The sequence below is a fragment of the Ochlerotatus camptorhynchus genome, unplaced genomic scaffold (assembly GCF_037179485.1).
Source record: "Ochlerotatus camptorhynchus isolate MF236.1 unplaced genomic scaffold, CSIRO-AGI_Acam_v1.1 ptg000087l, whole genome shotgun sequence".
Lineage (NCBI taxonomy): Eukaryota > Metazoa > Arthropoda > Insecta > Diptera > Culicidae > Ochlerotatus > Ochlerotatus camptorhynchus.
Window position 1 is genome coordinate 2,771,568 of NW_027040577.1, and position 122,694 is coordinate 2,894,261.

Consider the following 122,694-nt stretch of genomic DNA (forward strand, 5'->3'; position numbering starts at 1 on the left):
TTAGCAAAGTTATTCAGGTGGACAAGACCTACTGGATGGTGCACAGTTTTGTTCAGAATTTGGTGGACAGGGATGTAAGTGTGCCTGTGACATTTTGATAGGTTCTTTATAGGGACCCGATTTTGTCAACCCCTCCGCGTATCCGTCTTTTATCTTTCAATAATTTTACGTAACCGTAATTACAAATCTTTCTCATTCATCTTCAAGAAGGATGTTTAGGGTATACTTTGGCGCAATAAGTACATTGCGGTATCTAACAATAACCTGTAATTTTATACAGCCAATCATAGGACCTGAGCATATATGACCCATCTGTTCCGAAAGGGTTAATTGCTAAATATTGATATAATATCGAAGACAACGCATCAAGAAGACTGGCAACTCTACCATTTTCTCATACGACCGCTATGAGACCGGCACAATCGCGTCATCTGCCGCGAAAAGGTAAATGTTTCGAGCGAATTGGATAGCAAAGATTACAACCTCAGGATAATGGTTTGTATATTTGTTCATTTCTCTATGCGTTGCTTCCACCTTCACTCAAGCGCAGCGCTATTGTATCTGTTGCTTGGATTCTGGCAGAGTTGCCAGTCTTCTTGATTTGATGTATTCGATAATATGCTATTTTTAAGTTTGAAGTTTTTTGTTTTAGGCTGTAAGAGTGATTCGTACGTGAGTTTTTTTTTTCTCTCAGGATGGCTCAATGAATGAGATTTAAGAATGATTTCCAGAAAAATGCGGGAGAAAAAAGAAAAGAAAGGGCCGTCATATTATCTTGCTTCTAAAACATGCAGTACTTGTATTTTTCATCAACTCCAGCGCTTTTTTATTGTTTCGCTCTAGCAAGTCTTCCACTTGCTTTAGTTTGCTCTCGATTACTGTAATGCTTGCAATCACATTCTTAAATTATGACTCACTTCCTGCTCTTTACAAGTGGGAGGTGTTACTTATCTTATTTGCGTTACGTTTACTTTTATCTTGTTTGGGGATAACCGATTGATGTTACACACTTCTTCTTCTTTTTTTTTATAGTTTTGTCAGTTTATCGCAATATAGCCATGTTTTCTTTGTTGAATTAAGCAATGCTTATTATATTCACAAAAGTATTATAATACCTTGCACTCGGAAATATAGTTAAATTATTTTTCGATTTTTGTTTTCTTCGTAAAAAAGATATCACTCCAATGTTTATTTTTCTAGCATTTTTATATGCTTTCACATTATAAATTTTATTTTATTTTTATAAAAAAGTATGATTTTCTTCTTTTTTTTCGTCAAAAATGTGCTTATTTAACACGTGTCATATAGCACGTTACGTTTTTTTTGTATTCAAACCATAACATGATAACTATGCTAGATGTATGAAGAAAGCCTTGAACTATGGAACATAACCAAAAAAAGAAAGAATTGAAGCTAGTTTGTTTTCATATAACAAGAAGTTCCCCGTTTTCAGGACTTAAATAGTATGCGTTTCTCATTTATACTGGATTTTGTTGAACCTTGTTTGCGAGCTGCGAACCATAGTTTGAGTCTTTTTGATCAATCGATTTGTAATGCAAAATAACACTTTAATAAGGAATGTATCATAATCAGTTTATTTTATTTTTTTTTTGTATTTCTTTCAAGAACCAGGGAACTATTCACCAGCATTACAGCTAAACGTTGATTATCCGATAGGCACACTTCTAGAAACGTTTATTTTAAAATAATCGATCGAATAATCAAAACTTTATTATTTTGCTGAATATTGCAGTTGGTCTTAATTCTGGAAACAAGAAATTACAGGTCAATAAACCTAACTCAGAGAGAAATTCACTTTTACTTAGTTGTATGATAAATGTCTAAAAACGCTGAGTAAGTTGCATTTTTAGACATTTCTCATACAACTGAATAAAAGCGACTCTCTCTATCTGAGTTAGTCTCATCGATCGTGAATGAGCAGAGAAATTGTCTTCGGATAATCAACGTTCTACTGTTGCACTAATTTTGATGTGTCTACGATTTCATGCTTATATCGTTTCGTAGCAAATATACTTTGGAAATATTTTTGTGAACACAATTATCAATCATCTTTCAGATTGTTAATGTTTTGCATTTGCAAGAATGTAAATACCTGTCTGTACAATTCATCACTTTTAATATGGTGAAACAGGCATTCCGTTGAACAAAATTGGCTATTTTTAAGAATAGGATAGTTTAGTCATTAAAAGGAAACGTGTCAACAACAGCTTTTTTGACTTTGCTCAATACATTGAAATAAAGTAATATTTTCTAAAGCAGACAGGTTTATTTTGGTAAAAACAGAAATTTTTGCCTCACAATATACTACATACCACACACAAAAATCAACAGTTGGTAGCTAAAGGAATTACAGGTTATATCGTTTTAAACTCCCACCTCCCGAACATAGCATTCTCGGCAAACCCGTACTGCCTTGGTCAGTCCGTATTTGGGCAGTGGTGCCGAAGCGCTCGAACACACACCGCAGAAAACTCCGCCGCAATTTCGGCAGTGATGACGCCTTCGAAAAGGCGTAAACGAAGATGCGCAAGCCATACACCGTGGAGCATCCCCGTCGGGAATCCACCTCGGAGGTGCTTCTGGCATGTGTCGTTCTTCAGATAATGGTCCATTGATGGGACTGCTTGGACTCGATCGACTCCGGCCGTATTCTCCTTTCGTCCCGATTGCACTATGTCTCCGGTGATTATCTCGTAGGTTTGACCCTGTGCTTCCGCCATTGCCTTCCACCACGATCGATGTTTCGCTTAGACTTACACTTCTCTCTTGAGAGCTCCTACTGGACCCAGAACTACCTCCGGTTACAACCGAAACAGAAACATTAACTGTAACGCTTCCGCTCTCCGCAGTAGTCATCATCGTCCGTGGAGCAGACGAAGCCCTGACAGGAGAAGAGCCGGGTGACCCAAAAACTGAATCGTGTGGATCCTCGGGATTGACTTCTTCGGCCGAATAAATGCTCTGACTCGAACCGCCGCTGTTTTGTCCGGGAGTGATGACGTCCTGTTCGCTGGCACGGAACTCAAACAGATCCGTTGGGTCCGGCTCTTTCGGTTTATCACTCGATGTTGTGGCTGGCTCGGGAGGTTCCTCTGGCTCCGGTGGTGATGAATTGATAATAAAGACACTCTTCAACATCTGCCGGAGATCGGCAGCGAAGTTGGTCTGTAGTTGATCAGCGACCCCGGCTATACATACGAACAACCTGTGCAGTAGGTTTTCGGTGGTCCTAAAATAAATAATGTAATACATTAGAATCTAGCAATAATGATTGTATAAATAAGTAGGGAGAGCAGAAAAGGTGACGTAGATAATAACGTGTGGTGCCCGTTCACAGCTCACTTTAGAGCAAAATTAGGTTTACAACGTTAGTATAAACAAATTGTATAGGTGTATAAAGAATATGTTTCCACTATCTTGAAGGTCATTATCTTACACTGAACCGAGAAATCTCATAAAATCTCATAGGAACATCACATAGCTTCACACTGATGACATTCTAATTCATATTATGTGCATCCATTACGACACACCAATAATATTCATTTGTCAATACGATACTTTCTATGTGAACGAAGGTTTGTTTATTTGGTTCTACATCAACAGACTGGGTTTAGTCGGAATGATGGATTAAGCAATACTAGGAAATACAATATAGTCAAGAAGTAACAAGCTACAAAGGCCGTGAAGTCCAACTTAATTCCTAATATCACGGAATCTCTGACGCAGCGTCTCGCGTGCCAAGTGAAAATCAAATAAGGCAGCAACACGATTGAAAACTCTTTGTAGCCCATTGATAGCACCATACGAACTATAGTTTGTACGACGAAAAGGTATCCTTAGCATTGCGCTGTTACGGAGTGCTCGTGATTGAACCTTAACGTCGATTTGTTGTAGAATAGAAGGACAATCGATTCTGCCCAGTAGAATGTCTGCCCCAAACAGGGCCATTGTCGTATCTCTTCGACTCCACAAAGGATCCAGGTGAATGAGGATCCCTCCAAGGCAATCGTCGAAGGGCAAACCAGATGAATCGTCGTTGAATAGACTCTACTCTTTGCACACTGTTTTGGTAATTGGGATTTCATACAGGGCAGCAGTATTCTAACGCCGACCGGACGAGGGAGCAGTAAAGCTAAAATTGTAGCTATCCTGAAAATGAAGATCCTTGGCACCAATTAGCAAAAGCGTTGAGTTGGAGTTGGAGTTGGAGAAGGTGGCAGTCAGCGATGGCTCGGATTCGAAGATAGATTTTCATGTCGTCTGCGAACGACAGCCGTGGACAGTCGAGGACGAAATTAACGTCGTTGAAATACACAAGAAATATCAACGGGGCGAGGTGGCTACCTTGCGGAATACCCGAAGTGGCAGGGAACGAAGGAGATCGGCAGTCGTCAATTGCAACTTCCAACTGACGATCAGATAGATAGGATGCGAACCATCGTAGGAGACTGCCGTTTATACCGAGCCTATCCAGTGTGGCGATCACTATAGGATGGTTCAACTTGTCGAAGGCGACTGATAGGTCAGTGCCGATGACATCTGTTTGCATATGGTCTGTCATACTCTCCGTAATGTACGAGGTGAGACACAGAAGGTTGGAAGTAGTCGACCGCCCTGCCATGAAACCATGCTGGTCTTCGCTCAAGTGCTGCTTGAAGTGAGAGACTAATGGTTCCATAACGACCAAGGGGCCCCCTTAGCTCAGTCGGTTTGCTGGGTTCGATTCCCGGTTCGGTCTAGGAATTTTTCGGGTTGGAAAATTTCTCGACTTCCCTGGGCATAGAAGTATGATTGGACTTGCCACACAATTATACCAATGCAAAAAAGGAACAGGCATCGAAAGCTCTCAATTAATAACTGTGGAAGTGCATCTAGAACACTAAGTTGAGAGCACGCAATAAGCTAATATGCGATATGCAATAAGCTTGAAATGCAAATAAGAAGAAGAAGAAGAAGAAGAAGAAGAAGAAGAAGAAGAAGAAGAAGAAGAAGAAGAAGAAGAAGAAGAAGAAGAAGAAGAAGAAGAAGAAGAAGAAGAAGAAGAAGAAGAAGAAGAAGAAGAAGAAGAAGAAGAAGAAGAAGAAGAAGAAGAAGAAGAAGAAGAAGAAGAAGAAGAAGAAGAAGAAGAAGAAGAAGAAGAAGAAGAAGAAGAAGAAGAAGAAGAAGAACGACCAACTCGAACAGTTTAGATATGGCACACAACGATGTGATGCCGCGATAGTTGTCGATGTTTCATTTGCATCCCTTCTTATGCACGGGAAACATCTCAGCTGATTTCCAACAGGAAGGAAACACGCCACTCGAGAGGGACTTTTCGAACAGACAGTTAGCGCTCAACTTCCAAGCGGAGCAGACGTTTTATTTCCCTGGAAGCCACACACAAGCTATATTTTTTCAATTTTCGGTTCGCCTCGTTTTAGTGGTTGTTTTTGCGTGTTCTTTTCGTCGCGATTATCGCCGCGATGAGTGTTCGACGTGAAAACACGTTTCGCATCGATTATTCGAACGTGCCGAAGAAGCCATCCTTTGATGAGCTTCATGACTTTGTTGCTACCGAATTGGGTCTACAATACGAAAAAGTTCTTCGTCTCCAGCCAAGTAAGGTATTTGGATGCGCCTTTGTGAAGGTCGTCAACCTAGAGCTAGCACAGAGAATTGTAGCAGAACACGACAACAAGCACGAGACCGAAGTAGACGGCAAAACCTATAAGCTTCGGATCACAATGGAGGACGGGGCGGTTGAGGTGAAGCTGACGGACCTGTCCGAAAGTATCACAAACGAACAAATTACTGAATTTCTCTGCGCCTACGGTGAAGTGCTCTCGGTCAACGATCATGTATGGGATAGCAAATATCGCTTTGCTGGGCGTCCGACTGGCGCTCGCATCGCGCGCATGATGGTTAAGCGCAACATCGAAAGCTACATCACTATCGACGGTCAGTCAACGAGTGTGACATATATTGGACAGCTGCAAACGTGCCGCCATTGCAGCGAATTTGTACACAATGGCATCTCTTGTGTACAAAACAAAAAATTGCTTGTGCAAAAAACGTACACGTATGCCAATGTGGCAAAACAACCGGGACCGAAACCAACCGCCCCGAAAGCCTCTGCAACGACGCAGAAAACACCATTCGTCAAACCGTTTGGACCGAAGCCCGGTTAGGGGGGAAAGCAACGAATCAATCCACTGACCCAAAGACCAAGCGCAACTCAACCTGCGCTAACTGCTCCGAAGCTGTCCACACACAACCCTGTCGAGCCGAAACAGGCGAAAACAAACCTTGCCGAACAAAGTGCTACTCTCATGGCACCGCCGGCTTTGATAGGTTCAATCAGCAGAATGCTCACACGTCAAACCAGCGATGGAAACGAAACAGATGGGTCATCGACTTCGGGAAGCTACAAGCGCCGAGGTGGTCGTCCTCTAGGCAAAAAGCAACGACATGACGATGCGAACGAGGAGGTAGACAACGAACTATAATGGATCTCAGCAGCTATAATATCACCTCGATTAATATCAACACCATCACCAACTCAACAAAACTCAACGCACTACGAACGATGGATATAGACATCGCACTATTGCAGGAAGTAGAGAACGAGGAACTCAGCTTGCCTGGCTACAACGTCGTGTGCAATGTAGATCACTCACGAAGGGGGACGGCAATAGCGCTGAAAGAGCACCTGAAATTCTCAAACGTCGAGAAGAGCTTAGACGGACGGCTGATTGCACTACGGGTGCAGAACACTACAATATGTAACGTTTACGCTCCATCTGGTACGACCCTTAGAGCGGAGAGGGAGCGTTTCTTCATCAATACTCTCGCTTACTATCTCCGACATCGCACAGAGCACACATTGATAGCTGGCGATTTCAACTGTGTTCTACGGCAACGTGATGCAACGGGATACAATCACAGCCCCGCTCTCCTCGCAACCGTACAGCAGCTGCAGCTCCTCGATGTTTGGGAATAACTCTGTCCAAATATACCGGGCTACACGTACATTACACACAACTCATCTTCTCGCCTAGATCGTATGTACGTTAGCCAGGGTCTACGAAGTCAGTTGAGAACAGCTGATGCGCATGTTTGCTGTTTTTCTGACCATAAAGCCGTAACAACGCGAATTTGTCTTCTTCAATCAAGCCGCGAACCTGGTCGTGGTTTTTGGTCGCTACGTCCACACCTGTTGACAACAGACAACATTCACGAGTTCCAGGTACGCTGGCAATACTGGACCCGCCAGCGTCGAAATTACCCCTCATGGATGCAGTGGTGGCTGTCGTGCGCTAAGCCTAAAATAAAATCATTTTTCCGTTGGAAATCGAAGGCGATTTTCATCAGGAACACCAACGCCTATATGGAGAATTACGACGAGCGTACGATGGCTACTACCAAAACCCTGCGATGCTGTCAACAATAAATCGCGTAAAAGCAAAAATGTTGACTCTTCAGCGCAGCTTCACGCAAGCATTCATGCGCGTAAACGAGTCCTTCATCTCTGGAGAACCGATCTCAATGTTCCAGCTGGGCGATAGGCATAGGAAAAAAAACAACCATCACACAACTGCGAGACAACGATAACCAACTCATCGATGATCCTGGTGCGATCGAACGACACATGCTTGGCTTCTACCAATCGCTATACGCTGCGGGTGAGACGGAAAGAGCAGCAGCAGACACATTCGAATGCGAGAGAATGATCCCTGAAAACGACCCGGTAAGTGAGTCCTGTATGAATGAGATAACTCCGGCTGAAATATACACAGCCATCAAGACTAGCAGCTCGAACAAGTCTCCCGGAGGAGACTCTTTGCCACGAGAGTTCTATCTCAAAACTTTCGATGTCATCTGGAGAGAAATCACACTCGTCATAAACGAACTCAGGTAACTTCCCAGCTGATTTTGTTGACGGTGTGATCGTACTTGTGAAGAAGAAGGGAAACGATCGTTCAGCGCACTCTTATAGACCAATCTCATTACTCAACTTTGATTATAAAATCCTCTCTCGTATTCTTAAACAGCGTCTGGAGAGCGTGATGAGTACCCACCGAGTAGTCAGCGAGAGTCAAAAATGCTCTAACTTCGGCCGGAATATATTTCAAGCTACCCTTGCTTTGAAAGATCGAACTGCACGACTGACCAAATGTAAACAACGTGGTTTACTGGCATCATTCGATCTCCGTCACGCTTTCGATGGACCGGTCGTTTCTTTTTCGTAACATGTGCTCGCTCGGGTTCAATCCAAATCTCGTTCGTCTACTAAGCAAAATCGGAGATTTGTCGTCCTCTCGCCTGTTGATAAACGGGCATCTCTCGGAAGCATTCCCCATCGAGCGATCGGTTCGCCAGCGGGACCCTCTCTCCATGCATCTATTCGTCCTCTATCTACACCCATTGATGAAGCAGCTCGAGGAGATATGTGGACCTGATCTCGTTGTTGCATATGCCGATGATGTGTCGGTGATCAGCACATGCCTGGCAAGAATGGAACTGATACGTGAGACATTTCAACATTTCGAACGTGCCTCTGGTGCAAGGCTGAGCCTAGAGAAATCTGCGTCGATATCAGTGGGCTACACTGATGTCTTGCCACTCAGAGTGCCGTGGCTTCGGAACGAAAACACCGTTCGTATTTTGGGGGTGACTTTCGCTAACTCGATACGGCTGATGAACAAGTTAAACTGGGATGAGCTTGTCGGTAAATTCTCTCGGCAGATTTATCTCCACTCTCTCCGTACTCTCACCTTGCACCAAAAAGTGATCCTGCTCAACACATTCATCACGTCAAAGGTATGGTATCTCGCATCCATTCTCACACTAACTGCCGCTCATACGGCAAAACTGACTTCTACGATGGGAACCTTTCTGTGGCGAGGCATCGCAGCAAGAGTTCCAATGCAACAGCTCGCGCGTAGCAGAAAAGCAGGTGGCTTGAAACTGCACTTGCCAGCTTTAAAGTGCAAGGCGCTGCTACTTAATCGACATGTGAATGATATCGCTTCCCTTCCCTTCTATAGGCCCTTTCTCACTCACCAAAATCCCACCCCTCCCGCAGATTGTCCTTGCCTCAAACTTATCCTTTTAAATCTCCCAACACTCCCTCCGCAAGTCCAACAAAACCTTACCGCCGATAGTATTCATAACCATTTCATCGAAAAAACGGAAACACCCAAAGTTACTCGTGAGTATCCAGCAGCAAATTGGCGGCAAATCTGGACAAATATAACCATGCGACAGCTGAATTCAAGTGAACGAAGTGCCTTATTCTTGTTAGTCAACGGAAAAATTGAGCACCGAAAACTGATGTACCGAATGAACAGAACCGATGGTGAAAACTGCCTACACTGTAACGCTGCCTGTGAAACACTGCAGCACAAGTTCAGTGAATGCGTACGCATGGAGCCAGCTTGGAGACTGCTGCAGCGGAAGATAACGATTATACTCATTGGATGGCGTACACTCTCGATAGAAGAACTATTAAGGCCTCAACTGGGGAACATGGAAAGAACCAAAAGACATAGAATACTCAAATTGTTCATAAAATATGTCACCTTTGTTATGTTGTGTAATAATGTTATTGACATAGCCTCATTAGAATTCGATAATTATTTTGTAATTACTTTTTAAACTTTCTGAAGAATAAACAAATTTTACAAGTAAAAAAAAAACAGAAAGCAGAGATGAGCCACCAGGTTATCGATGTGTTGCTTGAGAAAGACGGAAGGAACTCTGCCAGGTCCAGGCTTAAATGAAGACTTCAGTTGCGAAGCCGCCCTCGTTATCATACCGAGGTCGATGATGCTAGAGAAACATGCTCGTCAGGTAGGTTCTCATCCGAGAATACACTCGCAAACTTGGTTGAGAACAGACGGCAAATGTCCTGAGGGAATGAAGCTTCTTGTTTAGGAACTTTTTTCGGAACGTGTCGCTCAATGACGTAAGCCAAAATATGCGAGAGAGTTTGGGCAGCTGCATTGACCTCGGTAGGGACGAGTATCCTGGGCCAGTCCAACAACGAAAGAAGTTCCCCGATACTTTTTCGGTGGTCAGCATTTCGGAAATCGTAGGAGACCCCTTGAGGGGGGGAATGACCTAAGAAATTTGGTTGCCATCAAGTGCAATAACTAAAGGAGGATGGTGTGGAACAGTCTTTATCAACGGAGAAACAGCCATAGACAAATGCGGAGCAGTATTCTGAGCGGTGATGAAGCAAAGGTCTAAGCTAAGATTATTCTCATTAACCACGTGGTTGATTTGCTTCAGATACTGTAATGATCCAAAAGGCTTACAGCTCCAGAGTGAATTGTAGAACGGTCGTGGTCCGGATACAGGAATCCACCGTAAGATGATCGCCAAGAAATTGCCGGTAGATTGAAGTCGCCAATGATTATCATCTCGTCAGCAGCTGTAGCGATCTCCATTATAGCTCGAATAGACTGACTATGGGATTCAATAAGCGTAGGGTCGCGAGTTCGATCCGGAGGAAAATGTGTATTGTCAGATGAATGTTATGTGATTTGAACTTGTGAAAAAATCAGTGGTGTTCCTGGTAGTGTTTTGAAGATGACAAATCTGTGTGATCAACTGCTAGCAGATTTAGGATTCTCAGAGGAATCACTGGAAGATTTGCAGCGTTTGTTTGTTGAAAGCATATGTATATACAGCGAATATTATTTTTCCAAAAGTATTCGACTGTAAAGCTAATTAAGTTTCATGGTGTGGCAATGGAAGTGACCATGGTTACCGGATACCGGAGATATTCCGGGTTTCCGGAGGGCATGTCTAAATTGCAAAATTTGTGATGAGTTTTTCTCAGGGTGTCCGTTACTAATCTATGTTTTTGTTGATACGCCAAAAAAGAACCAAGAGCTAAAATTGACCCAGAATGAACCGAGATATGGCTATTTTCCTAGAATCGGTCCTGACGGAGGGTTCTAAGTGCGGTCAGTTCATTTATTCACTCAAAACATGCCGTGCTACACCTCTTTCTTCATGGTTTTTTACCAATAGGCTCTTTTAGACTTTAAATGGATCATTGACAACACCGATGCAGCCGAATTGCAGGACAAAGAGAACTTTTACAGTCAACTGAATGCTGTCGTGGATAAGACTCCGAGAGGTGATATCAATATCTACACAGGCAACTTCAATGCGAAGATCGGCTCCGACAACTCGGACTATGAGCGCATTATAGGACGCCATGGTCTCGGAGATATGAGCGAGAACGGCGAGCTGCTTGCAGAGTTTTGTGGCAAGAACGACATGGTGATTGTGCATAAAGTCACATGGGTCTCCCGTGATGGATATACAGATAACCAAATCGACCACATCTGCATCAGCCGAAAATGGAGACGGATCCTTCTTGATACTCGGAATAAACGCAGCGCTGACATCGCGTCCGACCATCATCTCCTGGTCGGTGAGATCCGCCTACGCATTGCGCGGGTTCAACAGCGGGATAATAGACTCCCCGAGCAAAGTCGGTTAACAAAATGAAAGCAAATCGATATTAAAGTTTGCAGTTCCTATCATAATGAAAACTCATTTTGATTTCAATTGTCGCGACAGAAGTCTGATATCATATTCTGCTTTCATTATGCAGTCAAGACTTTTTAAATCAAAGCAACTTAACTTGAAGTTCTGCTGTTAATTTCTTGTTTAAAATTTGATTTAAGTTCATCTGTCGTTGAACTAACGAATATTGTTTATTTGTTTTGTTTAACACATTTTAGGTCATTCGTGACTAGCCCGAGGTGACATTTGAGCTCAAATCTTTCAGCGTGAGAAGCAGGCACGACAGGCCCGTATTAAGTCAAACATTATGAATTCAAAATCAGTAATCAAATTGATTTAATTGAAAGCAGGATTAGTTTTCCGTTTGATTCAACAGTGTAAAATTTTGCTCTCATTTTTGCTGTGTTAACCGTTAAGTCAACCAAAATGAGATCAAATGGAGTATTCAAAATAAGTTACATCATAACAGCAAATTCTGATTTCAATTTGATTTCTATCTTTGCTCGGGTCGGGCGGCGATTCAACACACGCCGACTGGAAGACCCAGCAGTGAAGAGATCGTTCGTCGAAGAACTCGAGGCTCGCCTAGCTAATATTCCGGAAGGTGGCAGCGTAGAAAAACAATGGACGAGCATCAATAATGCCTTTATTGAAACAAGCGAGAACAACCTGGGTTAGCTGCGCACTCAGAGGAAGGAGTCGATCACCGATGAAACCTGGAGGAAGATCGAGGAGCGGAGAGAAGCAAAAGCCGCGATATAGCGAGCAAGGATCCGAGGAGCCAAGAACGAGGCCCGTCAGCTGTATTCGGCTCTAGAGAGGGAAGTTATGCGTTCCTGTATACGGGAAAGCGCGCTTGGGTGGACTCCCTGGCTGATGAAGGGGAGAAAGCCGCAGCAACTGGCGATATCTGCCTCCTCTATGATATTTCACGACGCCTGAGCGGGGCAAGGATGAACCCAAGGATGCCTGTGAAAGACGCGACTGGACAGTTGCTCACCTGGGAGCACATTGAACAACTTCTCGACGTTTCAACGGTCAACCAACCATCAACATCTCGGCATGATCCGCCAAGGGTGAAGCGCGTTACTCGCGTCAACACTGAAGCTCCATCATTGCAGGAGATAGAAGCAGCCATCCGAAGAATGAAGTCCAAAAAAGCTCCGGGGGTTGACCGCATATCAGCAGAGATGCTCAAAACTGACCCCATGCTATCCTCACAAATGTTGCATCAACTATTTGTCAATATGTGGGACACCGCGACTTTTCCGGCCGACTGGATGCGGGGGGTCTTGGTAAAAGTCGAAAAGAAGGGGGAACCAATTGTATGCGACAACTGGCAAGGCATCATGTTACTGTGTATTGTTCTCAAAGTTCTGTGTAAAGTTATCCTCAATCGGAGAAGATCGACGCGACTCTCCGACGACAGCAGGCAGGATTCCGTGCTGGAAGATCCTGTGTGAACCATATTGTCACGCTCCGCATCATCTTGGAGCAGGTCAATGAGTTCCAAGAGTCCCTGTACTTGGTATTCATTGACTACGAAAAAACTTTCGACCGACTAAACCACGAAAACTTGTGGGGCGCTCTGAGACGCAAGGGAGTCCCGGATAAAATCGTCAACCTCATCGAAGCGCAGTACGAGGCTTTCTCATGCAGTTGCACAACGGAGCTTTGTCTGACCCGATTCGGGTAATCGCGGGTGTGAGGCAAGGATGTATGTTATCACCGCTACTGTTCCTCATCGTAATCGACGAGTTCATGGTTGGAGCCGTTGACCGTGTACCGAACCGTGGGTTGCTGTGATGCTTGGCATGCACAGTTGTACACACCAACTGCTCATTTGGTAATAACTTCTCACTCAGATGCTGAAACTTATTTTTCCCTAAAGCAATTTATAGATTAGGCTTTAGTTTACTATAGATATGCGAAGATTTGGTAAAGCTTTACATTTAAATCAACACTAACCAATTTAACACTTCAATTCCGAGATGTGTAGTGAGCATTTCTCACCTCATTTTTACAACGCAAAAACAAATACAGTTTACTACTAGAATTAAAATCTACATTTTTTTACATATCTATAACAAGCTTACACACTATTCTATCTACTGCTTCAAAAAGAACTAAGTTCCGTTAACTGTGTGCAAAGTTACTAGCAAATGAGCAGTTCGTGACCAAAACTGTGTATGCCAAGCATGGTTGCTGTTACAGCCTATTACTATGGAGCATCTCAACGACTTCGATTTGGCTGATAATGTTGCGTTATTAGCACAACTGTGCTCTGACATGCAGAGTAAGCTCGACGACCTTGTGGAACACTCCTCTGAAGCAGGTCTAACCATCAACGTCAACAAGACCAAATCGTTGGATGTCAACACGGAAAACCGTTCCAATTTCACGGTAGCTGGGCAGGCAGTGGAGAAAGTCGAAAGCTTCCAATATTTTAGCAGCCAGATAGCGTCGGGCGGCGGCACCAAGAGCGACATAGGTGCACGGATTAAGAAGGCGAGGGCTGCTTTTGCCAGTTTGCGAAATGTATGGAGAGCGAATCAGATCAGTCGACGCACCAAAATCCGAATTTTTTACTCGAACGTGAAGTATGTGCTGTCATACGCCAGTGAAACATGGTGCAGGTGTTTATCAACCGATGCCTGTGGTACATAATTGTGCCAGGTGGCCCCACAATTGGATCTCAACTTCCGAGCTTCATTGTTTGTGCCATCAGAAGCCGATAGAGACAGAAATTCGTGAGCGGAAGTGGAGGTGGGTCGGCCACACACTACGACGGAGCGGAAACGAAATCTGCAAGCAAGCACTGGACTGGAATCCAGCAAGACATCGCAGCAGAGGCAGACCCAGAGGCTCGTGGCGGCGAAGCCTAAACAGTGACATTAAGAACGTTGACCGAAATTTGACTTGGGCACAGGTCAAGGTTAAAGCTAGTAATCGCCCAGGATGGACATCTTTCACAAAGGCCATCTGCACCCCTGGAGGTGCACAGGATCGTTAATTACTAACTAAATTGACAACATTGACCACTTCCGGAAGCACCGAAGCGTCCGCGGGGGAATCTGTAGTAGGGGATAAATTCATTTTTACAAAAAACATGCCGTGTGACACCTCTTTCTTCATGGTTTTTCATCAGTAGCATTTTTAAAGACTTTAAATGGATCACTGAAGTAACTCCGGGGACAGTAGTAGGGGACAACTGCATTTTTACGCCAAACTATGGTTTATTTAAATCGAGCAGGTTGGCCTCCATAAACGCAGAGAAATGATTTTTAAATTCAAATGGATATATTTTTGGCTCTGTGCCTAATATATTTTTGGTATTGATTCTAATATATTATTCGGTTTATTCAAAGAAAAATATTTTTGAATCAACAAACCGATTGTAGAGTCAATAATCTGTTTGTTGATTCTAAAAACTATTTTTTTATTCAAAAATATGTTTTGCTGAAATAGTGATACAATATGTTTGAATCAGCCCTGAATCCATTTTTCTTCGTTTATAAAACAAGACCGTGACTATTCCCATCCAATCCAGCAGTTTCCACGTGGAACTAGAATCTAGAAGCAAAAACCACATGCAAAGCCTAATAAACAAATACCATAAACGAACCGTATCCCAGATGGATAAACTATGCCACAAATGGTGTGGATGATACCCCGAACACGTCGTTAAGCTCTGTTTTATGGTTATTTTTCTTAGGGAAGGAACTAAAACGACAGAAAACGATGAAAACTACCTGTTCCTTCTCGTCAGGCTTCGATCGGGTGCCCTGCGATAGTTCCTTCCGGATCAAGCTCTTTATCTATTGTTTTATTTTAAATTTCTATGAACTTATTTCCCAGCATGCAGCATTTAAAAAAACTGACTTTAATCTAGAGCAACCTATGAAAAGGGCCTATGTGACAAATGAAAAAAAAATCCCTCGGCAAACTTTTTTCCCATCAAACGGCGTTGCTGATTTGAATAGCATCGTAAAACACTCACTTGAATTTTATCCTTCCTGCCGCCCGAATGGCCAGCGCTACCTCCTGCGAGGCTTCACCACTCGCGCTGCTAGTGCTACTGCATTCGCTTTGATGACCAGATGACGGTGATGTATCACAGCTTGAGAATGTCTTGGACGAAGTGTCTTGACTGTTAGTAACGGCGACCGAACTAGTTGTCGTCGATCCACTCGACCTATGATGTTTGGAGTTGTATTTTCGACCCGTGGTTGCCAAGCCGTTGCTTTCGGCAGACCTACGATGTCTGTGGTGATGATGTTGTCTATGATTTCGATGCTGCTTTCCAGAAGACCTTGATGCGCCAGCGCTAGTACCAGGGTCCATAGATAGTTGATTCGTTCGATGGTTATCACAAGCAATACCTTCACTATCTTCATCATCCTCTTCTTCTTCATCATCGTCCTCATATTCGTCTACTTCTCCTTCTTCCTCTTCTGAAGAATCACATACATTGCGACTGGTAACCGGACGTTCCGTTTCTAATTCCGGAGAGTGATCCACGCTTGGATTAGCCGTACCAAGTCCCGAATCCGTAAGCTTTTGATTTGTCTCCGACAGGATTTGTTCTATCCGAGCATTCGAGGAAGCACCCAGCTTCAGCTCTTCGTCCGTGGCAATAAAACTGTCGGTCAGAGGCGCTTCATTTGTCTGCAATAGGTTACCGAAGTTTGTATTTGGAATCAAATATCCCGATGCGCAATCCGACGTCACTAGACCATCTTTTAGGATACTACTAGGATCGTCTTCGTCTTCATTTTCAGATACTTCATCCTCACCATCGTGCATTCGATTGTTATCTACAGTACGGTTATTATAAAAGCTACTGTTTAGAATGTCACCCTCATCAGACTCGTGTTGCCGGTCATCGCTCGGAGCTTCCAACATTCGACTATCACTGCTATTACAATTATTACTACTATTAACATTAGTTGTCACGATAACAACTTCGTCCTCCCGCGGCGAAACACCACTGTTATCATTCTCGTTTGCATCACAGATTAATTCTTCCTTCAGGCTGATCTCTTCATTAGTGCACAGCAGCTTCTCCAACTGATATAGCTCGTGCTTGGTCAGCGTTCTGAGGAGATCTCGCATTTTAATCAGCAGTTTCCGGAATGGTCTGAACATTTCAGATATGTTATCCGCTGGTTGATCCATATTTAGCGGTCCGTCCTTGAATATAACTAACCCGGCGACGATGGCTAACCGTGGAATAGAAAACATCAACGCCGGGTCGTACGAATCTACCTGTTCCTGCTCTAGTAGACCAATCTTGAGCGCTCGTTGAAGTGTCTCCGAAAACAGCACACAAATCAACTCCTGCATTTCGTATTCCTGCTTTGATTTTACCTGCACCATAGCGCTCACATACAGTAACTCAAATTCCGCGAACAAACGATCGAAAATCTTCAAACTTTCGTACAACTGTTCCGTCGCGGCGTCATTTACATCCAGCCGCAGTGTTAAACTGTTTGGTGTGTTATTCCGAAGGCACTGCTCCCGCAGCAGGTTCCGAACGTTGTCCAAACTTTTCGTAACAGCTTTCGCCAGCGGGCGCATCGTGGCACTTTCCACTTCACGGTTCATGATAGAAGATCCAGCCGCGAGACATTCGGCACCGAACCACAACTGACCGGCGAGACTTTCCTGTAGAACCTCCTCCGGGAACTTGGCACGGAAAGCACGCGGCGCCCGATCGTCGCCCAGTAACTCATCCATGATTTGATTGGTGATGGCCAGCACGCGGTCCTTAAATGAAAGAAATTAGGTTAGTAAGCATGTAAAACTTGAACCCGCTAGATGTTCATTTAAAATGTAATAAGTTTATAAATAATATAATCTATTGCAGGGGGTGTCATATTGCTACATGAAGCTTCAATAAAGTTGTCAAAGAGTGGAATTGAAATCACTTGGAATCGGGAACTTCAGCATGATCTAGGATTCACAGATATCGGATCCTTTTCAAGTAGGTACTGATCATGGTAGCTCCCAGAATATTTCTAATTTCTAATTTTCCATTCTAATTTTACAAAATATTCCATGGAAAATATTTGAACTTTTCAGAACACCCTTAATTGAGTTCGATACACTACAATAAAAAAAAAACAAAAAGTTAAGTTCAACTTATTTAATAGCGTGTGGACGATTGTCTACGGTCTACGGTGGAGCGACGGCCTTAAATCTCTCAAAAATATTCTAAGTACCTTCTAAGTTATGAACAGCTCCTAATAATTTTTTTACGTAGGACTACGTATGTGGTTCCTATATGGTGGTACACTTTGTGAAAACCGAAAATGGAACATGTAAAGAAATTATAAAAGATTTTGAACGTTAACAACTAAGCTGCCCCTGGACCAATTTCAATAATTTTTACACCAATCGATCAGAAATATTTCTACGCATCTGCTAAAATTAAGACTTTATCATTTTCAAAAATGCCACTTTGATATGATAATTTAAATTATCACCGATTGCCTGCGAAAAGTGATTTCGCTAACACAGATTTCAAAGTTGAATTCCATCCGGTCTCACCAAACGGGGTTTATTCAATCACCGCGTGGTGAGTGGTAGTGTTCTCCAGTACACAACGAAGGCTCTCCGCAAGCAGCTAGCTATCAAGGCTGCCCTCAACCGCTGATCGAATTCAGTTCCAATCACCGAGTGTTGTGGTGTCCGGTCGTTGGCATCAGCAGCAGTGCTTTCAGCGCGTGGCGTTGAACATTGTTCTCCAAGCAGCGAGCGGCTGCCCACATGAGCATCCATAGAAGGAGGAAGAAGCCGCACCGCTATTGATCGGAATCAGTAGCTCTTCGTGAGTCGCTGTGGGCCATCTATGCAAGCGCGTCACCCTCATTCCAAACAACATACAGCTCACCAGCATCATCTGTGTTGAACACCCTAATAACTCAGCATTACTCAATTATCACGACAAAACGGGCCTTTTCAGGACAACCATACATTTGTTAAACAGTATGTTTTGGCCCATAGGACTGTCCCTTGTAGTTTTTCACTGCCGTGATGATTCGTAATTAGGTCTGTTCCCGTACTTGCTTTTCTGTAAGATTCTGTACAGCAAAAAACAAAAGGATGTTTCCGTACTTTCTGCTCCATATTATTTTCAAAAAGCAACTTGCAGCAAATCAAAAAAGTAAGTACGGGAACATACCTATTGAGCTTTGAATAAAGGTATACGTCTAAATGGATTACTAGCATGGTTGACTTTCCAGGAAAGATTACCAAACAAATTAAGGGGAGAAATCTAAGGAATTTGAGAGGAGGAATAAAAATGAATAGCGAAGATTCTCAGAATTTTCATTGAATTCATTTAAAATTTCCATTTTCATTTCACTCCATCCCTTGGAATTCTACTCACATCGAAAGTCTCCTATGAATTAAGGAGACTTTCGATGTGAGTAGAATTCCAAGGGATGGAGTGAGATGAAAAAGGAAATTTGAAATGAATTCAATGAAAATTCTGAGAATCTTTCCATAGGATTTCTCACTGAGGAGAATTTCAAGGCAATTCCTAGGAAAATTAAAAGAAAATTGATTTCAGAGGATAATTCTAACGACATTTTGAGATATATTTCAATGGAATTGCGAGAAGTACTCTAACTGATATTTTTTAGAGAATTCAGAGAAGCGTTCCAAGTGAATTTCTGAAATAACTCCATGAGAGTCTCGACCTCGGGAGAATACGAGCAAATGATGAGGAGAACTCCAAGCGAATTTTCATGAGAAATCTCCGTTGAATATGGAATGGACTATTCTGAGGTCGTCAGAACTACTTGAAAGTTCCCAAAAGTTAATGAAACTGCCAAGAAGTTCTTTTGTAATTTGAGAAACTAGCGTGATACTCGCAATACTTTTCATATTTTTTTTTACTTCTCTAAACTTTTCGGACTTCCTAAAGTTTCCACAATTTTCCTAACGATCATGAATCTTCTCTAAAGTTTTAACAATTCACTTAATTTCTCGAAACTTTTTTAAAATTTATGTACTTTCCCTGCTCTGGATTACCTTTGCTCTGAGGATATCTGTTTTTTAAGGGGAAGCATACCGCTCCGAAAAAAAAAAATCTAAAATTATTGGGAAAAGATATCAAATTTCTAAAAAAAATCACATTTTTATGAATTTTTTAAAGACAATTCACGTGCAAAAATATTTTTTGTAATTTATCATGGCATAAACTTGGACTCAAAAAACGACAAAGCATCAACTTTTCGGTTTTTCTGAGAGTCCAATATTTTTTCATGATGAGATAGAAAAACTATTCTTACATGTAAATTTTGTCAAGAATCTGAGGAAGAAACTGATTTTGTTGGATTTTTGATAATTTTTTCCAATGTTTTTTAGAGAAATAAAAACGTGTCGAAAATATTTTTTTTATTTTCGGGGCGGTAATCTTCCCCTTAAGAGCTTTATTAGTAAGATCAATATATTTCTGGAAGTTCTCGAAACTCTCTAACTAAAGTTCTCATGAAGCTTGTTGTACTGCCCTGAATTTAATTAAACTGTTTCAATAATGTTTAGGCTTCCGTGAACTTCTGGACTTATGTGAAAACCTCAATTTTCTTTAAATATCTTTAAAAGTTCTCTGAAAATCTGGTAACTTCTTGAAATTTTTCAATAATCTAGGGACTGACCTCCTCCGAAATTTCCCTTGTTTTGGAGCTTAGCTAAACTTATTTAAAATGCTCCCGAAATGTCCATAAAAAATTCTGAAGGGATCTTCCCTTAAGTTCCATAGACTTTTATGAAGTTCTCGAAATGTTGCTGAAGATCTCTGTACTTCTGTGAAGTTTTCGAAGTTATTCTGAGATTCCAAGAACTTTTTTAAGCTCCCGCAACGAAATAATTAATATGGTCCTATGATTTTCACTGAAGTTCTCAAGATTTGTCTGAAGTTTAAATTATCGAAACTAATGCAATAGTCTAGAGTTTGATGATGTGTTTAAAACTGCCCAACGTATTTTTCAATTTGCTTGAAATTCTCTAGGCTGCCTTGAATATCTAAGTATTTTTTTAAAAGAACTCACAATTTTATTGGAATTATTTGAATTGCCTTTAAATTCTACAATTTTCCTTAAGTTTTATAAAGTTTATAAACGCTCGCGGAACTTTGCCTTAAATCACTTATTTTTCCTGGAAAGCTTGGACATCCCTGAAGTCTTCTATGCTTCTGTAAATTGATCAAACGTTCCGGTATATTTTATGATATATTTCCCTGAATCTTCTTAAATTTCGGATCAATCCCATAATTCCAAGGAACTCCTTGTAAGTCACTGCAAATGTTCAAGTTAATGGGATTTTTCTGATGTTATCTGATCGTCCTCAAAGTATAGACTGTTCCAGAAAGTATAAGCACACTTTCAAAATAACAAAAAAATCATGTTTTTTTAAGTTTTAATAATTTTATTTGGCAAATCATATTTGTATTTGTATTTCAAATGATATTTTACTCTCGTTTAATCAACATATTTAATCATAGCCAAGACTCCTAACTTTTCCTCGAACATGACCCATTAGCTTCTGCACAGTGGTACTTCCCACCATTTCGACCACTTTTGGCCAATCTTTTATGAATTTTAGGATGTCGTCCGCTGGTTTTATTAATTTTCGAAGCTTTGCTTTGGTTAAAGCCCAAAAAGTCTCGATTGGCCGTGCCTCCGGGCAGTTCGGCGGATTCATGTCTTTCGGCGCGAAACATAAATTTTGACTTTTGTACCATTCTAAAGTGTCCTTTGCGTAATGACATGACGCCAAATCAGGCCAAAATACTACTTGACCTTCGTGCTGCCTGATCATCGGCAACAATCGCTTCTGGAGACATTCCTTAACGTATTTCTGAGTGTTCATCGTCTCCGTTGTGATGTATGGACTAGATGTTTTACCACACTCGCATATTGCCTGCCAAACCATAACCTTCTTACCGAATTTTTCGGTAAAAATTGCCTTCTCCGTTTCGGGGATGTCCTTGCCTTCGCTTACAGTATAGAATTGTGGTCCGGGAAGCGTTTTGTAATCTAGTTTCACGTACGTTTCGTCGTCCATTATTATACACCCAGAATTTCGACACAATAACGAATCGTAGAGTTTGCGGGCCCGTGGTTTCACGGAAGCGGCCTGTTTTGGGTTCCTTTTGGGTTTTTTCTACTTCCGGTATGTTTTTAGGCCAAGTTTTTCTTTGGCACGCATGACGGTACTCGACGAGGTCCCTAGTTTTTTTTTCGCAACATCCCGAACGGAAGTCGCTGGTTTTCGTTTGTAGGCATCCCTGATCTTTTTATCGATATCCGGACTTACAGGATCGGATTTCCGGCCACTCTTCGGCGCATCTTCAAACGTACACTGTTCTCTATATTTTTAATCGCAGTTCGTACCGCTCCGACGCTTACACCCTCTTCCTTGGCCAATTTTCTCAAGGAGAGTCCGCTCACAGTGCACCATTTGTGCACGATACTTTTTCGTTGTTCCGGAGTAAGACCACGCATTTTGACAGGAAACACAAAACTGAGCACTTTTTTGATGCTATGTCATTCAGAAATGAGCAAACAAAAGGACGCAGCCAAAACATGTTGAAATATTTCATTAAATTCAAAGTGACCCTTAAAATAAGGTGTGCTTATACATTCTGGAACAGTCTATAATCGGAACTTCACTATATAATGAAACAATCTAAAAATATATAAATTTCTTAGAAGTTCTCTGGAATTTGTTGAAAATATCGGTGCTTGCTAAAAGTTTTCGAATTCTTTTTAATTAATGGAATTTTGTTGATGTTCTCTAATCAACTAAGCTAAATTTTCGAAATTGTTTAGATCTTAAAATTTCCATGATATAACACCTTTGTTCGTATAATTTTTATTTCGTTCCAGAAATTTTTTCAGAGCAAGCCGAAGTTTCCGGAAATTTTTTTGGTTTCAGCAATTTCCTTATCCAGATCTTCCGGAGGACGGTCCGATGGCCATCTAGGTCCATGTTTATGTCATGAACCCAAATTCTTTCTTATATCACAGTTCCTAATGTTTTAGAAAAAGAAACCGCGGAGTTCTAGGATCAGGGGTTTATGGATAGACCACTTTTACGGATGTTCCGGATCTTTCGAGGACCGTTCCGTTATCTCCAGGTTCCATATATAGGAACCATGACTGTATTCTGGCTAATTATGAACATTTGTGCCCATTAATCTAATTTTGAATCTTAAACCACTTGCAAAACCCATAAACACACCTTTAAAAAAAACGTGTAACGACTCTTTTCGCTTTAGAAAAAAGTAGACGACCCTATTTTCAATCTTTCTACAATCAAAATAATCTACAGAACCTAGGAATTCTAGAGGTACCACAATTTTTGAAAATCATCAAGAAATGGCTAAGTTATATCATTGCAAACTTGCTGTTACATGTTTTTCGGAGGCTTTGTAATAATATTTTATCCACTGTATTCGATGTGTTAACCACCTGTTCTATTATCGGCAACTAGAAATCATTTGCAGTTTTTAGTGTACATATTTCATATAAAGAAAAAAAAATGGCATAACGGGATTGATCAGTCATAAAACTGAAATCACTTAACTAAAGCTGAAAGACTAAGGAATCCGTCATTCAACGAAGTGTTTTGATGGGAAAACACAGCTTAAATTTAGGTTGCCGAAAACTTCCAATGTGTGCCGAAGCCGACAGTTACCCTATGTCTAATGCTACAAATGATTTTGCACGCGTTCGAGAATGTAAAACTACGCTCACCTGTCCTTGTCGTAACCGTCCAACCAGTCGAGTGCATCGCACTGGTTCTGCACGGCCATCGAAGCTATCCAGTTCGCTGGCCACCGCCGTCAGAGCCCTGTCTGCATGGTAGAATCTCGCTAGCAACGATTTATCATCAGCCTAAAAATAGAACGGAAGAGCAAAAGTGCCAATTAGTTATCACTACAATAAGTATTAAATTAGAGATTACTGCCTGTGTGAACTATACGAATAGATGGTGATAACATCGTTATCAGTCAAACATCCAGCGGTATTGGTGTGCAAACATGTGCTGCTAGCGGCAATGTGAGTTGGCCTGGAGTCACAGTATCACCCGTAAGAGCGAATGATTACATTTGGATTCCATGAATTAGCTATTAGCCATCTTATCAGGACAGAATGACGATCTATTGCTCGTCAAAAAACAAAACAAAAGCTGCTGCGCCAAGCTTAGATTACAAATCAAAATCTGTTGGATTTCTACATGGAGAGTCATCACACAAATTGAGAGTTCCAATTATCATCAATTTCCGCTCATAATTTGCTCCCAATTGTGTTCCGAGCAGGTGCTATTTTTAACGCTTTCCAACGCATGCCGCCCAAGAGATTCCATGCACAAAAGCCGCACATTAACAAAGTCGCTAATGTGCGATTTGGATCATCTGCAGCATTACACCCTGCCTCTTCCTCATTAGGCTTTTATCATTTTGTGCGCAAATGAAGCGGTAATACCTTTTTATCCAACGCTATTGCTTTGTTGTTTCACCACAACAGCGGCGTACACCGGTTGCTAGGTTTCTATGTACATGTAGTTTGGGATAACTTCATCCCATCAATTCATTTCGCCTCCACACGCCTCTGAATCACTTAATGTCTCCGTCAGTGGCCCGCGTTGTCTACCCGAATCAATGCTCATACGATTACGGATCCTACCAACCGCTTACTCGAGGGGGTGGTTGTGCGGTGTCGACCAGCACGAAAGATAGCGACATTTATGGATTTTCCACGCTCGATAAGGCTCACTACCCATCACCCTCGTCGTCGTCGTCGCCATCATCAGCGTCAGCTGGTGTTGATTATGGTGCGGTTACGGAGTGAAAGCTTGAAAAATTAGGACTTGCTCAAATTGGCGTGGAGTATTTTTAGTGTCTTCTGTTTGCTCAGTTTCATTGCAACAATGTTAGATCAATTTCGAAACTCTGTACCTTAACGAGTTTAACACTTCCATCGAAGTAACTCCAATCGAAACTTCGACTTATCAAAGGCATATCATCTGCTTATTACCTAATGTGTGAAATCTAGACTCAGAGAATTGCAATCTTCGACCAATGAACGGTACAGTGTGCATTCGTGCATGTCAGGTCAAGCGGTCACTGACAACGAAACGCAGAAGAAGTCAATAACAATATAAAACATGAAATTGCATGAAACTGTTACAATTGTTATTTTACTAAATTGCGCTGCGTCCGTAATGAACTGAGCTTCTTAAAACCCCCCGGGCTTAGTAAATCACTTACTGCAAAAGCGGTATTGCTTTGCTCATTAAATAAGTATACTCACGGCATATATAGCTTCAATCACGCATCGCGAATTGCATGTAGCCAGATACTTCTACGATTGTTAGTATGGTTATATTTTTCATTCAATTGCATTGCTGCACTTAACGTAACGCACATTGTTTACGTGTACAGTGCAGTGTTGCTGCTTCGTAAGATTCCTCCGGTTGGATACTTGCAGGGACAGGGCTGAATTCTGGCGATAAGTCAAGCGAAGTAAATTTAATGATGCCATGCAGCGGTTTCAGTTATCATCTCGAACAAACTGGTTAGCTGCAGTTTACTCATCTATACCCTAGCATAGGGGAAATGGATGTAATGTCGGCCTAGATTCCCCTAATTTGGGCCCATGCATACATTCAGCAATCGACTAAATTTTCAATAGCAACCAAAAATATCAATTAGTATCGTCCCAATGACGCGTTCATCTAGATAAAATTGATAAATCTTAGATCCATAGGCCAACATTAGAGCCTTTTCCCCTATTCAACATTGCTTTCAAAGAAACGATTAGGAGAGGTGGTGTGCAAAGAAACAGTACCACCATCAAACGACCGCACATTTTCAAAGCTCTAACGGGCCCCATACGCCCCTACACACTGCAATCTAGTTGACAACCAGGTTGTGTTGATGCTCGTTTGTATCGTGTGGTTGGCAAGACAAAATTTACAGTTGGTCTAAGGTTGAAGTAAAATCAAAGCGTTTTGATTTTAGGTGGGCGGATTCTAAGTCTGCCAACCTAGTTGCAGTTGCAGTCGCTCAAACATCGCGTGTATTTTAAATGGGTTGGCCAACAGGTTGATGTACAAATCGAAAAGCAGATTGGATTGTGTAAGGCGCAGTTGCCAATGTTTTGTTCGGTTGGCGAATTGGTTGAACGGAAATCCGACAACCAGTCGAAGAACCACGTTTACAAGCAGGTTGCGGTGTATATAGGCTGCATAATGTGCCCCACATACACTGCAACCTGGTTGGTGACCAGGTTGATATGATGCTCGATTGTATCGTGTGTGGAGTGCTTGCAAGACAAAACTGACGGTTGATCAAACAGTTGGAGAAAAAATGTAAGGTGGGCGGAGTCTAAGTCTGCCAATCTGATTGCAGTGTGTATAGGAAAGTCGCACAAACCCGATACACACTGCAACCTGGTTGTCAACCTATTCGTCAACCGAGCAAACATTTTGCAACTGCGCCACACACAATCGAATCTGCTATTCGACTTGTACGTCAAGATGTAATCCATTTAAAATACACGCGGTGTTGTTGCGACTTCCCAATACACACTGCAACCAAGTTGGCAGACTTAGACTCTGCCCACCATAGATCAAAACGATTGAATTTTAGTTCAACCGATTGACGAACTGTCAATTTTATCTTGCAATCACTTAACATACAATACATACATACAATGGAGCATCAACCCAACCTAGTTTTCAACCAGATTCCAACATAGTCATTTTCAATCGAAAATCGTCAAGCGACGACGAAGCTGTCAACCATCACTTTCAATTGAAAGTCATTTTGTCTTCTCTTCGAGCAGATACCCCTCAACATCGACAGAACAACTTTCGATCAGTATTCATGCTGTTTGTTTTGGCTTGACTCGTGTTCAATTTGTCTTTCATTGTCAAATGAACTTACTTTCGGATTTGAAGCGAAACTGTTCGACCCAATTTCGCACAGGTTTTCTGACTTTTGTTGATTGTTCACTCGATTCAATTAAGCGCATGCGCATAGGTCTGTCAAATTTATCATTGTCGGTTGGTTTATTTACCCATCAATATGGGTATTTTTAGAATCGGGAGGACGCTAGAGGCCATTTTGTAATCCAAGATGGCAGCATCCGATTTCAGAATAAGTGGGAAATACTGACGCTGACCCATCAATATGGGTATTTTGGGAATCGGGGTGACATTTAAAGATCGAAAAACGATATGCGACACCATTAAAATCCAAAATGGCGGCTTCCAGTTAAAAAAAGGGGAAATATTGTCAAATACCAATTAATTTAGGTATTTTTTTAATCCGGATGACGTCTAGAGGCTGAAAATTAATGACCGAAGCCTTTTTGAAATCCAAGATGGCAGCTTACGATTTTAGAAAAAGTGGGAAGTACTGTCAAATACCCATCAATATGGGTATTTTTTAATCGGGGTTATGACTAGAGGCCGAAAATCGGTAGCCGCCGACATTTTGAAATCCAAGATGGTGGCTTCCGACTTCAGAAAAAGTGGGAAATACTGATGCCGACCCATCAATATGGGTATTTTTGGAATCGGAGTGAAGTCTAGAGATCGAAAATGGATATGCGATGCCATTTTAAAATCCATGATGGCGGCTTCCATTTTAAGAAAAAAATGGGAAACATTGTTAAATAACCATCAATATAGGTATTTTTAGAATTGGGATGATGCTAGAGAATGAAAATCGATAACCAACTCCATTTTTAAATCCAAGATGGTAGCTTACGATTTCAAAAAAAGTGGGAATTTCTGTCAAATACACATCAATATTGGCATTTTTGGAATCGGGATGACGTCTTCTTCTTCTTCTTCGAATTTCAAGCTTATTGCATATCGAATATAGCGTGCTCTCAACTTAGTGTTCTAGATGCACTTCCACAGTTATTAATTGAGAGCTTTCGATGCCTATAACATTTTTGCATTGGTATAATTGTGTGGCAAGTCCAATCATACTTCTATGCCCAGAGAAGTCGAGAAATTTTCCAACCCGAAAAATTCCTAGACCAGACCGGGAATTGAACCCAGCCACCTCCAGCATGGTCTTGCTTTGTAGCTGCGCCTTTAACGACTGAGCAAAGAGAGGGATGGTGTCTAGAACCCGGAAATTGATCAACGACTCTATTTCGAAATCAAAAATGACGGCTTCTGATTTCAGAGAAAGGGCGAAATACTGTAAAATACCCATCAATATGGGTATTTTTGGAATCGGGGTGACTAGAGATTGTAAATATATATATGCGACGCCATTGTTAAATCCAAGATAGTGGCTTCCAGTTTAAGAAAAAGTAAAATCTTGTCAAATACCCATCAATATGGCTGTTTTTGGATTCGGTATGACGTCTAGGGAATGAAAATATATATCCGACGCCATTTTTAAATCCATGATGGTGGTTTCCGGAAAAAAGTGGTAAATTCTATCAACTGTGATTTTTATATGGGGGTGCACTTTGTAAAAACTGAAAATGGAGCATGTAACGAAATAATGAAAGATTTTGCACGTTAATAACTCAGCTGCCCCTGGACTAATTTCAATAATTGTATCACCAATCGATCAGAAATATGTCTACGCATCATTGCTTTCGACTGTTGATTTTTAACAAGAAACTATTGAAAAAGTGGTAAATGTCAAGCATTATCCAAAATCGTCGAAATAACTAACAAATCCACCAATTACGTACATGCATATGCTGCTTCCTCAACACAGTCATCAGAGAGTCGTTAGTAGACGAAACAAGTCGAAGTGGCATTTGCCTCCGATCTTCGGGCATGTGCTAATAGGGAGGATGCAATTGCGTAACATTTTGCACACTCATTGCCATATCCAGAACCACACGCCCTCAACGACCGCACAAAATGTTCTCCAGAGTTGTAATCTTGCAACCAAACTTGGAAGCAAGTGCACTCTACGAAGCACCCGTGTCCAGCAGCAGCCGAGCCGAAACTCTTTCAAGTGCCCATTTGTCGTAGCACTTTCACTCATCTAGTCACATAACAAAGCAACTACCCTTGTGTGGAAATAGAACCATCTTCCAAGTGCCGATTCGTCGTTGAGGTATCCTTCACTGCGTCCTTCCAACCCGTCGCAGCCACCTCCAGCCGAGACTCATCTTACTTACCAATCAGGCTAAGGCCTTGTTGTCCTCTGCTGTCCGAAGAAGTCGTCTCCACTCTACTCGCGATCCGCATTTCTTTCTTCAGTATTTGCAACTTTGTTTTTTTTTTCAGGGCGGCTTGTTGGGCCTGCCCCAACCCCCTGTCTCGCCGGGGGACCATCGTGCACAGCTCTGTTTAGAGTCCCACGCTGGCACTAGGACGGTGATCAGCCGCTCCTAACATGGATAACAGACGCCGTTTTGAGCCGCACCTCTATGGTGAACAGACGCTTAGGTGTGAAGCATTTCCTCTATCACTGTACTATGGTTACCGCGCCAGTGTTCGCGTCGCACCTTTTCACTTTACTATTGCCGGACTGGCAACATTGCCCAGGCTACACCACCCAGCTGTGTCCATGTTTCAGCTGGTAGTCTTTTGTTATCATATGACTCGAGGAGGCGTGAAGTAGGAACTTGTGAGGACCTGGGCAAGGTATTCCGCTCCTTCCAGGTTGTCAACTCACCATTTTGTAGCCCTAGACTCATGCGAGTGCCCAATCATTGAACCGAAGAATATGGGATTGTCCGGTCCGATTTTCTGATCCAGCTGCCTACACGTCATCGTCATCTTCCAAAGGTTTTAAGCCTGCACTACCATCGGTCCTTTTCAGGGCGCCACCAAGATTTTCCAAAAGAATTAAATTTCTGAACATGTCCCAACTAAAATTCATATCAAAAGGTTCTTTTCAGGGCAATCATAGCCATACTAAAGAGAGGTGCTGTTAATTTTCATATCATTGGATTGAAGATGAACCAATACAACCATTCAATCAATTCTGTGAAAACGAATTCTCACATGACCATAATTTGAAGAGCCCCTTTCTCATTCGAAGCTCATTGTCACTGTCAATTGAGTCACTCAATATGATTTGATATACGACAATGGAGTATGGAAGACACCCTGCAAAATGATCCCGAACAGACAAGTCGACTCGATGTCGGATCAATGCTAGGCGAATTTAAAGTCGATTTCAACCCAATGTCGTGTTGTTGTCAGGTCAATGTCGGGTCAACATCTTTGGTAGAAGTCAGATTGGTTTCGGGTTGGCTTAGCTTTTTTGCCGGAATGTCGACCAGAACTCCGTTTATATGTAGGTTACACTCAATTGAATGATATCGAAGACAACAAATCAAGAAAACTGGCAACTCTGCCATTTTCTCATACGAACGCTATAGATAAGTACAATCGCGTCATCTGCCGCTCAAAGGTAAATGCTTCGAAGGAATTTTATGGCAAAGATTACATCCTCAGACGTGTATTTGCTTATTTTTCTATGCGTTGCTTCCATCTTCACTCAAGCGCAGCGCTACTGTATCTGTCGCTTGGATTCTGGCAAAGTTGCCAGTCTTTTTGATTTGTTGTCTTCGATGAGAATGATCCATGCCTTCGTCAAATGACCAAGCAACTGATATCACCCATTCGAAGGAGGTCCCCTTTGATAGCGAATAGCTGCTTTTCTCATTTTCATCAAAAATATTCAATTTCTGAGAATTTACAGCACTGCTAAAGAGTATAAACAGAGAGAACACCGCTCAAATTCCTATTCCTATACAAACACAAGCTCCTGCTGCAGTTAACAAATAACATTTATTATATAAGACAACGTAGTCCTACGTCACCATTGCGTACAACCCCATACGGCTGTCCCTTGCATTTTTTTAGGGTAACGTATAGAAGCCGGAAATCGATATCCGACGCCATTTTAAAATCTAAGATGGTGGCCTCCGATTTGAGGAAGAGTATCAAATACCCTAAAATATGGGTATTTTCAGAACGGGGATGACATGTAGATGCCGAAAATCGATGTCAGACGCCATCTTGACATCCACTTCTGGGCCCTTATTACGAGTGTCGGTGAAAACGAAGTGAAGTGCCCAGTTGTCACTCACGGTGAAGTGATGGCCGTGTAAATCAACCGTGAAGTGTCATCGGTAATAAGGGCCCTGGTTTGAGAAAAAGTGGAAAATACTGCCAAATACCCATCAATGTGCGTATTTTAGAAATCCCAGTAACAGACCAGAGGTCAGAAACCGATGATGTAACACTATTTCGATATATAAGATGGCGGCTTTGGATCAGAAAGTGTGAAATACTGTCAAATTTCGATAAATTTTGGGATTTTTGGAATCGGGGTGACATCTAGAGGCCGGAAATCGATGTCCGACGCCATCTTGAAATTCAATATGGTGGCTTCCGATTTCAGAAAAAGTGTCAAATACCGTGCAAATTACGTACGCGTCGTTCCTGTTCCGAAAACACCCAGATCTTAGGGTATTTTACACTTTCTGTGAAATCCGATGGATACCATAATGGATTCCAAAATGGCGATGGATATCGATTTTCGGCATCTACGCGTCGTCCCCGTTCCGAAAATACTTTTGAGAGACTTTTTCAGAGCACGATGGTCGCCTTCTTGGCCACAGAATGGGGATAGGAGACTTTAGGCCAACCACCTACTACTGTCTCCGAAAATTATAAACGTTACAGAGAACCAAACAATGGAAAAGTTGGTCCTGGTGAGGTGAGCAGGTTTTTTCTTCTGTTCGGGAGCTAACACCACTGCGACCAGTTTGATTTATTGCAGGTCAGCAGGTTACATGAGTGAGTGAGAGATTCGTTCCCTATGAATTGAAAAATCAAGCAATATTTCAAACATGAGTTTCAAGGATAGATCAATGTGAGATCCAGATCCCGTAATAATTATGTTATGAACAAGCACATTCCGTATCGTGTTAACCCACAAAATCAACAAAAATGCAATTGCAATCAATTTATTTTTATTTTTCAAAAGATGCATCAACTCAGGGAAACTGGCCATTTTTAATCACGTGGACAATTTTTGAGAGGTTTAAGATTTCCCTCCCCTCCGCTCCACTGCGTATGGCCCATAGACAATCACCAAAACTTCTCCCCTCCTAAACTGGGCATTGTTATATGGACAGCCCCTTACTACCACATTAACACCTAACTTTACATGTGCAGCTCATGTGTAGCTTTCAGTGCGTTGTTACGGACGACGCGACGGTCGAAGAGGCATAGCTATAAATAAGTAAATTTTGTGGTATTAATTGCATAGCTACCGACTCGTTAACAATTATAGCGCGAATGACGACGCTCCGCCGCTGCATCAAGGCGAGCAAATACCTGCCAAAAGTGACCCACTAACATTGATAGTGCGCGATTCCGTTGCGTTTGATTGGCAGTTGAAAATCTCAGTAAATTTTCGGTGTTCTGTTATCGAGTGCTATTCCTTCAAGAGTGTGTGAGACTTAAATACTGTTGATTACAATCGCTGACAAACAGATGTCATAACACACGATGTACGTAAGGTACATGATGAGTAATAACGCAATAATGACAGTGAATCCTATTACGTAGACAATATGGAATGGATCCCGTAAACACCACAAGTGCATAAAACAACCTACCCGAGCAAAGTTCAGCACCAAAATGACAGCAAATCGAATTAAAATTTTGATTTCAGTTTACGCAATTGACAAATTTTATAACAAAATTTGTTTTCATTTTGCTGTACATTTGCTCTTCCACAATATATTGTTTCAGTTTGGTTTTCAATGCCTTAGCAGAGCATCAAACTGAATAATAGTTTTATTATCAACAGGAAAAATGTGCATCAAATTGAGTTTTCAGTTTGCTGTCACTGATAGCAGAATTAGTGTTCATTGTGAACATTTTTGTGCTCTCAATTTTGATATGTCAACCGCTAAAGAGTAATCATTATCTGCGACATCACAACATCATATTTAGTTCTCAATTTGATCTCAGACTTTGCTCGGGTAAGCACCTAGGTGACCACCTTGAGAAAACTACCTGTATCGATAGGTGATTTTAGTTTGACGTGCGTGTAAATAATGGTAATCATAAAAGCGAAGTGCGGTAATGTTTAAAGACTTATTTATATAATTGATAGGAAAATTGTCGCGAACAAAATTGAACAATAGATTATTAAAAATGAATGCATACATTCAAGTTACCACGATGTAATGGAACTGCTACTTTTGACTTTGATCGTCGATTTCTCACAAATAACAAAAATCAACATTACCAATAGATGGACGATTGTCTCACCTGTTACTTTGCGTGATTGAATGTTATTTTGCGAGAAATCTTCGATGAAAGTGAAAAGGAACAGTTCCGTTATATCGACATTTATCGAAACCATAAAAAATGTAGCAATTTAAAACCGAAATACTCTTTCCAATGCATGTGCTTGCTTTTTTAACCTCAGCTGCTGAAAACCAACATGTAATTAAAAACAACTGCACAGAACCACTCCCTTTAAAGCTCACAACGAACTCCAATTAAACGAACATACCAATAACTGCTTGTGAACGGAAAACTCTGTTAGCAGTGGTAGACGGCAACAAATGACCATAGTTAAAAATCACCACTACCTACTCTAATTACCACCTAAGTAGGCGAACCTGCACATTGGTTTCATTCCAAATTTCCTCACCGTGTTTGAACTGTTTACGTCACAACGAAACAGTAACGCTTTAGTCGAAACAACAATTACGCTTAGGCATAATAAAAAAAAACATAGGCTGTTGTTGTTATGTGTCATTTCCTTAAGAGCAGTATCGCCAGTGGCTCATCTTCTGTATCATTTTTAAAAAAATGACTTCCATATTTTAATAACCCCGTTAACTGACAGCATTTACTGTCTATTAAAGCTAGCTTTTCGACCAAAGCCGATTCCAAACCAATCGATTGCATTTCCGATCAGGCTGAGGCTATTACCTAATCCGCCGTCGAAACAGAAGGAAACAGCAGCGATCTCAATTACCAATCAACCCACAGCATCTCAATCTCGGCGTTCATAGCTGGACCGCATGGTGTTGAGCGAGCGTACAACAGCACTCTCGGCTCGGAAGCATTATTTTTCACTTTCCGTTGCGGCTTCGGAAACATTGATGGATTCCGCAGCAGGTAACGGCAGCAGCCGAGAAAATGATTATGATGGAAAGTGATTTCCTGCTACCAGCTACCTTTGCTTGTCTTGTTGAAAAATGTTTCTCTCTATAGGTATTGCGCTGCAAGACTGCGTGCACACATCAGAGAGGTTTTACTTTCAATCGGCGCAATCCCGTATGACTTAGGCTTACGGGCGACGACGGCTGACTAACACGGCATAAGGTGTTAAACATGTTTAATCTCCGCTTCAGAGGGTGCTGTAGCGAGGTATAGAGTTAGACCATTTTTTGGAGACATTTCTGATTTGCAAATTTTTCAATTTGAGAAACTTTAACTGAAGGCGGTAACTACTGTGAGTAGCAACATCAACATCATCAGTTTTGTGTAAAGAAGGCAATTGGGATGATTTTCAATTTCAGCTAGAGATAAGTGATCAGCGCTCAGGTAGTGTTCGGAAGCGAAACGAAAAACATACATTCAATTTGAACTATTCCCTCAACCATCTTAACATCAGCACTAACATCACTATCTATAGAACTGCTAATCTTTGTGTCACCAAACATGATACACACAGAAAAAAATATGATTATCAATCGTCACACCATGATGACCATGGGGCCGTCCTCTGGTAGGTCCGGAACATTCCAAAATGAGGTAAACCAATAAAACTGATCCTAGAGCTCCGCAGTTTTTTTTTTTCAAAAACATAAGGAATTGTGATATAAGAATTTGGGGTCATGGCATAAACATGTACCTCGTAATTTTTTTCGAAAACTTCACAGTTCAAAGTGTTCTCGAGAAAACTGCAAAGTTCTAGAATCAGTATCATCGATGCACCACTTTTACGCATCTTTCGGAAGACGGTTTCATGGTCATTGTCATGTTTATGTTACGACCCCAAATTCTTTCTTATATTACAGTTCCAAGTGTTTTCGAAAAAACCGCGGAGCTCTGGGATCAGCTTCGTGGATTGACCTATTTTACGGATGTTTCGAATCTTCCGGAGGACCGTGATGTTGTCTCCAGGATCCATATATAGGAACCATGACTGTATTGTGGCTAATTATGAACATTTGTGCCCATTAATCTAATTTATGGATCTTATGCCACTTGCAAAACCTATAAACACTCTTTTAAAAAACGTGTAACGACTCTTTCCGCTTTTCAATAAAGTAGACAACTCTATTTTTAATCTTGTTACAATCAAAATAATCTACAGACACTAGGAATTCTAGAAGCACCGCAATTTTTGAAATTCACTTAAAAATGGCTAAGTTATGCTATTGCAAACTTGCCGTTACACGTTTTTCGGAGGCATCGTATCCGAAGTGTTAATCTTCAGTAACAAATACATTTAAAAAATCAAATGCTTAAAAGTTATTTTTTTTTTGGTTCTGAAATAAGCATTTTTCACACAAATTTTAAATTTGAATAAGTTTTTGAAATTCTGAACTCAAAAGTTACTTCAAGATATTTTCAGTTCTAAAGGATGGAATTTGATTGAATTGTGGGTAAAAAAATCTTTGAGAAAAACATCAAGTCAAATCTGCTATCAATTTAGTTCTGAGGAATTTTAGGTTTCATGTGATGCCTGAGATAGTTTTAAGTAGAATTTCACGAAAACCCTGAATTGAATTCGAAGTAAATTTTAATTAAAACTCATAGGAATTTCTAGCAGTAGAAATCCTGTGAATCCTGTGATAATCCGGAACATAAGACCTTGAAATTTGTTGGAGAATACTTAGGGGGTGCTAAATGGAGGATAACAATTAAATCTGAAAATAACATCAGGATATCTTCAAAGAAATTCGAAAAAGAAGTCCAGGAGAGTTTGCAAACAAATTATGAGGATAAATTTAAGGAATTTGTGAAGAGAAATGCAGGTGAACTCTTAGGGAGACTTTCAATGCGAGTAGATTAAAAAGACAATCTGAAATGAATTCAATAAAAATTATCAGAATCTTTTCCAATGGTTTCTTACTAAAGATAATTCAAAGAAAATTTAATTCGGATGATAGTTCCAACGAAATTTTGAGGTATACTTCAATAACATTGCCAGAAGTATTCTAAGTATAATTTGGAGATATTTTTTATAGAATGCTGAGAAGCGTTCCAAGTGAATTTCTAGAATAATTCCATGAGAGTTTCGAAAGACTACAAAGCGAATGCTGAAGATATCACCAAGTCAATTTTCATATGAAAGTCCCGTTTAATATGGAATGGACTATTCTGAGGTCTTCAGAACTAGGGTAGAGAACTACTTCGGCCTAATCGCCCATTTTGGGCCTATCGAGCAGAAAACTTCAAATAAATCCATGATTTCAGAGTTAACAAGTCAATTATGCGTTTGGTACGATACTTTAGTTAATAAGCTACCAAACGAAGTCAATGCGAACGCATGAAGGTTTGCACCCATTATTCCCAAAAACAAAAGAAGCGCTCCCACTGAATCAATTTTTATCTTCATCCGATGGGCCGAAGTAAATTGAATGGCGTTTCAACTGCGTTTCAATGCGTTAGGCCAAGTTTAAAATCCGTAGGCCGAGTTTGGCGTCAAGAAGCACTGTTGGACTTTTGACAATATCTCAACGATTGGTTTCTCGTTTTCAAATCTTACGGTACGTACGGAAAGGTAAATAAATTTGAAGCCATCAGTAATAATAACAATCCGTTTGGTGCTAAACTGAACTATATTAAGAAATACTAAGTGCGGGTTATGCTTAATAGGCCGGAAATGGGGTAGTTAACCCTACTTGAAGGTTTCCAACATTTTCCTGAAGTTAATGAAACTGCCATGAAGTTATTTAGTAGTTTGAGAAGCTAGCGTGATTCTCACATACTTTTAATAAAATTCTTAAACTTCACTGATCTTTTTCGGACTTTCTAAAGTTTCTTCAACTTAACTCATCAACTATCATTTTATTTTAAATTTGAACAATTCGCTGAAGTACTCAAAACTTTTTAAAATTCATGAAACTTTCCTAATGCTAACTGAACTGTTCTGAGATTCTCTGTTCTTTCCTGAACTGCCGCTCATGGCAAGTCCATCCCATAGCACAAATGAGCAAGCCGAGAAAAACGCGTTTTAAGTATGCTTCGTACCATTACTTCTTATGTAATGTGACAACCCGTTTGGCTGTTTTTTCATTTTTTTTTTCAGAACAAAGCAGTATAATGAATCTATGAGTGATTAGCGAACATTTCCATTGAAAAACTCAGTTTTGACAAAAACGCACATGCGATGAGCGGCAGTGAAGTTCTTGAACCTTCTTTAATATGTATGTAATTTAGCGGTGCGGTGGTGTAGTGGTAAGCGTGATTGCCTCTCATCCTAGCAGGCCTGGGTTCAATCCCCGTCGGCGCCGCCGGGATTTTCTGAGGCATAACATCTCTGATCACGCCTTCCTTCGGAAGCCGTTGGTGTCCGGTTAATGAGTTGATGGCTCGATAGGAAGGGTCCAGGTGTGGGAGCTTGCCTACCTGGCGTCGGTAGCATTGGTGCTGAGCACTAATGCTACCGACGCCAGGGAGGCAACTCCCACACCTGGACTCTACCTATCGACCCATCACTCATGACCCGGAGACCAACGGCTTTACTTCCCTTCCGAAGGAAGGCGTGATCAGAGATGTTATGCCTCAGAACATCCCGGCGGCACCGACTGGGATTGAACCCAGGCCTGCTGGAGTGAGAGGAAATCACGCTTACCACTACACTAGCAGCGCCGCTATTGTATGCTTACCTGAAGATCTCTAATTTTGTTTGAAGTTCCGGTGAATTTTCAGATATATACATATCCATAAATCCCTGATGCTTCTGAAGTTTTCGGATCATCATAGAGTGCTCGGAACATCCTATATTTCCACAGAACTCCTTGTAAGTCACTGCAAATTTCCTTAATTTAATAAGATTGTTCCGAAGTTATCTGATCGAATATCATGAAACTATCTAAAAATATCTATTTTTTTAGAAGTTCTGTGGAATTGCTTCGGAAATCAGTGTTTGCTAAAAGTTCTCGCATTTTTATAAATAATGGAACTTCGTTGACGTTGACGCTAGATTTTCGCATTTTTTTCTAGAAATTTGCATGATACTCTCTACTCTCTGCTCTTAAAATACTCTCACATAGGTATAAAATATGTATCCGGTTCTGGTCAGAAATAAATGTAATTTTCGAAAACACCTTTAAACTACCCTTAAATTCTCTAAACTTCTGTAAAGTTCCTGAAATATTTCTGAAGTTTTCGTTATTTCATTGAAGGTCTCTGTACTTCACTGAAAATCTCGGAACATCTTGGGTTCTCGATTTTTTAAGCAAATCATGGAAGCATCCCGTTACAAAAACTGTCCTTAAGACCTCTGAAATTCCACAAAGATAGATCTAGCTTGTCTGAGGTACTTAGAACTTCTTGAAAGTTTCCACAATTTTCCTTAAGTTCTCGATATTTCAAAAGTTTTCTTGACACCGGTGAAGTTCTCTGAAATTCTAAGAACTTTTTAAAAGTTCCTGCAGTTTTTCGGAAAAAAAGAACCGTTTTTAGGTTCTTAAAGTTTTCAGTAAGTTCCACATATTTTCAGGATCTTAAATTCCCTTATATTTTCGCTGTTCACTGAAATTCTCAGTATTTCCTTTCATTCCTCAGAACTTCTGAAAAGTTTTTACAATTGTTGTAAAGGTAATTGGACTTCACTGAAGATCTCTTATCTTTCATAAAATTAATAACAAACTTAATATACATTATTTAATTATTTTTCCTTAATTTTGGCACTTTGAATATGTTCTATATTTTTGTACCTATAAGGCCGCAACAAATATCAAGTTTTTCTTTTGTCACCCCCCTTTCAAAATTTTGGAATATCATCAAGGGAGAATAAAATAAATCTTTCAGTGTTTATTTATTTTTCGCGAAATTCATTTGGGTATGGATACTCGCTTTGCTAATTGGAGGCGAACCAGCCTAAGGCTGAAAGCCTCCTTAATAAAGCTAAATAATAATAATAATACTCGCTTTGCTAGATTTTATTATGTTGTTGTTGTTGTATCACCTTGTTCTTTTAAAGAATTTTCACATAAATTGGTACTTGACCAGCACGGCACGACAGGTCCTTGAAATCGGATCAGCCGGTTTCAGTTGTTGAAAACGGATTTTATCGAACATCATTCCTAATCTTGTTTGGCAACTCACTAGGTAAGCCACCGTCAATCTGATCGATTCCTCTTGTTCGTTGCGCACATCTTCGTCTTATCCCAGTCAGATCACTACAAAGAACCATTTTCAGTGGGTCGTTATCCGACATTATTACCATGTGCCCAGCCCACCGTAGTCGCCAGATTTTTGCATTCGATCTACATTTCTTAACTTACAAACCTTCTGCAATGATACTTAATGATTCACTTCTTTTCTACAGTGATTCAACAATTTCCGAGCTAAATCCAATCTTTTCAATATTGGTTTAAAATTTTTAGAAGTGAGACCAAATCAGAAACGATTCAGGAAATTCCTAACTGAGGTGACAATTTTCAAAGCAGATTCAAAACTGAGTTTAAACTTTTTTGAAGTGAGTTCAAACTTTCTGTTATGTTATTCAATCCTTTTTAAAGTTGTCAAAACTTTCCTGAAGTGATTCAACATATTCCAAATCCAATCTTTAAAGAATTGGTTTTGCATTTTCTGAAGTGAGGCAACATTAACTGATTAATCCTTTTCCTAAATGAATCCAAGGTTTCCTGCATTGATTCAACTTTTTCCGAACTGAAATCAAACTAATCAGAACGGGTTTGATATTTTCCAAAGTGAGCTCCAGATTTCGGTTCAATCTTTTGAAGTTTGTGCTTGGATTTTATAGAATGGACCTTGTTGAATACCGGAAGGACGAACCTGGTTAATATTCACAAAAGATGGTATTTTCATAAAAAATTAATTTTTCTGTTTTTCCGAACTGAATTTTGGCTTCTATCTTTGAAAAATAGGCTTGTATTTTAATAAAAGTTTCTGAATCCATAACCCAATACGAGAGTTGAATTTCTTCAATTTTTGAGAACACCGAGTTTAAATTCACAAAAGCACGTATTTTCATAAAATCTTTGATTTTCTGTTCTGCCAAGTTGAATTTCGGCTCCGATCTTTGAAAATAGACTTGAATTTTATAGAATGGACTTTGCTGAATCCATACGTGATGGTAAATTTTTTGAAGCATGCACAATTTTTTAGAAAACTGGGTTTGAATTCTCAAAAGTACGTATTTTTATAGAAATTTGGGTTTCTTGTTCAGCCAAGTTGAATTTCGGCTCCTTCCTTTGAAAAATAGGAGTGGATTTTACCGAATTGCTGAATCCATCCGTATTTTCATAGAAATTTGGTTTTTCGGTTCTGCCAAATTGCATTTTGGCTCATATCTTTGAAAATAGGCTTGTATTTTTTAGAATGGACCTTGCTGAATCCATACGTGAAGGTTGAACCGGGTTTTTAATTCGAAAAGGTTTTTTTGGTTTTCCTTTTCTGCTAAATTGGATTTTGATACTGTCCTTTGAAAGTTATGCTTAGATTTTATAGAATTGACTTTGCTGAATTTATATGTGATGATTATTTTTTTAAGCACACCCAAAGCCAGGTTTAAATTGACAAAACTACGTATTTTTGTTAAAATTTGGTTTTAATGTTCACCCAAGATGGATTTTGGCTCCTTTCTCTGAATATTACGCTTGGATTGTGTTGAATCGATCTTCCTGAATCCACACGTCTGTTTAGATTTTTTGAAGCACGAACAATTGTCGAGAAAACTGAGTTATATTTGGATAGGGAGGAAGTATCGAAAACAGAACGTCTTTTTTCATAAGAACTGTTACGTTTGTGGTATCCCGCTTGATGGTTTATCCGGAATTTATCAATACCCAAAAATCAATTGCTTTGATCCTATTCATCTACATTATTTCCAATGTTCTTCCTTGAAAGGATACAAAAACTGATGCGAGAAATGTATTGTTGATAACTCGAGTGTTACACATAATAAAGACAACATTTGTGGAATTTGTGTCAAAAATCACGGTTTCAAAGAAGTATAAGGCTAAAGCGAAGGCTAAGAAAAAATGTTAGCGTTTGAAATATACGGTTTAGGTATAATGTAAAACGAATTTTGAATGTTTTATTTATTTTTTGGTTTATTTTTTATCCCCCCCCCCCTCGACTGGTGTGAGCATCGAGTGACAAAAGAAAAACTTGTGATTTGTTCCGGCCTAATTGTACACATCTTATTCATGGAATACGAAATTTCAAGACATTGAATATTTTGAGATCTAAGACTTACTAAGATTAAGTAAGTGTTAAACTTCTACATTTAATGGGTTTTAATTTTAAAGCTGTTTCTTAAAACCTGATTTTCTAATCTTAAAAACGTAAGCGTTGATTGCAGTTGTCGTTAATTGGAAAACTCAGGGAATTTTATTTAGCCAAATGTTTAGACACCCTGTAGATAGAGAAAGACGATTAAACATAAAAAAAATCTCTCTAGAAGTAAAACACCTACAAATTGTTCGAACATTAGAACAAAATGTTGGCATCGATTAAGCTACATCCGGAGAACTTTGTGATTTGGGCGTAATTGCCCAAGTAACCAAAAGTCCCGCATTCAACGATTAAAATCACTTCCAAGTTCCGTAAAGTTCAAATAAAGTTCCGACAGAACTTTCAAGCCACATGAAGCAATCCGTACAAGTCTTTATTAGTAACAAAATTTAATGTACGTAAATATGAAATGATTAGTGGCCCGAATAAATCATAATTCTTATATTTATGCAGTGCATCAACATTCTATCCAAACATAAAAAAATAATTAAAAAGTAATTTCCTGGATTCGAACCCGTGTATACGGCATGAGATCTACGAACGCTAACCACTGCACCACAAATGTATTGGAATACCATGCGGGCAAACACCAATTTAAAATTCATCAAGGTGTTGTGTTTCGTATTCATGTCAGTCATTTGGAACTGTAAACTCTAACAGTAGGCGGGACAACAGCTCCCTTTATTATATCTCAAATGACGCAGCGGTTCGTGCTGGGGCTCTCACGCAGAAGGACTGGGTTTAATTCTTCAAACAGCTCCAATTCTACTACTAATGCTTGATAAATCAATACACATTAATACCTGCCTTTAGAAATAACTTTCATAAAAGTGCGAACTAAATATAGAATTTGGTGTAGAGGACAAAAACCCTTTTTAATTTATTTTCTAAAAGTTCCGTTCAAGTTCCACCAGAAGCTGCATAGAATGCTCTTCAATTATGATATCGGAACTTTCAAGTTCTTATAACGACTTAAAAAATGAGGCTGCTTAGAATTCTATAGACCACCATCAACCAAGCTGCTTAAGCCACAAATTACTTGGGTGATTTTGTAAACAAACACGTCAATCGCCGATTTCTCGTGAATAAAAGAACAATCTCGCAAACAAACTATGCCAAATGATAGAGGAATCATTCCTTTACCTGTTTGTGTTGTTAGTTTTTGAGATTGAGCCTTAATTCGCGAGAAATTGGCAAATGACGTGTTTGTTTACAAAAGCAATTACGCCCTAGTCTCGAAGTTCTCCGGGCATATCAGATCCTAACCACTTGATCTTGAAATAAACTCACGCTAAAAAGATGAAAATAGTCACTGATTTCAAGAAAGAATTACTTTAGTGACGGCCTTAAAAATGGAGACTTTTTAGTGGCTGGCTTGAAAAAAGTGATTCGCTACTAATTGTTTTTTTTTTTTCTGATATCATTCGCTCTAGGATGAAATACGCCTTTCATGATTTTTTTCAGTATATATGTTGTTAGAAAAAAAATTCTATAAAAGTACCCATCTTGCAATATATATGGACGACTTGTAGAGAATTAAGCGTTCTCTCCAGATTATTTGTATTATCATTATAAAAATACCAGAAGAATAAAGTTTTATTTTTCAATTTGATAACAATTTTTATTTTTCTTTTATTTTTTATCAAATTTTAGACAATTTTCTACAACCCAGTCATTGGTCATTGCCAAAAATTGTGCAAGTCTTTTATAGCTAATAAGATATATTTTTTGAGAAAAAAAAGTTGAACAAAAGTTCAACCCTTTTTCAAAGGGTACTCTAGACTTTTACCCAAGATAGCAAGTATGCAAAGTTCAGGGTGGCCAGTAAATTTTCATTTTGAAATTCCCGATTTTTTCCCGGTTTTTCCGGTTCAAATCTTATATAATTCCAGGTTGTTAATATTCAACAAAAAACAAAATTGAACGCATTTTTAAGAACGTGCTGAAAGGAATTTACTGAAAGGATTAAAAAAATGATTTAAGAAGATTCCCAAGATTCTGGGGCTTTAAAATGTGTGTAGAGTCTGAAGCTAGAACTTTTTTTTTTTTACAAAATTTGTGATTAATTACAATCTTTGTGATGCAAGATTTGGAGAAAAAATAATTAAAATGTGAGATTTTGAAAAAAAAAAATGTATCATACTTATGAGTTGTGGATTCATAATTGTCACGCTCTGAGACTTGGAAGCATTTTAAGAGTTATAACAAACTAAAGAACAATCTTTAGTATCTAGCGAACAAACCGTGGATTTTTTAGTAAAATTTAAAAGAATTCAAAGTGTTGATTACAAACAAATATTGAGAAGGAGAAGTTCTGAGCAGAACTCCAGAATTATTCTGACATGAAATCCTTAGAAATTGTTAGATACATTTGGAGGGATTTCTGTGCAGAAGAATGCATGTTCTATATTAAAGTGTTAGGTAATTTCAGAAGATTTAAAAAGGAGTTGTATGGGGATCGTGAGGAAAATGACAGATGATTTTTAAGAAGAATTTCAAGAGAATTATGATCAGAATTCAAAAAGAAACAGAGTTCTGAGAGTGTTTTGAATTGCCAACCCTAGTGCGAAAGATTCATCACAGAACTCAAACAAAATTGATTACAAAAAATTGCTGATAATTATAAAGAAATTCTTTGAGGAGTTTCTAAATAAACTTTCGAAAGATTTCTGCTATTTTGAATAGAGTTAGAATAAATTTTTGAAAAGATTTTCAAAGGTATCAAAGTCTCCGGATATGCTCAAGGGAATTCTAGGAAGGCTTTCAATTAAATTCTTCTAAAGGGGTTTCAAAAAGGAAAATTCAAAAAGAATTCAACGGTAATTATTACGCGGAGTGTTTTCTGGTTTATTTCAGAACAATTTCAAGATAATTCAGAGCAGAATTCCAAGTTAATTCTGAAATTCATATTATGAGAAAAACGAAAAATTAAAACCCCGGAAAAGAATAATTCAGTTTCGGTTTTTACAAATATTTGTTTCCCAAGTCCAGCATCTTCAATATTTTCTTTTAAGGACCATGCACTTTACATCTGAAATTGAAACGACAAAAATCAATTTGCAATATTGCTGAGTGATTAAATTGTAAAAACAATAAGACGGGAAACTGAAGAAAATTATGCAGCAAATAGAGCAAGACATTCATTTGATAAAGGATCACGCTGTTTTAATGGTTTATTCTGAAATTCTGGTGTAAAACTTTGTTCCTATGGTATGGTTATTTTATTTTTCCCGTTTCTCTCGCCAAATTCCCGGTTTTTTTTCCGGTTTTCCCGGTTACTTTTCAAATTCCCGGATATTTCCCGGTATTCCCGGTTTGCTGGCCACCCAGAAAGTTGCTGAAGTAAGTTAGGTCTTTACACCCAGGAAGTTTCAACGGAATCTGAGATGAAATTCGTCAAATTCCTCTGACTACACTGCTGCATTCCAAAGTTCACAACACTGCAGAGGACTGGATAAAGGCGATGGAAAGAGGATTACCACCGGATTCAATTAGCGTACTAGTACTAAGTCAGCGGGCAAGCGTCCAGTGATAGATTGATTGTTTTGTTATGTTTTTGCCGTGTTCCATTTGTGTTCCTACCGGTTTAATGCTGCTACGTTGTATTTTTCGATTAGTTGTTCCGTTTATTATTACTGTTTTAGTTCAAGGTAGACGCAGTGAGGAATAACAAAATGAAAAAAGGCCACTGCAATCAGCTGTGTGGTACACACCACACCATGTTCGTCAATGGAAAACGGTTCATGGTTAGAGGGCAAAACTTTCTATTTCATTAGTATCTCCAACGGAGAGTTCTTTTTTTTATGAATTAAAACTCTTTTTGTTTAGTTTGCTGCATAACCCCAAGCTTTCGCAGATACGTGATCCACTTCATGCATTGGGGGTGTCTGCGATGCTGTCGGCACGGTGGCTAGACAGAGGAAGAACTAACACTATTATAATAGGATGGGGACGATGATTGCTCATGGCCTACAATTGCGTAAGAGAAAAGTTGTTCAAGCTAGATGGGCGCGCATCGGATTATGAACGAGTTGGAGGTTGATTCAGAAATCATTCGGTTGTGGCAGCAACTGGTAGCTGCTGAAGAGCTGTTATGGCAGCGAAAACAATCCATATAGATTGAGTTGCTGGTTTTGTTTGCTTCAAGCTTTATGAAAGGATTGATTGAGTTTGCACGGCACATTCAATAACAAATGGGCCCAGGCTATCCTGGGTAGATAACGAGGATGACTCAACCGTTGCCGGTCGTCAGCTGAGACAAGAGGAGATCAGTATACAGCCGCGTTCCATAGCAAAACGATATAGTGGTTCTCAAAATTTCGTAAAAAATTGTAGTTTTGTTTCTTATCGGAAAATATTTTTGCGTAGTTTTGTATTTTGTCATCAGGGTGACCATTTCCATGTTACAGTCGCTATTAATCGGTAGCCTTGTCACATAGGCGTATTGAGCAAAAACGAAAAAAAGCATGGGTAAAAAAGCCTGAATTTTCAAGGAAAAATATAAAAACATAGTGCAGCCTCTATCTACAAACCATGAAAACCATATAAAAAAAACAAATACAATCAATGTTTGTCAAACAAAATCTAAATTTTGTAACATCATTATATTTTCCTAAAAAGTATTTTTAATTACCCTAACGACAAAATAAAAAACAATCAGGTCTAATATTTTGCAATAAGCAATAAAACTACCAATTTTTACGAAATTTTGAGAACCACTATATCGTTTTGTTAAGGAATGTCTGTATAATTAACACATTTTTACACAGCTGAACGAACGGTGTTGGAACGTGATGACCTGTTTGACATGTTTTGCTCTGTTTGAGGAAACATATTATTCAATAATTTGTAGTATGAAGGAGTGTGATTCTGGTTTGGTATTGACTGAAAAATTTCAGTTTATACCTTAACATCAAAAGTCAAAGATTCACGAATCGAAACAAAGAAAAATTTAAACATTTTTGGCTTCAAACAGTATGCTTGCAGGTGGTTATCGTGCCGTCAATTCTTGCTCTAAATTATTCCGCCAAATTACCTAGGGTATTGTTACACGTCGTCTACAAGTACAAACTTAACAATTACCTACAACACCGTTCAGTGTTCAAGCTCTGACCAACAGCATAATAACACGTGGAGCTCTTCCCACCAGAACAATAATAAGCTTAAATATTATTTGCAAACAAGTACCATATATACCATACCAGATTCGAGGTCATCCACGCGCCATCCATAAGCAACGTGCAAGGAAGCGTGTATAAGTTTTCATACGATTACATACATGCCCGGTAGTCCGTTGGTGTGTGTGTTCACCCAAGTGAATTATAACCACCATAATATAATAAGCAACATTCGATGCAAGCAACAAAGAACCCATTCGGCCGGAGAACTTCCCTGTTCTGCGTGGTTTAAATGTCTTGTTGGTTTCTCGTAACCTCGGTCATCGGTCGTCGTAATTCACACAGTTGGTTCGTTCGCCTCGCTGCCGCCGCTGACCTCGTCAGTGGCACTTCCTTTTCTTTTCCAAAACTACTGTATACTCTTATGAACCGATCATCGAACGTATTAGTAAGAATGCTAGGGGTAAATGGAAATAGTGTACAACAAACAAATCGTGCTCTCTGCAGTGCCACCGGATGACGACGACAAACCAGCTGACACGGACACACGGTCAACACCGATAACTGCGTTGTAGCGCTCTGTGGTGACCTTGTGTGCTATTTTTCATGCATGTGAACTTTTCCACGGGGCCATGGCTCCACCACTTACGTGGTATACGGTATAAAAGGTCGAACGTCTCCAAACCTAGAGTGGTTCTATAATTTCCAAGGTAGAGCATGGAAATACTGCCTTTGGTTAAATATGTAGGTACTTTCATTAACAAGTAAACCGTAACTGTCAACCCCCGCTATCTTATGTGGTATTAGATACCCCAGTGGAAAGGGGAAGCTGTTTTCTTCCGACTGGTTGCCTTCATTAATAGCCGATTACACTTGTGCTGATTCAATAGTGCTGGTGAGCCTGTCGCTCGCAATAATGCTTATCAGCATGACGTAAACAGTTATTCACTCTCTCACAAACTTTGCTGATTTACATCAATTATGGTTAATCAGCATTATGAACCAGCACCAATGTATACCGGGCATTAACCATCAAACCAACCTGACGACGATACGCAGTTTGCCGTTCGTTTTGTTTTCCTTCCTAGGCGTAAAACGGTGCCATTTGCTTTCACAAAAGCTCAACTCGCGCTCGCGACCCGTTTGAAGGTTTTTCCGGAGGAGTTGTAGTCTCTTTTCCTCGGATATTATCCGCCTCACAGCTGAACGCACAGTTTGCCGTACCTACTGCTTACTATCAAAGAGCAACAGCACCACCACCAACAACAACAACAACGGGGTGAAAATCACTGTTTATTGTTCCAGTCTGAATCGCAACAAGTAGCACAAAGAGTTTCACTCTCTGTCTCTGATGTTATCGGCAGAGCGATCTACGATTGATACCGACCATGAACCGTGAATATGGGTGCTTTCGCCTTGCCAGGAGCCAAAGGCATCATTGCTGATGGAAACGAACGGTACTTGTCGATCGTACCTAGAGTGTGATTCAATGTATTTTAAACATTCAAATATTTGTAATGGTCGGCGAACGCCTTCTTTTGCAAACAAAGAATTCAATCTCCGATTTTTCTTGAATCTAAGCAACCCGTCTGCTCTTTTTGGCAAGGGAATGTATTCACAATAAAATATATGTTTGTTGTAGCGCAGCAAGCAAGGACTTGTAATTTCATATTAGTATGTTTTAAGGGAGCTGAAATTTATGCTTTTGAAGTTTGATGGCTTCCTTAAAGTATCACCTTTCATCACAAGCTAAGAAGATTTATTGGCCTGGGCCTTAATTTTTGCCCGTCGCCTTGATCGAACCTGAAATGGTCCAATGCACTTTTACTAATGTTGCAAATTCATGACGAGAGACTTTTTACAAAATGATAATCTACTTAAATGGAATTGCAAGATACCACGTACATATCACATTTTTTTACGCAAGATAGAAAAAATGTGAAATCCATCAGCGCATACGCAGATTGAATAACGAGGATGTCGGAAGATTTTTCTAATATTGTTATGAAATTAGTATTAGCTTATTTTACGAACCAAAGTGGATTACACCAATGTGCTTAACCTAGAAAATCATCGTGTGACGATTTTGGACGAACATATTGTAAAGTTTCTTTTACGCTACAGTTAAATGAAAGTACTACCATTAAATTTCTCTTCTTCTTCTTCTTCGCATTTCAAGCTTATTGCATATCGCATATTAGCTTATTGCGTGCTCTCAACTTAGTGTTCTAGATGCACTTCCACAGTTATTAATTGAGAGCTCTCGATGCCTGTACCATTTTTGCATTGGTATAATTGTGTGGCAAGTCCAATCATACTTCTATGCCCAGGGAAGTCGAGAAATTTTCCAACCCGAAAAATTCCTAGACCGGACCGGGAATCGAACCCAGCCACCTCCAGCATGGTCTTGCTTTGTAGCTGCGCCTTTACCGACTGAGCTAAGGGAGGCCCCATTAAATTTCTCGTGAGAAAGGAATACAGACGATGTCCATACACACTACGAAAATGTTATGTAAATTTAGGTTCCCTGAGACCGACACATGTAAGCGGCCCTTTTGATATAAGAATCAGTTGAAAGAAACAAGAAAATCAATTCAATGAAACGTTCTCTTCGTCGATTTGCTTATGTTTCGGTTTGAGAACACTTAATTTTTCCATGATTCACGTCCAATATGGATTACGCCTCGTGTAAAATTAGTTATTTCTAAGTGTGTACTTATAGCGAACCATGGTTCCAATCATCCATTATTCCTGTATTTTTCATGCTTTTTAAAAATAAATCAAATGATTTAAGGATCACATAATTGTGTTATCGAAACATAAGTATGAATTGAATAAGCAAGATCACGTTCCAATTCTAACCTTCATTTCCTCACTCTGCAGATCACGAATTTGTTATTAGATCGCGAAATAGAGGCACAGAGAAATATGTTCAAAGTACCGATTTTAGACAGCATTTTTTGAAGATATAGGATATATATAAAGCGATGCATTTAGCAACATGAAGCACTACAGTCTAGAATTAAATGTACATAGATCCATGTTAGCCATGAGTATATTAATAAAAGATGCTTCTCTTCTTTGTAGTCGCTAAAGGGTGATACGGTCAAAATTTGGTCAATATCAACTTGACGTATTTCTTTCAATTTTGCATTTAAAAAACCTGAACACCCCTCATTTTGTGTGTGTAGAATGTTGCTCCTATTTTGATTTTGGAATTCACTCTTCAGTTGTCAAAATGCCGTCCAAGCAAGAAGAGCAGCGTATCAAAATTTTGCTCGCGCATCGCGAAAATCCGAGCTACTCGCACGCAAAGTTGGCAAAATCGCTAAAAGTTGCCAAATCAACCGTTACAAATGTAATTAAAGTGTTTGGGGAACGTTTGTCGACAGCCAGGAAGTCTGGATCGGGGGGAAATCGAAAACCGGAAGCCGCTGAGACGACAAAGAGAGTTGCCGGTAGTTTCAAGCGAAACCCTAACCTCTCTCTCCGAGATGCCGCAAATAAGCTGGGTGTATCGTCTACAACCGTGCATCGAGCCAAAAAACGAGCCGGACTATCGACTTACAAGAAGGTAGTGACTCCAAATCGCGATGATAAACAAAATACGACGGCCAAAGCGCGATCCCGGAGGCTGTACACGACGATGCTGACGAAGTTTGACTGCGTGGTAATGGACGACGAAACCTACGTCAAAGCCGACTACAAGCAGCTTCCGGGACAGGAGTTTTATACGGCAAAAGGAAGGGGAAAGGTAGCAGATGTTTTCAAGCACATGAAACTGTCAAAGTTCGCAAAGAAATATCTGGTTTGGCAAGCCATCTGTACCTGTGGCTTGAAAAGCAGCATTTTCATAGCTTCCGGGACTGTCAACCAAGAAATTTACGTGAAAGAGTGTTTGAATAAACGTCTGCTGCCTTTCCTGAAGAAACACGGTTGTTCCGTACTGTTTTGGCCGGATTTGGCACCTTGCCATTACGGTAAAAAGGCCATGGAGTGGTACGCCGCCAACAACGTGCAGGTGGTTCCCAAGGACAAGAACCCTCCCAACACGCCAGAGCTCCGCCCAATTGAGAAATACTGGGCTATTGTCAAGCGGAACCTAAAGAAGACCAAAAAAACTGCTAAGGGCGAGCAGCAGTTCAAGGCAAACTGGCTTTCTGCGGCGAAGAAGGTGGACAAAGTGGCTGTACAAAATCTGATGGCAGGGGTCAAGCGTAAGGCCTGGCAATTCGGATTTGGAAAAGCGGAAGCCTAACTGAATATTTTTCCTGAATTTTATACTAATTGAACTTGAAAAAGAAATTTAATTTGATTTTTTAAATAAACGATTTCACCGATTTACACGCGTTTTCCCTTGACCAAATTTTGACCGTATCACCCTTTATAACGAACTGGTCGTCTTTTTAATTTGCTCCATTCCATCCAAGAATAGAATCTTCTGTAACACCGCAAACATAGCAAAAGAATCATAACTCTGGGACAACTTTTCTAGATCGCAGTTTAAGAAAAAAATCTTATTATTATGGCGTGAGGAAAATTTACCCAGATGGAATGATCACGGACATAAAACAAAAATTGAATGCTTCTAGGACTTAAAATATCGATCGTGAAAAATTGGAGTTTCTTGGGCTTGGGCTTGGACTTAGAATTTCTGTTTTTTGTATTACCGGAATAATAGTATGGAAACAATACAAAACAATTTAATGGACTTAAAAAGGAACTCAAAGATCTGTGACATGATTTTTTTTTCTCGATGCTTGGACGCATACTAAAGCTACCGGGGGGTCAAAGATTATTAAAAAAAAAAAAATTCCTAGATCATTTTTTGACATTATACATTGAACCAACGAGAAAGGTAATTTTTACCTGAAATATCAAGTAACCTCTTCAAAATAGGACTTCAATGACATGGTAATGAATTTCACTGGATTCACTGGTCCAGTCCACAGGTCATGCTGGTGAAGGTTAAGTGAAATTCACGTAAGTTTTTCGTGATTTCATGGTATGAAAATATTCTCGTCGTTGTTGGACGAGTTGGAATTCCCAGGCTTCTTCATGTTTTCAAGCGTAAGTTTTATAATTTTTATAAAATAAAATTGCCGAATATGAGTGAATTTCAATTTTTTTAGAATGCAATCATTTAATGACTGAAATAAATCGAAATATATATACCAATTCACTTTATCATTACTACTAAAGCCAGTAACAAGTACTTACTAATTTCCGTAACTTTTAAGTGATGCCAATTTGAAGATTATCGGAAAGCCCGATAACATTTTCGTGAAAATCAATTGATTTCTATGTGAATCACTTAAATGTAATCTCTCCCCCAAAACACATAATATTCAGTATGATGGAAAATATGTACGTGCCTATTCAGGTGAATTTTACGTAACTTTTTGTTGCAGTGTAGGCTTGGATAACTTTCAAGATCTCAATGTAAAACAGCCTAGAGCTTTTGTATTGCTAAATGTATTGGGTCTAGAGCTTTTTTAGAAATCTCTGAAAATGTATTATAGGTCTATGGCAATTTCGAGATAAAAATAAATAAAATATTAGATTTCGTGAATAGTAAACGTTTCCATATGTTCGCAACTCTTCTTGTGAGACTTTACTCTGAGTTTTTAAAGTCAAATTATTTACTCTCAACATTGGTCGTAAAAAAGTGACTCTAGTGACTAAATTTCAAGGAATAGTGACTTTAATGACTTTTTGATGAAAAAAGTTACTTTTTGACTGACTTGAAAATAGTGGCCAAGTCACTAAAAAGGGACCTACTACCAGCCTTGTACTTTAGATGCTTTTAGATGGAGAGGGTGTTGATCAGTGCTTGTCATTGAAAGACTTTCGCGCGATATTGACAAAATTGGTCGTCCCATAGTCACTGACAGGCCTTCGTCAAAATCTCATTCAATTTTTCGTCAATGACAAAGATTCACCTGGTAACAAAAAGTGTAATTTCGTGCATTCTGTATCACATTATTGTCCAAGCAGTTCAGGACGCTCAAGTCATTTAATTTCGTTACAAATTTAGTTAATATAGAAATCTACACATTTTCGTCACTGACAGCATTGTCATTGACAATTGACATGGTTTGCCTTGGCTGTGACTGTTAGCTCAAATGAGTGACCAAAGCAGAATTGTCAAAATCACCGTGTATTGTCGAGATTTTGCAGCACTGGTGTTTGCAGCACTGGTGTGTACGGCTCATATTATATTAAATAGAAGGAATGTATGTCGTCACTTGAACCCCTTGCCTTTAAGGTTCTATTTACTTTGATGCATTTTTTTAAAAATAAAAAGCAGTTTTTTTCGACGCATTATTTTAGATTGCAAAAAAGCTCGCGTCATTTTGTGTAAAATATCAAAAGGAATCGAATAGTGCGAGCTTTTTGCAATCTGAAATAATGCGTCGGAAAAAACTGCTTTTGAAATTTTCCAAAAAGCATCAAAGTAAATTGAACCTTAACACCCTTATATAATGATCAGTTGCGAATATAAATAAACAATCCCGGAAAAGCAGTAGGAGCTTCAAAAATTTACAATGTATGAAAACAATCTCCATCAAGCGAGTTGGTATCGCTGAAAGTACCTAAGCCCACCTCACCGAGCGTCTGTCCACCGTGGAGGTAAGGCACAAACAGCGTCTGACTGGAATCCAGCGGTTGAATATGAAATGCTTATCCCCGGATGCTACACCTAAGATGGCAGCCCCATCACGGGACTAGGACCTACCGTCTCGGAAAATATTAATCTTTACAGAAACTAACTATGAAAGATCACGAACTGACTTGATGGCAACGACTTCTAACGCAAAACAACGAGCACGAATTGGAAGTTGGTCAGCTGGTTAAGCTGGTACAACTCACCAGCAAGGCACGACGCTTGATACTCGAAATTTTGGGACTATGTGAAGTTATTTCGGATCCAGTACTGTTATATGCCGGTGGTCGAGATGAAAACGCTCTCACCGTGAAGTTGGTTTTCTGCATCACGTCCATGCCGCGCTCTTCATGTGGGAGCCATTCATGAGAGCATAATCGTTGCCAGATTTAGAACACAGGTCCGAAACCTTACCATAATCCAATTTTATGCGACAACCGATGCTGCTTGAACACAGGACCAGAAGAATTTCTTCAGTCAACTGAATGCCATCGTAGATAATCCTTATGACAAACATACAAAGAAGTACCATAGAGATAACTCAAAGACTATAATGTCCCGAAGAAACGTGCTCAACTTTTTGGCTCAGCTCTGGTACTATCTTCGGTCCCAAGCTAATCGATGCACCCCTCGAAACATAGGATAATCCACGAGCCCCTCATTTTATCTGTCAAACTTGTATAGCGAATCAAAACAAACATAGTGTAGTACTAGAATTTCGACTATAATGGGGCACGTTAATCGATTTGCTTGAGACCAATAGGCTAGTCAAGTAGTGAGCCAATTTAAAATCGTTAGTTTCCACCGGTTGGTAGTACCGTTGTACTCTTTTGAGTACGTCAATTGTGGTACTAGATTAACTCAGTACAATGAAACTACTCGGAATGTCTGAAAAAGATATAAGGTTCTAAAGGGTGGCATCAAAATCTGGTTCGGTGGTTGAATGGTAAGTGTGACTGCTTTCTCCTCCCAGTGGACCTGGGCTAAATTCCAGCTGAAATCGTTGGAATTTTCTGAGGCAAAAAAAGCCACGATAGAACGGGTGAGAACATGAGGACCCATGAACAAAGCCCGTCAACGGTACTCGGCTCTAGAAAAGGAAGTCAAGCGCTCTTTCGGATAGGAAAAGCGAGCGTGGGTGAACTTCCTAGCTGACAAAGAGGAGAAAAACACAAAATTTACTGTGTTACCTGACTTATAACGAATATACGTTGTATACGAGCACCCCGAATACAATGTAAGGTTTGTCTAATTTTACATTGCAAATGCTATGCAAAATTAGACGAGTCAAACGTTGTATTCGGGGTACTCTTATACAATGTATATTCGTTATAAGTCAGGTAACCATACTGTTACCGCTCCGTATAGTCCTGGAGCACGTCAACGAATACCAAGAGTCCCTGTATTTGGTATTCATTGACTACAAAGCCGTTGATCCCCGGTCCATGAATAGACGGGTCGATAGGTAGGGTCCAGGTAGGGGAGCAGCCTCCCTAGCGTCGGTAGCATTGGTACTCAGTATGGAAAACAAGATCGGCGGAAAACAAATCAAGGGAAGAAAAAACGTAAGTGGAGATGGGGCAGCCACACACTACGATGGGGTGGAAACCAAATCTGCAAGCAAGCCCAGCAGGATATCGCAGCAGAGGCAGACCAAGCTCATGGCAACTGAGCCTCAACAAAGAAATCAAGAAAGCCGACAGAAATTTGACCTGGGCCAGGTTAAAGTAAAAATAAGCTGCCGTCCAGTATGAAAATCTTTCACGTTGGCCCTATGCGCCACTGGAGGGGCGCAGGATATTTAAGTGAGTGGGCGATTGTACCTAGGAATGATAAGTTCTTTTATTAAGTTTTTACTTTTTTTAACATGTGGATAGCGATAGAAAATAGCCCAACTGCGTCTAAATCTTTCTAGGAAAGATACATTACCCAATCTTTAATCTTCAAATACCTTGGAGTCTGGTTTGATTCAAAATACCCTTGGGGTACCCACACTAAGTATTTGAAACAAAAGTATCAACAAAGGATCAACTTTCTACGATCAATTTCCGGGACATGGTGGGGTGCTCACCCGGAAGACACAATTAAACTGTATAAAACGACTATTTTTTCAGTTCTTGAATATGGCTCTTTTTGCTTCCTCTCAGTTAGAAAAAGCCACCTAATTAAATTGGAACGCATTCAATATCGTTGTTTACAAATTGCCCTTGGCTGTGTGCATTCAATATGAGCCTGGAGGTTCTAACGGGAGTAAAACCCCTGCAGAACCGTTTCGGGGAGCTCTCATCAAGAATATTGATAAAATGAAGTGTCAGTAACAACCTTGTGATTGAAAACTTCGAAGAAATGCTCGAATTGACCATCCAATCTAGATTCGTGGGAATCTATCTTAATTATATGTCATCGGAGATTAGCCTTCTGTGCTATAACCCCCCTCGTGTATGCTTTGCTAACTACAGTTCTCTCATTGACTATGATCTCTCCATGAAACAGGCTATTCAAGGAGTTCCAGATCAACTTCGACCTATCTCAATTCCCCTTATTTTTACTGAAACGTACCAACAAGTTAATTGCAATAGAAGATTTTTCACTGATGGCTCACGCATTGATGAATCCACTAGAATCGGCGTCTTCAATGAAAACTCAACCGCCTTTCGGAAACTTCAGGAACCTTGTTCCGTTGATGTTGCTGAGCTAGCAGCAATCAGCTTCGCATTGGGGATGATTTCCGACATGCCCATAGACCATTACTGCATCTTCTCGGATAGTCTCAGTTCGATTGAGGCTATTCGGTCGATGAAACAAGGTAATCACTAATCTTATTTCCTTTCAAAGGTAAGGGAGCAGATGAGTTTGCTGATCGAAAGATCACATATGATTACCTTTGTATGGGTCCCCTCACATTGCTCAATCCCAGGCAATGAGAAGGCAGACTCTCCCGCAAATGTTTTTTCGAGAGCGTGGTTCAAAGGTCTGGATGCTTCATTCGTGTGATGTCAAGTCTTATGTCCAACCACTACTAGCTAGACACACATCTCTACAGAATAAACCTTGTTGACAGCAATATAAGTAGGTGCAGAATCGGTTATGATGACATCGATCACGCAGTTTGGTATTGCCCGGGTAATGACGCCTCCAGAGCACGACTGTTGGATACCCTAGTGGCCCGAGGTAGACAACCTTTCCGTGAAGTAAGAGGTGTATTGGGAACCCGTGATCTTCCCTACATGCAGGCGATATACGAATTCCTTTGTTTGTCAGATGTTAGAGTTTGATGTGACCATCCCCTTCTTTCCAAACAATTTCCAGCCATTGTGCCCCTGTCTCATTTTCCTCCTGTTTCAGTGCTACTTGCCTCTGCCCAGCCAGGATTTGGTCAACCATCCGAGAGTAGTATCTGAAGGAGGCTACAGAAACCAGTTTCCTACCTAGCTCTTTCCAATCGAAATTGTTATTCATTAACCTCGAGCCCGCCACGAGTAATTGGTACCCAATATTAACCTAGAACTACTGCTGATTAAAATGTAAATTCAAACGTTACTGATTTTTGGTTCCGCAAAGTGTCACACACGACTGAGCCTAGTAAATAAACGAACTAGTTAAAAAATATGGATATAAAATAGACCGAAGTTACCAGTGGCGTGGCCTTAACCTCAATCTACCTGTGCCCCAACTCTCAAAACATAAACAATTATCAAAATATTGCTTGCAATGGATAGATATCGAGTTAACTAGAAGATTAAGTGTATTTTTCAACCGATTCGAGTATGAATATGGCATTAAATCTGTTTTTGAAAGTTGGTGCACAGGTAAAAAGTGAGGTTACGTGACGCCACTGGAAGTTACCTAGGCAGTTACATAACTAACTAGTGATGTGAGATTTCAATTTCAAGGTTAGATAAGTGACAATTTAAACACTGATTTACAAATATCTATTTATAAGGAATTAAGACTTATTGTTTTGATCCACGAGACATCTGCTTTTAAAATAATTGTTCATAATGGTTGTTTTGCCCAAAAAAGGGCACGACTAGATTTATCATCCACCAGTTTCCATACCTTTTTAAAGTGGAATCTACTCAGCCATTAGTGTAAAACACAATTGCTGTAGAACGAATGTTAGTACCACCGTTCTATGTGCTTTTATCGGATTCGACCATTACAAAGGGAACTTCGATGTTTGTTTTCGTTTCAATCCAGTCAGTGTTGAGTTCAAAATCTCAAGATACCTATGCGAAAAGTACAGGTTGTAAACGTCTTACTCTTTTTAATCTTAGAGCATTTATATTTTCGGGTTGCTCAAGTTGATGCAATTGGAAAATATATAGAAGTGCATACATAAAATTTTGTGATAAGCGTAAGTACTACACACTTAGAAATACCTAATATTACACGTGTCGGAATCCACCTTTGACATAAAAAAGGATGAGACGTAAACAAACATGTAATGTAATAAAGGGCGAACACGAAATTATTGCGACACCGAAAATGTCATGCCAATTTTCTTATAATGTTTAGAATCAAACCAAAATTTTAGGGTAGTTTTATACATATATTTACTTCAAAAATCAAAAGAAAAGTTAATCGATGGAGCCTTGAGTGTAAAATTGAACGCATTTTCGCTTGATGCCCTCCATCAAAGTCTTTACAGTGTCATCCGGTACCAGTTTCTCAGTTTTTTTTCCATTTTCTTAATATGTCCTTCTCGTCTTTGACTGTCTTCTTGCTCTTCCGAAGTTCCCGCTTCATTATTGCCCAGTACTGCTCCACCGGGCGCAGCTCCGGACAGTTTGGCGGATTCATGTCCTTTGGAACAAAATGGACAGAATTGGCCTCATACCACTCCAGGACACTTTTAGAATAGTGGCATGATGCCAAATCTGGCCAAAATAGCGGAGCTTCGTCGTGCTGCTGCAAGAACGGCAAAAGGAGCTTCTCGAGGCACTCAGATTTGTAGATCTCGCCATTTACTGTGCCCTTTGTCACGAAAGGCTCACTCCTCAGTCCGCAAGAGCAGATGGCCTGCCAAATGAGATATTTGGGGGCGAACTTCGACATTTTCTTCTTCTTAAATTTGTCGTCCACATCGAACTTGCTCTTGCCGGTGAAAAACTCCAACCCCGGAATTTGCTTAAAATCGGCTTTTATATACGTTTCGTCGTCCATCACACAGCAGCCATATTTTGTCAGCATCTTCTCGTAGAGCTTCCGTGCCCGAGTTTTAGCCGTCGATTGTTGCCGCTCATCGCGGTTTGGGAAGTTCTGTACCATGTATGTATGTAGTCCAGCTCTCTTCTTTGCATTCTGGACGTAGCTCTGCGACATGCCGATCTTTTTAGCCAAATCACGGCTTGAGACGTTGGGATTTGCTTTAATCATCCGCTTCACCTTTCCCGCCGTCTTTTTGTTCTCCGGTCCCGGTTTTCTTTCAGCTCCTTTGCCGTGGTCCAACGTCAACCGCTCCTGGAACCGCTTCAACACTCTGGAGACGGTTGAATGGTGAATGTTCAACATTTTTCCCAACTGCCGGTGCGACAGGTCAGGAAATTCCAGGTGTTTGGAAAGAATTTGTTCTCTCAACTCGCGTTGGTTCACCTCCATTTTCGTTGAATCGAAAAACACGACTTCGAGTTTGACAGTATGTACACAATACACATCAATGAGAAAGTGTGCAAAATTTGGTTGATTTTTACCCAATGGTAAAAAAGTTATGCCCTGTTGAATGTGTCGCAATAATTTCGTGTTCGCCCTTTATTAAGTGCTCCGAGACTGAAAAGTTCGAAAGTACGTTTGATTGAGCTGAATTTCGCGTCTATTATGACTCAATTTTATGTCAAAATTGACGCTCGTATATGTCAGTCTCAGAGCACCTAAATTTACATAAATTTTTCTAAGTGTGTAGGCTATGTTTTCTTATTTTGGGCATACCTCATAAAATGCATATGCAGTGGCGTCGCGTCCACATGTGCAACTTGTGCACGACACAGGAATAATTAAAAAAAATGCGTTTAGATTTTTTATAGATGTTATGGTCACATTATAGTACTTTACTCCAGATTACAAGTGACCATGAATACACTATTTTATAGTGTGGCTCAATAAAATCTTCGACCTTGGTTTGAAAGCGAGCTTTTTTGGGTGGCGGGTGGCAAGTTTGTGAATGGTCAATGCCTGATGTAAGCCAAGCAGACCTTCTATCACCTCTTGAAACATACCAAAAATGTTCCACAATACATGGCGGTTTGCACCACTAGTTGCAATTCAGAAGGGTCTAACTCAAAACGTAAACAATGACTGGGATCGTCGGTTTCTTCCGAATGAAAACACACACACTCAAACTAACTAAATCATATGATAGAGCAATGTTTGTTCTATGAGCTGGTGTAGTCAGATTTCGTGTGGTGATTCAAGAGAAATCGACGTTCAAAGTCATTGTTTACGTTTCGAGCTATACCCTTCTGACATGTTTCGCCTGAATTGAAACCTTCAGCAGTCACGCGTCAAACGGGAGCAACACGGAAACAGCAGTCTGGTACGCTTTGGACGTTATCATACTTGCAGACCAGTTTGAATGTGTGAGTTTAAATTAGAAGAACATTTGTGATGTATGGGTGCCCAAAGTGTGCATTTCTCGCTGTGCACTTGGTTATCTTATTGCAGGCAAAGAGAGTAATGGAGAAAGAGAGCGCAAAATCTCGCTCTTACTCTCTTGTCAGTTGTAAATCTCTCAATTACCGATGGTTGCGCCAGTGCGCCTGTGAAAACTTATGAGCTTCCCCTGGTTCATTCTGATAGTGTTGTTCTGATGAATAAAAAGTTGATTAATTCAAGTTTGCTACCCAGAGGACGTTATGAATTTTCTCTAGACTTTGACACTGTTTTGTATCAAAAAATGTTTTCGGAAGTGTTTGACGGATATTCTTCATTACACTGCAGTCGAAAGATTATAGACCCTTCAAATGTTACGTTAGGTAGTGATTAATATAGTAATAGAGAATATGTCCCTCGAATTCATGAAGCATTGAAAAATATACAAAAACTAATATGTGGTGGTAAACTATAACGAACAAAGTTTGGTGCACAGGTAAACAAATGAGGCACGCGACGCCTCTGTCATATGTATGTCCTATATTAACAATTTACTACATTTTAAACAACATTCATATAATTTAGATCAGAAAACTTAACCGTTATGAGCGTGACGGTTACCTGAATACCTAGCATCCATTTGAATAACACGGTGTAGAAACAAAACAAAACAAAATCCCCACGGAACTACAAACATAGCGCAACTACCTAAGCCCCGTCTTGAATGAACTTCCTTACCCCCTACCGGGTGGACAGTTTAAAGATACTTTATTAGAATAAAGCAATTATCTAAATGTCGACAAACTTAAGAAAAACTTGTTGTGGGTCAGAAACATAGCCAAAATCGATGCTGATTATCTTGCCCGAATTTGATGAATTCGTCCTTTACAGGTTTTGTTTACTTCCCAGCATGCTCCTCGTCGATTAACGTATGACGGGGACTTGTTTGATAGTTTACTTTCAATTAACATATTTTCCAATATATTGAAGACTTCAAACGGAAGGGCTATTTATTTTCCAACAACTGTGTCTCAGACGTCATTAAAAGTGAGATTTTCGTGCTGTGATTTTCCATTTTAATAAAGATGGCCAGATATAAAATAGTCGAATTTCAGCACAGATAATGTGATTGCTTGCCCATAACAAGCAAATTATGCAATTATCCATGCATGTCGGAGAAGGTCGCGTCTGATCGGTTCGACATTTGGCGTGGAAATGCTAATCCATCCAAATCAATAATAGTAAATACTCACGTACGGTACTGTAAAGTCAAACGAAGCTAAAATGATTACCTGCAAGAGATAAGATATGAGAAATACATTAGTTTAGCGCCAAAATGTAACATTATTTTCTCTAACTTTAATTTTATATTATAATTTAATTTTAATTTTTCAACACTCGCTTCATCCAACGGCATATCTTGATACTCTTTCTCTACACTAACACACGTCGGACAAGAAAGTCTGTGTCCGATAAAAACATACAAGCAGGCTTTGTTTCGCATACACTGCAACTGCCATGTACCCATTAATGGGTAAAAAAGGACCCATTTTTGATGACTATATGAGGCTGTCAAATAATGGGTGAAGTTCAATTTCAAATAATGGGTACTCTTTTACCCATTTCTCAGAGCGCTTCGGGCGAGAATAATGAGTACTTTTTTACTCATTAATGGGTGAAAAGCAACTTAGATAACATCTTCCAGTCCTCGCTTCAGTCGCAAAGTGTCTTAACGATGTCGAATGGAAATTGCTCGTTTGAAAAGTAGGTATTTCTTATTTTATTTCTTTCTGCCCACATCTAAACATCAATCTGAAACTTGCAGGGACAGAACTAGCCGGATCAGCAAGGAGATCCCAGGAGAGCTTTGGGAGCACCATTTCTTGCACGAACGATGGAAAGACCACTGGATGGAAAATGGTGAAATAAAGATATAAATATAAATAACGTTTTGTATTCTTAACTATTCATTGTGGCTCTTTCAATGATCCATAAATCATACAAATTCTAAAAGAAAAATCCTGGTTTAAGGATTTCAAAATTGGGTACTTTGTACCCATTTTATAAAGCCAATTATTATTTAAAAATGGGTAAAAAAGTACCCCATGATTTGACGTACAAGGTCTTTACCCATTAATGGGTAAAGACGTTTTACCCATTAAATGAGTTTACCTACTTTACTTCGAAATGGGCACTTTTTCACGCATTAATGGGTACTTTCCAGTTACAGTGTATCGTTATGCCTCCTTTTCCTGTGACAAACGACTACAACCATGGACGCTGGTAACGGAACAGGTAGCAAATTGTGATAAAGCAATAAGTCATTGCCCGATATTAATCTAGGTACTTGCCACCACCTTGACCGCATCCGTTCGTGTGTTCGTTTGTCAACACTAACCGCGACAATGCCCTCGCCGTGCTGTCGACGACTCGAATTCGAACGACTAACCCACAGGTGCATTTAGTTGGGCATTATTTGAATAATTATTTATGTCAATTAGTAGATTTCTGCAGGAGAAAGGGCAATATGAAGTAAATATGAACAATCAATTCGATATTATTGATTATTGAGAACGAAACAAAGTCTGCATACCTGTGTTTGATTTCAGAATGAGTTGAGGGCATATTTCATTAATACATAATTCTATTAAAATAGACTGTAGGGTATCCAAGAAGGAATAAATACAGGTTGATATTGATATAAATGAAAACACTTAAAATTTAATGCAATGTACATGTTCTCTATACAATAACGCCAAAGTGTGTTTTAATTCCTCAATTAAATTCGGTGCCGTAAATTGCACCCGTAGATATCTTATGATCAGGTTCCAAAAAGTTTCCTTTGACCGGACAATTCGGAGGATTCATCTCTGTTTGCATGTACCAAGCTGCTTTGAATTTTTTCGGTTGAATTTTTGACACAATGGGGACAAAAATGGGTGCAGGCTTAGAAAGTGCTCAATGAACTAATGTCTAGAATAATGATGCCCTATCATGCAAAAAAAAACCTAACGCTCAATGAATTAATTTACACTCCTAGGTATAAATGATCAAGGAATTAATGAAGACATGATTTCCCCTAAGTACTAAAAAAAGTCGTTTCATTGATTAAATGTTGTCAGCTATAGCCATAATAAGTGTATGACAAGCCAGAATATATAATAGTTCTGGTGAGCACATGGATATTGATTAGCAATAACAGGTAGAGTAGAGCCATCGAGCGTGAAGGCTGAATACGAATAAAACCACGTACCCACGTACCTGTGACGATAAGTCCGTATTTATAAGCGATAACTTTTGGGTTGTCCTGGCACTTCTCGTTAACCTAATGCCGTGAAACTGCATGATATAAGCATTAATAAAGTACGTTTATGTACGCTTTTGGAATACCTAACCATGAGTGGTAGGTAAGAAAAATAAAACATGAATGCACTGTCGGAGCCCAGTTACATCACAATAGTAATAAATATTATCGCAACCAAATCCGTACTCTCTACTATGAACACGGTCGATCGGACCGAGAGGTTGTTGATGAGCACACACGGCTAACGAATGCGAACTGGGTTGAGTATCGTCTGTCTGCATGTCTGATGAACTGATTAATGTACGAATGAACCCAGTAAGTAACTGCAGGCACGCGCGGTGTTCCCTCGAATGGGGTTAGTTGCACAAAAGATGCGTTGCAATATTTAATGTTTGGTTGAAGTGATATCAACTTTCTGGTAAAGTGAATTATTGTTTACTTTCTGCGTCTTGTTGGAAGCGTAAGGGCGCTAGCACAGTGAATGCGAGAAGCCAAACCGACCATGAGAAAGAAGAAAAATAAATAATACAAATCCCATTAAATTTTTTATCAATTCGGCTTCCTGCAGTGATGCAGTGCTTGCGGCCCAAAATTTCGCATGATAGACCATCTTAAATATTGATTGAAATATGTACATACATCTGTTGTATATAAACAATACAGGGAGTAACTGTCACTGTCATAACGATTTCAGATTTACTACACATCTAGCGTTCAGAATCATATGGGTCTAACTGCGATGATCGATTCTCTTCATTGATTTTCTCTTTGTATTACTACACTTGAGTGTCTTAGTATCTTAGTTCCATATTGTAGCTTAGGGTATTTCAGTTGATATTGTATATAGTTTTTATATAATAGAGGAAATAGCTCTAATATTGGCATATGGATCTAAGATTGGGCCCATCGGTAAAAATGTGCTATTTATCAATTTTATCTAGATGAACGCGTCATTGGGACGGTACTAATGAATATTTTTGGTCGCTATTGAAAATTTAGTCGATTGCTGAATTTATGTATGGGCCCAAATTAGGGGCATTTAGGCCAACATTACATCCATTTCCCCTATGTGTTACATATTTTCCAAACATATTTAAAAAAACTATTTTATAGTTTTCCGCCTGTTTGAAAAAGCACTGAAACCATCACTTATGAAATGTATTTCCGATATATCCATCACAAGTTCAATGTTGTCTTCTTATTTCATTTCATTTTCATTTTGCAGCGTTTGGTGGGGCAATGGGAGCGCAAGTCAATCCAAAGCCGAGGATAAAGGACGGGTAATGGCTGAATAGTCTATGCGGACCACTTGAACGCCATGGGAAAAGGAAGAGATTGAAGAGGCAGGTTATTGGAGAGTTTTGAGGAAATGACACATAGTGATGCTAAATGAAAAGAAACCGAAAATCCATCTCCCACTGATTCATCCTTTCACATATATACCAAATCGATATTTTAAAGCAATAATCAAAATAAACAGACAATACATGAAAAGACTAATTGCCAGCTGCTTTAAAGGCTAGTTGCCTCCCTAAGCGGACCCTCCGCATCCTAACTCTTCTGTTAATCCACTTAATGCTACTAGGCTGTCTAATTTTTTTTTATTTAAGTTCGTTTGATGATTATGATATCTCTAGTCTAATTTAATAAATAATTGACATCTCTAATCTACCTACAATGCTTTATTAAGTACCTGCAATTGTGAATGTAATCTAAAATTTAACGTGTTTCAAGTTGTTTTTGACTTTGACCTATATTTAATATATATTAGTTCGTCCCAGGTGACACCTTCAAGTGACTAAAATGCTTCACTTTGAAGTTAGATTCCTAGCTGATTTTTTAATTACATAGGGTATATGCTTCAACTACGCTCACACGTTTCCACTATGTCGCACCTAAAAAATACGTATGGTTATGTCACAATAGAAGCACGCCACAGTGGAAATCTCGAGCCATAGTTCAAACACTTATCCCAAATCAAAATGAAGCACATATAAGATTAGTTGCAATACCATGTACAAAAATGGTGTTTAATATTGTTCCCTGAGTAACACCTCAATGAAAACAACAACGAAAGCTTGTCACGCAAGTAGAAGGAGCACTGTTGGGCACTTTCTTAAATATTTCAATAGTATAATTCTCTTGCGAACCCAAATAAATCTATCTGCGTAAAAATAAATAAAATAAGAGTGATTTGCGGCAAAACCCGCCAGTATCACACCCAACGTCAGTGCCTATACGTAAGCGTACTACGACGCGGCTTTCAACTAAAGGAGTAACAAGTGTGATACTATCACTTCAGGCTAGAACTTTGGTTCTCTTATGCAATGGTTCATCAGAGAGGGGAAGCTCAGTAATCCTCATCGCATGCTCATGACGCTATTCTGTCACGGCATGAGCCAACGATGCCGGACCTAAACCAACCGTCTCCAACGCTCCACTGTGAAGCATAAGATTAGGCCCGCCCACCAACGTCCAGGTTAAAAAACTAGCCAAGGGGAGGGAAATTCAATGTTGTCTTCTTATTGCTTATGATGTTTTATGATTATATACTCATTCAAAGATTGATATTTCTTGAACAAACTTGATTGAGGTTCACGCATTTTTTTCTACATTCATCGGGCACTATCAAAGTAACCCCAAAACAAAAACAAAAACGGATGTTCGGTGACAAGACACAAAATATAATGCAAATGCAATAATTTCCGTTAATCATATTACTAACGAATTGACTCTAGTATCCCCGGAACTTATTAAAAAAAATTAAAAACATTCATTGCTGTAGAAAATATTTAACATGTTCCAAAATCTTTCCAATACAGTGATGTAAAAGGTTGTATTGGCTAGCAAAACCAACATCAAACGCACTGAAAAATGTTAATCCAGATGAAGAGAATCGATTATTGCAGTTAGGCCCTTATGATTCTGTATGCTAGATATATCAAGCTGAACATTGCATTACGTCCTAAGTAACATTGACAGATTATCTTCGTCGACTTTCTCTTTGTATCCCCACGGCCATTCTCAGGTGTTTTCAGCACACAGATCGACAAAAGAAGCATTTATCTAGCATCTAATACTACAAGAAACGGTTATGTGCTCAAGTTATTAACGAAAAAGAAAGTCGACGAATCGATCAATGTTGCTTAGGACCTAATGCAATGTTCAGCTTAATTTAACCTTTAACTTAGCACAGAGGCGTCTCGTCCGCATATACAACTTATTCATGGAGCAGGTAATCAATTTTATCTTATCGTATGTATGTACATTTTTTATTGTTTTACTAAACCGTTACATTTTGTGAAAGATAAGAAAACATCATCTTCAGCAAACAGCCACAGTCAGTGGCTCACCTTCGTGAATGAAGTAACAAGGCGAAAAGCTTAGTTACCGTTGCTTAGATTTCAGATGATATGATTTTCCCAAAGGTAGCCTAAAGGTATGAACGAACGGAACGAACAAAACGAAACGCTTAAATTTCTGATAGGGGAAATGGATGTAATGTCGGCCTAAATGCCCCTAATTTGGGCCCATACATAAATTCAGCAATCGACTAAATTTTCAAAAGCGACCAAAAATGTCCAGTAGTACCGTTTCAATGACGCGTTCATATAGATAAAATGGATGAATAGCAGATTTTTAGCGATGGGCCCAATATTAGCCAACATTAGAGCCATTTCCCCTACGTGACGGTCTTCGGCGACAGTTTCATAACAGAGACTGTCATATGACATTTTAGTTTGGTACTGTTCTCAGCGTTGACAGATATACAGATTTTTGAACTTGATACCCATTTACAGATGAGTTTCTTAAGAATACTAAACTGTATACCGGTTTATACCGATTTTTTAATATAAATTATACAAATCGATAATTGCCTGCCTTCGCACAAATGTCATAGTACCAAAATGCGAGGTTAAATTCGATTCAATTATAACAGGCGACGATCTTCAGCTCTTGATCCGTCTTAAAAATGTCCGTAGGAGACAATATCAAAGAACACGCGATCCTGCCATGAAAGTTATCTGGCGGGATTTGCAAAAACAAATTAAAAAGCGATTCTCTGCCCTGAGGAACAAAACTTTTGAAAATAATGTTTCTAAATTAGACCCGAGTTCCAAACCCTTTTGGAAACTCACAAAAAATTTGAAAAAACCTCAAAAGCCAATTCCAGCGCTTAAAGGTGGTAAAATTTTGATCACAAATTTGGAAAAAGCTCAGAAACTTGCTAAGCAATTCGAGAGTTCCCATAATTTCAGTTTGGGTCTTACTAGTCCTATTGAGAATCAGGTTGCTCGGGATTTTCTGAATATTTTCTCTCATTTTCATTTTCATTTTGCAGCGTTTGGTGGGGCAATGGGAGCGCAAGTCAATCCAAAGCCGAGGATAAAGGACGGGTAATGGCTGAATAGTCTATGCGGACCACTTGAACGCCATGGGAAAAGGAAGGGACTGAAGAGACCGGTTATTGGGGGGTTTTGAGGAAATGACACATAGTGATGCTAAATGTAAAGAAACCGAAAATCTATCTCCCACTGATTCATCCTTTTACATATATACCAAATTGATATTTTAAAGCAATAATCAAAATAAACAGGCAATACATGAAAAGGCTAGTTGCCAGTTGCTTTAAAGGCTAGTTGCCTCCCTAAGCGGACCCTCCGCATCCTAACTCTTCTGTTAATCCACTTAATGCTACTAGGCTGTCTAAATTTTCTTATTTAAGTTCGTTCGATGATTATGATATCTCTAGTCTAATTTAATAAATAATTGAAATCTCTAATCTACCTACCATGCTTTATTAAGTACCTGCACTTGTGAATGTAATCTAAAATTTAACGTGTTTCAAGTTGTTTTTGACTTTGACCTATATTTAATATTTATTAGTTAGTCCCAGGTGACAGCTTCAGGTGACTAAAATGCTTCACTTTGAAGTTAGTTTCCTAGCTGATTTGTAAATTTCATAGGGTATATGCTTCAACTACGCTCACACGTTTCCACTATGTCGCACCTCAAAAATACGTATGGTTATGTCACAATAGAAGCACGCCACAGTGGAAATCTCGAGCCATAGTTCAAACACTTATCCCAAATCAAAATGAAGCACATATAAGATTAGTTGCAATACCATGTACAAAAATGGTGTTTAACATTGTTCCCTGAGTAATACCTCAATTAAAACAACAATGAAAGCTTGTCACGCAAGTAGAAGGAGAACTGTTGGGCACATTCTGAAAAATTTGAATAGTATAATTCCCTTGCAAACCCAAATAAATCTAACTGCGTTAAAAAAATTATAAGAGTGATTTGCGGCAAAACCCGCCGTCAGTGCCTATACGTAAACGTACTACGACGCGGCTTTTAAGTAAAGGAGTAACAAGTGTGATACTATCACTTAAGGCTAGAACTTTGGTTTTCTTATGCAATTGTTCATCAGAGAGGGGAAGCTCAGTAATCCTCATCGCATGCTCATGACGCTATTCTGTCACGGCATGAGCCAACGATGCCGGACCTAAACCAACCGTCTCCAACGCTCCACTATGAAGCATAAGATTAGGCCCGCCCACCAACGTCCAGGTTAAAAACTAGCCAAGGGGAGGGTTTTCTGAATATTTTCTCTCGGGAAAATATTTTTGATCCGGGGACTGATTTGGACGAAGTAATTTCTATAACTAAAAAGTTTCAAAATATGAAAGCTCCAGGTGATGATGGAATTTTCTATATCCTCATCAAAAAACTCCCAGAGAGTACCTTGTCTTTCTTGGTAAAATTATTTAACAGATGTTTACATTTGGCATACTTTCCTGATAAATGGAAAAATGCAAAAGTTGTTCCAATTTTGAAGCCGAATAAAAATCCAGCTGAAGCTTCTAGCTACCGCCCAATAAGTTTGCTTCCATCAATAAGTAAACTGTTTGAAAAGATAATTTTGAATAGAATGATGCTTCACATCAATACGAACTCAATTTTTGCAGATGAGCAGTTTGGATTTCGCCATGGGCATTCAACTACTCATCAACTCTTAAGAGTTACCAATTTAATTCGTTCAAACAAATCTGAAGGCCACTCAACTGGAGTTGCTCTTCTAGACATAGAAAAAGCATTCGACAGTGTTTGGCATGAAGGTTTGATTGCTAAATTGAAAAAGTTTAATTTTCCACTTTATATTATGAAATTAATTCAAAATTATTTAACTGACAGAACTCTGCAGGTAAATTATCAAAATTCCAAATCTAATCGACTACCTGTTAGAGCAGGAGTTCCTCAGGGTAGCATTCTTGGGCCTATATTGTATAACATTTTTACTTCGGACCTCCCTGATTTGCCTCAGGGTTGCCACAAATCTTTGTACGCTGATGACACAGGCATTTCCGCTAAAGGAAGAAGTCTTCGTGTTATTTGCAGCAGACTGCAGAAAAGTTTAGATATTTTCTCTTCCTATTTACAAAAATGGAAGATTTCTCCCAACGCTTCCAAAACTCAACTTATAATATTTCCACATAAGCCTAGAGCTTCGTTTTTGAAACCTAGTAGTAGTCACATAGTCACTATGAACGGAGTTCCAATTTGCTGGTCAAACCAAGTGAAATATCTTGGATTAATACTTTGAAAAAAATATCTTGGATTAACTTTTAAAGATCACATTGAGAGCATTTAAGCCAAATGTAACAAATATATAAAATGTTTGTATCCTCTTATAAACAGGAAATTCAAACTTTGCCTGACGAATAAACTTCTAATATTTAAACAAGTTTTTAGACCGACCATGCTTTACGCTGTGCCAATATGGTCTTGTTGTTGCACTACCAGGAAAAAAGCACTTCAAAGGATTCAAAACAAAGTTCTGAAAATGATTTTGAAGTTGCCTCCATGGTACAGTACTACCGAAGTACATAGAATTTCGAATGTTGCGACTTTAGAACAAATGTCCAACAAAATAATTAATAATTTCAGGCAAAAATCGTTGCAATCCTCAATTGCAACGATTAATTCCCTTTATACTTAGACAAGATTTAGTTTTAGTTTTTAGTTTTAAGGTATCAATTGTTATACTGACATGCAGGTTTAAAAACAAGACAGGAACAATGTAAAAACTCTTAGCTATATATCATAACAATTAAGGCTGGTAAGTTACTGTAGTAACTAGAGCACCTAAGTTAAAATGAAATGTAATTTATTTTGAATTTGGAACAAATAAAGAGTTAAAAAATAGCCTATTAAGACTGCAGTTGGCCAACTCTCGAAAAAAAAAATGTTAAAAAAAGGAACCGAAATTTACATGACTTTTTAGTAGTGTGTATTGTTAATGTAATATATTTGATAAATGTAAGCTCGTTTATGCAGATGAGTAAATTTTTCATTCACTCGAAGAGATTTCAGCATCTAGAAGATATTTATACATATTTATAACATCTCCATTTTCACATCCATTGCTGTTGGAAATCGAAAACGAATTAAATTTCTAATCCTGATAGTAGGATACAAGCTCAGTGTTCACTCGGCTTTCGGCAAAAGTAGGCCACTATCGATGTGTGTCACGCGATCGTCTGTTTACTCGGGAGCATCCATTGTGTGGTTCTCCTTATTGTTCTTCATCATTTCTTTCGGTCGATGCGTCGTTGACTTTAGAATGCAACCGTTTCGTGATGAGTGTGTGAGTGCTGACCACGTTTTGCGTCCATTGCTGCAATGGAAGCGCCCTGCCCCCCGTTGGCGAATCTGCCATACAATAAAACCACTGGACGCAGCTCCCGTTCTGATGGATGAGGCTTATTGGATAGCGGAAGATAAAGTGTTTATAGGTTGTACCTTTTGACTATAGTTTTGAGATGTATTGTATACTAAACAAGAATTCTCGGCTCTATAAAGTTAGTTCGATTGAGCCTTATAAAATAAATTAATTATAAACAATCAATACAAGCTGACATTTGTACGCACTTCAAAGCAAAAATACTCCAACATATGTTCATTTCAACCATGACTTTAAAACCAAGAGATTTTTGAGCAATATTCTAAGGAAGGAACAAATTAAAACAAACTCTTGCGAGGATTATTGAGAATATGAAGAAAATTGTAGCGAGAATTTCAAGAGGTTTTTAGTGAAAATTTCTTACGTGGATAACATAAAAACAATACATCTCACTGCGTCCTAGCAAGAAGTACGGTCGACTTGTTTCGCGCTCCGTTGTTTTGGAAGTTTTCTCGGTATTCGCTTGATATAAATTATCAGTTTTTTCTCACTAAGTGACTCCTGGCATAGTTCCCGGTAAATTGATCGAAAAGTGAGTTTTTTTTGTAGTAGAAAGTGTCATTTTCGGAACGATTAATCCGTGCTATTGGTAATTCGCAAAACAATTTGGGCATCATCGTTGCGTGGTCACGCATACGCGCTCACGCATACCCGCTTACGTATCATCATCATCGAGTGTGAGCACCCGTTTCTACATCTACATCGTTCATCAATCATCGTGCGCCTGTGTGCGCTGAGAACCGCGCCTCGATCAAGTGCACCACAGCGAAGGTCATCCACGCAGCGCGTCTCTTCCAGCCATCTGTGTAAACGCCTACACATATAACGCTCGGTGGTAGTAGTATAGAATTATCAGATAAGTTTTTGTTTTTTTGTTTCTTTTCCTCCCCCATTAGTTAAATTTTCATTTTGTATTTCTGTGTTTGTAGTGTTTTCTGTGTATTGTGTCTGTGCGTTCAGTGGGAGAGCGTTTTGCGCTCCCACTAGTTGAACAAAATGGATGTTTTGTCAGAAGACGACATGGATGACCAATCATCTCAGAAAAATGATGATGTCATCCATGGTTCGTCGTCTCAGTCTGACAATGGGCAGGCTGAGAAAAGCTCCAGATTGCGGGCCTACCCGAATGACTCGACTGGCCCATGGGTTGTCTATTTTCAGCCCAAAAACAAACCCTTGAATGTTGTTCAGATATCTGATGATCTGACAAAGCGATTCTCTGCCGTGACCGAAATAACGAAGGTTAGGCACAACAAACTTCGTGTGACCGTCGCTAACCTGAAACAGGCCAATGAAATTGCTGTTTCCCAGTTTTTCACACTGGAATATAGGGTGTACATTCCAGCCTCTGATGTGGAGATCGAAGGCGTGGTCACTGAGGCGAGTCTGAACCCCGAGATACTGGAGAAGCAAGCGGTTGGCCAATTCAAGAACCCCTTGCTTCCTCCGGTAAAGATACTGGCCGTTCATAGAATGAAGTCAGTATCGCTCAGCGAGGGTAAAAAGAGTTTTACCCCCACAGACTCGTTTCGGGTGACCTTTTCTGGATCTGCCCTTCCTCAATACATCGAGCTGGGAAAACTTCGTCTTCCTGTGCGGTTGTTTGTACCTCGGGTCATGAACTGCCAGAATTGTAAGCGGTTGGGACATACGGCCTCCCACTGCGGCAACAAGGCACGCTGCTCCTCATGCGGGGAGAAGCATGAGGATGGCGCCTGCGCAGCTACTGCACCAAAATGCGTGTACTGCAATGGAACTCCTCCTCATGCTCTCTCGTCGTGCCCGGCGTACAAACAGCTCGGGGACAAAATGAAACGCTCCCTTAAGGAACGTTCCAGGCGGTCTTTTGCAGAAATGCTTAAGACAGCCAAGCCATCGACCAACGAAACAAATCCCTTCGCTCTTTTGTCAGATGACGAGTCTGGCTCTGACTTGGCTGAGGAGGGAGTTTCTTTCAGTTTTCCGGAAGGTTCTGCCCGGAAACGAAAACGCATCCGTTCGCGGAAAGTTGCAGATCAAGAACCCCAAATCAGCTTGCCCAAATCAAGGAGTAGTGGAAAAAAGGAGACTTCTACTCCTCCTGGATTCCGCAGAACTGATTATACCCAAGATTTTCCACCTCTTCCGGGGACATCCAAAACCCCTGATGCCCCAATTTTAAGAACAGAAACCCCTTCTTCATCTGGGCTGTTCTCATTTGATGACATTGTGGACGGTATTCTAAAATACCTCAACATTTCTGATCCTCTGAAAAGCATTGTCCTCACATTGCTACCCACTGTGAAATCCTTCTTGAAGCAATTGACTTCAAAATGGCCCCTTCTTGCAGCTATCATCTCCTTCGATGGATAATTTTCCAAACGAGGTCGGGGATTTGATCACTGTTCTACAGTGGAATTGTCGAAGTCTTATTCCGAAATTAGATTCGTTCAAGTATTTAGTCCATAACAATAATTGCGATGCATTTGCCCTCTGTGAAACATGGCTCTCTTCAGAAATTGATCTCCCTTTTTTTGATTTTAACATTATTCGATTGGATCGTGAGGATTCACGTGGAGGAGGGGTACTTTTGGGGATCAAAAAGTGCCATTCCTTCTATAGAGTGAATCTTCCCGAATTCCCCGGTATTGAAGTTGTCGCATGTCAGGCTACCATTAAAGGTAAGAGCCTTTGTATTGCTTCTGTATATATTGCTCCTAGAGTCTCTGTTAATCGCAAACAACTTTTCGACATATGTGCGGTACTTCCCGCTCCATGGTTGATCATGGGAGATTTTAACTCCCACGGTACAGGCTGGGGGGAGCTGTACGATGATAACCGTTCTACTTTGATTTATGATCTCTGCGACAACTTCAACATGACAATACTTAACAATGGAGAAGTAACACGTTTGGCTGGTCCATCCTCGAATGGTAGCAGATTAGACCTCACCTTTTGCTCCAATTCACTATCGTTGGATTGCACTTGGCATGTAATCCAGGATCCGCACGGTAGTGATCATCTGCCGATCAAAATTTCGATTACCAGTGGGTTCAACTCGTCAGAATCCGTTAACGTCGCGTATGATCTAACCCGTAACATTGATTGGACTAAGTTCCAATCCGCGATAGACGATACTGTATCGTCAGTGGAAGAGCTTCCGCCGTTGGAGGAATATAATTTCCTCTCTAATCTCATCGTCGACAGCGCACTTCAAGCTCAAACACGACCGGTGCCGCGATCGTCTATTCGTAAGAAAACACCATCGCTCTGGTGGGATCAACAATGCACGGAGGTTTACCGTAAAAAGTCCGACGCGTTTAAACTTTTTCGGAAACGCGGAACACGCGAGCATTTCGACGCATACACATCTCTTGAACGCGAACTCAAGAGCCTCATCAAGGCCAAAAAACGGGGTTACTGGCGGCAGTTTGTAGACGGATTGTCGCGCGAAACGTCTATGAATACGCTTTGGAGTACGGCGCGAAGAATGCGTAACCGGTCTACTAACAACGAAAGCGAGGAATGCTCGGATCAATGGATTCTTAAATTCGCGCGAAAAGTGTGTCCGGATTCCGTGCCGTCGCAGTTGACTCCTCGCGAAACCGCGAATTCGGTAGACGAAATCAGTCAGCCTTTTTCAATGGTCGAACTTTCACTCGCTCTCCTTTCGTGTGGCAATTCTGCCCCGGGATCTGATAGAATCAAGTTCAACTTGCTGAAAAACCTCCCAGACGTTGCTAAGAGGCGCATGTTGAACTTGTACAATCAGTTCTTGGAGCTCAATATTGTTCCCGACGATTGGAGACGAGTAAGGGTGATAGCCATTAAAAAGCCTGATAAACCCGCGTCGGATCACAATTCGTATCGGCCCATCGCGATGCTGTCGTGTATTCGGAAATTGATGGAGAAAATGATCCTTTTTCGCCTCGACAAATGGGTTGAGACGAACCACCTTCTTTCAGATACTCAATTTGGTTTCCGTAGGGGTAAGGGAACGAACGACTGTCTCGCGTTGCTTTCCTCGGAAATTCAGTTAGCTTTTGCTAAGAAAGAGCAAATGGCTTCTGTGTTCTTGGATATCAAGGGGGCTTTTGATTCAGTATCCGTTGAAGTTCTTTCAGAGAAACTCCACATTTGTGGATTGTCTCCATTAATTAATAATTTTTTGTACAATTTGCTGTCAGAAAAACATATGAGCTTTTCTCATGGAAACTCTACAGCTTTTCGATTTAGCTACATGGGTCTCCCCCAAGGCTCATGTTTAAGCCCCCTTTTGTACAATTTCTACGTTAGAGAAATTGACAATTGTCTTAGTGACAATTGCACGTTGAGACAACTTGCAGATGATGGCGTAGTGTATATCACAGGGCCAAAAGAGGTTGACCTGCAAGGACCCTTACAGGATACCTTGGACAATTTGTCTACTTGGGCTATTCAGCTAGGTATCGAATTCTCCACGGAGAAAACTGAGTTGGTCGTTTTTTCTAGGAAGCATAGCCCAGCACAACCGAAGCTTCAACTTTTGGGTAAGCCGATCACTCATTCCATGTCTTTCAAATATCTTGGGGTCTGGTTCGATTCAAAATGCACCTGGAGATCCCACATTGAGTATCTGAAGCGGAAATGCCAACAAAGGATCAATTTTCTCCGAACAATTACCGGAACGTGGTGGGGAGCCCATCCACAAGATCTTCTGACGTTGTACCGGACAACGATTTTATCGGTTTTAGAGTACGGTAGTTTTTGCTTCCAGTCGGCAGCTAAAACGCACATCATCAAGCTGGAACGGATCCAGTATCGCTGTCTTCGTATCGCGTTAGGATGCATGCACTCGACTCATACTATGAGTCTCGAAGTGCTGGCGGGCATGTTGCCACTATCCGTCCGTTTTTCAGAGTTATCTCTGAGGCTCCTCACCCGTTGCGAAGTAATGAACCCACTGGTGATCGAAAATTTTGAGAAGCTTCTGGAGCTAAATCCTCAAACATGTTTTATGACTTTGTACTACCTATATTTAACACAGGATGTCAGCCCTTCAAGAAATATTCCCAATCGTGTAATATTCTCCGATTTCGGCAATACAGTGAATTTTGATTTATCTATGACGCAGGAAATCCGCGGAATTCCAGAGCATCATCGTCCTATGATTGCTCCGTCATTATACGCTGCAAAGTTTGGCCATGTTGATTCTGCAAGAACGTTTTTCACAGATGGATCTCTAATAGAGGAGTCCGCTGGTTTTGGTGTATTTAATGAATTTCATAGCGCCTCTCGAAAACTTGAAGCTCCTTGTTCTGTGTATGTGGCTGAACTGGCAGCAATTCACTACACTTTGGAAACTATTGCTTCACTTCTTCCAGACCACTACTTTATTTTTACGGATAGTCTCAGTTCTGTCGAGGCTATCCGTTCCATTAGGCCGGTAAAGCACTTCTTGTATTTTCTCTTGAAAATACGAGAACTGCTTAGTGCTTTATCCGTGCGCTCTTTCATCATCACCTTCGCGTGGGTCCCTTCGCATTGCTCAATTTTGGGCAATGAGAAGGCAGATTCACTTGCGAAGGTGGGCGCTATGGAAGGCGACATTTATGATCGACAGATCGCCTATAGTGAATTTTTCTCTATTTATCGTCAGCAGTCGCTCGTTAGCTGGCAACATCAATGGAGTGAAGGGAGCTTGGGACGATGGCTACATTCAATTATCCCTAAGGTGTCGAAGTTTGCATGGTTCAAAGGGTTGGACTTGAGTCGAGACTTCATACGCGTGATGTCTCGTCTCATGTCCAATCACTATTGTCTAAACGCTCACTTGTTCCGTGTGGGGTTGGGAGACAGCAATCTCTGTGAATGTGGACAAGGTTACCAGGACGCTGATCACATCCTTTGGTCTTGTGCGGAGTATCGTGGAGTCAGATCACATTTTTATGATTCCCTTCGGGCTCGAGGTAGACAACCTAATGTTCCAGTTCGGGATATTTTGGCTAGACGCGATCTGGAGTTTATGAAACTCATATATGTTTACTTTAAGGATATTAACCTTAGATTGTAAGTTTGATTAACCTTGTGTTTAGTTTGTATTTTGTACGTGTGGGTTTTTTTTTCAATGTTTGTTTTCAAGATTAATAGAAATAATTTTATGCTTTAGGATTAATTAAATAGTTGTATCGTAAACCACATTTCAAACCTCCTTCTTCCCTTTTCCCATCCAAAAAATTGTAAATCTCCACTAACCTCGAGACAACCGCGAGTACTCGGTCCAGTTCCTTTAACTTTAAATTTAAGACAGTAATAATGTATAACGCAAAGGATAACTCGGCTCTGTAAAGTTTATTCGATTGAGCCTGTACAAATAAAGTAATTATAAAAAAAAAAAAAAAAAAAAACATAAAAACAATAATACAGGATTCCTCGATATAACGCACATGACTTTTATCACTTCCATCGTCGAGTTCTTGTAAACAAGAACTAAAATATTTAAATCAACTTGATCAATAGATGGACGATTGTCTCCCCTGCCTGATGGTGGTGCTAATTTGGGTGGTTGGATGGTCGTTTGTTACGAGATGTCGAGGAATATCTGCAGTTTAAAACATGGAGCATTATGAGTCAACGTAATCATAACTTAAATATTAACTACTACCACTGCTACCCATGACTTGCCCTGTGCAAAACGTAGACAGTAAGTACTGCGTAAATTACTTCCTGAAGAATTAAATGCGATATTCTATTTTATCTTCAGCAGCAACCATTCGATGACAATGGAACTACACCGTTGTTGTCGTCGTGACGCTTCATTGATTTAGCTCCATAATGGCACGAACCCCACGACCATCATCGTGCGGTGCCAACGTATATACGCAAGTGCGGTGGCCCTGTTGTTTTTCCTCTGTTCATATACGCTGGCAATGTATGTACGCCAGTGGTTTTCAAACTTTTCCGAAAACATTTATTATATTCATAACCAGTGATTATGCTTCATAAAGTTCCGTATACGTATATTTGGCTTCGGATATAACGCATCATACAGCCCCACAAAACTATGTCTGCTGAAGGGTGACTTTGCCCACTATGGGAAACACTGATCTACGTAGCACCATTCTAGGTGCAAAACGTGAACGGTGATGCATTGCATTGCAAGTGATGTGCCTAGAAAATGTGTGCGGTGGTGATGATGCACATGCTTCGTCTACGTCGTTTCCATTGCTTCATATAAACGAGCAAGCAAACGAACCATATCGACCACCAATTGATTGCACAACCGAGTTAACCAGAAGAGCAGACATCAGATACACTCCGTAACGAAATGTTGAACTCGCTTTTTGGCGAACTTTAAAAACTGACCTCCTTGAGACTGGAGCTTGCTTGCCGTGTTTTTTTTTATGTTATGACACGGGGTCGTAACAAGAGTGAAGGGAAAAACCATCGACCGTCGAAGCTCTGTGTACATATTCAGTGGCAGCGGAAAACGTTAAAAAGTGAAACCGGACTTGAATCGGTGCGTGTGCGTGGACAGTGTATTGTCCGTTGTTCGAAATACCAAGGACTCACGTATGTGAGCCTTGTCTGACTTGAACCCAACCACCAACCGGCAAAAGTTGATGACGGGTGATTTTCCGCTCGAGCCTCTGGTATTGTTTTGTTTTGTGCAGTAGCACTACCGTAATCCCAACCTCACACGACACTCGTTGTCTTAAATTATGCAAAAAAGATGCTAAATTGCACCGGCATAAAGGCTCTATTAACTATAATAGCGGTATATATGATAAACGGGACAAACTTGATTGACGTTGGTTGCAAAATCGCATTTGATTCCGCCGAGTCAAACCTACGTAACAGCTAGCATCTAATTCAAAGCAGTTTCCTTCTAAATTCATGAATCACATCGTCGTTCGTCGCGCGAACACCCAGACAGTGTCGCACTAACTCTCAGCAAGATCCGCGGTTCTTAAACTTCCTGACTCATAAGTGTGCGTAAAAATATATACACACAGCCTCAAATCGAATCAGAGCTTGCAAAACATTGACTTTTATCATTTCAACCAGCCTAGCTACCTGTGGCGCCAGCTTGTTTCATCTTTTTCGCATTTATGTATTTTGCTTTACGGCATCACTGCGCTCGAACTACTTCCTCAAACGAGGTTTAGCTCTTTGTTGTAGAGAGAAGGCGCGCGTGTGCTACAGCCAGGCACTGCTGTCGAGAAAGTTTCCAGCCCCATAACCAGGTGTGCACTTGTTTGTTTGTCTGACGACGACAACGACGACGATGGTGCATGGAAAGTGACGTTTGCACGAGAGTTGCACCATGTGGTTGCTTTTTTGTCTCGCTCTCTTTTGAAGGAGACCAGGATGATAAAAATGTCATAGTTACACGCGTGCTACACGGTACTTGACGACAGCCGGAGGACTGGTTGGTTTGTTTTGAGTGGCAACAGTTTAAAACTATCACGTCGCAGTTGAAACAGGTTTGTTTTGAATATGTATTCATTTCAGAATGATAATCACGACGATGACGTCTATTGCGCACTGTTGAGATTCTTGACTTTGGCACGGCATACACAAAGCATGGCCGGCTTAATAATGGAACTACATCATTTTGATCTATTTCGGATTTGAAACCGGGTTTCACTTAAGTGCTCGGTACTATTCTTTATATTTTAGGAAAAATTTCCGAACTTTTCCCTTTCCCTTCCCTTTCGTCCACTGTTTTGGCTATTTTATCCCACCAATTTTTCATCTGAGCTGCCGTTTTGATGACTGAACCTTTTACCTTCAGTTTCCTCTTCATAATTGCCCAGAAGTTTTCATTGGGCCTGAGCTGGGGACGGATTGAGGGTTTTTGGAACAAACTGGATTCCGCTGTCATTGTACCATTGGTGTACTTCCCGGCTGTAGTGGCAACTCGCAAGATCCGGCCAAAATGTCACCGGATCATCATGTGACTGGATGAAGGGCAGAATTCGATTCTGGAGAAGTGGAGATATTCCGTTTTGTAAACCACCGAGTTCATCATTTTCTCATTGACCGCAGCTGCAAATTCCCTACCTGACCATATATTTGCGAGCGAATTTATCCGCAAAAACAAACTTGAATCTGCCAGGGACACCTCCTCGAGCCTTCACCTTGTAAAATTTTGGGTGGGAGCTGTCCGAAATCGGACTGTCAGCAGGTGGTCATACAGCTTTCGGACACGGGTTCTAGCTACTGTGTTCTACTTGAGTTTGAGGTTTGGTTGCCTACTGGCGCGGTATGCCTATAAACCTTCGCGATAGCGAATTCGCTGCACTGTACTACGGGCGACATAATACTTTTTATTCAAATCGCGATCGGACATACCTGCTCTAATAAAAATAACCATAAGAAGCTCTTTCGTCTAACGACGTGTTCAGGGTATCATCCAAACCATTTGTACCATCCGGGTTACCGTTCGTTGATGATATTTGTTTATGAGGGTGGTTTGCTTCTGATGGACTTCACGACCTTTCCGTGGAGCTGACGGTTGGTAGTTCCACTCCGGAGTTTTCTTTGAGTCTTCCGATTCGTCGTCAAGGTTTCCCTGTACGTTTTGAGCACGTGTCATACGGTGTTTCTAGGAAAATTCAACACTTTTGGCAGCTTTCACGCGGACCACAATGGATTTTCCAGGTGGCTTTGCACATTTTTTTTTTCTACGCTCCACTTGCATGCTGACTGTATCCAAAACAAGAGTGTTTTATGAACTGAAAAAAATACACTGTTATTGTTATTGTATTGTCAACAAATAGAAGTCAAAAGCTTGCAAAAACGTCCACTAGGAGCGCTGTAATAATCAAAAGAGTTTGTTCCATTACACGGTAAAAAAAACATCATGTCATGTAAAGTGATTTGCAGTTGAATTTGCACTACTTGCCAAACATTGCAATTCGATGTGCAAATCCTTTGGAAGAGATCATATCGAAGCACGATGAAATCAACAGCAAATCACTTCATTTTAGATTGTATTGCACATCGCTGTTGATGTGCTGTGCTTTGAACTCGAAATGTCAACCATACTGATATTAACAATCTATCACTTTAAGTTTAACTAATTTATCATTTGCTCGTGTCCATCATTTCATGTTTGCTGAAAATGGGTTTAAATAAGCAAGACGAGACATTAGCATACGATACAAGAGATTTAATATTACTTGCTCGTTTTTGCGTAAAATAATCAATATTTATTTTGCTTGTTACTTGTTACCTTTGAAAGTTTTTTTTTAATTTTTTTTTTCGTGATTTGAAAATTTTCCCAATTTGGTTAGAAGTTTCGAAGCTAACGCATGTCCACAGGCTTAATAGAAAGATAGACAGAAAAAGTGTATCATGACGAATGGTTGCATACAAGCTATAGATGAGTGATTTTCGGAGTTTTGAATTCGTTAGATGTTGTAATGGAGATTTGTGTTGTTGGATGCGGGAGGAGATTGGGTGGCGGGTGTTTGACGCATAGAGCCTGTCAATTTCGCTTTCAGAGTGTCGCAGTCAGCGGTTTTATGATTCGTGAGCGCTCACGATTCGTAGAATCGTTGATTGTGACTGCAAGTGGATCTGGCGGGTTTTGTGTGTCCTCTTCTTGTGTCTAACAAGTGCAGAGTATCATTATAGCGTCTAATTGTTTTGAGATTCCTAGTTGCGTGAAATATATTTGTGAGAATATCTTTTTTGAGATTTTAGTTGTCACGTTTTGTTTGTAGTTTATGTTTTATTTCTTTCATGTAATTATCGTAAATAATAGTTATTCAATAATAGATAGTTCATCCATATATTCGTACTTTGACGCGAAGCGCTGTGGATTATGAGCTGCTCGATGACCCTGGAGGAATCGATTTTGCTTACTGAGCAGAAAATCATGGATTTAACTCCAAGCTCTTCCACAGCACAATAAATCGCCACCATCATTTGTATATTTGATATTGAACATTAACCTCGGAAACTATTTGCATATCAAGCGAAAACGTTGTTATGGTTCTGAGATGCTCGATGACCCTGGAGGGATCGTTTTTGCTTACTGAGCAGAAAATCATGGGTTTAACCCCAAGCTATCCGTCATGACTCTTAAAATTCATGATCACTAAAAAAATGAATATGTTCTTTCGATAGCCGGCTATCGAGAGATCAAATAAACAACAAATAAACATTACATACTTCTGGTTGCATCGCCAACTTGAGGTGAATCCTAACCGAATACCCTACCCAACCCTCCAACTCCGTAGCACTTATGAGGGTGTCGCTAAGTCGGTGGCCTCTCGTTAAGTAAGTACTACATCAACATTTCCTTCCATATCCCTAGTTATGGTAAAGATGGGCGTGGCCGGGAATAGCGGCAGTCATGCTTCTGAAACATTGGAACCAATGTTTACTCCCCAGCATTATTCCTGAAAGTAGTCTAACTGAAAATTTCAGAAGAGACGTGAGTGTCGCTAGTATCCAATCTACGAAGTATATCATAACAACGCTAACGCAACGCTAACGCTAAAGAAGCAAGACGAGACATTGAGCAATTAATTAGATAAGTTTGACAATGCTTTGTGATAGAAGTTCTATTGTTTCACTATTATTGAATACAGCATCAATTTCATAATACTCACACTCTAGAGTGTAAATTATTTCGGGCTGCAATGAAGAATTATCATTTCTCTCATTTGATTTCATTTGTTGTTGACTTGCCATCTTCGCGAGTAATGTTTGGCATGTGCATTTTTGACATTTGCTTCCAAGAGCAAAATTAATCAAATTCAATTGATAAAAACAGTGGTGCTAATTCAAATGATAATCATTTTGATTTAAAGGTGCTATACAGTACATAAATTTTTCAACGACAAATCACTTTGTGTCTAAACGAAAATCACTTGAAAATAAATGATAAATCACATCGATTTGTAGTGCCGCATGACAAACTAAGTCAAGTGCAAGAGCATTTGGATTAGATGTGACAACTTTATACCGTGTACTAAGTGGGCCATGGTTCAATATATCTTATATAGAGTACACCGTGGGCTTTGTTAAAAGTATAAGGGGCGTCGCGTAACCTCACTTTTTACCTGTTCAACAACTTTGAAAATGTTATTTAGCGTCATGCTTACATTCAGATCAGTTTCAAAAGGCACAGGATCTTCTAGTTTCACTGATTTGTATCCATTGGAATCAATGTTGTTTTATTTGTTTACGTTTTGAGAGTGTTTGAACAGGTAGATTGAGGTTAGGGTGATGCCACTGAAAAGTATGAGGTTTATTTCTCTGTTCAGGACATTAAATCCACTGCGACCAGTGAGTTGATCTATTGAAGTATATTCCGTGGCTTAGTTTAGTGCATTTCGTACTACTCCATAACTATTGAGAAATTATGAAGTATTCGGTTTTGATTCAATTGCCATTCTTGCCTTTATCGCAAGCAACTGATTCTAAAATCGGATTCCTTAGCATCAAAATCAAGCAATGACATCGACATTGACCATGCCTAGCCTTAATCACTTCAAACTAGAGAACAACGAGTAAAATATTAGGAATCACATAGATGCAAAATAGCTAAATCATGTTTTCCTTGTTTCAACAACATCCTCGATGGAAAAACCGGAGTCTTGGCACTATTAACAAGGCATGCAAATCAGCAAGGACTAATGTGTTCCTTTGATTACACAAAAAAAAACTGTTCTGCTATTTTGAAGTAGTTAGGACTAGGATTCGGTGGTAGATCTTATACCAGTAGTGCTCCACGAAAAGATGATCTACCAACGTTACTGGGCTAAGTATGTGATCTCTTTCCCACCCATGGTTACTCCGCTGCCATTTTAGAATCCAAGATGGGTGACCAAAATCCAACATTTCAGCCTCCGGACAGCGTATATGCATCCAAACCCATGCAATAGCTCGATGAGAAGAAACGGAAATCGACGTCCGCCGCCATTAAGAACCTTCAAGACCTTTAAGAAAATGCACGACGTAATAAATTTCATGCAAAAACGTGAGGAATTTTACTTTCATGTTTTATTTAGTGTTGCGAAAGAAAAGAGCATTCATTAAGGATTCAAAATGAAAGCTTAGGATTCCCCTCCCCTTGGCTAGTTTTTGCACCTTGCTGTTGGTGGGCGGGCTTAATTTCATGCTTTATAGTGGAGTGTTGGAGACGGTAGGTTTATGGCCGGCGTTGCTGGCTCATGCCGCAATAGAATGGCGTCATGGGCGGGCAATGGGGATTACTACGCTTCCCCTCTCTGATAAACCACTGCATGAGAGAACCAAAGATCTAGTCTAGCAGTGATAGTATCACACTTGTTACTCCTTTGATTGAGAGTCGCGTCGTAGTACGCTTACGTATAGGCACTGACGTTGGGTGCTCCTTCTATTTGCGTGACAAGCTTTCATTGTTGTTTTCATTGAAGTATTACTCAGGAAACAATGTTAAACATCATTTTTGTACATGGTATTGCCACTAATCTTATATGTGCTTCATTTTGATTTGGGATGAGTGTTTGAACTATGGCTCGAGATTTCCACTGTGGTGTGCTTCTATTGTGACATACCCATAAGTATTTTTGTGGTGCGACATAGTGGAAGCGTGTGAGCATAGTTGGAGCATATACCCTATATAATTTAAAAATCAGCTAGGAAACTAACTTCAAAATGAAACATTTTAGTCACATGAAGGTGTTACCTGGGTCGGACTAAGATATAATACATAGGTATAGGTCAAAATCAAAAGTACTTGAAACACGTTTAATTTTAGATTACAAGCACAAGTGCAGGTACTTAATAAAGCATGAGTTATGATTGATTAGGTGAATTAGAGCTTTTAATAGTTTATTAAATTAGACTAATGAGATATCATAATCATCAAATGAACTTTAATAAGAAACTTCAGAAAGTCTAATGACATTAAGTAGATTAACAAAAGAATAAGGAGGCGGGGGTCCGCTTAGGGAGGCAACTAACCTTTAAAGTTGTAGAATAAATCTTCTTATTTAGTCTTGAACTTTAAAAAGAAAACGTATTTGATACAAAGCTCAGTAGTAAATAAGTAGAATATCTAGGGAGGAAACCAAAATTAATCAACTTGCCAACATAGGCTATCACATTTATTTTGGTGGCACTCTTTAAATGATAATAAGGTTGTCTCGCACGGCTTTCGGAATTCGCGCGGTTTTCGTAACTTACATAATTTAGATATTTCGTTCGAAACGGATTATTCAATCGGTTTACTACGCGGATGTATCTACGCGCACAGGTCACAGCATTTTTTCTATAACTTTCTTGAAACAATACATACGGAATCCAGTGTTCAAGCGGCCAACATAGGCTAGTCTTTCTGCTGTACTGTCAAAGATAGAAGCAAAATTTATTCAAATGGGTCAAGTCTTGAAAACTAAGCTGTCACGCAGCTTCAGCTTGATACCCAATAAAAAAAATGAAAGTTTAGGATTCATTCACAGTAAAATATATGCATTTAAAATTCAAATGTTTCACTCAGCATCAAAGCTACTTCTGGGATCAGGTCAGGTTTCAATTTGAGGACCATTAGGTCCTGTGTACACTTGTCACCTAAACGTTGGCACGTTAGATGCATATTCGTTGTTTTAGAGGCGCCATATTGGATTTTGATCCTCCATCTTGAATTCCAATATGGCGTCAGATGTTTATTTTCTGCTTCAAGCCCATTCCGTAGATACCCATATTGCATGGGTTTAGATCTGGGTACAGTGGAGTCGTTTGATTGTAAATTGCTTGAAGACTTTCGGTTTTTTTTGCTCGTTCTCAGTTGATTCCCACCAAAAGCTCTGAGCCAGGAGAGCTGGAGCCTCCATGACTCTACCAAAGTTTATTTACATACATATGATTCGCCAAAGTATGTTTTACTGCAATTGAAAAATCAGCTGAGTCATAAAAAACTATGCTGGTTTTTGAACTTTCATCTCTGAGCCTGTTGGGTTTTTGGCTTTGAGCTTAAAATTAGGAATGTGTTATGAAAAAGTATGGATAATTTTTATGAGATTACAATGATTGACGATGGATAAGAACAGTAACTGAATTTGATGCTTCTGAATGTTTGGCTCCCGTTTGACAGCTCACACTGGCTCTCAAGTGACAAGCACGTTGAGCGAGTCCGCAGGTTTAGTTGCATATTCGTTGTTTTAGAGGCCGCCATATTGGATTTTGGTCCACCATCTTGAATTCCAAAATGGCGACGGATGTCAATTTTCTACTTCTACTTTAGATGCATATTGCCCCGTAACGTGAGTAGATCACCTTTTCGTGGTACGTTACGGGATGTAAGATCTACCACCGATTCCTAGTCCTGACTGCTTCAAACTAGGGGAACAGGATTTTTCAGTAATCCAAGGAACACATCTTAGTCCTTGTTACTTTTTATGCCTTGTTGATAGTGGCAAGACTCGGCTTTGTCTACCGAGGATGATCTTGAAACAAGGAAAAAAAAATGAGTTAGTTGTCTTCATCTATGTGATTTCTAATCTTCTATTCGTTGTTCCCTAGTTTGAAGTAGTTAAGACTAGGGTTCTGATGCATGGTCATTATCGATGCCATGCCTTAATTTTGTTGCTAAGGAATCCAATTTTGACTGACAAAGGGGCGCGCCTTTGGAGGGTGTTTCAACACTCCGAAGGGTATAAATAGCGGGACCTTTCAATTAGAGTCGGATCCTTGCGATAAATGCAAGAGTGGCAGCTGTAAAAATATCGAATACTTCATCATTTCTCAATAGTGACGGAGTAATACGACATGCACTAAACTAAGGACACGGGATGTACTACAATAGATCAATTTACTGGTCGCAGTAGTGTTAGGTCCCGAATAGAGGAAAAAAATGCATATTCGCTGTCCGGAGGCCGCTATATTGGATTTTGGTCCGCCATCTTGGATTTGTGGAAGCCATCTTGGGTTGAAATCCCCCATTTAAATTTCACCCGGAATGCTGACTTGAATTTCGGAATGACCCGGACTCTATTTTTTTTTAATTTAATTGATAAGGCTCAACCGAATTAACTTAACAGAGGATTCTTGTTAATTATACAATACAGCTTAAAACTATAGTCAAAAGGTACAACACAATGAACATTTTATCTTCACTATCCAATAAGTCTCCTCCACACGAACGGGAGTCGCTTCCAGTGGTTTCATTGTGTGACAGATTCGCCAACGGGGGTCAGAGCGCTTCCATTGCAGCAATGGACGCAAAACGTGGTCAGCACTCACACATTCACCACGAAACGGTTGCTTTCCAAAGTCGGCCAAACAAAATGCAGTGTCCACTTGGAAGATAAATTTGATCACAATCGACAATGTCTAGCTCTATTCAAAAACGTAAACGGATTTTACTGACACTCTGGGTCCCACGTCAACTCAGGAATGTGCCAACTAAGTGAGAGTTGCATTAGTGTTAATTGTCTTGCCCCAGAATCATCGAAATTCCCTTTATTTAAGTTATTTTCTGCATTACATTCATTAATGTGCGCAACCACAAGCTCGTAACTCTTTAAAAGATTTGATTAAATTAAAAACAAACTGAACCACACCGAGCAATTCAATTGTATGAGCCTAGCGAGATCAGTCATACTTTGCAGATAGAATTATGAAATATTTCCCTGATGTTTGAGGAAATTTCCTGAGAATAATTGATGTTCTATTGGTGACGAACTAGCCTAGAAGTGGCTAAAAAACACTCTAATAAAGAATTGGAAACCAAACCTTATTTTCCAGATATAAAATGGAATTCCTGATTTTTCAGGTTTTCTCAGGAAGGCGACATCCAACGGCAATACAGGTATTTTTGGTTATTTATTCAATGATAATTAATGAACAAATAACAACGAAAGCAGGGTTACTTCCACTCACTTCGCTATAAAAACTGTTTTTTTTTCGGAATTATGGAATCATTGGATGCTATTATGAAAGTTTGTACTTGTCAGAAACAAGAAGAGGTTGGAAGGTATGTATTTGTATGTAAATTTAACGTTCAGTGCGTCACAATAAGCGAATTTATGACTCGTGAGCGTTCACTCAGAGTGAGCGCTCACGAATCGTAAAATCGCATATTGTGACGCACTGAAAGCAATAATGACAGGTTTTATGTGTCAAACACCTAGTTTACAACCTTATCTTGTGACATGCAACCAGGGTTGCTTCCACTCACTTGCTATAAAAACATGTTTTTCGAAATTTTTAAATCATTAGATGTTGTAATGATATTTTGTATTTATTAGATACAAGAACAGGTTGAAAGGCAAGTATTTGACACATTAAGCCTGTCAATTTTGCTTTCATAGCGTCACAATCAGCGATTTTATGATTCGTGAGCGTTCACTCAGAGTGAGCGCTCGCGAGTCGTAAAATCGCTGATTGTGACTATCTGACAGCGAATTTGACAGAATTCATGTGTCAAAAACTTGCCTTTCAACCTCTTCTTGTATCTAACCAGTACAAAGTATAATTATAACATCTAATGATTCCGAAACATCCCACTGCGTCCTAGCAAGAAGTACGGTCGACTTGTATCGCGCTCCGTTGTTTTGGAAGTTTTTTCGGTATTCGCTTGATATAATTTATCAGTTTTTTCTCACTAAGTGACTCCTGGCATAGTTCCCGGTAAATTGATCGAAAAGTGAGTTTTTTTTTAGTAGATAGTGTCATTTTCGGAAAGGGTAATCCGTGCTATTGGAAATTCGCAAACAAATTTGGGCATCATCGTTGCGTGGTCACGCATACGCGCTTACGCATACGCGCTTACGCATACCCGCTCACGTATCATCATCATCGAGTGTGAGCACCCGTTTCTACATCTATATCGTTCATCATTCATCGTGCGCCTGTGTGCGCTGAGTGCCGCGCCTCGATCAAGTGCACCACAGCGAAGGTCATCCACGCTGCGCGTCGCTTCCCAGCCATCGGTGTAAACGCCTACACATATAACGCTCGGTGGTAGTAGTATAGGATTATCAGATAAGTTTTTGTTTTTTTCTTGTTTCTTTTACTCCCCCATTAGTTAAATTTTCATTTTGTATTTCTGTGTTTGTAGTGTTTTCTGTGTATTGTGTCAGTGGGAGAGCGTTTTGCGCCCCCACTAGTTGAACAAAATGGATGTTTTGTCAGAAGACGACATGGATGACCATTCATCTCAGAAGAATGATGATGTCATCCCTGGTTCGTCGTCTCAGTCTGTCGATGGGCAGGCTGAGAAAAGCACCAGATTGCGGGCCTACCCGAATGACTCGACTGGCCCATGGGTTGTCTATTTTCAGCCCAAAAACAAACCCTTGAATGTTGTTCAGATATCTGATGATCTGACAAAGCGATTCTCTGCCGTGACCGAAATAACGAAGGTTAGGCACAACAAACTTCGTGTGACCGTCGCTAACCTGAAACAGGCCAATGAAATTGCTGTTTCCCAGTTTTTCACACTGGAATATAGGGTGTACATTCCAGCCTCTGATGTGGAGATCGAAGGCGTGGTCACTGAGGCGAGCCTGAATCCCGAGATACTGGAGAAGCAAGCGGTTGGCCGATTCAAGAACCCCTTGCTTCCTCCGGTAAAGATACTGGCCGTTCATAGAATGAAGTCAGTATCGCTCAGCGAGGGTAAAAAGAGTTTTACCCCCACAGACTCGTTTCGGGTGACCTTTTTCTGGATCTGCCCTTCCTCAATACATCGAGCTGGGAAAACTTCGTCTTCCTGTGCGGTTGTTTGTACCTCGTACTGCCAGCATTGTAAGCGGTTGGGACATACGGCCTCCCACTGCGGCAACAAGGCACGCTGCTCCAAATGCGGGGAGAAGCATGAGGATGGCGCCTGCGCAGCTACTGCACCAAAATGCGTGTACTGCAACGGAACTCCTCCTCATGCTCTCTCGTCGTGCCCGGCGTACAAACAGCTCGGGGACAAAATGAAACGCTCCCTTAAGGAACGTTCCAGGCGGTCTTTTGCAGAAATGCTTAAGACAGCCACGCCATCGACCAATGACAAAAATCCCTTTTCTCTTTTGTCAGATGACGAGACTGACTCTGACTTGGCTGAGGAGGGAACTTCTTTCAGTTTTCCGGAAGGTTCTGCACGGAAACGAAAGCGCATCCGTTCGCGGATTGTTGCAAATAAAGAACCCCAAATCAGCTTGCCTAAATCAAGGAGTGGTGGAAAAAAGGAGACTTCTACTCCTCCTGGATTCCGCAGAACTGACTATACCCAGGATTTTCCACCACTTCCGGGGACATCCAAAACCCCTGATGCCCCAATTTTAAGAACAGAAACCCCTTCTTCATCTGGGTTGTTCTCATTTGATGACATTGTGGACGGTATTCTCAAATACCTCAACATTTCTGATCCTCTGAAAAGCATTGTCCTTACATTGCTTCCCACTGTGAAATCCTTCTTGAAGCAATTGACTTCAAAATGGCCCCTTCTTGCAGCTATCATCTCCTTCGATGGATAATTTTCCAAACGAGGTCGGGGATTTGATCACTGTTCTACAGTGGAATTGTCGAAGTCTTATTCCGAAATTAGATTCGTTCAAGTATTTAGTCCATAACAATAATTGCGATGCATTTGCCCTCTGTGAAACATGGCTCTCTTCAGAAATTGATCTCCCTTTTTACGATTTTAACATTATTCGATTGGATCGTGAGGATTCACGTGGAGGAGGGGTACTTTTGGGGATCAAAAAGTGCCATTCCTTCTATAGAGTGAATCTTCCCGAATTCCCCGGTATTGAAGTTGTCGCATGTCAGGCTACCATTAAAGGTAAGAGCCTTTGTATTGCTTCTGTATATATTGCTCCTAGAGTCTCTGTTAATCGCAAACAACTTTTCGACATATGTGCGGTACTTCCCGCTCCATGGTTGATCATGGGAGATTTTAACTCCCACGGTACAGGCTGGGGGGAACTGTACGATGATAACCGTTCTACTTTGATTTATGATCTCTGTGACAACTTCAACATGACAATCCTTAACAATGGAGAAGTAACACGTTTGGCTGGTCCATCCTCGAATGGTAGCAGATTAGACCTCACCTTTTGCTCCAATTCACTATCGTTGGATTGCACTTGGCATGTAATCCAGGATCCGCACGGTAGTGATCATTTGCCGATCAAAATTTCGATTGCCAGTGGGTTCAACTCGTCAGAATCCGTTAACGTCGCGTATGATCTAACCCGTAACATCGATTGGACTAAGTTCCAATCCGCGATAGACGATACAGTATCGTCAGTGGAAGAGCTTCCGCCGTTGGAGGAATATAATTTCCTCTCTAATCTCATCGTCGACAGCGCACTTCAAGCTCAAACACGACCGGTGCCGCGATCGTCAATCCGTAAGAAAACACCATCGTGGGATCAACAATGCACGGAGGTTTACCGTAAAAAGTCCGACGCGTTTAAACTTTTTCGGAAACGCGGAACACGCGAGCATTTCGACGCATACACATCTCTTGAACGCGAACTCAAGAGCCTCATCAAGGCCAAAAAACGGGGTTACTGGCGGCAGTTTGTAGACGGATTGTCTCGCGAAACGTCTATGAATACGCTTTGGAGTACGGCGCGAAGAATGCGTAACCGGTCTAAAAGTGTGTCCAGATTCCGTGCCGTCGCAGTTGATTCCTCACGAAACCGCGAATTCGGTAGACGAAATCAGTCAGCCTTTTTCAATGGTCGAACTTTCACTCGCTCTCCTTTCGTGTGGCAATTCTGCCCCGGGATCTGATAGAATCAAGTTCAACTTGCTGAAAAACCTCCCAGACGTCGCTAAGAGGCGCATGTTGAACTTGGAGTTCAATATTGTTCCCGACGATTGGAGACGAGTAAGGGTGATAGCCATTAAAAAGCCTGATAAACCCGCGTCGGATCACAATTCGTATCGGCCCATCGCGATGCTGTCGTGTATTCGGAAATTGATGGAGAAAATGATCCTTTTTCGCCTCGACAAATGGGTTGAGACGAACCACCTTCTTTCAGATACTCAATTTGGTTTCCGTAGGGGTAAGGGAACGAACGACTGTCTCGCGTTGCTTTCCTCGGAATTTCAGTTAGCTTTTGCTAAGAAAGAGCAAATGGCTTCTGTGTTCTTGGATATCAAGGGGGCTTTTGATTCAGTATCCGTTGAAGTTCTTTCAGAGAAACTCCACGCTTGTGGATTGTCTCCATTAATGAATAATTTTTTGTACAATTTGCTGTCAGAAAAACATATGAGCTTTTCTCATGGAAACTCTACAGCTTTTCGATTTAGCTACATGGGTCTCCCCCAAGGCTCATGTTTAAGCCCCCTTTTGTACAATTTCTACGTTAGAGAAATTGACAATTGTCTTAGTGACAATTGCACGTTGAGGCAACTTGCAGATGATGGCGTAGTGTCTATCACAGGGCCAAAAGAGGTTGACCTGCAAGGACCCTTACAGGATACCTTGGACAATTTGTCTACTTGGGCTATTCAGCTAGGTATCGAATTCTCCACGGAGAAAACTGAGTTGGTCGTTTTTCTAGGAAGCATAGCCCAGCACAACCGAAGCTTCAACTTTTGGGTAAACCGATCACTCATTCCATGTCTTTTAAATATCTCGGGGTCTGGTTCGATTCCAAATGCACCTGGAGATCCCACATTGAGTATCTGAGACGAAAATGCCAACTAAGGATCAATTTCCTTCGATCAATTACCGGAACGTGGTGGGGAGCCCATCCACAAGATCTTCTGACGTTGTACCGGACAACGCTTTTATCGGTTTTAGAGTACGGTAGTTTTTGCTTCCAGTCGGCAGCTAAAACGCACATCATCAAGCTGGAACGGATCCAGTATCGTTGTCTTCGTATCGCGTTAGGATGCATGCACTCGACTCATACGATGAGTCTCGAAGTGTTGGCGGGCATGTTGCCACTATCGGATCGGTTTTCGGAATTGTCCCTCAGGCTCCTCACCCGTTGTGAAGTTATGAACCCACTGGTAATCGAAAACTTTGAGAAGCTTCTTGAGCTAAACCCTCAAACATGTTTTATGACTTTGTACTACCTATATTTAACACAGGATGTCAGCCCTTCAAGAAATATTCCCAATCGTGTAGTCTTCTCCGATTTCGGCAATTCAGTGAATTTTGATTTATCTATGACGCAGGAAATCCGCGGAATTCCAGAGCATCATCGTCCTATGATTGCTCCGTCATTATACGCTGCAAAGTTTGGCCATGTTGATTCTGCAAGAACGTTTTTCACAGATGGATCTCTAATAGAGGAGTCCGCTGGTTTTGGTGTATTTAATGAATTTCATAGCGCCTCTCGAAAACATGAAGCTCCTTGTTCTGTGTATGTGGCTGAACTGGCAGCAATTCACTACACTTTGGAAACTATTGCTTCACTTCTTCCAGACCACTACTTTATTTTTACGGATAGTCTCAGTTCTGTCGAGGCTATCCGTTCCATTAGGCCGGTAAAGCACTTCTCGTATTTTCTCTTGAAAATACGAGAACTGCTTAGTGCTTTATCCGTGCGCTCTTTCATCATCACCTTCGCGTGGGTCCCTTCGCATTGCTCAATTTTGGGCAATGAGAAGGCGGATTCACTTGCGAAGGTGGGTGCTATGGAAGGCGACATTTATGATCGACAGATCGCCTATAGTGAATTTTTCTCTATTTATCGTCAGCAGTCGCTCGTTAGCTGGCAACATCAATGGAGTGAAGGGAGCTTGGGACGATGGCTACATTCAATTATCCCTAAGGTGTCGAAGTTTGCATGGTTCAAAGGGTTGGACTTGAGTCGAGACTTCATACGCGTGATGTCTCGTCTCATGTCCAATCACTATTGTCTAAACGCTCACTTGTTCCGTGTGGGGTTGGGAGACAGCAATCTCTGTGAATGTGGACAAGGTTACCAGGACGCTGATCACATCCTTTGGTCTTGTGTGGAGTATCGTGGAGTCAGATCACATTTTTATGATTCCCTTCGGGCTCGAGGTAGACAACCTAATGTTCCAGTTCGGGATATTTTGGCTAGACGCGATCTGGAGTTTATGAAACTCATATATGTTTACTTTAAGGATATTAACCTTAGATTGTAAGTTTGATTAACCTTGTGTTTAGTTTGTGTTTTGTACGTCTGGGGGGTTTTTTTTTTCAATGTTTGTTTTCAAGATGAATAGAAATAATTTCATGCTTTAGGATTAATTAAATAGTTATATCGTAAACCACATTTAAAACCTCCTTCTTCCCTTTTCCCATCCAAAAAATTGTAAATCTCCACTAACCTCGAGACGACCGCGAGTACTCGGTCCAGTTCCTTTAACTTTAAATATAAGACAGTAACAATGTATAACGCAAAGGATAACTCGGCTCTGTAAAGTTTATTCGATTGAGCCTGTACAAATAAAGTAATTACAAAAAAAAAATGATTCCGAAATTCCGAAAACCATTTTTTTATAGCAGATGAGTCGAAGCAACCCTGCATGCAACTACTAACTATCTTTATAACATCTAAGGATTTCATAATTCCGAAGAAAAAAATTATAGCAAGTGAGTGGAAGCAAGCCTGAATGAAAGTATGTCGTGCAATTTAAAAGTGCACTTTTTGTCGTTTCCCTAAATTATTTGATATAAAGTATCTAGATTACTAGCGCCAATATAAGAGTGAATTAGTTTACTAATGTGACCAATTTTGTTTTGAATTTAACTCACTAAACATTTCGATTTATACTACCGAGGGGAGAAGGAGCTCATCGATTCTTCCGGTTCGCCTCCTAGCATCGTGCTATAAGGTACCAGGCGATAACCAGGGTAGTTGATCGATAGCTCGATGACGTCATTTCGTTGGCGTCTGCAATGGAAAATTCTCATAGCAGGCGTTGACGATGGGACGTTGTCGAGTTGTTGAATAGCAACTATCGTGGTAACTCACCGATTACCTATCGATCTGCCAAATTTGGAAAGACGTCTGCATTGAATTGTCTCATATAATAATATTCTGCCCACTATATCACAAGAAATTGCGAGTAGCTGAGTGGAATAGAGATAAGTTAAGCATTGGGTACAGGACCAAGTCTCCCCTGGGTGGTGCCAAAAGATGAGCGCAATAGAATCATCAAGTTGCCATAAGGCACGGAATGAGACTATTGCATGGCTGGGTAGTCAAAGTCTTCCATTCGTTAGTCATTTCAGGTGGATTAGAACAGGTTTAGGTTTAGGGTGGGCGTTGGCCAGATTTGGATTTTTCAGATTTAATCCTGGATAGGACCCTGTCATTGAACGTCGCGTGAAAGTGGAACTTAATGAAGGCCTAAGTACTTTTTCGTAGTTTTTAGTTTTCGGATTTGAAAGATCGTCGGTTACAGTGGCCTGCTTACTGAGCAGAAAAACGCGGTCCCAGGTCCTTACATATCAAAGAGATTTATGGTCAAATCGCTTGTGTATCGTGTATTTTGCAAAACTCGTTGTTGTCGTTGGTTCCGGGTTTGAATGGATACACAAATTTGAGCAACGGTATTATGTGATATGAGGGGCTCGGTGGCCTTAGAGCAACCTTTTTTGCTTACTGAGCAGAACCATCATGAGACTAATCTCAGGCCCATGCACATTCAAGATTCGTCAATCGTTTTATTTGTTAACATGACTACATGGTAATAACAGCAACTCGGTGATTAAAAAGGTGCTCGTCTGCCTATTGGCAAACGTTTTTGCTTACTGAGCAGAAGACCGTGGGTTTAGTCCCAAGCTCCTTCGCGTTATATGATCGTTAGTACATCAATTCAGCTTATCGTTTACCAAAACGAACCCTGCTGCAAACCCAACCCTCTTATCCAACATCCCAGTGATTCCTCGTGGAAGTGCAGAGGTGTTCTCGGCTTCCATCAAAGCGAGTGTCATGTCAACACAATCCTTCACATTCCTTTCTTGACCTGTGTTCGGGCGCGGCCGGCGCTGGTATTGCCTAATTTAAGATCACCAGTTTTTACACATTGAGGATGATTGCTAGTTCCAAGCATCGTCTATTGGTTCTCTGTGTAATTACAGCTGATCTGGCAGTAACAGAGTAGCAACCGTGGGCGGTCAATCAAGCTCAAGCTCAAGCTAAACATTTCGATTTATACTACCTCATCTGATCGCATAGTAGTTGACTCATATTGATGAGAGTGATAAGTCATAAATATCAGCGCAGATGATGTCACTTTCAAAAATCCAAGAATCTCAACTTCCAAACAACCATATTTTCACAACGTAATTTAAATTATTTAAATACATAGCCTAAGAAAAATGAATTTACGTTCTCTCGTTCAATAGTGATGTCATTCCGTAAACACCGAGGCTTAACTTTCCGCCTTATCAACCCAAACCATTCTTTATCAGCGCTGTATTATCTTCAACTGACCTAGACTTTATCATGTGTGTATACTTTTGGAACAAAGCCAAATATTCACTTTGTGCAATTGTTTTCCTTTTTCATAGTACCCCTTGTCACTCGCCCTATGTATATGTGGGATACCGATAAGGCCGAATTGAGACAATGTCCATTTCTGTGTTACAAAACCCTAACTACCTCCGCCAAGCAAACGCGCGCCTGTCATCAAGACCGACTGTGCGACAGTGGCAAAAGTTTTGTTGTGTCATTGAAAAATTAGAAAACAAAAATTTCGTAACCGCTGCTGAAAACAAATGAGCTTACAGCTCTACGCTGCTGCTGTTGTTGTTAGTCTATTATGGGCTGCTTGAACCGGCTTTGACTTTGGCAAAGCGCCATTCGGATGAACCTACCAGCCGGCCAACGACGACGAAGATACTGTTTCGCAAAACCGTTCATTTGGATTGTATTGCAAGCGGCTGTTAGTATTCGAAAAGTAAATGCCAAGCAGCCAAGACGGCTGCGGCTGTCGATTTAGCTGTCTTTGTTTCTACCTCTCTGTCAAGACCGGTCTCATCTGGTTGATAATCTCAATGCGAATCGACGGAATTGCAGTAGCAGCCGGTTGTTACTCTGGAAGAGAGCGGTTGAGAAGTTGAACCTACCTACGTCAAACTGCGCAATTGGAATCGGGGCTTCCCTCCGGTGGCAGCGAAACGAGTTACGGAACTAGATTATGGCTTCTCTTTCGTACCGTTGTTGGGATCTTGGGAAATGGAAACCGGGTATTGCTCATCAGCACACACACACACACACCGATGCAATTGAGGTTTTTGTATGCTTAGCTAAGTCAAGTATTGCGACTTATTAAACAATTCTTGGTCAACATTGAAAATCGATGCTTTTATTAAGAACTAACCGTTTATAGTAGAGCATACCATGCATTGACGATCATGGGGAAACCCATGAGAACAGTCTAGGAAAATGTGCATACGTCATCGTCAACTAGGTACATACAGTCGGATATCAATATTTGTACAAAGACGCAGCTCATTGACCACGAAGTTAGCACAATGCATGTTAATTAAAATCGATTATCTAATGTAATATGTCAATTCCAAATGGGTCACTTCTCATAACAATGTGGTAACCATTCTTCTCTTTGGAGGTGTTTAGAAATCAATGAAATCTTACGCAACAAATTGTTACATTACTATATGCCCAATCACTTAGCTGTCACACATGCAAGATCAAATCGTAACACCGTAATTCGTGTACAGGAATCCCCCCAATAGCACAGTGGGTGGTGCCACCTACCCACCGCAATTTCTCATCTCTGTCCTACTTCCAATTGATTTGATTGTTTGTATGTGATTAGGGTCATCCATACAGATAATTGGTCCGAAGACAGCCGAGAAAATGCGGTGGGTGGACGGCACCACCCACCGCGTTTTTCCTGGGGGATTCCAATCAGAATGAACCCATCGAATCAGACTCTTAAGGGTATTCCTTGTAGAGTCCACAAATGGCCGCCACGTAGGCTATACATGCACTTCTACTTCGAATTTTCAATTACACAAATCTCGGAAATCGGTGCCCCATTTTACCTGAAACTGCTACTTCATGTATGCTGTAATGCGGCAAACGTGGAGTAATAATTTAAATGTTGCACGTGTCGTAGAAGCTGTAATTTGTGCACTTAAAGTTTCGAAGTGGTTCCGCGAATAAAGATATCACAGCGATTCACCTTAAAGGAAGTTTAATAAGCTTCCCTAAATTTCTGATTAAATAAAAGAGAACAGCCACTCAACAGAAACATAATATTACAAACAGATAGCGAATTCGTTTATTATTCAGTTCCAACCTGGATCGGGTATCAAGATTGGGCCTGCTTGTTTTCTGACAAACGTCAGTTGGATCGTTTGTTTTTAAAACCCAGCTCAGGTTGAGGTTCGCACTGACAAAAAGTTCGGTTTCGCACTGGGTTGGAACTGGTTCCAACCCCGATAATAAACGAATTCGCTAAGAGTTTGCCTTTGCAAAACCGACGAAATGAACCGACATACGAAAAAAAACGACAATCAAGGCGAGACAGAACAAACACATTCTGACGGTTTCGAAATCCCAGAGAATCAAAACATAGCACATACTCACCGAAAAGTGTTGCATGTCTCACTGTGTGTCTGTAGGAACGTGTGAGAAACGATGATAAAAACAACGATGGCCCTTTTCCACTGAAAAAAACACCACCATACACGCAAGGATAGCATTGGATCTACGTTGAACCCGCAACGTGTGTTGTTTTGACAGATTCTGTGTTGACCAGTGTTGGTTTTGCGTACTACTGTACAATCCACATTATGCACCAACACCGATACGACGGACGGCAATGGAGGGACAAAGTATTTACAACAAGCTTTACATCGTCGGCAGGGTTGCCGGACAAACAGAAACTAGAATTAACGTTTGGGACAACATATTTGATACTGTACACTCATAAAATAGATCACTTCAGGCTGTCAAAAATAGTGATTTTAGTGACCATGTTAAAGAAATAAGTGACTAAATAAGTGACCAAAAAGTGACCCTGAATTGAATTTAAAGTAAATTTTATTGAAACCTCTTAGGAATTTCTGAGGAGCACAACTCATGTGAACTTTAAAGGAAAATTTCAATGGCATTCTGAGGATAATTTCATAAAGTTTATGGTAGAAAACAAATTCGGAGCATAAGTCCTTGGATTTGTTTTAATACTAAAAGACGGATTACAATTAAAACTGAGAATAACTACAGGACATGTTCAAAGGAATTCGAAAAATAAATTCAGGAGAGTTAGCCAAACAAATTATGAGAAGAATCTAAGGAATTTGTGAGTAGAAATGCCAATGATTTCTTAGGAGACTTTCAATGTGAGTAGAATTCCAAAGGAAGGAGTGAGATTCAAAAGGAAATCTGGGATGAATTCAATGAATATTCTGATAATCTTTCCAAAGGGTGTCTTATTGTGGAGAATTTCAAGATAATTACGAGGAAAACTAAAAGAAAATTGAGTTCGGAGAATAGTTTCATCGAAATAACCATTGAATATGGAATGGACTATTCTGAGAACTTCCCAAATTTTTGAATGAAGTTAATGAATCTGCCTTGAAGTTCTTTTTTAGTTTGAGAAACTAGCCTGATGCTCACAATACTACTCATTAAATTCTTAAACTTCTCTGAACTGTATAGGACTTTCTATAGTTTCCTTAATTTGTCTAACGATCATGAATCTCAACTAAAGGTTTAACAATTCGCTGAAGTTCTCCTTACTTCTTTAAACTTTATGTGACTTCGCTAATGTCAACGAAGCTGCTCTGAGGTTCTCTGTTCTTTTCTGAAATTCTCAAAACTGCTCTAACGTTTTTGCAGTTCTCATGGAGCTTGTTGTACTGCGCTGAATTTAATTGAACCGTCCTTAAAATGATTAAGCTTCAGTTAACTTTTGAACTTATGCGAAGACCTCAATTACATTTTTAACGTCTCTGAAGTTATCTGAAAATCTGGGAACTGCTTTAAATTTACCACTAATTTTCTGAAACTAATGGAACTGACCTCTCCCTGAAATTCCTCCAATTTTCGGAGCTTACTAAACTTCTTTCAAATGCTCCCGCATTTTGCTAATGTTCATAAAAATTCCTGAAGTTCGCGGATCTTCCCTTAAGCTCCATAGATTTCTATGAAGTTCTCGAAATGTCACTGTCCTTCTGTGAAGTTTTCGAAGTTTTTGTAACTTTCTGGAACTTTTGTGCTCCCGCAATTTTCATGGAATTAGAGCGAAATAATTAATATAGTTTTATGACTTTCACTGAAGTTCTTATGATTTTTCTGAGGTTCATGAAACTTCCATTAAATTATCGACACTAATTTAAAACTTCTTCAATAGTCTAGACTTTCCTACCTAACCGATTATTGAATTTCTTTAAAGTTCTCTAGACAGCCCTGAATGGATCAATATATTTTAAGAACCCGCAACTTTACTGAAATTAATTGATTTGCCTTGAAGTTTCGACAATTTTCCTTAAATATTCTAACCATTAAAAACGCTCACTTATTTTCCCTGAACTATGCTTACCTAAAGCTCTCTAAATTTGTTTAATAATCCGGCAAATTTTCTGATATATATGTTCAAAATTCCCTAACGTTTTTGGATCGGTCATAGAATACTTCGAATACCCCATAATTCCACAGAATTTCTCTGCAAATTTGCTTAAGTTAATGGGGGGGGAGGTAGCTCATCGATTCTTCCGGTTCGCCTCCTAGCATCGTGCTATAAGGTACCAGGCGATAACCAGGGTAGTTGATCGATAGCTCGATGACGTCATTTCGTTGGCGTCTGCTATGGGAAATTCTCATAGCAGGCGTTGACGATGGGACGTTGTCGAGTTGTTGAATAGCAACTATCGTGGTAACTCACCGATTACCTGTCGATCTGCCAAATTAGGAAAGACGTCTGCATTGAATTAAATAATAATATTCCGCCCACTATATCACAAGAAATTGCGAGTAGCTGAGTGGAATGGAGATAAGTTAAGCATTGGGTACAGGACCAAGTCTCCCCTGGGTGGTGCCAAAAGATGAGCGCAATAGAATCATCAAGTTTCCATAAGGCACGGAATGAGACTATTGCATGGCTGGGTAGTCAAAGTCTTCCATTCGTTAGTAATTTCAGGTGGATTAGAACAGGTTTAGGTGGGCGTTGGCCAGATTTGGATTTTTCAGATGTAATCCTGGATAGGACCCTGTCATTGAACGTCGCGTGAAAGTGGAACTTAATGAAGGCCTAAGTACTTTTTCGTAGTTTTTAGTTTTCGGATTTGAAAGATCGTCGGTTACAGTGGCCTGCTTACTGAGCAGAAAAACGCTGTCCCAGGTCCTTACATATCAAAGAGATTTATTGTAAAATCGCTTGTGTATCGTGTATTTTGCGAAACTCGTTGTTGTCGTTTGTTCCGGGTTTGAATGGATACACAAATTAGAGCAACGGTATTATGTGCGTTTTTGCTTACTGAGCTGAACATCATGAGTCTAATCTTAGGCCCATCCACATTCAAGATTCGTCAATCAACAGCAACTCGGTGATTAAAAAGGTGCTCGTCTGCCTAGTGGCAAACGTTTTTGCTTACTGAGCAGAAGACCGTGGGTTTAGTCCCAAGCTCCTTCGCGTTATATGATCGTTAGGACATCAATTCAGCTTATCGTTTACCAAAACGAACCCTGCTGCAAACCCAACCCTCTTATCCAACATCCCAGTGATTCCTCGTGGAAGTGCAGAGGTGTTCTCGGCTTCCATCAAAGCGAGTGTCATGTCAACACAATCCTTCCCATTCCTTTCTTGACCTGTGTTCGGGCGCGGCCGGCGCTGGTATTGCCTAATTTAAGATCACCAGTTTTTACACATTGAGGATGATTGCTAGTCCCAAGCATCGTCTATTGGTTCTCTGTGTAATTACAGCTGATTTGGCAGTAACAGAGTAGCAACCGTGGGCGGTCAATCAAGCTCAAGCTCAAGCAAATTTGCTTAAGTTAATGGGATTATTCTGCAGCAACTCGGAACTTCGCTGAATATCATGAAACTATCTAAATTCTAAGTTCTCTGGAATTTCTTGAAGATGTTTATCGCTGCTTGCTAAAAACTCTCGCATTTTTTTAATTAATGGAATCTACTCAACTTAGCTAAATATCCGTATTTTTTAAAGTTCTTGAAATCTTCATGATATAACACCCTTAAAATACTCTCACGTTTTCCGGATGTTCATCTAATTTTTATCACGTTCCAGAAATTCTATTAAGGTTTCTACAATTTCTTGAAATTATTTGAACTGCGCTTTGATTCTCTGATCTGTCTTGATGTTCTCGAAGCTTCCCTAAAGCTCTCAATTCGATTGAGGATAACTTTCCCTGAAATTCATTGGACTTCTGTAAAGTTCCTGAAATATTTCTGAAGTTTTCATAAATTCTTTGACGGTCTCTGTACTTCTTTGAAATTCACGGAACATCTTAAGGGTTCTCAATTTTTCTAAATTTACGATCATAGATATTTGAACTGCTCCAAAAAGTCTGAACTAAAGTCATGGGAACTGCTCTTAAAATCTGAAGTTCCCCAAAGATCACTAGATCTAGCTTTTCTGAGGTGCTTAGAACTTTTTTAAAATCTGCACAATACCCCTCAAGGTTTCTATTCTTCTCAAGTTCGCTCCTGTGATGTGCTCTGAAATTCTAGGAACTTCATTAAAGTTCCTGAAAATTTTCGGATGGTAAAAGAACCGATTTGAGGATCTTAAAGCTTCCAGTAAGTTCCTCATAATTTCAGTGTGTTAACTTCTCTTACGTTACCGTAGTTTGTTTATGGAGCTTCACAGAAATTCTCAGCATTTCCTTTCATTCCTCAGAACTTCTTCAAAATTCCTACAATTGTTGTGAAGTTAATGAGACTCTTATGAAGGCTTATGAAGATCTCTTATCTTTCATAAAGTTAATTATGAACTTGAAAGAAATCATTTAATTTTTTTCCTTAATTCAGGCACTTTGAAATTTTTCAATATCTTGAACATGGAATACGAAACTACAAGACATTGAATATTTTTAGATCTTGGACTTACTCAAATTAAGCACGTTTTTTTTTAACTTTATTAAAGTGAGAAATTAAGTAAATGCTAAACTTCAACATTCAATGGATTTGATTATAAAGTTGTTTCTTTAAAACAGATTGCCATGTCTTAAAAACGTTTGGGTTAATTACTGTTGTTTTTGATCTTCCAGAAAAATCATATTTTGAACGCATTTTAAAAATAGCTTTCTTATTATAAGGCTGTAATTTATCCGTTGAAGTTCAGGAAAAACCTGGAAAACTCAGGAAATTTTATATAGAAAAATGAGTAGACACCCTGCAGAATGATAAGAATTACAACAAAAAGTGACTTTAGTGACTTCACCTTAAAAAAAAGAGACTTTTTAGTGACTGGCTTGAAAAAAGTGACCAAGTCACTAAAAAGTGACTCACTACCAGCCCTGGGCGCCGTTTTCGTTGTAAACAAAAGTTGCAGAGCCCACGCAAACCAACAACATCATCGGGTACGGGAAATTCTCCTCTTTCCGATAGTGGAATTGGTTTGCGTGTGCGTATTTCGGTTAACGTGTAAAGGGTCTAACAACTTTTGATTACAAAAGCGTTTGGGCCGTTTTCAAATGTTATATTGCGGGATAAAACAATTCTCAAAAAATACTTTAATTTTTTCAGTAGCTCCAGCATTAGTTTTAAATTAGGTATCTGAAGCAGAGAAGAGAGTGAAGGTTGTATTTCATGATAACACAACAGGCAGTTTTGTTGTTTAATTATTTATTTTATTTATTTATTTATTAAAATTCATCTGAGTAGTTGTCTTAATGAATAAAACTTAGAAAAAAGCAACAGATAAACAGATTACAAAAATAATCACAATCTTCTCAAATGGTTTCGAAATTCGTTCGATGTTTCTCCACAGCGGAGAATGCCCGAATCATCGCAGACATTGGTTCATGGTATCCATTTGCAGTCCGATGGTATCTTGGTTGTAGTACGGATGATTGCCGCAACATCCTTTGAGGAACACGGAAGTTTAATTGTGAAAGCAATTGAGGGCAATCCACATCGCCATTTAAAAGTTTCGCTACAAATAAGGTTTGTTGCATTTTTCTTTTGTGTTCCAATGTGTCCAGGTCCAATAGCATGCATCGGTCTGAATAAGGTGGTAAATTCATTAGATCGCACCACAGCATGCTGCGCAAAGCCACAGATGCATTCTCAAGTAAGGGCCGAACTAAAGAGCAATATAGTGCCTTCAAGCAGTGAGGGTCATCGAAATCTCGTGCAATCTTCGAAATAAATCCCAGTTGACGATTCGCCTTAGAGATGATCGAGGAATAGTGAAGATTGAAGGTCAATATTGGGTCCAAAAGAACACCAAGATCAGTCATACGTTCTACTCTGCGAAACGTTACATTGTCAATGCAGTAGTCGTAAAGGATTGAACTCTTAGAGCGATGAAACGTCATCACTGAACACTTTGGAACGCTGATGATGAGCTTATTGCGACGGCACTAATCCACAAACAAATCTAGCAGAGCTTGAAGGCGATGACAATCCTCAATCGAGTGAACTATGACGTATGACTTAAGATCATCTGCATAAACGAGCTTGCATTTAACTCCCAACAAAGCTAGCTACATCGTTGAAGAATAACGTAAACAACGTGCTGGTAAACGTAGAAGAAACACAAGATCCTTGTCGTACTCGAAGAGTTCGTCCAGTCAAGTAGGAATGTAACCACGATCTAAGTTGCTCAGACGCTCCTAGTCGGGAAAGCTTGCATAACAAAACCTTCTGGTCGATTTTGTCGACTTTCAGATCAGTATATATGACGTCGACTTGTGCCTTATTCTCCATCGCGGTGATGCATGTACTGGTGAAATCCAAAAGGTTAGTAGCTACCGATCTACCGGGAATAAATCCATGCTGGTCAGTTGAAATGTAGTTCTTCAAGCGATTCAGGACAAATTCGCTCAAGATGATCTCAAACAGTTTGGATGCTGCCGAAAGACTGGTGATACCTGGATAGTTCTTAATATCCCGTTAATTGCCAGCTTTGAAAACATGAAAGATAAACGACTGCTTCCACAATGTTGGGAATTTTCCTTGCTCAAAGGATGCATTATATATGGCTGCTAAAGGTTCTGCTAAGGCAGCTGAGCAACTGCAGAACACCACTGCCGGAATTCCATCTGGACCAGGAGAGAGTGAGGTTTTCAGTCTCCTTGCTGCTGAAAGTACCTTCGAATGTGCTCAGTTCCACTAAGTCAGATTCAGTTTCGTATTTTTATCGAAGACAGCAAAGTGTTTAGCAAACATCTCACACGCTTCACTAAGAGAAGTGGACTCTTTTCCATCGAGTAGCATGTTTGACGGTATACTCGCATCTTTCCTTTTGCTGTTGACAAAGCTCCAAAAATTTCGGGGGTTATGCCACAAAGTTCACTGGACTCTGAGGACGTGTGATTTGTATTGGCACGCTTGAAGTCACGCTTCGTGTCAGCTTTTCTGTTACGACGTAGTTTTCTCTGGACTGCAATACGCGAGGGGGAAGACAGTGAGAAACTCAGAGCAATCCAGAGTAACTCTGAGGTACTCTCTTGCTCTCTGATGAACGGTTGTATCAAAGATGAATACTAAGATGAAACTGTCGGAAGAAAAACTGTCAATTTTAGTGTCCACTTTCACGGTCCCTTTCATCCAATGAATACCCCCAGTATGCAAGGTAATTTAGTGGTTTAGCTGCCCCCTAGGCAGAGATGAAATTTTGCGCGCTTTTTTATCAAAACAATCACACCAAAATCAGAGATGTCCCATTTTGTAATTACTCGATTAACAACTAATCGAATATTTTTTGTTCGCTGTCCTGTCATTTTTCCACCAATGAGAGTGCAAAACTTGTTTGAAACGATCGGTGATGATCCTCTGAAGAAGTTAATGCTTATTTCGGCATGATATAACCGATTACAAATATTTTACTGTTCGGTTCGTTAATCGATTAATCGATTATTCGAATGAAAATCGGCCATCACTAGATGAATGTGAAACGTCATTTCAAATATAAGGACCGTACATAAATAATGAAACAATTTGAAAGGGACCGGGGCTAATCACAAGCTACGTCCCCAGAGTAACTGAAATAAACACGAGTGTTCACCGGTTGGTTGTATTATCTCAATTGTTTTGACAGCGCAGCCCAAGCAATCACATTTATAGGAGTTTGGAACTCGCAGGACTTATCCTCAAGTACATATCCTCACCGGAGCTGGTTTCTGGAAGGCAATATCTATCTATTCGCTTACTCTAAGCATCCGCATGCTCAACAGTATTAAGGTGGCAAGATCCTGTACAATTTCATTACCATTGCAAAACGAAAAGTGTCATCCAGCCAGAAAGCCATCGCCAGTGATTTAAGAAAATAGCCAAAACCTCTATGACAAATGCAACGGAACAATTTCTTATTGTAAATCCTAAGTTCTTACCAGCAGCAGTCCAATCACGACCCTACCAATTAATTGCAAGGTGCACCCATTGCTTGGTCCTTCTTCCCAGGTGGCATATGCTCATTCGCCGTCCTCCTGTAGCGGGAGGGTCAATGCCCGTGTCCAGGACTAATCTGCACACCAACAACAGCAAAGGAGTCACAGAGGGATTTGACATTTTCAGCGTTATGTTATGGTTGAGGTCCTCAATATAAGGATATGATTGCTAGCAGAGTTGATAATAGAAGAGTTAAGGCCGGACAGTATGCTTGGCATACACAGTTGTACACACCAACTGCTCATTTGTTAATAACTTTTCACTCAAATGTTGATATTTATTTTTCTTTAAAGTAATTGATAGATTAGGCTCATAGTTTACTATAGATATGCAAAAAGTAGTTAAATCTTAACATTTGAATCAAGACCAATGAATTTTTACTTTTAAAGTCCGAGATGTGCAGCGAGCATTTCTCACTTCATTTTTACAACGCAAAAACAAACACAGGTTATTACTAGAATTGAAATCTACTTTGTTTTATGTACCTATAACAAGCTTAAACTCTATTATATCTACTGCTTCAAAAAGAACGATGTTTCGTCAACTCTGTGTAAAGTTATTAGCAAATGAGCTGTTCGTGACCAAAACTGTGTATGCCAAGCATGCCGGACAGTAGTCATGGATGGCACAAGGGTTGAGTGGGAGGGACAAAGGAACAACTGGTAGAAAACGAGATCATTTCCATTATTTAAGGACACTAATGACAGAATCCATTTTCCACACAATTTGGTTTAACCACTTCGCAATTTCACGGGCACACATCTGGCGATCTACTTAATGGACAAAGTTCAAAATTAATCTACATGTCTGCTGCAGAGAGGCAAGCATTTCATTAAATGTACCCACCTGTATGTGAACACTATAGAGTTGTTGTTATTCACATCGTCATGATTTTGCGCTGCTAAATTTGTTATTTTTATATTTCACGGGCTATCGTTATTCGGTTTTTTTCCGTTCGGTATACTTGTAATATTGTACTGGTTGTTAGTGAAAAGTGTAGTTCGTTACGATAATCGGCTAATTAGAGCATATTTTGTGTTGTGAAAACAGTGAAAAAATTATCCAATCGGACATATTGTACACGACTAGCATTGGGCGATCTCGAGAATCCAATTCCTCTTTGCGTATTAGAGCATCTCCACCGCTGTTTCTAAATCACTTTTGGAAACTGAGTCAGCATGACTTCCGCCTGTGACCAATGCGCTAAGCCAGTTGAAGGCGATGAAGAATCCGTCTCCTGCATGGCTTTTTGCGACAGGATGATTCACCTAAAGTGTGGCGGCACAAAGCTGAATAAGGCTTTTCTGAACATTGTCCACACTAGCCCGAACCTGTTTTGGATGTGTAACGAGTGCGCAAAGCTGATGAAATGTGCTCGATTCAAAACTGCCGTCTCGTCGTTTGGCAGTGTGATTAATTCTATCACCGAGAGACAGGAAATCGCACACGCTGAGCTTAGGAAGGAAATGGCTTAGCAAGAACAGCAGATCGCTCAGCTATCAAAACGAATCGCATTGACAACTCCGACAAACTCTGATTTCATGCGTCAACCGCCATTAAAACGGCGCCGCGATGAAAGCTCGCTCACTAGCAAACCACTTGTTGGTGGTTCTAAAGCAGTAACAGGCGACAATGCCTTTACCGAGGTCCTTACTGTCCCTGAACCCACCGAGCTGTTTTGGCTGTACCTTTCTCGTATTCATCCTAGCGTGAAATCGGAATCCATCGAGAAGCTGGTGAAAGGTTGTGTACAGTGCGAAGATCCGATTAAGGTTGTGCCGGTAGTCAAGAAAGGATCCGACATCAGCCGTATGAGCTTCATCTCGTACAAAGTCGGAATGGATCCCAAACTACGCGAAGCTGCTCTTAGATCGGATACATGGCCGAAAGGAATTTTGTTCCGTGAATTTGAAGACGGTTCAAAAAACATGTGGTTGCCTCGTTTGAACACGCCTACCATCACGATCTCTCCTATTACGGGACCTTCCGAGTCCTCAACTCCCATTTCCGGACTAGACCCAGTCTGCTGATTCAGAATTAGATTTTGCGTTGTGAATCGGAGCGCTGTAGACCAGAACGCAATGCCTGTCGCATTATGGGAGACCTCGAACCACTCGATCCAGTCGCGCTAGCTGTTTCCCGCCATCAAAGTCGTTCTATTTCCTGCCATCAGAGTCGTTCTGGCCCTGCGGTCCAGTTCGGTGGTAGGGTCTCCCAAGCATCGTCTTCAGGCAAGTATGCATACATTAGTTACAGTCATTTGCCTGATCAGTTTCCGTGTTCCAGTGCAACGCCTCAAGCACCTGCCGGCTGTTTCCAGTTGAGAAGCACTTCTGATACTGCTCATTCACAACATCCGCTTTACTGTTCGAACAATCCTAATTCATCTCCGGGACGCACAATAGACCGCTCTTTGGAAGCTCCTGGTTACTCCAGCCCAGTCGTGCCGATTCCCGCCAGCGTTCAGCATAGTCGTCCTGGACCTGTGGCTGGATATGAATCAGGAGTCTTCCACCTTGCCTCTACAAGCAAGTACAATCAATATATTAACTATTCACTGCCTGATGCCGATCAAATTTTCAGCAATTCTATCTATGTTAGTCATTGTGATGATGCCTCTGTAACTCCTAATCCTGGAAACCCGGAACGCGCCGTAGAAAGCCCAATGGAAGCCCCCAATCCCTCCGAGGTCTTTCGTTGCGATCGGAATCCTAACAACAGCCGCAAATATACTGGTGGAGGTGTCCTTGTAGCTGTCCGTAGCGGGTTGGAGGCAAAGGCGAGAACGATTCATGGAACTATGTGGAGCAGGTTTGGACAGCCATCAACCTGGGTGATCGCACACTATTTCTATTCGCTCTGTACATTCCACCTGATCGAGTCCGCGACAATGAACTCATCGATACTCACTGTTGGTCAGTTTTCACAGTTACCGAAAGTGCCACTCCAGTTGATGAGATATTCATTTTTGGTGACTTCAATCTGCCAGGCGTTTCGTGGAGTCCATCTCATAGCGGATTCCTGTACCCAGATCCGGATAGCTCTACATTTCACGCAGGAGCTATTAGCCTTCACAACAACTACAGCGCAGCGACGCTTTCTCAAATTAACCATGTAGTTAACGAAAATGGTCGTAGTTTGGACCTCTGCTTCGTGAGCACACAGGACAGGGCTCCATCAATTTCCTCAGCTCCTTGTGCACTATCTAAGCTAGTTCCACATCACCCTCCTCTAATTGTCACTGTTGAGGACAAACTCGTGCGTGATTTCGACGACTATTCTGCTACGGTTTCTTATGACTTCCGTAAAGCTGACCACCGTAGCATCATAGATGTATTGTCTAGCATGGTATGGGAGAACATCCTTGATCCAGATGACGTTGAGGCTGCAGCGCAAACCTTTTCACATGTCTTGGCATATGTCATTGACAGACACGTCCCGAAAAGAACTCACCACAAAGTGTCTCACCCTCCCTGGCAGACGAGAGAGCTACGTAGGTTAAAGTCAATCAAGAGAGCAGCATTTAGAAGATTTACGAAGTATCGCACGCTTCCTCTGAAACTACATTATGTGAGGCTGAATCACATGTACCAGCGAGTCAGTCGTGAATGCTTTTCAAGTTTCCTTATAGCGCAAACTTAAGCTACACCCGAAATCCTTTTGGAACTACGTGAACGAGCAACGCAGGGAATCCGGCCTCCCATCGTCTATGGAATTCAACGGAGAAGTTGCTGCCACCGTTCAGGATATATGCCACCTTTTTTCCGAAAAGTTTGCCAGTGTATACACTAATGAGATACTAACTGAAGACCATATTAACCTGGCTGCCAGGAACGTTCCAGTAAACGATCAAACGCTGGGTGCAATTGATGTTAATGCAGAAATGATTTCAAAGGCCGCGACTCTGCTCAAGTCATCCTTCAATCCTGGACCTGATGGAGATCCATCTGTATTTTTGAAGAGACATATTGCTAGCTTGTTGATTCCGCTTCTTCGCCTGTTCCGAATGTCTCTCTCCAGTGGCATATTTCCATCTTGCTGGAAATTTGCGCACATGTTTCCCGTCCACAAAAAAGGAAGGAAACGAGCTGTGGATAACTATCGAGGAATTACATCGTTAAGTGCCGTTTCGAAGCTATTCGAGCTAGTGATTATGGAACCGTTGCTGTCCCATTGCAAGCAGTATTGGAGTGCTGATCAACATGGGTTTACTGTCGGCCGCTCTACAACTACCAATCTGCTGTGTCTCACATCGTATATAACCGAAAGCATGTCGGATCGGGTTCAAACGGACGTTATTTATTCAGACCTATCCGCAACATTCGACAAGTTGAACCATGCTATTCCGATTGCTAAACTCGGCAGACTCGGTGTATGCGGTAATCTTCTGAGTTGGTTTCGATCATATCTTACCGGTCGGTATACCTCAGGGAAGCCACATGGGACCGTTAATTTTTTACTGTACATCAACGACGCGCATCTGGTCATCGAAGCTCCTCGGTTATCATATGCAGATAACCTCAAAATCTTCCTACGAATCTGCTCCATTGCTGACTGTCACTTTCTTCAACGTCAACTGAATGTATTCGCTAGTTGGTGCAGGTAAAACAGAATGGTAGTGAACCCAGCCAAATGCTCCGCTATTACGTTCTCACGAAAACAACAACCGATAATATTTAGCTATGACCTGCTTGGCTCGACAATCGAACGCGTGAATCAGGTGAAAGACTTGGGTGTGATCTTGGATTCGCAGCTTTCATTCAAGCAACACATTGCATATGTTGTTGATAAGGCGTCAAGAACTTTAGGGTTCATTTTTAGCATAGCTAAAAACTTCACTGATATCTACTGTCTAAAATCTCTCTATTGCTCGCTTGTTCGATCGACGCTTGAGTATTGTTCAGCGGTTTGGAACCCAAACTACAACAACGGTGCCGAGAGAATTAAATCTGTTCAACGTCGCTTTCTTCGTTTTGCGTTTGCGTGATCCGTTTCGATTACCAAGTTACGAAAGCCGTTGTCAACTTATCGACCTAGAACTTCTCCGGACTAGAAGAGACACAAGCAGAGCCCTAACCGTGGCCGATATCCTACAAGGAAGGACAGATTGTGAGGCTATCCTGAGGCAAATTGACCTGAATGTTCAACCCCGACCGCTTCGTAATAACCTTATGCTAAGACTGCCTCTACGTCGCACAAATTAACAGAGTTGCATCTGTTTTCGACTTTCATCTCTCCCGTGATGCGCTTCGTCGAAAGTTTTCTTCTGTTTTTCGCCGGCAGAGTAACTGACTATAAGATATATGTTTTTAATGTTTTTTATGTTATGACCATGCTTGAATGTATTTTTTTTTTACCATAGTTGATAAGGTAAACATCATTGGGGCTTCATCCAGCCTGTTGATATAAAACAACAATAAACAATAAACAGTATGACTTCTGGATTGCCAGTGCCAGCGAAAACCCGAAGTGGAGGGATTCCATGAACCTCAAATATTGCATCCGAACATTTGCATGGTCAGATTTCAATGTATATATGCCAAACTAATTCTGTTTTTGTCGCAAATTAGATCAGATCCTCGAGCAAACCAGAGTAGCTCTGAACAACTCTGAGTAAAAGAGAATTTGAGAGGTACTCTCCATCTTCTCCCTCGGCGTTACGTTCACGCTTCAGCACTCTAAGCTGGGGAGTACTCCAAGCTGGGGGAATTGATCGTCTTTTGAGAGGAACATTTGATTCCAACCAATGTTGAATAATGCTACAGAAACGCACAGTCATATCATCAACATCAATGCATTCAAACACATCGGCCCAGTCTTGATCAAAAAGATACTGCAATAATGAGACATACACCCCTATTCTGTATTTCGTTTCGAACGAAATTCTCATACAAAAAAATATTTTATGGAATGAGAATTTCGTTCGAAACGAAATACAGAATAGGGGTGATAATCAATTTTCTTGAAGTCTAGAAACCCTGCCATATCATCCACGTTGCAAGCTGGGTGCGATGGCCAGTCAAGTGGAGCAGGTAGCGACATAATTAAGGAAGGATGGTGAGCATCAATAGGTGAAGGCGGCACAGCGGATTCGTCGATATCGAAATCATTTTCACCGTTGCAAAATACCAAATCCAGCGTGCGGCCGGGTTTTCGTTATCAGAAGACGGTACTTTCAATATTGAACAAAATTTTGGTTCATATGTCAGCGTAGTAGGAGAGGAAGGGGTATAACGATCATACGGGGTTTAAGCACCTCTTTGTTCTCCAAATTTGAGGACAATCCTAACATGAAATTATCATGCATCATCATTATGTACTTCACAGCGTGTTCGTTGAATTATGCAAAATATTTGTAAACGATATCGTTTCGGATCGTTTTGCCTTAGCAGAACTCTTATCAAAGTTAAATGTTTACATACCTTCTTGGCAACTGCGAAATCAAAATATATTTACTACAAACCGCCATCTTACAAATTATGCTTAGTTTGGAGCACTAAATCAAATGATTGCTACTTACAGTAAGTATTGCGAAACTGACTTAACAATGACAAAAATCAAATTAAAACAATTTATTCTATTCGTAATTTTAACGCGTGAAAATAGTTTATAATATAAATAATACAGAAACACAGACAAATTATGCAAAACATATAATAGTCTGATTGAAGAAAATAAATAAATAAATAAAATAAATCCATTGATTCTACTAAGTAGACATATCTTACATTATTATCATATTCTGCACTGCGAACAATGGATTCAAAATTACAATTACAAAACTAAAGCTGTTCTGGCAACACCAAAGCAATGCTGTTTTTTCTCATGTTTTCCACGTTCGAACGAATCTTGTTCGCGGAGCCAAAAATGAAAAAAAAAAACTTTCGCAATCAGTCTATCCCACAGACACACATTGAAATAGAGGCAGACTTATTATTTTGTACACATACACTTATACATACTCATTGGCAGCAAAATAAGTGGATTTATAATTTTGACCATGGCTTTTCCATCGAAATCCCAAATGTCTGCACTTCGAGCGAACTCCCATTTTTCGCCTCGCGAATGTAATAATTTACAACCGCCTTTGATGGGATGATAGTAGGTATACCATTATATACAAGAGGAAATAGTTGTGGTAGTAGTAATGGGCACTATTACTAACCTTTGGCTTATTCAACCATTTTCGCAGGGAATCCATCGTGGCTGGAGAGAATATCCGCTGCAGTGATTTTTGCGCAGGCAGACTGCTTCACTGTTTTGTTTTTATCTTGTGTATCCCTCCTGCAAGTGGTTATATTTTCCACTTTTTCTCCTTATCAAAACGATGTTACTAACTTGACTTAAGTCACAATGCACAAAACAAACTAAACACAATTACAGTTGTAGCAAATTTCAAGCTTCGTCAAAGAATAATCATAATAAAAGCACTTTTCAGCAAAAAATTATTTCTCTATTGCTGCACGTTCACTATTTAGGAAACTCTTCCAAAAGCCTTCGGAAACACCATGCACATTTTCTTCTGCTGCGATTGCAAATAAAAAATAAAACAACAGCAGTGAAACCACCGAGATTTCCCAAGAGCTCGCACTACACACACAAGCTTTTCATTTTTTTTTTATACGATCGATCTTCAAGAACTTCTCGCAAAAATACACTCTGCCTTATTTCTACTTGATAAACTTGCGATCAAGCGGATAAGCCGAGTGAGCAAATATTCCCCGCAGTGGGTACTATTCGATGAGTAATATCCGATGTTCGATAATGGGCAGTTTTTTTCCGCTGTTTTTCAAGTCGATTTGATCCTACGTTGGAAACATAAACGGACGGCGATGACTTTTCCTGCACACCTTTTTTGGCCACACAAACCCAGATTACAGGAAGATTAGAGCCTGTTTGTTTTTCGTTTTTCGGACACGGCCCTTGCCAGTGACCAGGTGCCACCTTCAGCAGAACAGATGCTGCGGATTAAATGTGGTTGCTTCACTTTTGCAATGGGAATTTTCACTATTTTCAGTTGCTTTTACGGGGCGAGTAAAATTCACGACTGAAACGAACACGGGAGTACGCAGTTTTGCGTTGATTCTCAATGATGGTGACTGCTAAACTGAGCTTAACTTCGACAACCAGAATCCTCGGTTCTCCTATGTCAAACTAAAAGGTCTGGCAGTGAGATGTTGGTCGTCTCTTTCACTCTATGGTTGTTTAATATTTCAAACAGATTAAACCTACCATCAGTCATTGCATGAGAACGAATGAGATAGAAAATCGATATTGTTAGACCCAAATCGAGCACACCAACCCAAACATAAATTTTGACGCTTTTTTGACAGTATAGCATAAAATGTGCAGGATTGTGCTGTGGAAGCCGTTACCCACGAAGCTACCCAAAATAAAGGCGAAAACGTTACCAAACAAATGGGCCCGTTAAACATTACGTAACGCACAGGATTTTTGGATAGTTAATGTTATATAATATATTATATGTTATTAAATTGTTACGCTGAATTTAAAGGGAGTGAGGTTGAAGCACCGACGAACCGACATGCCACAGGAGCATTTCGTTTGTCCACAATTCGAATTGTCAAACGAGCGATTCGAACTTTTAAACGGGCGATCAGATCTGTCAAATGAGGTGAGACGCAAACCAAGGCAATATAAATTATGAAAGAGCTTTGTTGTCTGAGAAATCTCCTTACTTTTAAAAATTTTAAATTATTTAAAAATCACAACCGGTGGGAGAATTCGGGGCTGAGCTAATACAGTCCACAGTACCGGTTTTTCGAGGGAACTGGAGAACGAACACCAGGAAAGCGAAGCCAAAGGAGCTGAATAAGAGATTAAATTGTGAGACCTGACTACTGGTAGAAATTTCAACGACTTTGGAACGCCACCGCAATAGCAGCAACCACTGGTGGCGGAGAATAATTCGCGGTTCTATTTGAATGGATTGAGTCATTGAAGAAACACGAATGGTGTGTGGATTGGTGCAATCAAGGCGCTTTTACCTCTACTTTTATCTTGAATTTTTATTTGGATTGGGTTAAAAGCGTATTGACAATTCGACAGTGAGCATGCATAAGGGCGTAAATGTGATTGTCCGCTCACGGACACTGAAAATGGTGTGGGAAATCCTCGGCTCGGAGAATCCCAGCTGTACGGCCAATTCCCTCTTCAAGGGGAATACCAAAGGTTTGGATGGGGGTCACGAAATGCTCGACTAGCAGGGATTATCCCATTGTGAGCCTTGGGAAAGGCTGACCCGCATAAACAATAACCATTAGAGGAGCCTAACCACCAATTCGGGATATCATCTCAACTTTATGTGGTATGGTCGTACCATCTATGAAATTGTTAGTGTATGGTACCCGTTTATTAGGGGATTGTTTTCGGCTTGTCACGGCAAAGGAGAAGGCGTATTTGTTTAGTTTAAAACTTTGTATTAAAATGATCCGTTCGATATGGTTGGCACACGTATATGCGCTTTGCGCGAAATCCTTCTAGTGGGAGGAGCCAAAGCTTGCGTCAACATGCTCACTTTCGGTAGTGCGTGTGTTGAAGTGGAAAAGGGTTGAAGCTAGTGGGGTGACCAATTACCCGCGGTCAGCTCGGGGTTAATAGATGGAACTTTGCCAAATAGTATGAGGCGGAAAACGGGGATCAATCTAATCAGCACTAAAAAGAATAGATACAAGAAAATCACACAAAACGTTCGCCTCGTGCGCAAACAGCGATGATTGATTCTCTTCGTAAATGCGATGATTCGAGTTTCTCTTTTGTTAATAACTCGCTAGAATTACCGTTTATCGGTGCGTTTGCTGTTGTTTTTGATAGTCAATACAACCTGTTACAACTCAGCATTGAAAAAAATCTAGATAATTATTTCGTTTAGCTGTAGCAATGCAAAGAGAAAATCGATCATCGCGTACGGCTTTATGCATGCTCACTGTCGAATTCTTAGACGTTTTCTCCGAATTATGTTGACTGAAATAGAGCGTCTCTTCAAAATCTGTTTGCCCATCGAGGTCCAACAAACCGACTGTCGTAGTTCTCTCTCCTTTGGAATAAAAACGAAAAAAAAAAATCATAAAATCATCAAACGTAAACATTATTGGCAGTGGTGCCAAAATGATGAAAAAGTTAACTTTTCCTGAGGCCGAAGGGTGTCTGAAGTGCGTCGAAATGTGCTTTTGCTGTGTTTAACACAAGATGGCAAAGTGATTTACCCAAGGGGTTGGTCACTCTACACAGTGTGCCAAAATCAAACTTGGGCACAATCCGGGCGAAGTCATTGGTACTGTTTGGCACCCATGGTTACAATTTTTATGATCTTTAAAGTTACTGGCAACACTGAACTTTTTCTGTGCTTGCGCAGTGTGCATGTGTCAAAATTTTTTATTGATGTTGCCATAATATAATCAAATTATTTTCAAAACAATCGTGAATCTCCACCAAGTCTCACCATGGATTCTCAAAATCGTTACACCCGTGACGGCAGTCGCATCCACATTTCCTCCCAGACGAAGAACAGCTGACATCGGTATCTTGACCTGACCGAGGTTTCCGGTCATGGCTACACGAACTAGCGATGCAGCTCCCACGGCTGCGGCTGCTTTCAATGCTGCTGCTGGTCCGTCTTTTTTGGCGAATTTTAGAGGACACGGACCACCAGAAGGATCAGCAGCAGCAACAGCATTGGAAGCAGCTGCAGCCATGGGAGCTGCATCGCTAATTCGTGTAGCCGTGGCCGACGCTGGAAATCTCGGTCCGGTCTCGACAAGCGGTGCTTGAGATTTAATCGGAAAGTCAACAACCAAACAAAAACTATACTATCTGACTATTCGAACTGCTCGAATACATCTATGGCGGTGGCTGCTGCTACACCAACCATTCCATCGTTCAACGTATAATGTTGGAGGACCGTCTTGGCAAAATCTCAAATACCTAGTTCAACAAATTATTTTTACTCTCTTGACTTTTTGAACTTCCAACTAACACAATAAGAAATTACCTATAATTACGAATTATAAAATTAACCACACAGAAAAAGGAAAATCCTTTCTGTTCTCAGAAAAACAAACTTCCGTTCTTTCAAAGCTAACGTGTTCTCGTTGCTCCACGCACCGTTCATCTTCTTGGATGAGGAAAAGCACAACTTCATAATGAACGGGAATTTTGTGCATTTGTGATCGACCACGCTGTGGTTGCACTTCATGATGGCGTTTGCTGGGGTGCTTGAAAACTCGACCAATCCGGTCGAGGAACTTTCCAATTTCAGTGGGAACATTCGCACTTGCGACGGGTGGCAGTCCTTGGTGGTGAATGCAGTCAGCAGCCCAGCCTCGGATGGCATACGGGTATTGAAGAAGTGGAGAATGCGATTTTTGCTGGCCTGAGAAGCGATTGTTCTTGGAGGCGCTGTAGACCTTGAAGCTGATCGAAATGTCTGGCAGGGTGTACGGGTTGGTGGACTCTGAAAAGTAGCTCTGCTTGGAAAATGCAATTTGAATTTTGCTACCATCATTTCCATTCATTCGATGTTGTTCAAGTGCTGGATGCTGCGTTCGACTGGTTCAACTACGATGGCGTCTCCCATCTGGACTATAGCGGTACCCTCGTTGGTCTTCAGGAACTTTATCCTGACCGAGATCTTGACAACATTTCCATACAGACAGAACAGATTGAACAGCTTATCGGTGTTGGCTGTGTTGTTATCGAGTCCGTAGACCATCATCACTGCGCCCTGTTGTTGTGCCGGTTGAATGAAGTTGACTGGTCCGTTTTGGGTCAGCGGTGCGTCTTTCATCAGCCCGACGTGTGTTCCGGTCGGTGTTGGTTTCCAGTTTTCCGACGGATGATACTCGTGCGGTGCAAATCCGTTTCCTCCGCCGGCTCCCAGAAGGGCTGGTTGACTAATGATTAACGTGCGGGGTCGGCCTTCCGCCGAAGATGGAAGGATCGTGTAGCAACGGAGCTCGTCCGTTGCAGGCATCCTTGGAGACGGATGCATCCAGTGTAAAGTCCCAACGGGAGTCCGTGTCGTTTTTGAAAACATTGAAAAACAAAACAAAAACAAGAGCTGTTAAAATATCGGGTTGCCAAGCAAGGCATTATTCACAAGCAAATAAATGTCAGTTCAATGACTTCTTGGCACTACCCGTACAGCTGTGGCACACTGAGGTACACTGAGAAAATTGTTGGCGCAAAATAAGTGTGTAGAGTGACCACCCCTTGGATTTACCCCTTGTTCCAAATAGTAAAAACAATATTTTCAATATTATAGTTCCGGATTTATAGATTATTTTTTATATCAGACTGCTAAATTGGCAAGGACGGTGTGTTTACATTTTTCAGTACGTGCCGCTGGAAAACGACGTAATCCAATTTCTGTCAGAGAAGTATCAAGCCCTATTGAAGTACTTTATAGCCTCTGCCTTCAATGTAAAAGTTGGCCTGCATGACCTGAGCGGAAAACCACTGTGAAACAACGAAAGGGGGTGGAGTCAACCATAGAGGTAACTCTAAGACAAGTAGGTCCCAAAGAAACGTGCTCAACTTTTTGGCTCACCTCTGGTACTATCTTCGGTCCCAAGCTTGTCGAACCACCCCTCGAAACATAGGAAAAACCAATAACCCCTCATTTTATCTGTCAAACTTTCATAGCGAATCAAAACAAACATTGCGTAGTACTAGAATTTCGACTAGAATAGGGTACGTTTATCGTTTGCTTGGGACCAATAGGCTACTAAAGTGGTGAGCCAATTTAAAATCGTTAGTTTCGTATTGATTGTTGGTTGTACCTCATTGGTTACGATATCACTACTGCGTTTTAATTATATCACCATCCAAATCCAAAAGTTTGTATTGAAATAACAAGAATCCACTTTTAATTCCAACACTGCCAAGATGTTCATTTGACAGAAGAACAATTAATTTTGAAAGTTTTTGATTTAATGGTTGGCTGACTTTCGGATTGAAAGTTAACCGCTTTCTATCAAAAAGAACCAACGCAAACATTTTAATTTTCGAACGGACTTTTTAATTTTATCAATGCTTATTTTGTGTGTGTAGGACTGCTTTCTCTCTTTGTGCGTTGGTCCCCAAAGGACTATCCAACGTGTGCTCCTCTACTGTTTCCTCTTCCTGCAGTGCAGATTCTAAGTTCTGCATTCGGTTCTTTAGTTGACTGTATTCCGGAATAGTACTGTTGAATCATTTTCAGCACATCAACTGTTGGAAATTGCCAACAGATTGGGGGTCGGGATGATAAAGATACAAATAAATATTCCTGAATCGGAGTGTGAAAATTGCATATAGAAGTAGAAAGGGAGCTAGACAACTTTTAGGAAGGTACAAATCAGTTTTATCATCTCTCTTTACCAAACTCCCCTTTGGAGAGGGATGGTGTCTAGCATGTCCATCGTTGTGCACTGTCCAGTTTGGACCGTAGCTCCTCCATTAATCTACACTGATAAAATTTCAAAGATTGTTTTTATGTGTCCCACACATGAATTTTTGCAATGTGATCAACAAATGATATTTATGTGTCGGACACATACTTAATATGTGTACACAAAAAAGCCATGTGTAACCACACATACTATTCATTTGACTAATAAATTTCATGTGTGCTTCTGGGTGGATTCTGTGATTCTGATTTCACATGGAAATTCGTCAATAAAAATGTGTGGAATTTTAGTAGTGTACACTGAAAATTTAGCAAATGGCGTGCGTCAACAAAGCAGGATGCAGCAAAGTTTGAAGTTTTTTTTTTACCCATTAATGAGTATAAATATACACATTTTTTGACTGGTACTACATTCTTAAAATGTGTATTTTTTTACACATTTTAGGATCTCCAAATTTACACATTTTTTGACAGCTGCATATATATCAGTGTCAACTTTTTAAAGGGGCGTAATTGCATTTGTAAACAATGGCTTTAGCCTTCGATTTCTCGTGAATAAAAGCTCAATCATGAAGATTAATGACACCAGTAGATAGAGGAATGTTACCTTTACCAGCTAGCATTTTTAAATTGGGAGAGGCGAACTTTTATTAGGGAGAAATCCACGGCTAAAGCCATTGTTTACAAAATCAATTACGCCCTTTTGAAATGTTGGCACTGATATTTAAAAAATGTGTATTTTTTTACTCATTTATGTGTTTACGCTGGTTACCGTGTATCAATTCTATACTTTCATCTCCTCATCTATCGTATACAAATTACCACTTTACACGCAGAATAATTTACCGTCGAAACAAAAATATTTGAGGTAAATTTAAACGTAAACTCAGTTTTTTTCTGGCCGTAAACATAAACTAGGTTGATTTCAAACGTATTCTATGTTTGAATCCATTGATAATAATGTTTAAAACAAAAATAATGTTACGTTTATTTTAAAAATATTCGTGTTGAAAATAAACGTGAATATTTTTGATTTATTTGAAAACTATATGCTATCAAAAATTAATGTGTTTATTTTAAACATGCTTTTTATGTAATAAACAAACATATTTTGAAATTATTTTAGCATTTGAATGCTGAAAAAATCAAAATAAAATGGATAGCAAATAAATGGAAATTTCTGCTATTATGGAAAGTCTGTGGATGTTTGGATCCGGGGTGGGTGTCCGATCCGATCCAGTTCAGTAAAACCAGTGAAACTTTGTGATTTTAGCGTCATTTTTCGTTTCTGACGCTGGTCCTCATACCGGCCTCTTTCTAAGTTTAGTGTTCGGGGATGATCTGTTTTTCTTTCGACGTCGGGTGGGGGGTGAGGATGATATGGGGATCGGCATCAGAAACGACGGATTGACGTTAATATTGTGATGTTCCACCGGTTTTGTCGAGCTTGGAACACTTGCTTGCGTTGGTTTCCGGACCCTCTACTTCGGTTTCGCCGCTTGCAGGCCGTTTTCGGCGAGGGGCGATTCACTTGTGTATTTTCGATTCAGGCCAACGCATTGATGAACGTATTGAAGTATTTTTTTATCGAATAAACGTATATTTTGTGTAATAATGTATTATTTTGCACTTTTTGAATATATGTAATTTTCTGTGTATTAGAAAAATAAAAGTGTATTTTTATGCATTAATGAATTGAAAATCAGTTATAAGCGTATTCTGTCATTTCAGTGTTAATGTTTGTCGAACCGAGGATCAAACTCACAATGTTGACGTTTTGTTTGACAAGTGCAAAACACACGGTTACTTTAAAATACCCACTAATGAGTAGAATCTAACCCATTTTAGAGAATAGAGACTTATCTTATAAACTCATTCTCGCTCATTACGCATTAATAAGCATCTGTTACCAAGGTTGTTACGCATTAATGACCCAACAAACAATTTTAGCTGACTAAAAGCTGAATAAGCAATTTTTTACCTGAAGAAGTAAATGTTTGCCTGAATAAGCTCATATTCAGCATTCAATGTTTGTTGGGGAATAATCGGTACTTATTTGTGGGTCACAACCAATGAGCTGGATTACCGAGGTGAAGCAATCGGTTAAGTTGTGTGAGTAAAACCCCTGTACGATACAAGCAATTAGTGACGTCACTACTTGCGTTTACGTTCATTTTTGGTTTACTAATACAACCATATTTCACGATCTGCTTCACCTCTCTCTGTACCTCATTGGGTCACAACTACTCATTAATGTTTTTTTTATTTAATAAATGATTTAAGCCACCTTTCTTAGAAATGGGTGAAATTCTACTCATAAATGCATTGTTTTGTGATTCGAGCTCGGATTAAAATACAAAATAATAGATTTACGCATTTTGTTCAAATTCAGCGTTTTGATTGAACATATTTTCGAATTTTTCGTGCAAATGACGAATTATTGTGTATTTTTATTATTCGTCGAATAAATGTGTATTTTTTCCGAATTTTGTATTTTTTTGCATTTTTTTGAGTAATGACGAGTAATGATGAATTTTTGTGTATTTTTTTCATTTACGTATTTTCGATTCATTCTCGAGAGCAGTGAATTGCCCCTCGGTTTTCGGTTAAGTTTGCCGAATGTAAACAAGAAGGAAAAAGGACACGCTAAAAATTGATTACCCACATTATGTATTGTTGAAATAAACATGCTTTTGAATTTAATTTAAACATATATATTTTTGTTGAAAACATGTTTTTAATTTACTTTGAACTATTCATATTTTTATTTAATAAACATATATATTTTTAACTTAAATGAACAAAATTTGGTTCCGTGTAGTCTGTTATTTGAAATTAGCATCCCCTAATAAAAATTGTATGGTTAATTTGCTTAACGACGTGTTCTGGGTATCATCCAAACCATTTGTGGAATAGTTCAATGATTTGGGTTGTCGTTCGTTTATGGTTATTTTTTATTAGGGTCTTCAACTAAATAATTATTTCTTTTTTCGGGAAGCTTAATAAACAAAAGCAAAAAAATGTTATTCTATTTCCGATTAGTTATATTTTTGAGTGTATAATTTGAATCAACAGTGATCGCCCTGCGCATGTGCTCATTTTCAAAAGTTGCTCAAATTTTGAAAGGGGGTGGGTGACAATGACTACAGAAAGAGGTGAGACAGATCGTGAAATATAGTTGTATTAGTAATCCAAAAAATCAACGTCACGTAACGTCATTTATTGCATGTATCGTACAGGGGTTCTATTCACACGGTAAGAAAAAAGTACCCAACGGCCAGTTACGGACGAGCAAAACCACCCAACAGGGGTAGTAAAGTGTGGGAACCCAACGTTGAGTATAATCATATTTACCTACTGTTGGGTACA

General features: G+C 40.2%; 2 protein-coding genes across 2 annotated transcripts; both read right to left on the reverse strand.

The window, feature by feature from the left end:
• Window positions 1-1,010: 1,010 nt before the first annotated feature.
• On the reverse strand, window positions 1,011-114,026 carry LOC135698484 (lateral signaling target protein 2 homolog). The gene is made up of 4 exons (XM_065218486.1): window positions 113,083-114,026; window positions 23,316-23,456; window positions 15,548-17,316; window positions 1,011-3,250 (listed from the first exon to the last, which is right to left on the reverse strand). The coding sequence occupies exons 1-4, from the start codon at window positions 113,116-113,118 to the stop codon at window positions 2,386-2,388; spliced, it is 2,811 nt and encodes a 936-aa protein (XP_065074558.1). The 5' UTR covers window positions 113,119-114,026; the 3' UTR covers window positions 1,011-2,385.
• Window positions 57,318-103,137, reverse strand: LOC135698489 (uncharacterized). The gene is made up of 2 exons (XM_065218495.1): window positions 102,721-103,137; window positions 57,318-58,588 (listed from the first exon to the last, which is right to left on the reverse strand). Exon 2 carries the CDS (start codon window positions 58,426-58,428, stop codon window positions 57,499-57,501), a length of 930 nt encoding a protein of 309 aa, XP_065074567.1. The 5' UTR covers window positions 58,429-58,588; window positions 102,721-103,137; the 3' UTR covers window positions 57,318-57,498.
• Window positions 114,027-122,694: the final 8,668 nt, after the last annotated feature.

Excerpts from the sequence above, each read along its gene's own strand:
- LOC135698489 (XM_065218495.1), bottom strand. The coding sequence starts at position 58,428 with ATGGAGGTGAACCAACGCGAGTTGAGAGAACAAATTCTTTCCAAACAC.
- LOC135698484 (XM_065218486.1), bottom strand. The coding sequence starts at position 113,118 with ATGGATTCCCTGCGAAAATGGTTGAATAAGCCAAAG. Across the intron at positions 23,457-113,082 it reads AATGGTTGAATAAGCCAAAG|GCTGATGATAAATCGTTGCT; the intron begins GTTAGTAATAGT and ends TTCTATTTTTAG. Across the intron at positions 3,251-15,547 it reads GCAGGAAGGATAAAATTCAA|GACCACCGAAAACCTACTGC; the intron begins GTGAGTGTTTTA and ends TATTTATTTTAG.